Here is a 144179-nt window from a genome sequence, read left to right on the forward strand (position 1 = left end):
TCTTAAAATTCGAATAGAAAAAGAACGACATCGAATTTTCGAAAAATCGCTTCGAGGTGCACACTCCCATGCTACAGACTAACTTTGTGCCAAATTTCAGGAAAATCGGCCGAACGGTCTAGGCGCTATGCGCGTCACAGACATCCAGACATCTAGACATCCAGACAGAGAGACTTTCAGCTTTATTATTAGTAAAGATAAAGATTATTTATTTCATTTTGTTTTCCAGCAATCACAACCGCAATTTATTTTCTTTCTTTTTTTTAATTGCAGTGCAATCGTTATCATAATGGGATTTTTTTCTCGCAACCGTAACAAAAATATCTGCAATCATTTCGATAATTTCTGTAATTCAATGGAAACATACTTAGCTTCTGGTGCTAAAAATAACTCCTTGTAATTAAACGTTTATGCTAAAACAACTTCACCTTTTATTAAATGCATTCTTCTTTTAATAGTAACAATAATCATTTTTCCAATAAATGTAAGTTCATTCATCAGTGGATAACTCTGCATGTAAGATTAATTGCAATCGTCCTTCATTATAGCAATCGTATTAATATTTAGTAAACGTATTTGTCACTCTCTTTCACAATCATTATTAAAATCATTGCAACCATTCCATTGTGAGCAGCACAAAAGAATTATATAATTAGTAGGTACTATAAGCTTTATTAAAACACATATTTGCATGAATATTTTGCAGGAATATGTTTTGGGTGAACTAGGAACCCGTTTTTCACTGCAGGCAAGTTTTGTGTTCTCTAAACCAGGGGTTTTCGAAGTGGGGTCGCAGGTAGAGTCGAGGGGTGCTTCAAAATGTCAATAATGCCGATGCATACAGGGTGTTTCTGAATTCTTGGACAAAACTGCAAGGGGTGATAGAGGGGACGATAAGAAGCAAAAATATGTGAAAACATTGGTCGCAAATGGATATCTGACGCACTACATGCACCCAAAGCCAGAAGTTGATGGATGTAAAACAGGTGAAAAGTTTATTACAAAAAGACGATTTTATACAACATTTTAGTTTTGAGGAATGGTTTAAAGCGGTTGTTTAAATTTGTGGTCTGCAGCTGTAATACATGCGTCGCAAGAAACGATTAATGAAAGATTTTCGAAGTGGCTCGTTATTACAACCGTGAGTTCTTTGTCATTGCGACGCATGTATTACAGCTGCAGGCTGCAAGTTTCAACTATTTTTTGAACCTCCCTTAAAAACTTAAATATTGTGCGAAATCATCTATGTGTAATAATTTTATTACCTGCTTAGCAGCCAACAAATCCTGGCTTTTTGTGGATGCAGCGAGTCAACTATGCAATTGCGACCAATGTTTCAATGTTTCTACGTGATTTTTGTTTCTTATCGTACCCTCTATCAGCCTAAAAGTTTTGCCCAAGAGTTCAGAAACACACTGTCTAATGTAACACAGGTAGACAGTGGTGCCTTAAGAAAGTGCTAAATCTTGATAGGGTGCCGCAAGTGGAAAAAAATTGGGAACCCCTGGTCTAAGCGCTAGGAGACTTCTGAATAAGCAAAATTGTGGCTGCTTCTTATCGTGTTAAAGGTTAAACACTGTTTTCGTTGAAAAATAGATTCTTTATAACCCCAAAACACGGAGTTGATGACATATTTTAGCTGCGTTCATGTCGTCAGTGACATCAAGAAATCTGTAGGGTTTTTACCGAATGCTCTTTCATCCTTAAGTTCTTTTCTTCTGCATTAAGGGGCTTCTTGTTACCCTGAAACACGTGTACAATCATATGTAAGTTTTGCACTTTCGTATAAGGCGTATAAGGTTAGTTCTCAAAATTTTTAAGCATATAGTAGACATATTTAGAGGACTAGAACAAGTATCAAGCACTCATGATAACACCAAAAGAACGAAAAAATGTTGCTATTTTAAAGAGTTGATTGAAACTAAATGAAATATTATTAGTGGGCTTTCAAAAACATTACTTAAAAACGCGTTTTAGTTTATTTATAAAACTTCTATAATTTAAGAAAAGTAAAATCAGTGTACGTTACTTTAAAAAATATGAATTCTTTAAGCCGCTTTCTAATTAAACGTTGCTCCGCAAGCGAGAGTAGATACGATTAGAAATACATTTTCTTGAGTTCTTGGATTTTTATCTAGTAATTACGGAAACAACCTTTAATTAAAGTTAATCAATTTTAATTTTCCCACAGTTTTTTGAAAAATTAATTAGATAACTTAACAGAAGTAAGTGCGCAATTACGTTTCGAATTGAAGATTATTTCTCTTTTACAAGAAAAAGAGACTTTGAAATTCAACTGAGTGAGACATACTTTTTGTGCAAAATTATACAGCTTGCACTAGAGAATCAATGTAGACAAAGTAAACTTGTTGTGTCAAACCGTAAAACCAACTGCTACTAGTTTCATATCTAAAAGTTATTTTTAAGTATTTTTCGCTAGATGAGGAAATAAAGATTTGTCTTTTTATCTTGTTATTCATGCATCAGAAGAAAATTTTAAACCATAGCTAAAAATTTAAGTATTTGTATTGAGGTTATGCATGCCTTGGAGCATGTGTGTGTACTTCCGGATCCTAGTTTTAAAATTATCTTCACATAATGCATATAAATTCACATGAGACTTGCAACTGATATTGGGTGAGTGCAAAAGTTCGTGCGAAGTTTGAAAGAAAGTCATACAGTGATTAGGCAAGCAAAACTCTTTATTCAATCAATGATATATTCTCCATCGTTGTCTATAATCTTCTTCCAACATTCTGGCAGCATACGGATGCCCCGATCATAAAAACTGCGTGGTTTAGATTCGAAGAACGAAGACACGACGTTTTGTAAGGCATTCAAAGAGTCAAGTTTTTTTCCATTTAAATGATTTTGCAATGACCGGAATAAGTGATAATCCGATGGTGCGATATCAGGAGAATATGGTGGATGAGTTAGGACATCCCATTTCAGGCTTTTCAGTTTGCGTAGAGTCTGTCTTGAAACGTGTGGTCTGTGAAAGACTACGCCTTTGCGATTTGACAAACTTGGACGTTTCTGTTTGATTTCTCGGTTCAGATTAGTTAATTGACGACAGTACTTGTTCGAATCAATCGTTTGGTCGGCGGGGAGAAACTCAAAACAAATTATACCCTTGCAATCCCACCAAACACAGAGCATCACCTTCATCGGGTGCAAACTGGCCTTTGCCATTGCGTCACCATGTTCACCTGCCTGTTTCCATGTGCGTTTGCGCTGAACGTTGTTGTACAGGACCCATTTTTCATCGCCCGTCACTATTCGATCCGAAAACGGCCCGTTTTTGAGCCGCTCGAGTAAAGATACGGCAGCAGAAATTCGCTGGATTTTGTTGCTCTCTGTCAACAAATGGGACACCCATATATCGAGCTTTAAATCAAATCCGATTTTTTTTAAACACCGAAAAGCGGTTGATCGGTCAACGTTAAGTGTTGTAGCAACTTCCTCTGTTGAAATTCGCGGAGTATTCTGAACTAAAGAACGCAAAACGTCGTCATCAATGTCGATTGGTCGACCTGAGCGTGGCTCGTCTTTCAGCTTAAAATCTCCGCAACGAAATTTTGCAAACCATTTTTCCACAGTTCGTTTAGCTGGTGCTTGATCTTGATAAACGTCTTGAATGTTTTTTACGGCTGCTGCAACGTTTATTCCCTTCCGAAACTCGTAAAGCATAACATGCCGTAAATGCACTTTATCAACACTCATTTTAAAAGTAATCTTTCTCGAAGCAGTTTGTATCTGCACAAATTATTTTGCTTGGAATGAAAGCTGCACATGTCACCTTTCCAACGATCTGACTTACGTAGATAGTGGTATTAATGACAACACGTTACGCCGTTCTAACGCCATCTATTGTAACTCCGCACAAACTTTTGCACTCACCCAATACTTAAATAAGTCTGTGTCTGTATGTCTGTCAGATTGTGTGTGTGTACCTGACTGATCATCTGTAGGTGTGTAATGTAGGTATGTAGGGGAAGTTAGTACTTATTGGACCACGGAACACGTTGAACCGGTCTCGAAAATTTAAATACCTACTTCCTTTTACAAAAGAGGTAGTATTGTATTCGCGAAAAAATTTTCACTCAAAAATCAGCCTTAATTTAAATTTTGCTCGCCCCCAAATGAATATTGATTTTTTTTTCAACCCGACTACACGTGGATACATGCCTAAGAACGTATTGACACCTGAAGAATTCATTTTGACGATCCCCGAGTTAATTACAACGAGTTTTCTCGTGACGTCCGTATGTACGTATGTATGTGTATGTATCTCGCATAACTCAAGAACGGTATGTCCTAGAAAGTTGAAATTTGGTACATAGACTCCAAGTGGGTCCTAGTGGTGCACCTTCTCTTTTGGTTGCATTCGGATGTTCCAAAGGGGGTCTTTTACACCTTTTTGGGGTAAAATCATTGTTAATTTCAATGTAAACTCAAGCTGTGCTATAATTTGGCAAACACTTGGCAATATATCGCCAAGCTTTTGGTCACCAAGTTTTGTCGCCAACTTGGCGAAGAATTTGGCGTTTTTTTTTTTTACTCTGGTTTCAATTTGGCCATATTTAAAGAGTTAACCATTGAATCACATTAAAACTGCCAATATTGGGAAAATGTATCTGCATTAAACGTTTTCTTTGCTTCGGTTTGCAACAGATTTGGAACGAAAGTATTTAAAGTGTTTTTTTGCTCACTTCGAGACACTGTTATCTTTAAATTGGAGTAAAAGGAAGTCATGTGATGCACACATCAGCTCGTTTTTTTTTTTTTTTTTTTAAATTTTTGACCAAAAAACAGTACTTATGCTGCCGTGCTAAGCACAAAAGTCGTATCTGCACTTTTCATCAAAATTGAGTTACAGTCACCAGGTTGTTCTTTGTCAATTATTTCACCCAAAATACAACGTTTTATGCTCCTTTGCCAATGGTACTTTGCATAGCATCAAATACATGGAGGCGCAAAACTTTAAATAGCAATTTCTCGTTTTGAACTCGCTGTAGTTACGACTTCTGCGCTTATCACGGCAGTATGGTTCTTTAATGAAATCACATGGTACCGTTATATTAAACAAATTTTACTGTCAGAAAGGTTAATTTTTTTACCGTTGAATAATTTTCAGAACCCTGTAGCTTTATTTTTCAGACGGTGTTCATAAAAAGAATGGATTAATAAATTGAATACCTCTTTTAAAGTAAGTTCCTTTAGCTCAAAATTATTTGCATTTTTTTCTTTTTTTCTCTCTTTTTTTGTCATAAATACAACATTAAAATAGTGTTTTTAGACTAAGAGCACAAAGTACGTTGATCCACTTTTAGAAAACCAAAAAAAAAAAAAAAAACCCGAAAACTTTTTAAAGTATTAGAAGAGATTATTAGTGAGAATATATTTTTAGTTACAGATACAGTGAAGTATTAAAGAGCGGAGTTGTACTGATTCTTGGAGAAATGTAGATGGTTCTATCATAGATGGCGTTGGAGTAAAAATTGGTTAGTTTAAGTCATTTGGTTGATTTTAAGTTATATACTTAAGTTAAACTTTGTTTTTTTTTTTTTATTCTAAACACAAAAGAATTTAAGTTAGTTTACAAAATATTGGATAATATTTATCTTAAAAAATTGTTTTTCTTCATATATTAATTAGTTAGGGTACTAAATTATTTGTATGTTTCATTTTCTTTTCATTTATTCATTCAATCTTTTATTTACATGTTCATTTGACCAAAAACATTTTTTATAATCGAATGGAAAATATTTCATTGAGAAAGTATTTTATTTTTCACTTTGTCCGATTAAAAAGAAAGAAAACATTTTCACTTGTTTTGAAAACGAGAATTTACTACCAAAAAAAAAACGTTTCGATGCAAATGTTACTTTTGGATGCAATGTTATTTTTTATGCACTGCAATTTTTAAAACCTATTTCCAATTTATTCAGTTTGAAAAAGCTCAGTCATCTTAACTATTTCACTTTGCCTCACATTCCCCTATATCTGTTAGAACATTTTTAAGTGTCATTAACTACGACACCAAGACATTTAAATGACCATATTAATTTATTCCATTGATGCATAATTTTAAGGTATTTTACATCCCTAAGCTTCTTTAATCTTAGAAAGAAAATTTAACTTTCTTGTCTTGTAAAAAAAACTTTTCTTTTTTGCTATTATGCCCTTCTCTTTACTTAGATTTACATTTTGATTGATTTGAATAATTTCTTGTGGTCTTTGGATCAAACGGAAAATCATCCTCGCATATTTATCAGCACATGAACAAATCCTTCTTATGCTTAAAACTATTGAATTGTTTAAATGAGAATCAAATAAAGGCATTTCTTCTTTGCCATAAAAGAATTCAAACTATTAAATTATATCCCAAATCCCTGAATCCTCTACATTGATATTATTCATGTCTCCCACCATTTCCATTTTATTAGAAGAATTTGCTTAACATAAAATTGATTCCTGGCGCCTGCATGCATAAAATACCTTTAAAATCACATTCTGATCTACAAACATACGAGTTTGTTTCTTTTGTTAAGCAACAATAAGCATTCCATTAATGGTGGAATGCAAAAGTCAGATATTTTTACTTCGAAATTACATCTATTTTTATGACTTGATGCAAATTCCACGAAAGGCGTCGTCTGTTTAAATATAAAATGAGTTTCGAACAGAAATGCCTATCATTTTTTATTCAAAGCTGAATTTTAATAAATTATTTTCCATGATTCCGAACGTTGCATATTCTATCATGGTGTATTGAAATTATATTTTTAAGAATACACCTTGATTTTTCTTTAGAATTTGAATGTAATGTGGAATAATTAGATTAAATGCGGGAATAAAACAGGTGCGAGAGAAAAAAATACATTTTTTAATGGTTCTTTCTTTTCTTTTTTAATTGCCGAGCAATAAAGGACAATATTAGCGCTCGCCACTCACCACGAGGTCATTAAGTAAAAATGTGGCGACTGCAGACATTAGCATCATTCGCCACTCGGCCACCTTCAGGGACGTGCACAGGGGGAGGAGGAGAGGAGACACCTGTTGACCTGAGCTTGAAGGGGCCCAATATTTTTCAAATGAGGGGTGAAAGATAGGGGTAAACAATGTGGAGGGTGGCCCGTAAAAGTACAGATATTTGTGACGTGCTATAAAATTTACGTGCACGCCCCTGGCCACCACTCACCCCAACCTCGCCTGTATTATCATTAGCCCTCGTACAGTTTTAACTAAGTTGAAGGAATCGGAGAAACTATTTCGTTATTGCAAAATTTCGTTATACTGAATTTAATACGAGTCTATGCCGACCGTGTTGTCTAGTGGTCAGAGGAGTCAAACTGCGGACGGGGAGAATCTGGGTTCAAATCTTGGCTCAGGTATGAATATACTTTCTCTCTCCTGTTCTTGTCGTTTCTTTGTGTGAATGTGTTGTTGTTGTGCTGTAAATAGTTGCCTACCCTATAAAAGGACCTTTATGGCATGTGTGTACTGTGGGAGTCGGACTTCACACCAAATTACGGTACAGTTGGAAAGGTGAAGCAGAGCTCCCCCCAAATTGCAAGCCTAGATGTCACAAGACAACAACAAATACAAATATATTTTAATATAAGTTGGAATTTCAGAAGAATTTGTTATAAAGGAATTTTGCAACAACGGATTCGCTATAACGACATTCAACACTATTTAGAGATTTCAACCAAAACAACTAATATTTGCGACAAGTAGTGCAGCATCCAGAGCTGTGTGCAGGTGATGGTCTGACACTGTCCGGACAGATGACCAAATTTGTAATATTTGTAATAAACACTTTTTTTTTAATTTAACTATTTTAAGGGGATTTTCTGTTCTTAGTTACTGTCTGACCACGGATTGTATGGAAAGACAAACATCCGTTTTACAGCCAGAAATGGACAAATCTATTATTTTTTAGCGATGACAGCGTCTGCAGAATCAGAATCTCATTCAAATAAGCGGAATACCGGCATCAAATTTTTACTTTTCCCCTCATTCAGATAGATTCGTCTTATCTGGACGTTTGAAAATTCCATACAATCCGTGGTTGAACAGTAATAAGTTTTTGATGCACATAATTATGAATGAAAGTGAATTACGATTTTAAGACACACCTCTTTAAAATGCAATAACCTGATCTCATAATTGATATTTGATTATACAATTACGTTAATGCCATTAATTAGTTATCGTTCCTTTTAAATGGATAACATTTAGTAATAATTTAGAAACCAATTTGCTGTTTATTAGATAATGTGTATTAGATACTAATTTGCTGTTTATAAAAGATTAAAGGCAAGAAAAACAACCCAAAGTTTGCAAAGAGAAATAAAAATTGCAACTTCTGAATTCGTTTCAACAATCTTGATATTTACTGAGTAATCCACAATATGTTAATAAAGTCTTGTATAGACAAAGAAAATTCTGAAACTACAAAAAACTACATTAGATCTAAACATAACTCTTTCTTTATTTTGATCAATCTTACACAGTATCTAATCTCAAAATACTTTCAGCCAGAATGTTTTCCTGGGGCGCAACAGTCCTTGCATGAATAACAGTCCCAAAATGGATATAAACTGCCATATTAGGATTGATTGCATGTGCTGAATCTAAAGGTCTCCTCCAGGAGTTTTTCTCTTTTACAGAAGCCATTTTCAATTTTCTATGCTAGCGTTACCTTTACGTCTTTATATAGTATTGCACCAGTAGGGAGAGGGAAGGACTTGATGAAGCAAAGATCAAAATTCAAAAAATAGAATTATGTAAAAATCTTTAGAAGTTTTTCTTTTTTTAAATAAATATTCTTTAGCGGTGCAAGACTATAAACACTACGGTGGTTCAAAAAAACTTTTTTTCAGCTAGAGTCCAGGACACCTTCTATTTTTTTTTAGACTTATTAATTGTCTTATGCTGTAAAAGTTTTAGCTTCTTACTCATATTTTAAGAGGATGCTCAAGATCCCTTAATTTAACATTATCCGTAGCATAGAAAATGCCACAAATTTAGAAACATCTAATTTCCGCAGCTGTTTTTATTTTTCGTAAACAATTATTTTATTGCAATGTATATGCATATTACTAGTGTATATAATATTTAGCATTGTTTTTACTGTTCAATGTATTTTTAACCCCCCTCCACATACTTATGAAGTTTGAGGGAGGGGGTTGAGCACCCTCTTTTAGTTGAAATAAGAGGCTAAAATTCCTCCAGTATATTACTATGAACAAGTCTAAAAATATTGAGGGTCGTCCTGTTGTGTAGGTGATTTTTTTTTTTTTACATGTATTTTTGAACCGCCCTAATGAAACACTCTATATATTTTTCATGTGATATTTCGAACAGTATATCAATCGCTGGCACAGAGAAGAAATGAATTTTTTAAGACAGAAAAAAATTATGCTAATACCTCCTGAACGTGTTTTGCTAAATTTTCCGAAATGAAACATAATTACTCAATTATAAATTATTCGTTTGTTACACACAATATCCATTTCATTATTCACATTTTACTCGAAACTACTCATCTTTTCAAATGTTTTACATGCTTCAACTACGGGAGAAAAGCTGATAATTACGCAAGACTAATTATGTCAAACACGGAACAATTATTCTCTGTTTCTGCTTTTCTCTTCCATTTCGGTTGCCTTTTTCGCATTGTATTATTTGTTGAAGATGTACCCAGAGCGAATGTAATAACAATCGTAATCATTCGCCTGAAAAAGCGGAACGAAGTCTTACGCGCGTTTACATTCGAACTCAAGATTTCGAGCCGTGTAGGACAAAGCAACTGCTTTAATTACGCTTCAAAACGAGGGTTGAGTGTATTCTCTTAGATGAAACTAAAGCCCTTCGATCATTCAGTAATTAAAAACTAAATTTTTGTTGTGTAAGCTTAATTGGCGTGAAAGTGCGTGGTATTATTATTTCATTCATTGTTTTTTTCTCTCATTTATAAAATAATTATTATTTCAGTAAAACCAAAAGTATGATGGAATTGCTCTTCAGAGCGCTTAATTATGACTTTGCTAATTAAATTTCCTTCTAGTATAAACTGCTGAAATGTACAAAAGTTTCATGAAAACAGAATGCTTGAATAAGCATGCATGATAAATTGCATTATGGGACCTACTGTCTGACCATCGTTTTCATGGAAAGGCTAATATCCGGTTTATAGGCGGAAATGGACGTATCTATTACTTTATAGGGATGTTAGTTGGTTTGTTTCAGATGTGCAATTTTGCCTCTCTATTCTTTAGCCTTAGTTTTGTAAAAATGAAAATTTGCTCACTGCAACATTTTTTAAATCTAAAGTATATTCGATGTATATTCTCACGGCAAAAATTAATTGATTTATTTATTCACAAGTTTTGAGCTTACCATTTTGCTTTTACGTTCCTGAACGAAATGAAAATATTTTAATTTCTTTTTGTTGTTTCCATGGTAACTATTTTTGTTTCCTCTTATTTTATTTTTGAGGATGAAATAAATGTATAAGGCACATTATAAACGCGTGCATCAAAATCCCATCTTATTTTCCCCTTCTCCCCTGCTAGATTAATTTAGATGGAATCGTCTTTACTTGGAAGATTGCCGAATTACATACAATCCGTAGTCAAACAGTACACACATAAATTACATTATGGGTTTGAGACCACCAAAACACGAGGCGGTAACTTGAATCAAGTTTTTGAAAATTTGACTGTCAACTAATTGATTGGCGCGTTCGGAACTGCTCACACGAGGCAAACAAGTTGAATCTATTTTTCTTCTCGATAGAAAAGGGTTAATTTAAAAAAAAAAGAGAGAATTAATTTGAATTCTAAAATTTTTAAATCAAATTATGTTTTTCGCAATCACGAACTGCGACAGGACCCTACTCGTTGGAGTTATTGTTTCTAGAAACGGCTCCTGTCCCCCCAAGCCTGCCCCTCCTCCAGGGCGGTTACGTGTGCATAGTTGTGTGTGTGTGTGTGTGTGTGTGTAGGCTTGTGTGTGTATGTAGACCTGTGTATATGCACGTAGGCGTGTGTGAGTGTATGAGTGTGTGAGCGTGCGTGTGTGTAGGAAATGGACGCCTCCGACCAGGAGAAGCGGATAACTCAGGACCGGAGGAGCCGCGCCTGCAGAGGACGGTGGGAGGTGGTGCTGCAGAGGCCCCTGGTCCAAGCTGAAAAAGGAACCGGACATCAAAGACGGTCAAGTGAGGACAATAAGCAATTGTGATTGCTCAAAAAAAAAAAAAAATCATGTCTGACACTACTGAACTAAACCGGATTTATTCGAGCAACTGCTCCTCAATGCTGTTAAAACTGAATAGAGTTGATTCAACTAGTTTATTTGTGTAAACAAAGAACGCTTTGGAATGTCTTTTTTGTTGATTCAACTCATCGGGATGAGACTGATAACTGCAAAATGCGAATGGTATGCCGTTAAGTTAACTGTGTTGTGAAGAATGACGAACGATTCCTTCAATTTTCTACCTGGTTGCACTTACGAATAATCGCCCTTTTAAAAGTTGATTCAACTAAGTGGCCCCGTGTTGAAGGAGGCCTTAGTCTCTTGGGAACTATTATTTGGCTCGAATTAATAAACACGTACCCAAGTTGCAAATATATTTTATACATCTTTATTTACCTACCCTCAAGCTATGGGATTTTTACTCAGAGTCTCCTTTCAACCTATTTCCAGCAAAGATGTATAGGGTAGACCGACCAGTGAGTGAACACCACCCAGTGAATGAACAGCGCGTCATTTTTTTTTTTAAAAATAAGCTTCCAAAGTTTTTTTTCTAAACAAATTCACTACAAAAGTGTTCTTTATTGATATTCTAAGTTATCTGACACCTGACTGGTTTCTTTGGATACGTATTTTTTTCCTGAAAAAAATTTGAAAGTTTTACTGGCGTGAATCGTTGTTTTTCTCTTTTAAAATAATAAGGCTGGTTTCGCGCAAGCGATTATTTTGATAAGTATTATTTTTATTGATAAATTTTATTTTTTAACTTTACGAAAGAACAATTAAGTATACATATTTAAGCTATGGATTTAAATTGTTTCAGTCGTTGCAGAATGCGTAGATTTTCAGGTAGAGGGGTGTTCAGTCACTTTGTTCGAAAAATTGCGAAAACCCAGTGAATGAACAATGGCAAAATTTCTTTTGATTTAAAAATAAATTTGAAGTTTCTTTGAGATATTTTAATTTTCTTACTTATTTGTAATGCAGATAGTTTTATATGCTTATTTATTTATGTACGAGTGGTACCCGCACGGCTTTACCCGTAATAGAAAAATTAAAAGGTCTTTTGGTTCGCCTGTATATTTACAAATAATGTTTGGTAAATTTTATCGCCAATTGGCTTGTACTCATGTTACGTTTCCACGTTATGATAATTTCGTATTTCGCCAATTGGCTTGTGCCCATGTTACGGTTCCACGTTATGATAATTTCGTAATTTACTCGTCCATCTTATGATATTTTTGTTCTTAAAATTGGAATAGAAAAAGAACCGCATCGAATTTTCGAAAAATCGCTTCGAGGTGCAAACCTCCATGCTACAAACTAACTTTGTGCCAAATTTCATGAAAATCGGCCTAACGGTCTAGGCGCTATGCGCGTCACTGAGATCCTGACAGAGAGACTTTCAGCTTTATTATTAGTAAAGATTTCATTATATATCTTATAATTTCTTATTTTTGTCTTTGTGAACAATGCACTTTTTACTGAGTTTTATCTTTTGTCTATCTATATCTCTATCTGTATGTTAACCTACCTACCTACCTACATCTATCTTTCTATATCTTTATATCTCTTTATAGATAGACAGATAGATAGAGAGATAGAGAAATAGAAATATATATACAAAGCGAGAGAATAGATAGGTAGATATGTATGTATGTTTGTATATAGATAGATAAATAGATAGAGGAAGATAAAGAGATAGATATATAAAAAATAATAGGTAAATAGATATATAGGTAGAAAAATATAGAGATAGAATAGGTAGGTAGATAGATAGATCGATAGATTTATTGATAGATAAATAGACAGGTAGTGGTTAACAGATAGATAGGTAGATAGAGAGACTAATATAGAGATAGATAGCTAGGTAGAGAGACTGATATAGAGATAGATAGTAGGTAGGCATATAGACAGGTAGATAGACCTTTAGATATAGATTGGTGGATAGATATAGATAGGTAGATATGCTGATAAGATAGATAGATAGATAGATAGATAGACAGGTAAAAAAGCAGGTAGATAGATAGATAAATAGATTGATTAGGAGGAACGGTAATAGATTGGTAGATATTTAGATGCACAGACAGGTAAATAGGTAGATAGTTAAGTAGATAGACAGATAGATAAGTAGATATATGTATAGATAAGTATATAGATAAGTATATAAGTAGATAAGTAGAGAGATAAGTATATAAGTAGATAAGTAGAGAGATAAGTAGATAAATCGATCGATAAGTAGATAGATAAGTATATAAGCATATAGATTAATGGACATATAGATAAATAAGTAGATAAGTGGACAGATAAGTAGATATATAGATAGATATATTAGATAGGTAGATAGATAGATCGATAGATCAGTATATAGATAGATAAGTAGATAAATAGATCGATAGATAAGTTGATAGATCGATAGATAAGTATATAGATAGATAAGTAGATAGATAGATAGATAGATAGATATAGATAAGTAGATAGATAGATAGAAAAATAGATGAGTACATTGATAAATAGGTAAATAGACATAGAGATAGATAGATACAATATATAAATAGATAGATAGATCGATAGATAAGTATATAGATTGATAGATAGACAAGTAGATAAATAAGTAGATAGATGGATCGATAGATAAGTATATAGATAGATAGATAGATAAGTAGATAGATCGATAGATAAGTATATAGATAGATAGAGAGATAAGTATATAGATAGATAAGTTGATAAATAGATCGATAGATAAGTAGATAAGTAGATAGATAGATAGAAAAATAGATAAGTGCATTGATAAATAGGTAAATAGACATAGAGATAGATAGATACGATATATAAATAGATAGATAGATATATAGATAGATAGATGGATAAGTGATAAATAAGTAGATAGATAGATCGATAGATAAGTAGATAGATCGATAGATAAGTATATAGATAGATAGATAAGTAGATAGATAGATATAGGTAGTTATATAAATAGATAGATAGATAAGTAGATAGATCGATAGATAAGTATATAGATAGATAAGTAGATAGATAGATAGAAAAATAGATAAGTACATTGATAAATAGGTAAATAGACATAGAGATAGATAGATACGATATATAAATAGATAGATAAATATATAGATAGATAGATAGATAGATAAGTAGATAAATAAGTAGATAGATAGATCGATAGATAAGTATATAGATAGATAGATCGATAGATAAGTATATAGATAGATAGATAGATAAGTAGATAGATAGATACGATATATAAATAGATATATATATACAGATAGATAGATAAGTAGATAGATAGATAGATATAGATAGTTATCTAAGTAGATAGATAAATAGATATAGTAGTTATATAGATGGATAGGTAGATAGATAGATCTCAAAGAAACTTAGTTTCTTTTTGAATCAAAATTTATCATGTTCATTCACTGGACCAATTTGTGTTCATTTACTGGTTTGAGGTGTTCATTCACTGGGTCTTTGTGCCATTTTTTCTTTAAACACCTAAAAAAGTCGGAAGCGGAACCATTTATGTTCCCGCGCTTTTTTAGAGATATTTACATAGATCAATTAAAATGTTTTAGCTATCACAATCTGTATAGTATAGAATTTAAAATTACTAGGATTTTTAAAAAATGAAATAGTGCTTAATTGTTCATTCACTGGTCGGTCTACCCTAAGTGTTGACATAAAAAGTGAACATTTCATGCATCATTGAGCAGAAATACTGCAAAAAAAAAGTACACAAATTTGTATCAAAATGTGCTTCAATTACTAAGTCAGCTTAAATACAATTTTGAGAACGCTACAACATATTTACACATCTTTTACCGTTTTTATGTTTTTCGACAGATATTTGCAACAATGATTGCCAGAACCACCCTTCTTAAAGTAAGTATATCTTATTTCAATAGTGGCGGATGGGGCTGACTTGCAAACTGACACACAATGCCATAGTTTCAATCTTCAGATTTTTGGGTAAATTATACTTTTGCTTATATTTTACAAAATTTAGCGTACAATTTATTTTTTTTATACGATTCTTCTGTTTAACTGATTTTAGGTTACATTTAAAAGGTTCAGCTGGTCATATGCGATCTCAGTAGACCGCAGATTAAGTATCGCCGATGTAGAACTCTTTAAACCGCTAACTGATTCTGTTTACCTTACTAATTTTCCTAATGTATGCTTACTAATTTTCTTAGAGGAAAGCAAATCACTTTTTCCACTTACACCCTTCTCTAGAAAATAGAAACTTGCTGTGGAAAATAGAAACAGGGCTTCATTCACTAACGGATGGCCATAAAGTAAACTTTTTCACACATAGTTACTCTCAGAGAAGGCTTTGAACACGATGCACGAAATTTTGTCTCTCAATTCGTCGAAAAGAAAGGGAAGAATATTCACTAGAACCTCGTTTAACCGTCCCCCGTTTATTCGGTATCTCCGGTTTATCAAGATCAAATTTGAAAAGTTAGAAAAAAAATTATATTTACTTAGACAATTTTTAATTATGATCGCAAGAATTGAGCTATAAATACTTCAAATATTCGACTTTTGATTAGTTTAAACACACAAACCCTGTGTAGAACGTTCAGTAAAGTATAGTACTAATTTAACAAGCAATCTACCGTACTTGGAGCGTCAGTCCGACACCACTGCAGCTGAGCTGTAAATGATAAAATGCTTGCGAGAAACGAAACTATGTACAGTAAAATTCCTCTAATGCGGACACTAACGGGATACTTTTTTTTTGTCCGCAGTAGAGGGGTGTCCACAGGACAGGGGTTTAATAATGTTATTTGCATTGGAACCGGGGAATTAAAAATTGTCCGCATAAGAGGGGTGTCCGCCTTTGAGGGGTCCGTTATGAGGGGTTTTACTGTATTTTCGTTATACAAAACATTGTTTTTTACTGTAATAAAAGAAAAATCAGTTTAATGAAGAATGTGCTTTGCTTACTACCCGGATTATAAGGATTTTCGTTTATTCGGATTGCTTTTGGTTCCAGTTAGTCCGGATAAACAAGGTTGTACTGTATATTTAAAACATTAAATTTTTGTTTGAATTCACCAAATATGACAGTACTAAGTCTAGAAAAACTTGATCATTAAAGAAAAATTAAAAGAAAAAACTCATTATTCTAATGCAATGATTTTCAACGTTTTAGCTCAATTTTATTCTATTTTCTAATGATGTCTTTTTTTTTCCTGAAAAAGTCTGACGTAAATCCTTAATACGTCATTAAACAAATTAATTATTGATTGAAAAACGTTAAATTAAAAGTTTCAGGCGAATAATTTAAACCGTAACTGCAAAAAAAAATGCATTTGTTAATGAAAAATTTGAATTCACTCCCCATCCTCCCTCTTTCTCGCGTCTGTAAGGAAAAATAAGCCTTTGCTCAGGAAAAAAAACGTCCATTCACATACTCTTTGCAAAAATATTAAAAGATGGTCAGTTAATACTTAAATCATGAGCTTAAAAAAGATTTAAATGACTGAATTTCTTTCATTAGAATTTTACTGACGATTTCTTGCATACGTTATTCAACAAACAAGTTGAAATCATTCAAATACCCTAATCAGCAAATTGAAAACTTATTTAAGATGTTTAGTTTAAGTACTAAATAAATTCAGGTAGTAAATATTACTCAGTAATTACGAAATGGAAATCTATAAAAAGCAAAATTCTGGCCTCGTCCGTTCTAATTGAAATATATCAATTTCCGAGTTTATCAAAATGATTTAATTAACTTCAAATGCTCGTATTTTACGTACTATCGATACTTCTGGTAAAAAAATTTGCTGTCAAAAAATATTTTTCATCTAAATGAAAGGTATTTCAAATTACGAGCTAATAATTTAGAAATGGCTTTATGAATCAACAGAAAAACGTCGTGAGAAATATGTTTCAAATTGCAATCATTTACATTTATTCAAACATAAAATGCTACTTTAACAAGCCAATTAATTTCAAGATGTGATAGAGATATTTCAGAAAACTCGCTCTGAATCTTACATTTTAAGATACAATCACCATTATTAAATAAATTAAACAGCAGCTAAATATTCTTGAAGTACCTATGTATTGCTGCAAATACATATATAATATGTACTCAAAATTCGCTAACTATTAGATTCATCAAGAGCACTAATCTTCAAACTGTGGTTCTGGAGAACAATAGTGTCTGCCCTCTGTCAGAGCTCCACGAGACAGAATGAAAGATTATCTTCAAACTGTGGTCGAGGAATCTCTTAATAACCATACCCCAGTTTACCCGAACCTCTGGAGTTTCCGTTTCCAAGAATCATAGCGAAGAGTTATCTTTAAACTGTAGTTCTAGAAACCTGGGATGTGACATACCTGTGGGAGTTCCATGGGTCAAAATAAAAAATAAACTTTAAACTAAGATCCGGAAGTCCATGAGGTGTATCTATAGGGGGTTACGAAAATCAAAATAAAAAAAAAAGTTACAGTGAAACCTGTGTAAGTTGACCACTTGCACAGGTTTCACACTACTTTAGTGGTCAACTTAAACAGGTGGTCAACTTACAAAGTTTGATTTATATGATAAGGGGTTCCGCGCCTGAAGAAAGCGGTCATCTTACAAAGGTGGTCAACTTCACAGGTTTTACTGAATCTTAAAACTGTGGTCTGGGTCCATTTAGTTGTGGGAGTACCTTGCGTCAAAAAAGGTGTCTTAAAGTGTGATTTGGAAAACCCTGTGTGGAGTAGATGTATGAAGTATGATGTAATTCAGCGAGTCAGCGAAAATTCAAAATCCAAGCTATAAATCACCCATACTGTTTGATTAATGTTTATTGACTTAACAATGACAAGAAGAATGAATATTAAATGAGACTTTAGATAACAATAGAAAATGTCTTTCTCGGTTTGCATAAAAATATTCCATAACAACCCGTTCACATAAAACAAATAAGTTTATGCTGAAAATCTTGAATGCTGTTTTTTATTATTGTTATTACTTCTTCCTTTTTTTTTACTACCAAACGTGGAGGCGTTTGACCTTATTGGTGTGAGTGCTGCTGCATCGAATGTGGTGTGAAAGGGGTAAAGGAGCTGCTCAAAAAAATATTTTTTTACAATATAATTATTAAACTATTGATCATTTTTTCCTGTAATGTCTATCCACGTTGTCCACTAATATAGGCAAAGTGAATATATTTCTGGAGTACTATTGTAATCAAATCTCCCATTCCCAAATTCTATGTTGTAAAATTTGCGTAGCTTTTACGGTTTTAATATTTTTTTCTAAAAAAAAAAGCCTGTTCAAATAATATTTGTGACACATAGATTAAAATAATTTATAAAATTCGTCAAATTTAAAGGTCTCCTTCCCAAGAGGTAGATTAGTTGAATCAACTTTCGAACGGATGGTTCACTTCTATTTGGTAGTAACTATATAGTATTACCAAATAGAAGTGATACTAGTAGTAATTGGTAAAAGTATACCAGTAATATCTTTTTTGAGCCTTCACATTTGTGCCGCTACCATTCTCCATGCCGATGAGTTGAATCAACGAAAAGGACATTGTCTAGCGTTACCTCAACACACGAGTAAGCTAGTTGATTCTACTCGGTTCAAATTTAAAAGAGTTGGTGGGGCAGTTCTTCGCATAAATTCGGCTTAGTCCAGTGTTGTGAAACATGAAATTGTTTTTTTCGTGTACCCTTTTCTTTCGAGAAGAAATGTTGATTCAAGTAATTTGTATCGTGTGAACACTCTAAAAAACGCGAGTCAACTAGTTGATAGGCAAATTTTTAAAGAGTTGGTTCAAATTACCGCCTCGTGTGTAGTAGGTCTATGTGATTCACTTCAAACTTCCTTCCCTTACAAGTGTTCAATTAATTTTAAAGTATCAAGCATAAATTATTTTCAGCAAAATGAAACCATGATTAAATTCAACTAGAAATAAAATCTGTTCTTAAATCTTGGTCCTCTTTAATTTTTCGTTATTATTTTATAAGGAGAAAATGAGGTAATTGCACGAAGCTAATTATACAAAACATGAAACAATTTTTCTTTGTTTCTGGTTTGCAGTTCTATTCGAATGCCATTCTCGTATTGTTTTATTCGTTGAAAATGTTCGTACTAAGTTATTTCAACATTGTAATCACTTGTCCGAAAAAGCGAAACAATCATCTAATGTTCTTTTACTAGCAAATGTAAGAATTCTGAACCGTGTTAAACAAGGAAACGACGTTAATTACGTTCTAAAATGAGCGTTTATTTATTTATTTTACGTCAAATTAAAGAGCTTGGTGATTAAAAAGGACATTTTTCGAATGTAAGTCGTGATTGGTAAAAAAAATTTATTTATTTATTTTTTTATTTATTTTTTTTTTTCTAAAACATGGTCGATGCTAACGCAGACGTGATAAGAGATTAAAAGTATGATTTAATAATGATTATTGAAAAATATTTCAGTAATATATTCGTGTTTTCAGTCATATAAAACAGAAAAAGATTTGCGTTCAGTCGTTTTTGCGTTTTTAACACAAAATTATAAATGTGATAACTTTATCTAATTCCTGTTAAAAGCATGATTCTGCGATGTAGTTTTTGTATTTGAATCGTTTATTTCAGAATTAAGTCAAACGAAATTGTTTTCCAAAATTGAGTTTATGAGCCTAGTAAAGCATCCGGGGTAGCATCTTAACAACCTTTACTTTGCTAAAAGCTATGAAAAAATTTGTTGACTGCTGATTGGCTACCATGCAAATACGTCATCCGTCTCCTTTACAGCTTGTTCTCGCATGATCTAATTATTGTTTCATTTCGAAACAAGTTCTTCGAAGCATTATTCGATTCCAGAAGGGGAAAAGAATTTTAAAAACATCTAAACTTTAGAATTCAGAACTTCTGAGGAGCGAATTTTGTTCACATGCGGTGAATGACGAAAAAAACATGGCAGAAGCATTTTCGTCGACTGGCCAATCAGGAGGCTCAAAAATAGTATAAAGTCCCTAGCATAGTAAAGGTTGTTTTTATTCATCCAGGTAAAGTACCCAATTATCTATGTTTATCATGTTTTATGTGTGCAGAAAAAAGGTCTAGAAAGCTATTCATTTAAAAGGAATTGCTTCTAACGCGCGTACATGAATACACTCTCTCTTTTTTGGGTGAGCTTATTAAAAACACTCGTTATTTATTAGACCTAAAAGGAAGGTGTGTGGTGTCCACGTCAGATTTTTGTTACTCAATTTTAATATTGGTTCTTAACACAAGTTATACTGAAATATCATATTGGATTTTGGCCCAAAGTGCCCTCTTTATTTTGAAAAAAAAAATTCAATTAAAAATGTGTAATATTGCTGCAAACCTTATTATTTCACTTAATGCATTTTGCAGATAGCATCGCTTCTAACTGCCTCCGTAACAACGCATCAAATTCCCGTTCACCTGACAGTACGTTACAACCGATGTCAACTGTATTTACATAGGCGATTTGTATATTACGAACCTTGTTTGCCGAAATCCAGTCGTAGCAAGTTATTCCACGCAGCCGAATATCTATCTAAAATCTATCTCCTTATCTTTCCATTACTTCGAGCTAGAAAGGAAATAGAAGAATAAACGGAACTATAGCGACTCCGAAAATGGCGAAGAAATGAGAGGGGCCTACAGAATAATAGGCTACAGAAAGAGGAAATAATAGTTGTAGTAAAGGACTAAAACCCTGAGTTGCTGTTTCGCTACCAGAATTTTGATGAACCTAGGGCTACTAGGACGATGTTTTAGCTTCCTTTTTACCTATGCCGAAAGTCTTTTTTTGTTTCTTACTCCAGGGACTTGATGAAAGGGAATATATTTACAGTCACGGGTTAAGTTATACTTCAGACTCTGGTAAATAAGGAACATAAATGGAAGTTTTATTGATGGTTAGGTGGTTTTTTGGTTGTGGTTTCGTAGTGAAGTTTTGTGGTTAAATATTCATTTTGGTAAGGCATAGAGTAAGTGCAATTTAATTTTTTGGTGTTTATTAAATGTTACAGAAAATGTAGTAATAGAGCAACACAGGGCTTGGATACAAAATATTATATTTAAGTGGAATGTGAAGCAAAGTATCACAAATACGTCTCATCTTCAGTATTTGTATGACAAACCAACAATCACGAAACACAAGAAATACAAGGATGTTAATGCCAGTTATCACATCCAGAGACTGCAGCTTCGTCCTTGTTATGGACTCATCATTCTGGAACGATGAATAACCGAGCTGGAGACAGATGCCATCTCATTGCAACTGATAGTGTCATCAAACTGCTAGAGCAAAGAAGTAAAGTTATTAAACTCGCACATTATAGAGCTCACATGAAGCAGACCTTTTAGAAGTGACAAAGGAGAACGAAACTAACGAGGAGGCCGACATCGATGACGCACAACCAAAAAGCTTTCACACTGAAAAATTTTGAGCGATTTCTTGACAATAGAAATGATCTTTCTGATTTGTTAGTGAAAGAAGATTCCGTCATGGAACATGACTGATGCGTTAATGCTTTACAAATAACTTAGAGAAAACTGATTAATGACTGCCAAAAGACAGTCAAAACCAGCTTTTTGGTTCATGTAAAGCTAAGTTAGTTCATGTTTTCTTTATGTATCGAAATAAGTGCACATCAAACGCATCATACTACATTTAAATATACCCTGGAATGAAGCATTTCGTTTTAATCTATGAAACCAAACCCCATATTCGCAACTCCAGCTCTCGAATGCGCTACCTTGCGGTCATTTACAAAATTAAAGAAAGGTAAAACATTGCGTTCCACGTGTGTCTGTTGGTAAACATAGGCAATTTGTTTATGAGTATTTATTGACGCATTCGAATTGTCTTAGATTGCTTTCAGCAACAGAAATTGTTTCCTCCCGTAATGCTATTCTCGAGTTTCTGAAAAGAATGCTACTTTTCATTATTTTCCTGTAAAAAGTGAATTGATTGTCGTAAATGGCGAAATCCTAAATACAAGAAAACTCCGGATTAACACGCATTTGCATGAAATTAAAAACAAATATGCTGTTCGAAGCTTTTTTTTTTTTTTTTTTTTGAAAGAGGATAACGTTATACCAGGTAAAATTTTGTTATCGTTTTGTGTGAATTTGAAAGAATATGGTTTTTTTTTCTTCTTAAGCTCGAAAGAAGGATTTAATAACATTAGCGGAAGAATTCGGGCTGTCATCTCTGCCTAGTTTAGAAATAGTTAATTTAACTAACAAATTAATTAACTAACATTTTACTGCAGCATTTGGTTGGAATGAACAGCATGCAAAATATTTTCTTGAATATATTATCGTAGAACGAAATGAAAAATGTTTAAGCGAGAAAGAAATTTGAAGTAAAAACAAAAGCCGAGAATTTTCATCGCCAAAATAGTGTGCCAGCTTTACTTTATAACTTTCATTCTCAGCTAAAGAGTTTCACCAGAAATTTGTCTAGAGTTATAGTTTTAGTGTTGTGCAAGCAAAGAACCTTTGGTGAGATTTCGCATGTCAGTTAAACCATTTTAATTTTTTATCATGAGTGGAATGAAATGGTAGAACGATTACAGAATTCTATAAGTTAAAAGAAATAATGGTAGATCAATTAAAAAGAAAACTACCATATATCCGTGAGAATTTTGTTGATGATTTGTATAGTATGACAGAATTAAATCATAATTCAGAAATTAGAAATATACGAAACAGAAAAATTTTAAATTAACCGATTCCGGAATTTGAGAAAAATAACTCAGCTACAAAAGCAAAACAATTAGCGCTAGCCAAACAAGGCAAAGAAGTATCATCTTCTTTTGATAATAACTCGTGATGTCATATAATTAAAATCTAGAATTAATTGTTATTCTTGTCAGTCTTATGGCCACACGAAAATGTAGTTAAATCAAGAATTGATAAATATCGAATTCAACGCACTGGAAATGGCTGCTTAGAACTACAAACTACGTAATTTGCATTAATTTCTGACGTTCAGCAATGCTTCTTGATTTCTCATATCTTTCTACGCGGGCCAGAATATCCATAAGACTTTAAAAATTAATTTTAAAAGAATAAAGCAAAAAGATCTTATATCAAAACAAATTACTAGGCTTATTAGCATTTTCTACGATACGGCATGCGTTTGTTTTACTTCTTTCATCCGCCATTAGACGTTGGCTGCAGTGCGCAGTATAGTTTGTTGGAGTTGCGAATTTTAGCACAACTATTGAGACACCATTTTATACGCGGTTTTGATTTACGCGGCATTTTCATGGAACGTAACCCCCACTAAAAGCGAGGGTTTACTGTACTAGGAATAATAACAGTAGCCACAGGAATAATAACAACAATATTCCAATCGCAAAGTAATTTCAATGAAATTAACAAAAAAATTCGCATGTATTGCTGAAACAGTAACACAATTGAAAACTGACATCATTTTATCACAACAACTATAATGTTGACAACAATAGTCAGAAGCTGTTATTTTATAGTAGCAACGAAATGTTTTTTTTTCCCCAATTTGTTTTTTTTTTCTCTAAACTCACTTGTAATGGAACTAAAAAACGAGAGAAATATGTTATTTGCTATTTCCATTTTACTCGATAAAAATCATAGTTTTCTCATAAACTATTTTTCTCAGAAAACGAAAATTTGGAATCGATAAACTTTATTAAATGAAGTAAAATGCTCGTCGTTTATTTTACTGCTTATATTTTTAAAAACTGAACGCATTATCATCAACTCTACTATGTACGTTAATTAAATGACAGTTCCAAAGTGGAAATGGGTAACAAATTTATCAAATGCGAGTACTTTAAATCAGAGATATTTCCAGTTAATAAACCAAAACCATGATTTTATGCCGTATCATAACTGTTTAAACTGGAACAATTTTACTATGCGTGGACTTTAATCAGATCATACTTCAAAAATATTTTTAAATTTTTCTATCCTCTTTTCATCACCAGTGTTATTACAGTGAATGTTAAAAGATTTGTTATTGCATACTGAAATTAATTTCTGAATTTGACTTTCGAAATCGGTTTATGACCTTATATGTAAAAGTATGGTTTTCATTTTGTCTGCCTCAAAATGAAATTCATTTTCACTTTTCTTTTTCTTTTTTGACAGTAAATTTGATTTAAAATTACACGTGTGTATGTTTCTTAACGCATATTATTGTTTAATTGTAATAATTTTTATAAAGTGCGCTGTTTTTTTACCGTTCTTATATTTTTATTATGAATCAAAATCTGAAACGACAGTTTGAAATGTGTACAAAACTATAACTTTTAGAAACAAAGAATAATCACACATAGAGCAGAAATATTTGGAACAATTAAAAAAAAAAAAACTAGAAAAAAGTTTTAAATCTTGGCTACCCTTTATAATTACGATTTGTTTTTCTTTTTTCAGAAACAAATTCATTTTTCTTTCTTTCAATTTTTAAGTCGGACACGCAATCGGATTCTCCTGGATTCAATGCCTGCACTGAATGGGCTCACTAGGCCGTGGCCTATGGTCCTCAATTTTTTGAAGTTCCGAAATGACTAAAATCGTTTTAATCAACGGTTATAATTGTAAGGTTCAACATCAAAGTGCCCGTAAAAGTGCTTAGCCTAAGACCTCCGATACCTTAATCGGACCCTGGTCATGAACACCTATTGAGCACATCTTGGGTACGCGCTCCTAAAATATGTGGTCATGAAAGTCCTTTGTGTTTTTTGTTAAACCATTTTACCGCGGGTACAGGAGACTACACATATTTCATTCTCCTTCAGCCTCGTGTCAAAATTGTGAAAGTGGGGATACCTGGTGGTGCCATCTCTCGATTCTCTAATCAATTATCAATGCTTTTCTAAACTTGAAGATCATCACATATTTGGTTGTCAAAATAAAATGCCACCACTTCAGTAGCATTGACAAGGGCGAATACCAGAAAGAAACCATGATAGTAAAAATAAAATAAATTTTTAAAAACAGGATACGAAAAACAAATTGCTGATCATCTAAAATGCTTTATTTAAACTTAAAGCAACGGCTTTTAGGGGATCACTCAAGAATGTAACTAGACCGTTGGATAAATCGTTTATTGCATCAATACTACCAAGTAAAAATCAAAAAGTTACTTTACTCCACCGAAAGTTTAAAACGTTTTATTTCTCATGCAGAAAAATTCCTGAAATGCATCAAGAGTGCAGAAAAAAAAGCGTTGTTTTTTAATGAAAATATTGCTTAGTTTAACATAAATAAGCTCAAAATGTGTTTGTAGAAAAGGACTTTTCTAAGTCTAATCTTTTCCAAGTATCCATCATCCTACCTCAAAGTGAATCTTTCTTCCCATACAGACTAATATTTTAGGTTTTTTTGAGACTAAGCATGATATATCACTAAAACTAGAAAATGCGCATGATAAAAACTTATGAAATTTATTTTTAAGTTTAAATTATTTCAGAAGCATTTTTAGAAAGAATATCATGAAGAAGTAGGTAGCAGAAATCCTGATGAAAATCCTGATAGAATTAAAACAAAGATGAATTCGAATTTTTTACTTTGAAACAGTAGAAATAATGCGTAACATAAGGGAAAAATATAAACATTAAGTTTTTAAAGAAATAATCATGTTGAATTACAGCATGTTGATTTAGCATGTTGAATGAAAACAAAATTGTTATCATTTTTTGTAAGTTTGATAACCAAAAATTTACAACTCATCCTTGCAAAGTTTAGGACACAAACTTTTTGCGTTTGTTTAAAACTAAAGAAAAGTGGAGAAATCTAGAACAAGATATTTTTAAAAAACGGTTTCGTTTCCACGTTTTTTTTTGTTTTTTTTTTTTTTTTGTTTTTTTTTTTTGTTTTTTTTTTTTTCTTCAGGGATTCCTACCAGAGCTTTGTTCTGTTTGTTGCGCCATCTATTGGACTTATAAGAAGTTATTTCGATTTAGTAATTTTCCGTCATTCGAGAAACGGATGGGGACAGGCCAAAAGTAACTTTCTGGTTATCATAGGCGGATTTAGGACGGAGATGCTGAGGGGGGGGGGGGGGCAAGTTTTTTTTTTTTTTCAATTTAACGAATATTCAAGCCGGGTTTTAACTTTTATAGACCCATTTTGTGTGTGGATCTTTAAGAGGGGGTACTTTTATTAGAGTCACACTTTTTTTTTACGTATGCTAATTAAGAACCAATATATTTTACATCAACGAATGGAATTCAGAAAAATAGCATTTTTATGTGGTCCCCTACATTGAAAAGAAAAAGGGTATATGTAACGCCAATAAATTACATGCAATAATTTAACTTTAAAGCTTTATGCAATTTTAATGACAACATTTTACTACAAATTATTATACACACAACTATAAAAAGTACTTATAAAGTTATTACTGTTACGCTTTTAAGTCGCGTTTTGAAACATGATCGGTAGCGACAAAATTATTACTTCAAAATTGATTTCATTTACAACCATGCTGCTTCGTTTCACTTTAATGATAATTAATTGACAGAAACAAAACAGAAATTCAAATAGAAATCTTTATATTGAGCATACCCGGTAAACAGAGGTGGCGACCCGTAGTGGGGATTTTAAGCTGTGACAAATTTTGCAGTCAAAATAGAAACACAAGAAAACAACATTCTGGTTGTCGAGTGTTCACTTATGTATGAAGAACGGCAACACTGCTTTTTCTGTGTGAATAATTTATTTTAATACTTCTTTCAATTGTTATGTAATACTTAAATATAACATGAACTTTTATATGAATCTACACGAGGCCCCATCATTTTTAAATTTTTAGTTCAAACAAAAGAAAAAATTTGCTTTTATCCAATCTTTTGATTACGAATCAGAAACCAAAAATTGGTATAATTGTACACCATGGTTGAAAGTTAAAATAATGTTGTGAATATTGGACACTTTTATGAACATGATGATATTGTAGAAAAAATATACAGAGATTTCAGAGGCAAATGCATTAAATTAGGATAAGTTACGCAAATGAATAAAAAACAATTTTTGATACGACTTTCTGTAGAAATTATGTTACAAATCGAACATCAATTTATCATTAGAAAAACAATCTCTTCGTTGTAAAATGTGAATAAAGTTATTAATGGAAAAAAAATCAATGGTTATTTACAATTATGTTTTATTTTAAAATGAATTTTCTTTGTTTGGTGTTTGAGTACCATTTGTCAGCTAGTAAATCATAGTTTAAGTTTTTAACAATATCTGATTCACAAAATAATACCATCAAATTAGATAATCTTTCTTGACGCATTGAGCATCTCAGCCAATTGTTAATTCGTCGCATTGCTGAAAATGATCTCTCACATGTTGCGCTATTGCAAGGTAAAGTTAAGGATATCTGTAATAGCTTTCTTATGTTAGGATAGAGATGAGTTTCATTGGTCAGCACTTCTTTCTTTAATTCTTCTACTAACTTTTTCAATTCAATGTCTCTTAAACAAATGCCTGAGTTTACAAGAACATTTCTCAAAATTGCCATTTCAGCTTTAAGATGTGTTTTATCCAACCCTAACACTGAATAGGAGTCGATGAATACTTTTGAATTTTCACTATCCAGGCGAAGGAAATCTTCACTGGGAATTGCGATTTCTAAGGCTTGGCCACTAAACCTTGATTTCAGTTCTTCTGTCATAATATCCAAAACTAGATAAAAAAGATTACACCTGAATTTGTTCTTCAACTTTGCTTCAGGATCACCCGTTGTTGCCTCATCACTTGACTCTCTGTGTCCAATAGATGACAGCACGAAGTAGCCCTCCAATTTATTTTAAATTATTCGAGGACGTTTTTTCGGTGACGTTTGACTTTCTTGTTCTGTATTCTCTGTTGAAGGAATTATATCCAAGTGATGACTTATGCAAAACAATTTCACTTCTTTCCATTTATCTTCCCAGGTTTGTTCGTTCCTTTTTAATTCTAGTTCTGTTATTAAACCATTTGCTGCCTTCGTGCAGCGAGCAATGCAAGAATCACTTCTTTGCAACTCTTTACTTAGAACATTCACAACAGTCAAATATTCGGCAAAAATTACCAGTGCTATCATAAAATTTAAAGATTTCATTGCTGACAACAGTCCCTTAGCTTCAGGTGATTTGGGATGCCTTAAGTCGTCAGCTATGGTGTATAAAACACCCAAAATCACTGTGAAATTTCTATGAACGGACAAAACAGCCGTTGCCCTACTTGCCCATCTAGTATCACTTAGGCTATGTATTTCATGCGGTTCAGACGTCTTAATTTGCATTTCATTTTGAAGGTCTCTCATTTTTGAGCAAGTATCAGGATATGAAAAAAAAACATGCACCGATTGCAAAACATTAAAAAAGGAGCAACTTATATCATTGCTTTGACATGCATCAACGAGGACAAGATTTACTTTGTGGGCCAAACAGTGCACATATGTTGCGTAAGGATGTTGTTTTCGAACGATCACTTGCAGTCCAGCTTTTTCTCCTGACATGACGCTTGCTCCATCATATGATTGTCCTACCATGGTGGCGTGTATTCCGATTTCTTTAAGAAATGGCAAGATGACATTGGCAAGCAATGGCGCCGTCCTAGACTGAGACACATCTTTCATTGCTACAAGCCTTTCTTTTATTTCATTTTGATGTAAATACCTAATGCAAATGCACAGCTGCTGAACTTTGTGGGACTTAGCTTCATCCACCATAAGAGCAAAATATTCCGCTTCATTAACTTCAGCTACAACCTTACGTAACACTTCTTCAGCTACAATTGCTAAAATTTCATTTTGTGTCGCATGACCGGTGAGGTTAAAATAACGCTCATATTTCTCATTAAAATTTTCATCATACTTGCTGAAGAGCTCACAAAGTTCCAAATACCTTTATTATTTGAATGTTCATCGTGCCCTCGTAAAGGCATTCCTTGCCTAGCTAAGTAAAGCAAAATATCCAAGTTTTTCTTAAAGTATTCTCTGTTATCAAATACAAGTTTTTTGTGAGATGAAGATACTTGTACTGCTACCGATTCTGTTGGTTTTTTAAAATTTACCAATTTTGCCATTGCCAATGTATGGGCTTGACTCACTGCATATTTTTCCAGTTTGTCCCCAAGTTTCTTCCAGTTGTTAACCCCCTTCGCAGAAAATACATTTTCTCTTGAGTTGGAAGGAAACATTCGACAAGCGAAACAGAACACGCAATCTGTACTGACACTGTATTCAAGTCAATCAAACTTGTCATAATAGCAAGGACTGAATGTGCGCTTTGAACCCGAGAAATCTGTGGAAGGATAAGAGATCAGTTGTGGACGTGCAGGACCTGTTTCTGAATTCCCTAGATCGCTCACAGAAGAACTTTTTCCTGCTTTCAAAGGTGGAGCAGTTTTTGAACTCGTTAGTGTTTCGTCGCTCACTTCATTCACTATACTTTTTGATGAGGAACTTGTAGATGCACCAGAAGAGTTATTTTGATTTTGATCAAAAAAGGATCGAATGTCTCGAGAATGTATCATTTCAGCAGTTAAAGGCTCACAATAGAAAAATCAAATCTGCAGTAAGATCCGACTCACTATAGTAAACGAGACGTAGTACGAGTGTTTCGTCCTGTTTATAGGCTCATAAAAAGCAAACAAGATAAAATTGTTGAGTTAAATAACATTAAGATCTTAGTCTACTCTGTACTTGTAAACTTGCCATCTTACAAGCATTAGCAAAATAGAAGAGTCTGGTTTTGTTTTGTTTTTCTGGTTTTAAAGGAAATCAAGAAAAGAAACTTGCTTTATTCATTACTTTCTTATTTGAAATCTGAAATAATAATAACAAGCAAATATAATTATTTGCGTCTGATAAATTTAATGTTCAAAGCACTAAGTAAGTATAATAAAAATACACCGAGTTCTGAGAAAACTTGACTCGTTTAAAAAAGTGATGCGGGCTACTACGCTATCCATGACCTAATTCTTGGCACATATATAGTGTGTTAATGTAACAAAACTGTAAAAAATTCAAATCGTAAGAAGGTTAAAAGGTTAAAAGACAATGCGCTCTTGTCTTTTCAACAAGCTGAAATAATAAACATTAATTTTATTTGTCGACATTTAGTGTTTGACGTTTAAAATATCAAAACTTTAACACATTGAACAAGGTTTCCTCGTAACCCCAACACTTACTTCTTCAAAATACGATTAATTTAATTTAAAATAAGATTAGGATTAAAGTTATAATAGCATTTCAAGGCCTAAAAAAAACCTTTCAAAATGCTTCTGAAAAAATTCTTGCCGATTTTTATGTGAAATGACTCGCTGAGTATAAATATCGACGCTATTTTCCTCCGTCACTTTTTTTTTTTTTTTGGAAATGGCGGTCCCCCCCCCCCTCCCTCCTCCTGGGGGGCTAAAGAATTTATGATAATCGATTTTTTTTTTAATTTGAAGACATTTTTTGAAGAGTACCATAAAAGTAAAAAAAATAAAAGTTTTTCTCAAAAAATTCCGACAGGACACAAAAAAAAGTTCAATAATGGGGACATTTTTGTTCTGAGAATTTAATAATATTTTTTGTAAAATAAAAGGGAAAAAAAATCACATGTGCACCCTTCCCCGCTACGTTAAATAAGCATTTCAAATTATCACATTCATATATTTTGAAGAATATAAACTAAACTAAAACATGCTTTAAAGAAGCAAGGAAGTTACTTTCTGTCACTAAAAAACCAAAGTAAAAAAACAGTGAAATTGAAACTAAAATAACGTTTGAGTTTAGTTACGAACAACAGAGTTAGTAAACGAATACAAACTAAGAAACTAAAATAGTACATTATCGATTTTAATTTCAATATTTTGTGATGTCTCCGTCACAAAAAAAAAAAAAAAACAGTAATGAAATATTCTAAGTACCTCTGTTTCACCAATATGATTCATTTATACTTTAATGAGTTTGTATAGCTGACACAACGGGAAGGGGGTTATTCGAAACATGATTCTTCCAATTGATCGCAAAGTTGAAAACTTTAAATGGCATGATTTAGTTCTCACATCGAAGATAGCAAAGTGAAAATGAAAAACAGCAATAACGTTATTTAAATTTAATAAAAACTGGAATTTAAGTGACCAAAATTGATGTTCACAAAATGAAACCAAAACTTTATTAGAATGATGCTTTCTGCTTAATTTCCACTCTCAAAAATGCTTTAGTTTGCGTTAAGTTACATTATTAGTTGTCCAATTAGTTATTTCTAAAAACGAAATCCCTCCAATAATGTTAACGTTCCAAAGCCTAGAGCGCAGAAGTCCCATCGACCACGTTTCTCTCCGTCTCACTGATTTTGTTTAACTTTTTCCGAGAAAATTATCCCTAAAAGTGTGCAACAACCTGCCTCTCCCTCTTTTCACTATTTACAGCAACAACAACAAAAACTCATTTTACTAAAAAAAAGGCAAAGAAAAAAATACTACATCGATGCACCAAGTGTGTGTGGGGAATGGTTGGTCACAAATACTTGATTCATTTAAGCGGCGTGGTTGATTCAATTATCTGGCGCTCACTGTAATAACTAAATTTTAATTTATAACCAAATTGAAAAAATTAAAAAAAAAATAAGTAAGTAAAACATAAAACTTACCAATAATCCCATAATGGTAATCCAATAATAATAATCCAACAATTCGTGTGCTGTAACTTAAGAGTATTTTAGTGTCTATCCACATCCAGAGAGAACTTAGGAAGATAAAATGTATGAAAGGAAGGCTATAAAATTAACCAAGTTAAACGTTTAAAAATTTTCTCTTCGTTTTTTTTTCTTTATTTTTTTTCAATTTTTTTTATTATTATTACTTGAACTCCGGCACCCCAGGCAAAACTCGCACAGGCTGAGACAGAGGGCGTGAACCTCAGTAATAACATTTTTTCCCAATTGGTAGAATGCATGTCGCTCAATTATTGCTCAATTCAACTAGAAATTCTATTTGCTAATCACTAGGTTCCAGAGAGTCTATATACAGGCTCAGTTTTGTGGTCTGCCAGTGCCGGCCGGTACAAAATAAAGAGCAAAAATAAACTTGCCATTAAGGCATTCAAAAAAAATTAATACAGAAGTTGAACCTTGCATAATCCAGACGTGGTGTCTCTGTATGTCGGTGTAGACATTGAGAAAACAAAAGCCTACACCGAAAGAAAGAAAAGTAAACTTTTTCTAAACTGAAACTTTTTTTTTTCTTTTTGATGCAGTCGAGTTTAAGTTTCGGTTTTACAATAGTGCATGGTTTCAATACGACACATTATATATATTAAAAATGGGTTCAAAAAACTTTGGTTTGTGATCAAAAGAAAAATCTTATAAAACTGTGGAGCAGAAAACCCCAGAAGTCAGTCAAAAAAACTGGGGGGGGGGGGCATTGCCCCCCTCTGCCCTCCCATAAATCCGCCCATGCTGGTTATTTAGGAATTTTTGTAGAAAAAAATAAACGAGTTATTGTTTGAATAAAAATGAATTAACATCTAAATGTTATTTCTATCTTTAAAAAAAAGAAAAAATATATCTATGTCCAACAATCTTTGTGCTAGGCTCCTACGACATAATTTTGTTAGTATTTTGAAGAATCACCCTCCCTCCGTTAGTTCTTACTCTACTTTGAACGCGCTTTCTCAGTTGTGACCAAATTCTACTTGAAAATTTAAAAAAAAAATGTTTTGTTTTTGATTACATTTTTTCAAACAAGAAATTGACGTTTTGATATTTATTGTATAATGAGTCACAGGAATGAAAATACTCAAGTTTGCTTACCGATGTCATTTCAACTGGTCTTGATTGTAGAGAAATTACTTTTTTGAGCAATCACGACTTTGTTATTATCCTCACTTGACCAAAGTTGATGTTGCTCTGATTTTTCAGATTGCCATGATGACTGCCGTTTTTAATATTTATTTAGCCAGTGAATTTTTCGTTGTCATTGTTACAAATCGTATGCTGTTTGATTTTACCCCCCCCCCCTCCCTTTTTTTTTCGGGGCTTAACTCATGCAGACCTTACATTAAAAAAAAAGGTTTTTTGTGTAAAACTCGGTTTTTCAGGAAAAAAACACCTATATAGGTAAACTGAAATAGCAAAACTTCATCTAAATACAAAATTTTCAGATTACAAATTACCATCAAATAAGATTGATAAGAAATAAAAATATATAACATTATACGCTGTAAATTAATGTTTATGATAAGTGTACTGGTGAATGTTAGAGGTGCGACATCGATAGCAAAACATCGATGTTTCAAAACATCGCTGTTAGAAATTAAAACATCGCTGATATTGATACATCGACCAAAAAACGTCGAGGTTTCCAAACATTGATGTTTCAAAGCATCGATCTTTTTATCAATGTATAACATACATTTTTGAATATACTACACTAATTTAAGCAATACAAAAGAATACGTCCCCGACGAACATATTGAAAATACTGAACCTTAAATCATAAATATAATTTAATAAGAATAATTTCGCAACATCTTGGTGTTATAGTAGGACAAAAATTGATAATATAAGACAAGCACCGATTAATACAAACTACACTGGTATAAGAAATTAAGAGAATTTTCAGATTTGGTCAATTATCTCCAGAACTACTGGACCAATTTTAATGAAATTTGGTACGTGCATACATTGAAACAATACAAAACAAATAACCAACCAAAATTTAAAATACACATGCATGATCATAAATAACACTCGTTAGAGTCGGATGGCATGAAACAGTGGTTGCAAAATTTAACAAACAAAATGGGTTAGTAGGGGGTATGGTCCCCTCTAACAGACATATAGGCCTTGCAGGTGTGACTCCATGCTTGAAATAAAGCAGTTCATGCGATCCTTATGTAGTTATTTCCACTCGTTCAACAACACCGTTCTCAGGCTATAGTTGGTCCCCAGAGGGGTGGTGAGATTTGCTATTGCCCTCCCGGGAGCGTCCCAGACATGTTCTACAGGATTTGAGTCTAGAGATCTGCTTGGCCAATTCATCGAATGAATATCCTCCCCTTCCAGAAATTCGTCGACCAGAAGAGCTGTATGTGGCCTTGTGTTAACATCTTTTAAAAATAACTCAGGGCTAACAGCGCCCTTCAAGAGGTGAGCATAGAGCTCCAAGACCACATCCCTAAACCTCGAAATTGTCACAGAGCCTCTCTCAAAGACATGGAGAGGTGTGCGGCCATCCAACATGATGCCTGCCCATACCGTCAAACCACCACCGCCATAACGGTCGATTTCGCCGATATTGGAGGGTAGGTAGCAGGTTCTTCTTCTATCCATGTAAATGTAGGACAAGAATAGTCGTTTAAGCTGAACTGGGACTTGCTATTTGCCTTCCAATATCAGCGAAATCGACCACTATGGAGGAGGAGGTTTGACGGTCTAGGCAGGCAACATGTTGGATGGCCGCAGACCCCTCCATGTCTTTGAGAGAGGCTCTGTGACAGTTGCCAGATATAGGGATGTGATCTTGGAGCCCTATGATCCCTTCTTGAGGGGCGCTGTTAACCCCGAGTTAGTTTTAATGGATGTTAACACAAGACCACATACAGCTCTTCTGGTAGACGAATTTCTGGAAGGGGAGGATATTCATTCGATGGGTTGGCCAAGCAGATCTCTAGACTCCAATCCTGTAGAACATGTCTGGACCGCTGTCAGGAGGGCAATAGCAACTCGCACACCCCTCCGGGGACCCTTCTTAGCCTGAGAACGGCGTTTTTGAACGAGTGGTAATAATTGCTTAAGGATCCCATAAACTGCTTTATTTCAAGTATGGAGTCACACTACGAGGCCTATATGTCTGTTAGAGGGGACGTACCTCCTACTAATCCCCCTCTTTTTAAAAATTTTGCAATTGCTGTTTCATACCATCCAACTCTAACGAGTATTATTTATGATCATGCTGGTATATTTTAAATTTTAGATAGTTATTTGTTTTGTATTGTTTCAATGTATGTACATACCAAATTTCATTAAAATCGGTCCAGTAGTTCTGAAAATAATTGACCAAATCTGAAAATTCTCTTAATTTCTTACACCAGTGTAGTTATAGTAATAAAGAAATATTTTCAAACTGAATGAAACTAAAAGTAAATTTACATCAAAAAAGAATCTTAAAAAAAATGTATCATAGCACTTACCGTCAGTTAAATGATGAGAAAAAGTTGTGCTAATTATTACAAAATTAATTCTAACAATTATTTTTAAGAGCAAGAAATATGTGTTGTCCTGTTAGTTAATAATTAAACAAAAATTGTAAGTAATAGAGGGACGACTTGTTGGGGGAAATCGATAAGTAACCCCTAATATTGGTGGTGTCAGTTTGGAGAAAAGAGGTTTATTTAGTCCCCCAGAAGCGCATTTCCCTTTTCACAGACTATTCCACCATTCAGAGAAACATCTCCTTCCGGTGGAACAGAAGTTGTCATCACTAACAAATACTTTAAAGCAACTTTTACCAGCACAGAATTTTTAAAGTTATAATTTTCACCGTAGTAACGTATAGGATTTTTCTTAGTTTAAGAACTGGAGCCTTGATATAAACTGCAAGTTCTGGCACCAGACTACCAGTGTCAGGTTCTTCCAATAGCTTTGACCTCTTCCTCACTCTCTAGTTAATCTTTTATTTACTATCTTGTAGTGTTCTTCCCAAAAATCATCCTCTACACAGAAAAATTGATCTTATAAAATAAATACAAAAAATGATTTTTTTTTTTGGCAATATTCCATAAGTAAACTTAATTACCTAGCGAGAAAATTGGAGCAAATTTTATGATAATTTTCAATTAAAATGCAAAAATATCAACATCGAGAAAACATCGATGGTCCAAAAACATCGAAAGTAAAACATTGATGTTTTAACAAAAACATCGATGTTTCCAAAACATCGACATCGATGTCGCATCCCTAGTGGATATCATCCATAAAATCTGTATCTTTGTTACCACATCCTAATCATCATTTCCTTTTTTATTGATATGGCTCGTATTACCTATTCTAGAAAATAACCAGTCATAATATGACGGATGCAAATTTCTTGGCCATTTCATTTGAAGAAACAAGAAATTCAACGAATGGGGTCCTACAGCAATTCGTGATTGCAAAGAACAAAGTCTGACTCAAATCGTCAAAGTTCAAATAATTTTAAACTTTACTTTTATTTCCTTCAAAATTTGAGCAGTTTTTGAAGCTAAGCCATACATGACGCATTTAAGTAGCATAAAAAAAATTCATATTTTTCATTTCGTGAAAGATTACTTACCTCATACAATGTTATCATATGAATTTTATTCTGAAATACTGACTTAATGTTAGTAGCATCGAAAGTGATACAAAAGTTGAACTTTTCCTGACAAAAATGATGATCATTCTTAGCTCGAATGTCCCCCCCCCCCCCCAAGTATTCTTTATTCTATATTTGCCTTCTTTGGAGATGCATGTGCTCCCTGCGGGCTGAAAGGACAAATTGCAGTAGATGACCCGAATTTGGAATCTTGCCCATCAAATCGCAATAAATCACATTTTTAACAGCCTCTTGCGATATTTTTCTTTTCAGAAATAAAATGAGTTATTTTTTACAAAATGTTTCACTGTGTATGTTCTGATGTATTTATTTCCTTGCATTGGAATTTTGTCAGATGAAACACTAGTTTTTAAACCTTTTTTCTACGTAAACTTAATGTTGGTTCGTTCGCGAAAAAAAAATAACTCTAAGCTTAAAATTTTGCCGGTATGACTAGGGAAAGGATGTGATTTCATGAAGCCCCGAAGATGAATTATTTTCTTCATTCTTTCCTTCTTTTTGCGTTAGTGTCGTCCCCCCCCCCCCCAAGCTCCGGGCCCCTAGTTTCCGACTAGGCTGACATGGCCTCTCGTCGGGCCTGAAACTGATTGCCTTTTTGTTCCTTCTCATTTTTTTTTAAAACATTCTAATTTTATTATATCAGTGTTTTATAAACTTTGCAAGCTCTATAGTTTATAAAAAGAAAATTGTGTATGTAAGCACATTTTAAGTTCTGATTTTTCTTCCCTTTAAAGAAGTTTACTTGTCAAAAGATCTGAAAAAAAGAAAGAGAGTAATAGCTAAACAGTGGAGAGATTTTGTTTGAATGTATCATCACCTTACAGAAATCGGTAAAAGTATGTAAATACATACATAACTTGAAATCGAAATAGAAGCAAAAGCTGTTTCCGGTAATGATAGAAAATCGTAAGATTTTTCTTTTTTCCTCACTCTCTTTCTTGAAAATCGTTATCGAACCTACTTTATGCCTCGAATTTATCGGTTTCCGAAACCTTTGCATTACCAACCTACTATTATGCACATGATGCTTTACATGATACGCACCGAAAACTTTCCAAGATCTTTATATTCGTGAAATACGATGATCAGAATGAATCGTCAGAAGGATCTAGTTTAGACAGCAAATATTTTTGACAGTGGAGAAATACGCTGAGTCAAAGCTAAGGAAGTAGTTCTCAGTACGGTGTCAGAATTTCTAGTGACATTTGGCACTTAGCTTTAGAAAAATGATTAGTATATTGAAACTACGCTACATAGCTTTTTTTTTTCTGTCATCATTTGTAAATTTGCAAACATTTTCAACTTTATGAGCTGCCCAGTTCGTAGTAATACATTTTTTTGAATCACGCATCAGCCAATGAGAGCTCACAGACAGTTGGCGGTCACTGGTAATTCGCCTAGTAGGCAACTAGTAAGTGCTTATGAAATTAATTTGCAACTTTTATCCTCAATTAGATGCCTTAGTTCTGGCTGATTTGGTGCTTTTTATTGACCCCGAAGTAATTTCAGAAATTTCTCGTGCCCAAAACCGTAAGTTCATTCGGGGGGGGGGGGGGAGTTCTTCAACATGACCTCCTTGCCCCCCCCCCCCCACACACAGAGTGTTTTTTTTTTTTTTTTGTATCCGCCCCTGAGTATTTGAAACCTTATTTATAGATCTAAACTACTTGCTGCAGATCTCCACTACTTATGCTCGTAAACGAGTGATCAGAGCAGTTTTGTTCGCAAAAAATATCCTTCCCAAATGCGTTTTAGGTTTAACATAGCTTGACCTGTTTTAGTTAATGTGCCTGCATGATTTGCATGCGAATGCGTGTAATCCATCTGCAATAATGAGCGATCTTTTTCTGGCTTTTACAAACACGGTTATTATTTTTAGCTTCAGTTTAAATGTATGCGAGTGTCAGTGATTATTAAATCTATTGAACACACTATAGTATCGTTTTTTACCTATTTTCCGGATTATCAGAGGAATTCGATTTTCCGCGGATAATCGGGAGTTTGTAGTTGGGAGTTAAAACACAGTGTTCACTAGTGATGGGCATAATCGAGTTCTCATAATCGAATCACTCGATTATTCAAGATCATTCGAGAACTCGATTACCACGAGTTCTCGATTACCATATCTCGAGTTCTCGATTACCACTTTTCGAGTTCTCGAGCGATGAACTTCTCGAGTTCTCGATTACCATTTTTCGAGTTCTCGAGCGATGAACTTCTCGAGTTCTCGATTATCACTTTCCGAGTTCTCGAGCGATGGACTGCTCGAGTTCTCGAATATCACTTTCCGAGTAATCGAGCGATCAACTGATCGAGTTCTCGCTTTGAACTTCTCGAGATCTTGAGTTTTCGAGATGTTGAGTTCTCGAGATGTCAGTCACTCGAGCAATGTATTTTTCGACCGATTTGATAATCGAATGAACCTCTCAATATAATTGACTTCTAATAAGGGTGCCCACCTAGAAAGGGAGGGGGGGGAGGTCATGGCGTAGCCTGTGCCATTGACATTTTTAGGGGCGGTGTTTTAAGGGGTATTTTTCATTTTTTGGGGGGCTCTGCGATATTGAGGGGGGTGCGTCTTTGACCTCAGGGGGGTACCCCTGCTTCTGAAGTGTTTCAGTTGCAGGGGCGGATCCGTCATTTAGGGGGTCAGAGGGCTGGCTTTGAAAAGTTAATGATTTTACTTATGAATGGGCATGGTTTTTGTTGTCTTCCGAAAAAATTTGCATTGAACCCTTCCCCCAGAAAAATTTGCAGTGACTGACGGGCTGCGTTGAGGTGCCCACAAGGGAGGTGGTTCATAGCGCAGACTGCGCCACTGAAATTCTTAATGGATGTTAGGCTTTTTTAGGGAATATCCTTCTTGAGGGGAGAGGGTGTTTTGAGGGGTATTTTTCTCTTTTTTTGGGGGGGAGGAGGTCTCTGCGATATTGAGGGGGGTGTCCTTGACCTCAGGGCGGTTGGATACCCCTGCTTCTGAAGTGTTTCAATTGCAGGGGCTTATCCGCCATTTAGGGGGTCAGAGGGCTGGCTTTGAAAAGTTAATGATTTTACTTATGAATGGGCATGGTTTTTGTTGTCTTCCGAAAAAATTTGCATTGAACCCTTCCCCCAGAAAAATTTGCAGTGACTGACGAGCCCACAAGGGAGGTGGTTCATAGCGCAGACTGCGCCACTGAAATTCTTAATGGATGTTAGGCTTTTTTAGGGAATATCCTTCTTAAGGGGAGAGGGTGTTTTGAGGGGTATTTTTCTCTTTTTTGGGGGGGGAGGAGGTCTCTGCGATATTGAGGGGGGTGCCCTTGACCTCAGGGCGGTTGGATACCCCTGCTTCTAAATTTCTACTTTCTAGTAAATATTTAATTACACAAAAAAGTTTAATTTAATAATAGTAAATTTAATTTCGATTCCAGTGATGTTAGACTCGTTATTTTATTATTTTGGAAAACGAAATAGAATCTTACGTAAGAATAGGGGGAGGGGTTTGAAAAATCTTCCGTGCCCTTACATGGGGGGAGGAGGGTCAAAAATTGCCAAAATCATCCTTACGTAACTAATGAACGGCCCCTTACATGCAAAAGCTTACTATTTTGTTGAAAAAAGAGCACCTTAAAACTCAAAAACAATGTTTCTGCAGTACTCTGTATCGGGTTACAAAACGTTTGTTATTTCATGTTACTTCTAGGCACAAAGGTATTTATTTATTTCTTAATAAAACAAGTTTTACTTCTGTAATTTCTAACTTTAATTCCTTCCTATGGGTGCAAATAAGTTTTGACACAAAACTGTGGAATTGTAATTTTTAGGAGATTTTGTCTCTTTTGGGGGTATTGCTCTTGGGAAGAGCTTCATAGGTGTTGCGCCTTCGCTCTTGGGATGAATAGATTTGGAATGATTAAAATCGAATGATTGCTTTTCGCTTGCTTTATTCGAATGGGGTTATAGTTGAATGTTTTGCGTTGAATTTTCGATAATTGAGAGATTTCATACTAATCGAACGATATTTTTCGAACGAAAATTGTTAATTATCAAATGAGCGGATTTTTGGAGGGGCATGCGTTGTGTGACTGGCGTATACAACGGGAGGGTCATGGGGGTCATGACCCCCCTCCGTCCCACCCTAAACCTACAGTATCCGTACACATAGTGTTCAAACACTTCATGCATAAAATGTAAACGATGACAGTATCTTTTCATTTCATGAATAATTTTTCAAAGTAAATATTTGAACTACTACTTCGTTTCATTGCTCATGAAATTAATTTGCAAAGTTTATCTCCAATTAGGTGCCTTATTCCTGATCGATTTGATGCTTTTTATTGACTCCCAAACACGTTCAGACATTTTTCGTATCAAAAACGGGAATTTCGTTCATGGGGTGGGGGGGTGGCACTTTCTTCAACACGACCCCTCCCCCCATAACGGTTTTCTGTATCTGCCCCTGGTGTGATTCGGCGGTGAAATCTTGAAACAAAGGGTGGAGAAACGCTTTCCATACTGTTTTGAACTTGACAGTTATTAAGATTAAATATGTACAATTTTTATTAAAAAGTGAGTGATGATGAAAATATGGGCGGGTCTTTGGGCGACACTAGCAGGTTTAAACTTGAGAGTTGTTAAACTTAAAAATATATTGAACTAGTATTGCACAAACTGTGTAATTGAGAATTTAAGGTGGTCTTAGCTCTTTTTCGGATCATTGTTTCTTAGGTGGGGGGGGGGGGAGGTGGAATTGTCATAAGAGGAGCGCCATTGCTCACAGGAACAGACGAACACCTCTGTCATTCTATAAAGTTTCAGAATCAAATAATTGCTTCTAAAGCGCTTTTATTTTTTTCGGATGGGGTTACCCAGAGAGCACACTTCGTCGAGATAAAGGTTTTAAAACGATTGTTAACGCTGTGTGTTGTTAACGCTGTGACAACCATGTCAAAACGTTTGGGAAACGTTTTAACGCAATGTGTTTATAATGCAGTGGTGCCCATCCCCCCCCCCCCCCGGCGATGACAATCAACCCTCAAATGCGACGAAGAACCCCCAGAGCTAGAGCACCCTAAAATAAGACGAAAAGCCCTCTTATAAGTTACCCTCTCCTCTTCAATATTCAATGGCGCGGTCTACGCCATGGATCCTCCCAGCCCCCCCCCCCCCGCCCTCTTTCTCGTGGGAACCCTTGTATAATATATTGCTTGTTGTCGAATGTTCGGTTATCGAGCGTCTCGGATAATTTGAAAATCCAATACGTAATCTGCTTTTCAGAGAAACTTGGTAATCAATTTGTCCTTTTTGAGGACCAGCGCATGGAAAATGAAGCGCAGCTACGAAACCTTAAATTCCGAAATGGATTGTCGCGAGCCAAAGCATTTTCAGTAGTTTTGCCTCAACACACTTCACAAGAAAAAAAAAAACTCATAAAATCAGCACATCAATTGACTCCAAATTTTTAAGTTGAATAAATAATATACTAATCAACATTTGTGAAAATATGAGGAATATGACATTAAAAATATAAGGAATATGACATAAACAGAAGCGAGTAAAACAAGAAAAACATTTAAATTCAACTACACACGCAAAAATAAATGCTACGCACACAAGAAGTCACAAATATCTTGCGTGTGGAATTAAAAAAAAAAAACAATAATCTGTATAAAATATAATTTTTATTAAAAAAATGGGTCAAAGAGTGGAGGCTAAAACTAATCCCACACGACAATCTTAAATATTTCTTTTTAATGCATTCAGAAACATTTCAACTTCACTCCCTGCACTTTCAATTACATATTTAAGTCAGCGAATGAAAAATAAAAAAGAGCGAATCAAGAAAGAAAAAAAAAATCATGAACTTCAATGCACTTCAAGCCACACTTGTAACTTTCAATGCGCCGGGAATCCCAATCTTCTGGAAAACGCAGCCAGAAATATTTTACCCTCCCACCTCATGTATCATTCAGATTAATATAATTCTACTAACAAGAACACACACACACAAAAAAAAGCAAAAGCAATAAACAAGAATAAATGAGTCCTTTTGCGCAGAGCAACGATTCCCCTACTTGTTTACATTATTAACTTCATGTTTGAGAGATCGAAACCGTTCGAAATAATCACGTGATATCTGAGAATCATTACTTTAAATGCATAGCCGTTCGAATAAATCACTCAAAATGAATGTAAAAAAATTAAAAATCGAGAAATCAACCCGTTACACAAATTGAGATGGAAGGGAGAGGAGGTGATAGCGTATCATTTCAATCACTCCGGGGAATCCCCTGTAAGCCACCAAGAGTCAAGGGCCCGTTGCCAGTTTTTTAGCCGCCACCCATAAACTTATAAAAGTTTATACTACTCCAAGCCGGGTCGTCCAAATGCCGAGCTCCTAGTTTCTGATAAGCTGTAAGTAGTGTTGACAAGCAATGAATACAATAACTTCTAAAAGCCAGGAGGGTTCGCCCCTTATTATACCCCTAAATGATAGACTTAATGGCACATTCCTATTTCGAGCGTAACCCTGCCAAAACAACTCGGGAATTCAACTGTTCCAAAAGTTAAGGGTATCCCCCCACCCCCTTTCGCTGGGCGATATGGCGCACCCTATCAAATGTTACGGGGCATCCGTCTAGAAAGAGCTCCCCCCAACTCCCGAAATGAGATTTAAAAATCTCTCAAAAATTCACTTCTAAAAATTTCAGTTTCGCAGGCTGCGCTATGGACCCCCCCCCCCCTCCCGAAAATGAGATTTAAAGAACCCTCTCAAAAAACTAGACCTCAAAATTTTAGTGGCACTGATTGCGCCATGCCCCCACCCCTTCCGAAAATGAAATAAAAAACACTCTGAAAAAACGGCCAATGGCGCAAGCTGCACCATGCCCCCTCCCCCCTTTTAGTAAGCACCCCTGTAGCAGTAAACTGAATTCTGGAAAAGCTCAGAAAATGAACTACTTGAGTACTCGATTCAAACGTCTCGAGATCTCGATTTGAAACATCTCGACATCTCGATTCAAAAGATCTCGAGAAGTCAATCGCTCGAGTATTCGATTATAAAGATCTCGAGAAGTCAATCGCTCGAGTACTCGATTATAAAGATCTCGAGAAGTCAATCGCTCGAGTACTCGATTATAAAGATCTCGAGAAGTCAATCGCTCGAGTACTCGATTATAAAGATCTCGAGAAGTCAATCGCTCGAGTACTCGATTCCAAAGATCTCGAGAAGTCAATCGCTCGAGTACTCGATTCGGAAGATCTGGATTATCAATCGCTCGAGTTCTCGATTTCAAAAGATCTCGATTATCAATCACTCGAGTGATCGACTTGAAAAGTTCTCGATTATCAATCACTCGATTATCAGAAGTACTCGATTCCCGAGATCTCGATTATCAAAAGATCTCGATTATGCCCATCACTAGTGTTCACCCACTTTTAAGGGGCTCCCCATTCTGAAGAACTAATCCATTTGTAACCGTGTAAAACTATGTTCTAATAACTAATTAATCGGGAACTCACTAGAACGCAAACTGACCAATTGAATAAACTGGTGGTAAAATGCCTTACAAAACGGAATTTTGCGCTCAAAAGTGTGAGCTCTGATTTTTTGAAACTAATTTGGTATTAATTTAGGGAGGGAAGGAGGGAATACTTGGTAAATAAATGCTGGTAATTGATAGCATAACAACTTGAAATTTCTAAAAAAGTCTTCAAATAAAATCCAATCCGGTGGCATTTAAGGATACATCGTTGACTTGCTTTTGTACAATAACTTGATAATGCCATACAATTTTTTGAAATTAGTATCGGTTTGTGTCGGTCGTTAAAAACAGAAGAAAAAAAATATACCTTTTATTAATCAGACATTTTCAAAAAATTAAATGATGTAACTTCAAGGAATTAATAAAACTGTTTTGAATTTCCGAGTATTGCCATTAATAATAGGCAAACTTGAACTACTTAGTAGAATTTCCTCTCTCTAATAGAAGAGGAGTTATACAGTAGCCCCTCGTTATATCGCTCATTCGGATATATCGCTCTTTTCTTCTGTCTCCCGAAACATTAAAGCATTAAGAAATATCAAGAAAGGTAGAACGATCTAGACGGGCAAAAGAGTGGTTACTTTTACTTTTCACATCCTTTCTACAGCAAGTCAAACGGATTAGAAAGTCTATTGGGAATAAGAGGGTATTAGAATGCTCATTCTTGTCTCGCGGCAGCTCAGAAAGATCGTCTTTATTCGCCATTTGATGTTTTCAACTTTCTGACGGTGAAAATTTACTTAAATTTCAATCTTGTTTAAATTTTAATAGGTATGATAGTAGATTCAAGAACTGCATCGAAACCATTAGAAAATCATGTCAAAAAGAACGAATGCTAATTTACTTGTGTATTGGACTTATAACTATTTTTAATGGCCTCCGTTACATCGCGCTTTCGGATATATCACTCTTTTTCGTTGTCCTCCGAAAAGAGCGATACAACGAGAGGTTACTGTATTCCCTTAACTGCATTCGCCCATATGAATGCCATAACAGTGATGCTGCACCTAAAAGAGAAACTAATTTGATTTAACCATCATTACCCAAACACAAAACAATCATAACTTATCTTAACCATAACCATACTTTTTATCAAGAAGCCTTACCAGGAAACCATACGATAGTGTAATTGTTATAATGTCAAAAATCTAACCAAATATCCATGAAACATGTTTTTTAACTCATAAATTATTTGCCCTCGTCTTCCCGTTACCGAAATGGGAAGTCTTAAAAATAAGGAAATAGAAGACAAATGGCGGACAAAAAAACTAAAAGTTGTAAAAATTCTCATATTTACGAATTTTTCGAGAATTTGATATGTACTAAGTTTGAATTTACTTTTGCATAGTAAAGACGAAAAAGGAATGTTAGTAAACTGTGCAAATATTTTGTATTTTAAACGCATACACCAGTTTTGGAGCTCCAAGAAAAGCCCTCATCAATGCATAAGATGTGAGGTTAATTAGTAGTTTCATACAACACATTTGCAATGCTACAATTTGACCCCCCTCCCCTAAAAACTATGCAGTTACCTCCCTCTAAAATTACCCTCCTGCAAATTACAAAGACAGAATGGGCACTATGAGCACCCCCTCGGTGGCACCCCTAAGATGCCTAGTTATCTGAAAACAAAACGTAAGTGCTTCATAGCATGGCTCTGATAAAAATATTGTATCCTGAAGAGAGCTCACTTCTGTATAGAAAGAAGGACAAATGGTTTCGACGGGGGTTTCTGGCGCAGACTGCGCCTAAAGTATTTTAGGGTGTAATTTAAGAAGGTTTTTAATCTCATTTTGTGTGAGTCTGATCCTTTGATGGGGGTGTTGCAGAGTCTATCCACCCAATACGATGGCACAGAACTGTCAATTGCTATCCACTCAGCATGCTGTCGTCGCCCACGCGTCACTTGGACGTCATCTGCTGACGATATATGCGTCCCGGCAACGTAAATCCCTGACGTCCAAAGTCTGCCCCCCATGTCCGGGTTCAGTGTCGCCCTGCAGACGTTCCCAGAAGGGCACGTCTGCATCCGGGAGACGGACTGCGAGTATTAAGGGACGACGACGCAGAGACGTCGCAGGATCGCCTTGGCGGACTAACCGACATTAAAGCGACGGTCTCACGGCGGCCTAGGGTCGTCCTCAGACGGACCCCTCCAACATCAGGGTTGCTTTATATTTTGTGCAGATTGAGCTTTGTTTGACCAGTTTTTTAATTTTTTTTTAAATTCAGTTTACTTCATTTTGTAGCTTACGAACATTTTTATCATTACTATTATGATAGTTTTCTTCACTAAAAATTTGTCAGGTTTACAGCTCCAATGTTATTTGACAAAATGAAGCAAACTATTTTAAAAAATATATAAATTAAATTAAAAAATAAAATAACCAATTAAAGTAATTTTAGTTCAGAAAATTTATCATCGCTATAAAATACTTATATTCAAAATCTCTGTTTTTTCAGGTTAATTTTACTTTCAGAGAATTAAAAAAGTTTAGTCATTTATTGCTTTGGTACATTGTATTCTGTTCATTGTATTTTTTCCAAGCTTGAAAAATACAGTTTGGTATATTGCAGTCCTCGAATTAATCATTTTATGTACCTTCTCACTTAAGTGTCTGTATTAATGTTTATGACTTTTCCAATTTTATTTAAAAAAATTATAAGAATTTATTATAAGAATTTAAAATGCAAAATTTTAGTTCGGTGTGATAAAGCTTTAAAAAGGTATCCTTATTTTAAACATATAATTGGATAGCTGTCGAAAATCTGAATATATATATATAGTACTACTTATATAGCTCAGTACATAATATTTAGATTGCAATCCAAAGAACAAGGCTCCAAAGATTCAAAAAGCGAGGGGATCCCTAGCATTGACTGCCCAATGATTTTTTTCTTTTGGATTGAAGAGAGGGGCGTAATTTTAGAAGGTTTTTGATGATTCAATCTCGGTGATGAATTCCTTTCCCCAGTGGGCACCCCGACATATCCCATACTATCTATAAAAGCATAACCGAGTGTTTGAAGAACACGGCTCTGATATAAATATGTATGACCTTGAGAGAGTTCGTTTCTGGGAGGAAAGAAAAGTTCGAGGGGGTAAAGCGATTACTGCGCCTCGAGGGGGCCCAGTAAGCACAAAATGCTGCCTCATTATAATTGCGTTGCACCCTTTACGCTGTCAGTAAACTGCCACAATGTTGATTGTTGAGGTGTATGCATGAAAATATCCAGGAAAGTTGTGTTTTCAATGCATACATATTGTCATGACGGCGGAAATATTCAAGATGAGCTTGCTTTCGTAATCACAGTATGAAATCAGTACGTAGGCAAGATGTTTTATTTATTTTTATTTATTGAGAAATCACGATTTCTTATTAATTTTACTTGACAGTAGTTGATGTCCTCTGATGCTTATGTTACAAACTTCTCTGTTGCGCGGGCCTCTACGCGCATGTCCCTCCTCCTCGGTGGTGGTATCCATGTCCTCTGGTTCACGGGCATCCGGGAGCATGTTCCTCCTCCTTTGTGGTAGCGTCCATGTTCTCTGGTACACGGGGATCCCTTGCCCTGGACGGTGGCTTCTATGTGCATCGAAATCGAATAATTTATGAATTAATCGTTTCGATCTTACGCAATCTTTTTTACGCGAGAACAAATATCCAGCACACAACATAGCGCATACAGCACATAACAACCAGCATTCAGCCACCTAGCATTCATTTGAATATTGATGCCTTGAATTCAAATTATGCTTTGCGATAAAGTCAAGCAGGAGCAAGAAACCCAACTAGCAGGGTCCAATCGCAATTCGTGATTACGAAAAACATAATTTGAGTTCAAGATCTCAAAATTCATTTTTTGAGCAATCACGATTGCTTATTGTTCTCACTTGACTGTTTTGATGTCCTATCATTTTATTTTTCCCACCGCCACTCTCCGCACCATCACCGTCGACCGGCTAATCACGATGCTGCTCCTATAGCGAAAGCCGTCTCCAGAGGTTGCTTCCATGTCCTACACACAAGCGCATACACACACAACTACACACACACACACACAAACACATACACACAACTACCCACACATTCATACCTGCACACAGACACAAACACATACACACAACTACCCACACATTCATGCCTGCACACATAACACAAACACATACACACAACTACCCACACATTCATGCCTGCACACAGACACAAACACATACACACAACTACCCACACATTCATGCCAGCCCACAGACACAAACACATATGCCTACACACACATACACATACCCCCCACACACACACCCTCATACACACAAAGGGACTCTACACACAACTACCCACACATTTATGCCAGCACACAAACACACATGCCTACACGCACATACACATACCCCTACACACAAACACACATGCCTACACACACAAATTTTTTTTTGCATTATTTTCACTTTAAACTAAAAAATTAAATTCATTCTTAAAATATTTCTATCATTCTTCAAGACTGATAAATTTTCTAACTCAAGAATATTCTTATACATGATCGAAAATTGATATAAAGATATTTTATTATATTTTGTTATTATTTTATTAGTAGAATTTGCAATTTCACTGTCTATAATGAGAATTTCGGATCTACTAAATTTTCTAGTCACTATAATACTGGATCAAAACAAAATAACCTGCAGACAAAAAGTTAAAGGGACCGTTACCGTTGTCAAACTATAAACAGGGTACGTAGGGACTCTAAAAGAGAAAATAAACGGGCTCCTTGAGCAACAACAGATCCTCGTTCATAGGCTACGTTAAAACCACAGATCTGATCTAACTGTAGTTGTAACTCAAAGTGTGCAATGGCGTTCGTTGTTGATGTTTACTGTTGAAAATCTCAATTATTTCTTATAAACTTAAGTCTATTATTTGTATCATTATTTTTGAAAATTTGTCAGTACGTATGAAAATTTGTTCTTTAGATTCAATTGTGTGAGATTTTTTTTGATTTTGTTGCATATTAGTTGTTTTTGACCTATCGTTTCGATCATATACTGCGATCAAAATATTAGACGATCATTATTATAAAAATAAGTTTTGAGGCAAATTTTATTTTGTGTAAAATTCACAAGAAGCTAAGATAAATAGTTTTAAAAATTAATACTTGGTCGAAATTTATTTTCATAGTTTAACTTACGTAAATATGAAAAACATTTTGAATTGTGACAAGCAAATAAATGTTTACACTGTGTTATACAATCTTAACTTAAACAGGCAAAGCGACATAGATCCCTTCTGTGTGTGTAACAGATTTTCACTCTTGAAATATTGCTCTTACTCCAAAATGACTGTTCAGAACAAAATAAAAATTTTCAGTTTTTCTTTTTCACCATGACTAATATAGTTAAAAGTAATTTTTCAATGTATTATTTTACTATTTTGCACTGAAAACGCACATGATGATGGAAACCTTATCTTTAAGCAAAGCATAAAACAAAATCACTTCTTATCTATGTAATATAATGTACAGTGAAGCACTGTTTATACGTTTTTGAAGGGACTGTATGAAAAAAGCGTAGAAGTGAAAAAATGTATAATTGGTATAGGTTAATGTATATTAGACTCCCCAGGGACCAATTAAGAAAAACATATAATTGATAAAAACGTATAAACGGTGCTTCACTGTATTTATAAAAAATCTTTAAAATTTACTGATTAGTTAGAGAACTTATCCTGATTTTAATAGTAAGCTGAATGAATTCCTTTATTGTATGAAATATTTTATGTTTATAAATGTATAGTAATAAATATAAGTTTGTTAAGATTTAAAAAATAAAATAAAAATCTGATTTAAATTTTTAAAAAATGATTTAAATAAAAAACATCAAGAATCCTGATGTCTAGTAAAGGAAGTCATGTTGCTTTATGGTACTCATGATAAGTGATACTTGATGTCATAGACTTTTTAAAAGCATTAATTATATTTTTTCAGTAAACAAAGAAGTCATGTCTAGTGCAGCAGCAAACTTAGCTCTACTTCAGAGCCAAATCCAGTCTACAGCTGGTGCCATACCTGTAGTCAATGAAAAAGGTAAAGAAATTTAGTATTTATGTCATTTTTTTGTGCATGTTGTGTGTTAGTGCTTTAGTAGGTAGTAATTTGATACATTTGGCGAATAATGGATTTATTTGAGCTGCCTTTTGACAAGTTTTAAACTTTTTTTTTCCTACTATACAGAGTAAATTCTAGATGTTTTAATTTGCAACAAAATTGTTTTTTGCTGAGTCTGGATTTTTTTTTTTGCTTACTTTTAGTATTAAATTTTGAACACTATGTTGTAATAATTTTAAAACCATTGTAAATAATTATATATACAATAGCTTCATTGTGTGAAAAATGAATATTCACCCAAAATAACTTTTGTTGATAACTTTGAAGTATTGATCCATTTGTGAAAATAAAAAAAGGTGTCTTTAATTTAGATAGTTTTAGAAATTTAAGAAAGCAATTTTCAGAAAGTTCACAATCACTACATATAAAACAAAAAAATCACAAATAGTTTTTAATATTGAAGCTAGTTGTTGGCTATACCGTTGCCTCAGAACAACAGTAAGATATCTTAGTGTTATTTCTGGGATTAGATATCTTACTGTTGCTCTGAGGTGATGATATAATGTTCTAACAGTTTTCAAATACCTTAAATAATAGCTTTGTATTTGACTTACGTTACATTCTCATAGTAATACATCCAAGTTTTAAAAGAAGAACTTCATTATTTATTTAGTCATTAAGTGTATTACAGGGGTAATGCTAAGTGAATAGTATATTGATTGCCATTGCTCTGCATGTTTTGATTATTTGTTATAAAACTACATTTGTATTTTAGGTGAAATATCTATGCAAAAGGTGAAGGTCTTCAGATATGTATCTGGTAGAAGGTTTGTGTTATTTCATTTTCTCTAAAAAAAACGTTTTTAATCGTTTCTGAAGTTCATATCAATTTTTTGAAGAAAATTGTTAATGTTAGGCCTAATTGAGATACCTAAATATTTTGTAATTTGAATAATTGTTTTTGTAGTATATTTAAGGCTATTAAAGCAACACGTTATCAATATGAAATATCAAGTTTCTAAGAAACGTTTTTGATTCAGCCTAGTACACAAATGTTGGTTCACAGGTTCACAGTTTCAGAAGCAAGTTAGCACAGGTTGTCATTATTCAAATGATTTGAAACTTTTTTTGCAAATTGTTTTGATGTAAAAGAAAAAATATAAGAGGTCTGCAACTTGACAAATCAATTTTCATTTTTTTGAGGAGACACCCTATTGTGTATGTAGGCGTGTGTGTAGGCATGGGTTTGGGTGCTTGATTGCAAGCGTTTGTATAGGAGTGTATGTGTGTAGGCATAAGTGTGTGATTGCAAGCGAATCTGTTTGTAGACGTGTGTGTGTGCTCTGGCATTTGTTTGCAGGGGTTTGTGTGTGTTTGTCATTTGTATGCTAAGTGTGTATCCATATGAACAGATGTTTGTTTCTAAGCAAATGAATCTGTACTGTGTATGTGTGTGTAGTTGTGATTGTGCAGGTATGTCTTTGTAAGCATCTATATGTAGATGTTATTGTGCATGCACTTGTTTGTAAGCATATGTGTGTGTTTGCAAGCATTTGTGTGTCTTTGAAGGCGTATTTGTGTGTGTGCAGGCCTTTGTATGTCTTTGAAGGCATGTGTGTGTGTGTTTGTGCAGGCATTTCAGGGCTGCCACTGAAGACTAAAAAAGCGACTATTGCGACTATTTTGAAGTGTTGCAGACTACGACAACTATTTCAGCCTAAATTAAGCCAAAAACGACTTATTTTGTAAAAAACTGCTACTAAAGGGTTGCCACTGGCAACTAAAAAAGGGACTTTTGCCACTATTTTTGACCGTAGGCGACTATGGCGACTTTTTTGATCAAAAACGGCCTAAAAATGACAATTTTTCAAAAATTGGCGACTTTTTACAATTTTAGGCGACTTTTTTCATGTTTTGTGATATTTATTGAAAAAAAGAAAAAAAGAGCGATGGGTACTGTGTGCTCAACACGTGTGTAAGAAAAATGCTTCCTCTGTTTTAGATTTCAATCCTTTTGCATCTTGTAAACGTTTTAATGTTTTTGACAATCGGAAATTATTTTGGTATACGCTATCTTTTATAAACTTATTTTATGTTTTATTTTGATAAATAATAAATAAATAAATCTTTGGAAGCATGCCAACATTTAACTTACATGTCACAGATTATTTTTTCCGTATTTGAGATTTCAATCCTTTTGCATCTTGTAAATATTTTTATATTTTTGACAATCAGGCGTAAGTTATATTGTATGTTACCTTAGACTAACTTAATTTTGGCTTTTTTTTAATAACTAATAAATTTTGTACAATTTTGATGACGAATAGATGCTTCTTTTGTTTAAAGAGCCAATTAAAATCTAAACTCATTACTGTTAAAACAAAAATTAAACAATACAAAACCTTTACTAGACCAATCATTTTATATGGTAGTGAAACATGGGCAATTAAAACAGAAGAAAATTGGCTACTCGTTTTTAGTCCAAAATGTCTGAGCAGATGCTATATGAAGACTAATTATAGGACACTCTTTGGCAAAATACCAACGTGTAAAAATAACAAAGGAACTATAAAAAAAATGGCATATAGGCACACAAATCAATATAAAAATTATCTGGAGGAACTGAGAAAGTTGATAGACTTTGAAAAACAAAAAATTAAAAAGATGATTAAAAAAAACAACAGAGAGAAGAATAAATCAAATGTAAAACAATATCAACTGAACAACTGGAAAGACAAGGCAGAGGTGATGGCACAGGTAAGAAACTCAATCGAGTCTCCAGATTCCCTATTAGAATTAGCTGACCAATGACTGAAATCATCTATTGAGAAAAGCTATTTATCCGAAATTAGCATAGCAAAAGGAATAGAAGGTGCAGAAAAGTTACAAGAAGGGAGAAGAACAAAAAGAAACAAAAATTAAAACTTTTTAACAACAGAAAAACAAAGTTTTATTGATTGTGTAACTAAAACCTTAAGAAAAGTTTTCCATTTTGTCATCAAAGTTTAAATGTTCAAAATTTTTAACTATGCAGTAATTATATGTCTGTTTCAATCACACACAAAACTCAATTTATAACTCTTTTATGTTTTTAAAACCAGACTAAGTATGTTTAAGTTGCCTTAAAATAAAAATAAAAGTATCTGAAGGGTTTTTTTTTTCACTTTGTGACACTTCAAACGTGCCGTTACACGTAACATCTTCGTAACATTATGTGAAAAGAAACTTACATTTTTAATACCGTAATTCCATCAAAATGCTAAAAATGTACTAAGTAAATGTTGAAACAAAGTTAAATCTAAGAAGTTAAGTTTTGGTTTTCTTGTATGTACTAGATGTAGTGATGTTTTAAGTTGTTGTTTTGTGTCTTTGTGTCATGCGATGTCGTTTTTGAGTTAGCAAATTAAAAAAAAAAGATTATTGGTAAAAGCAACTTCACAGATTCAAAATGCAACTTAACTGTTCCTCTGGGTAGACTATTTAGGTGACTATTTTTTAAGTTTCATGCTACTAAAGCAAGTATTTTCAAGTAAAATTTTTATGGAAACCCTATACTATTTTGGCCTAAAAGCGACTTAAAATGGAAAAAATGCGAGGGATGTAAAAAAAAAAGCTTCAGCTTCAAATATCATTGGCCAGACTTTTCTAATTTTGAACTCGCTCTGTCTGCTAGACTACGCAAAAACCCGCCAAATGTCTAGCTTGGCCTTATTTACCAAGAATAAGTAAAACAGACCTTTTTTTATTTTTTCTCTTGGTGCCATCAGGTACTGCATTTCTTGCCAATAAGAAGAACAATAATATCCTCAGAATAACAATAAAAACATTATGAAGGGGAATATAAGTTTCAGTTTTTGCATATGCAAAATTGTAAGGGAGCTCAGATATTTTCTTCATAGGTTTATCCATGATTTACCAGGATATTTTCCCCAAGGAAACCGATCCCAGGACAGATTAGGGTCAGTAAAATTTGACATTTTTAATAACTTATTCATTAATGGCTGGAGAAGAAACGGTTTTTACATTTATGCAAAGAAAAAAGTACAAAAAGCAAGGAAGTTCTAATTTCCTGGGGGGGGGGGGGTTCAGCCCCCACTTGCCACCCTATATGGGTGCCTATGGTTTTGGGGATTGGCAAGTACAACCTTTTACCGTGTACTTCCTGATTGGGAAGGAAATATGTAGTAGTTTAACTGATTCAATGGTAAAGCAAAGTTTGAAGGAGCAAAGTTTTTTTAAAGATATTTTAGGTTACTCTGGATCATTATTTTCTGGCAACCCTGCCATTTTTCTCTGCTTGATGTTCTCTGCAGCTACAGTATTCCCAGGATGTCATTTAACAAACATTGAGTATTCAGCTTTATCATTATTATTATTTTCCTACTTCTGTAAGTGTAAATAAAACTAAGTGTAAATATAAATAAAAGCTAACGATTGTTTTATCAGCAAATGTGATAGTAAAATTAATAGAGTTATGCATTTTTTTTTTTTTTTTTTTTTGTGATTTAAAAACCTTTATGTACCATATAAAATACCACAGATCTAAGATTATATGGGGACTAATCTTAGCCTTGTATTATTAATTGAACAAACACTGTTGAGTCTTTTTTTTTTAATTATTTTCATTTTGCTGTAAACATAAATAAACTTTAATTTGTAAATGTAAATAAGAACTTTTGAGTATTTTATATGCATAAGTGATTGTGAATTTATAACAGTGTTTAGATTTTTTTTTTTTAAATTTGAAAGTCTGTTGCACCTTATAAAATAAAAATAACTAGGATGTGTTAGCAATTAGGATGAATTAGAAAAGTATTTAACTGCAGTTGACACATCGCACCCTGGCAAGGAAAGTGACATAACTCAAAATTTGCTAAATCTGTAATAGCTATTGACTTAAAATCTAAATTGAATGTTCTTTCTTGTCACAAAACTCGCTCAAAGTTAGCTTACGTAACTGGTGCATGATGGAGCATGAACAATATAATCAATAGGGATACATCTTTTAAATTTTCATAAATTAGAACAAATACTTTAGATTTCTAAGTATGCATTTCTAATTTGAACAACAAAGACTAACCAGTAAACATCAAATTATAATTCTTTTGCGTGTATTGTAACATTGGAGACTCTATCACTTGCAAAAACCTTGATTTTCTCCAATGCAATTTTTTTGAGCTGTACATTTCACTTTCCATAGTGATAGACTGCAGATGGTTTCTTAACGGACTATTGGGTTATCCATCTTATCATATAGTGAAAATTGGCAAACATTTTGCTTTGTTTTATGGGTATACAAAATAGTTGAAATGAAAAGTTACTTCATTTAAGACGGAAAAGTGTCTGATTAGTACTTGAAAGAACAAAAATGTGTCTTTTTTTTTCAAACGATTATGTTTTGAGGCATTTCAAAAAAGTTATCTCCAGCTGTAATGTTTTCATTATTTTATAACTCTCTCTAATATATGCCTAACTTTCATTCTTGTTATTAATAAGATTGGTATGAAACCATGTCGGGAACATCATTGGTGTGTAACTGGAGAGAGCTCCACTTGTCCAGCAGATCCCGCTCATATATCATGCAGCTGAGATATGTATATACAGTATACTCCAGATTATCCGTGTGCAGATTATCCGGTTTGCGGATTATCTGTGCATCATTTCAGAATCACTTTTTTAAAGCTTCATTTAGGAGCTAAAATCAAGGTAATACGAAGTGTACCCTACTATCCGTGCACAGAAGTCAAATCAAACACTTGTCCTACCCAACCCATATATTGGATGCAGTGCATGGTATAGCAGCTGCATGGTCAAAAGTAAAATCAGTTACGCTTGTACGATCTTGGAGAAAAATCTTGCCACAAGAGTCATTGGATGAAGAATCATCTTCGATTGCCGAAGATAATATCGATAACATCATTGAGGAAGTTAAAGAAATCGAAGGTTTCAAATCAGTTGACACTGAAAATGTCGAAGAGTGGTTTAAAAACGACGAATGTGAATCAGGATTTCAATGTCTAACTGATGAAAATATCGTTGAACTTGTTACTGAATCAAACACGAGTGATGATACCGAAAACGAAGATGAAGAACATGAAGAAAATATAATTTCACATACTACTGCTCTACAATCTGTGGAACATTTATTGGATTAAATGAGTGAAAGAGGTTAGGATTATGGAGAAATAATTGCAGTAAGAAAAATTCGTACGGACATACACAACAATTTAAACAAACAAAGAAAACAAAAATGTATCACCAATTTTTTTTTTAAGCAATAAATTTCGAAGAAAAGTTCCTGGTCTGTGTTAGTATATATATATATATATATATATATTATTTAGTTTTCTCTCATTTCCCTTTAAACAGTTAACCTGCATATTCCATAAATGATTTTTCGGATTATCCGTGTTTTTCGATTATCCGTGCTACGCCGCCCGGTGATTAGCACGGATAATCGGGAGTATACTGTATGTCTAATCGTCAAAGTATATGTGGCATAATTTAATATTAATACTATTTAAAAAACAATAGGAGACTATGTTAGATATTATTTTCCATGATTGACAACTATTTTGCAGACTATTTTTCATTTAAGAAGCTACAAAAATGACTATTTTTAGGACCATAATTTAGTGGCAGCCCTGACATTTGTATGTCTTTGATGGTTATGTATGTGAGTGCAGGCATGTATGTGTGTAGACCTGAGTGTGTGATTGCAAACATGTCTGTGTGTAGACATATGAGTGTGCAGGCATTTGTGTGTGTTTGTAGGCTAAAAAGTATATGCCTGTGTCTGTGTGAGTGTGTGTGCAGGAATTTGTGTGTTTATAGGCAAATGCTTGTGTATATTATGTATGTGTGTAGTTTGTAGACATGTGTGAGTATGTATGTAGAGGTGTTTGTTTGTATACATGTGTGAATATGTATGTAGGCATGTCTGTATAAAGTGTGGGTGTGCAGGCATTTCTTTGTACACATTTGTGTGTATAGGAGTGTTTGTAGACGTGTGTATATGAATGTATTAGAGGTGCGACATCGATGGCAAAACATCGAGAGACTTCGTTAGAAATTAAAACATCGATGGTATTGATACATCGGCTAAAAAACATCGATGTTTCCAAACATCAATGTTTTAAAACATCGATCTTTTTATCAATGTATAACATACTTTTTTGGATATACTACATTAATTTAAGCACTACAAAAGAATAGGTACCCGACAAATATATTGAAAATACTGAACCTCAAATCATGAGTATAATTTAATAAGAATAATTTTGCAACATCTTGGTATTATAGTAGGACAAAAATTTAGAGTGGAACAAGCACTGGTTAATACAAACTAGTTATAGTAATAAGGAAATATTTTCAAACTGAATGAAACTAAAAGTAAATTTACATCAAAAAAGAATCCAAAACAAAGTATCATAGCACTTACCGTCAGTTGAATGATGAGAAAAAGCTGTGCTTTTTATCTTAGAAATACAAAATTAACTCTAACAATTATTTTTAAGAGTAAGAAATATGTGTTTTACTGTTAGTTAATAATTAAACACAAATTGCAAGTAATAGAAGGACAACTTGTTGGGGGAAATTGATAAGTAATCCCGAATATTGGTGTTGACAGTTTGAAGAAAAAGAAGTTTCTTTACTTTGTCCCCCAGAACGGCATTTCTCATTTCGCAGACTATCCCAGCAGTCAGAGAAACATCTCTTTCCCATGGAACAAAAGTTGCCATCACTATCAAATACATATAGGATTTTCCTTTAGTTTAAGAACTAGAGTCTTGAAATAGACTGCAAGTTCTGGCACCAGACTACCAGTATAAGGTTCTTCCAATAGCTTTGATCTCTTCTTCACTCTCTAGTTAATCTTCTACTATCTTGTAGTGATCTTCCCAAAAATCATCCTTTACTCAGAAAAATTGTGCTTATAAAATGGGTGCAAAAAAAAAAAGATTTTTTTTTTTGGCAACTCCATAAGTAAACTTAATTACCTAGAGAGAAAATTGGAGCAAATTTTGTGATAATTTTCAATTAAAATGCAAAAACATCAGCATTGAAAAAACATTGAAACCAAAACATCGATGGTCCAAAAACATCGAAAGTAAAACATCAATTTTAAAAAGATCGATGTTTCCAAAACATCGACATCAATGTCGCACCCCTAGAATGTATGTATCTTTGCATTCTTGTATAGGCATGGGCGTGAAATTGAAGGTGTGTGTGTTGTAAGCATGTGTGTGTGTCCAGGCCACCACCCTGGAGTAGTCCTCTCATGGAGGCCAGTAAGCAGCCGAGTTCACAGAAGCTGAGGTTCAAGAATCACTGTAAGAAGGTTATACTTTGTTTTTATGAAATTTTTTACGAAAAATTGTCTGTCTTCGGCTCTTTCCCCGTATAACACTAACTTTCAACTTTTAAATATGTACTTTATTTTTCTCATCAGTGTTCTAAAAGCAAAAAGATGAATATTATTTTGTTTCAAATGCATTTTAAGTAAATAACATTAGGATCAAACATAGGCTAAATTTGACAAACAATAAATAAAAAATGTAGACAAAACAAAATATGAAATAAAATAAATAGAATAATGCTATTTATTTTATTATTTTGTTTTGTTGTTGTTGCTTCGATGAACTTTATTGCTATAGTAAAGCTCGGATTCTTTTTCTTATAGAATGCGTTTGTTGTTAGTAAAGAGTTAAAGTTTTTTCTTGTTGTGCATAACAGTTTTAATTTGAGGTATGTAAAATAATTAAGTTTTATTGTTCATAAAAACTCATATTTTTAAATCAGTAGGTCTTGGTATGTTCTGGTAGCCGGTTTTTGTTTATTCTATTGAGCCAAAATTTCACCAATTATAAAATTTGCATCATATGTCTTGGTTTCGATATAACACGGTACACATTCTTTGATTTACATTATTTGAAGGTCTCGTATAACATGGTTTCGATATAACACGGAACATGGTTTTGATACAACACGGTACACATTGACATGATTTATGATATGTACATGATTAATTAGGTTTGAAAAATAAGTAAGAAAAGTATTTATAAAAAAAGTCTCGTATAACACGGTTTCGATATTACACGGAACAAGTTATCCGTGTTATATGAGGGATTCACCCCACCCCCGTACTTTACAGTTTTTAAATAAATATTTTTTTGTTTTTCATTATAAATTCTTCACTGCAATGATATTCTTGACATTGATTTTTGCTTTAATTTTTTTTTCAGACCTAAATATGCTCCTGAAGAGAGCAGTGAAGAAGAAAGTGATGATGAGTTTCCGTTTGAAAAGAAACCAATAACAACAGCTCCAGAGCCAGTGCTTGTAGATGATGAAGAAGCATTAAAATCAGATCCAAGGCTTCGTAGGCTGTTGAAAAAAGATGAAGAGGAAGAAGAAGAGGAGGAGGATAGGTATGAAAAATTTTAATGAATTTCATTCAACAGGGTTGCCACGCCACAGGGAAACCTGAAGAAACAGGGAAAACACAGGGAATTCAAAAATCAACAAAAAAAACAGGGAAAATCCAGGGAATTTCGAAAATTTCCTCAAAAACCTGGAAAATACAGGGAATTTTTTTTCCTTCTTAAATTAAAGTTACAAAAATCAATTCCCAAATATATAAACTACCAAAAATTAAATAAATAGTAATAATTATAATGAGAATATTTATAAAGTTCAGAAATAAAGTAAAATAAAAAATGGTAATTTTGCTTGAAAGTTTTTTTTAAAGTAAATATTAAAATATTTATCATATAATAAGAATCTTGAATTTCATGATAATTTAGAGTGTAAGAAATTAGTCGTCAATAATCATTGTTCTGGGTCACTTATACACTTTTAAGTCCATGGCTAAGAGAAGTTTTTTTTTTTTTTTTGAATAAAAAGTTGAATATATTCAACCACCATGCTATTATTTCAGTTATTATGAATTCTTATTTATTTTCCCTTATTTATTTAGAAATTTGTGTTTTGTTTTTTTACCCTGTGGTGAAATTATCAAGATATTAATGTTCTTTTCCAAATAATCAGTGCTCGCTCATTTGTAATGTTTTATTTTCATATAGGGAAAATACAGGAATTTTTTTTTCCAAAATTGAGTGGCAACCCTGTTTAATATGAGCAAAGTTCGTAGAATGTTCAGCAGTGCATTATTGCATGAACACATAATGTAATTTTCGGCTGTTGAGAAAAGAGGAAGAAGAGGGGGAGGATAAGTGTGAAAAATTTTAATGAATTTCATTCAACATGAGCAAAGTTCATAGAATGTTCAACAGTGCATTATTGCATGAACACTTAATGTAATTTTCTTGAAGACTTATTTGCGCAGGTTATCTCACCTTCTCTCTCAAATATTTTCAAAACACTTGTTGAGTAACGTATAGAGCAGAGGTGTAAAAGTTTTTTTTACGGGAGATAACACATACTTTTTTAGAGTAGTTTGGAGTTCCTGTCAGAGCAAAAAAAAAATTGCTATTTTGGAACAGATCAAAAATTTTAGGACAATGTGAAAACAATCAAGTAGTAAATAATACCCAATCAATAAAAATCAATAACTAGATAAAATTTGATAATATGTATCAAATCTTATGTATAAAGAGATTCATTAGAAATGTAAAAACAATTTGTTTTCACATGCTTTTATTAGCTTCACCTGTATGTATGTATCTTGTAACAGAATCTTTCAACTCAAATTTTGCCCACTTCCTGCGATCGAAGTCTTTTAAAGTTTGCCCTGCAAACTCAGAACAGATCACAATGCAATATTCTATGATCAAATTATTTAACTGTTAATTATTAATTTATTCCAATTTTAATCAATTTTTGCATAAATTCACTAATTTAAGATCAAAAAAGGCTCTCAAAAATTAGAATTAAGTATCGATAGAAGCCCCTAATTTTTGTGCATCAGAGAAAATTTGTTCGAATGTTCCAAGTTAATTAGAAAGTGAATTTTAATTGTTGTAAACTAATTTCTTGCCAAAATGTAGGTAAGCCTTCAAATGAAAATTCTTTGTTGATCATAGTCATTCTTGGACGATTTTTTAAAAATGTATCTGAAGCTTTTAAAGTAATATAAATTTACATTTCCACACACATACATTATTGAATGGTATGGATTTGCTGGATTAGACAGGCAATTTATCAGAGCAGTTGAATGTTTTTAGAGTTCAACTATTACAGCTTAAGGAGTATTATCATTATTCTTTTTGGAGTTCAAGGGATCCCGTTTTCAATGTTGTCCAAGCCCTTTAGTCTTTTTTCTTCTTTTTTTGGGATGAAGGGGGGAGGGGGGGTCAGGATTTCATGAATACAGAAAATCTCAAATTATGGTAAAATAAATATGTTTTTGTAAAACAAGTAAACCTAAAATAATTAGAAAATAAAAAAATAGTTTAAAAAATTTAAAAAAACACGCTTTTGTAGCAATATGAACTAAAAGGTAAAAATAATCTTAGGATGTTAAGTATGATAAAATAGTTGACCAAGCAATTAACTTTAATGTAAAGAAAAGGTGTGTGGGATTCATATCAGTTGTTTTAAATTTCTTCCATTTGTTGTCCTTGCAAAAATGTAGATAAGCAGCGCCCCATAGATTTTTTACATTAAAAGTCAATTGTTTGGTCAATTATTTTATCATACTTCGCATCCAAAGATTATTTTTTACTTTTTAGTTCATTTTGCTAAAGTTCAATTTGCTAGAAAAACATGTTTTTTTAGTTTTTTAGACTATTAATTTTATTTTCTAACTATATGGACTAAAAACCATAGAAAAAAAACATTGATGAATAGTCAGCATCCACACATTGACATTTTCTTCAAAAATTAAACTAAGATAATAGACTCTTTCAAAATGTGATTTTTTTTCACCACATTATTTTGAAAATCAGACATAAAATAAAAATTTTAGCAGTGACTTCATTTGATTTTCCTGATTTTTTTTAATGTCAGGGTTTGTACAGGTCATGGAAATCCTGGAAAGTCATGGAAAAAAAATAACAGAATTTCAGACCTGAAAAAGTCATGGAAAATTGAAATTTTCATTGAAAGTCATGGAAATTTATTTCAAGTCATGGAAAAAGTTCCTGGACAAAGAGAAAGGAAGAGTAGCTAAAGGAGCATTTGAAATCTTGAGTGATTTAACAGTATAGCACATAAAAGCTATTAAAAGTTTAAAATTGAACGATCCAAAAGGCAAATCTGAATTTTGAAATCTCATTACATCCACTTCTGTCGCAGCCACTTGCCATTTTTTGCGATGTGATTTTACTGCCTGGACATCACTTATTTTGAATTTTATGTTATTCTCAAAACTTCTTATGTTTCATATCCTGTACTAGCAAAATCTCACGATCTTAGTTTTGTCACGCCCACTCAAAAAAAAAAAAAAAAAAAACAATTCAATTGCGTGCGAGTTCGATTCCATCACTCTTAAGGACTTTATTATTAAATTTATCAGAGTTTATCTTAATTTGTTGAATGTTTTAGAAAATAAAGATCTTCAGTCAGGCGATAATATACAGAAAAAGAGGAATTCTAATACTCTAAAACAGTAATGCCCAACATACGGCACGCAAAACTAATCCATGCGACCCACTGCTATGATCAATGTCGGGAATTAAACATGTTCTGGAATTTCTGAACCTATTACTTTCTATGCATTTGAAAATATGCAAATTTTAAACAAAACAAATATACTTTTGAATCAGAAGATTGATTCATTACATGGAATCGTTTTTTTTTCAAAAAAGATCTGGTTTGGAAACATAAAGAACTAAACTATGTGGCTTTACTTCAAAGAACCAAAATACTGTCAAGTTACGTGGATGATTAAAGACACTGTTGACACTAAAAGGTAACTTTTGAAGCAAATTTATTGAAACTTAGTGATGACTCATTCAACCTTTGTCCCATTCAATATCATTCTGCCTGTTTTTAAAAAAATATATCAGACATTTAAGCATCACCATATTCGTTTCACTGCATTTTTACTTCACTTAAATTTATATAATGAACACAAATAAGAATAGTTTAGTTTTTTAAGTGTGCACTTATATTTTTTCCATTACAAGTAAGTGCTTCAATGAGGCTGTGGCATTCATGTAGACGTTTTGCTAATGCTCATTTCCAAATATTACCAAGTTTGAGATGAAATAGTGCTATTCTCTTCGTGTAACGAGGTCATGGAAATTTTCATTGAAGTCCTGAAAAAGTCTTGGAAAAGTCATGGAATTTTTTCATCCAAATAGAGTATGAACCCTGTAATGTGTAGAAGTAGGTCATGAGAAGTGAACATTCTGACAGTTTCAACCTTCTTAAAAAGTTTGTTCCTATGGTATAAATTTCAAAAGTTTCAGGTTGCTCTTTACTGGTAAAACAACTGCAAATGACGTTTTAGTGCGCTTTAGTTCTTTACTGCAACACTACCTTGCGGTTATGTATATCATTGATTGTGCTGTTTTTGTTGATGATAACTCCATAATTATGCTTTATTTAGTTATGCAGCACCATAGTATGGTTTTCAATCAGTTTTCACACAATTTTAACCTACTTTATTTCTGCCAAAAAGCAACACCCCGAAATAAATTTGACATAAAATTCAAAATTAATACTATGAGTATGATGAGAATATGTAGCATAGACAATTTTTTAGGTTTTCATTTTTTTAAGAGGAAAATTTTTAAAAAAGTTCATCAAATTGAAATGCTTCACCCAAGTCTTCATACTTGCTGAAATCGCCAAACTAGAATTTCACAAATACTGAAAATACTGCCTAAAGTGCAAATGTTTTTTGTTACATTTGAATTTAAATTTCATGAAGTATCTTTATAATGCATTTACTGATTAAAACCATTTCAATTGCTGTTGTGGGTAACTTTGAAATACAAATGAAAAGTCATTGCTATAGTCATGTTAGTATTAAATGATATGGTAAGTGTTCTTGTAAATTTTGAATTCCTCTTTAAAATTCAGTTTATACTTATAGTTACATTCAAATTCAAGTGTCCCCCCCCCACTTAAAATGAATGAAATGTTTACTGCTGTAGGCAGGTAAATGGCAGTATCTGCAGAAATGAGTTTTTGATATATTTGCATAAATGTGTTTCCAATTCAACTCTAACAACATTGAATTTGACGTTTTTTTCTTTCTTTATTTTTAGTGAATACCAAATAAGCTAGCTTGTACAATAATGCTAACCATCAATAGACGACGGAAAAAAAAAAGGAAAAATATCAGTTACTGCCTTTTGCCTGTCCATGACAGTATATTTGTATGTATTTAAATATTTATTCTTAAGGCAAATCTTCCTGACTTTCTTTTTGTCCTGTGACAAACCGTGAGGAAGTACTGATTTCCCTGATTATGTGATTATGCAAGATAATTGATTTTGTATGCTTTTAGTAATTGTTCTTAATGTGTTTCTGTTTTCTGTTATTCAATTTAGGATTGAACGCCATCGTCATATTCATGAGCCGGTGGTTGTTGAAGAGATGAGTGAAGAAGAAGAGGAGCGAGACAGACCTACTCGATGGAAAGATGAAGAAGAGAGTAGTGATGAAGAAGAATTAGATGATGCGGTTTGTGACTTTTCTATTATTTTTTAATTAAGTTTTTGTGTTTAGATATTTTTATATGTAGCCGACTGATGGCGTGATGGTTAGGCGCTGGCCTTCTATGCTTGGACCCAGGTTAGAACCTGAGTGGCCAGTCGGTGGATTTTCGAGATGCAGAAAATCTTCAGCGCCCATTGCATATGATTATGCGGCATATAAAAGATCCCTTAGGTATTCATTTGGCTTAGAATATCCCTCAGCTAAATTAAATTCCTAGTATAATTTTGCATCTAATGAGAGCCCAGGTGCCTCCATCTGGTGGAAACTGGGCTTCAAAAACACTACAGTGTCATGCATCAGCACGTTCATGGTGACACATGAAAGACTGGTGCATTGTTGGGGAGCGCACTAGGTCTGGTTATGGCCCAGACGCCTCTTGAGGTGGGTCTCTTATGCAGCCCCATTGGAAAGAAAAAAAAATATTTTTATATGTATTGCATTTTGGTCAGTAATATATGATGAATGCAAGCATTAGATATAGATAGATTGATAAATAAACTTGGTTATTAAGAAAATAAATCCTTAAATAAAGCGTAAACAGTAAGTTTGATTCTGTACTATATATTACTGGGATTTCTTATTAAAAAAACTGTTTGTAGTAGAAATTGAAATGGTTGATAAATAGTGCTTTAAATTATATTAATAATGCTACAAGTCACCATCTTAATCTGCTATAAGGGAAAAAAGCCTGTAATTCTGTAAGTAAAAGAAAAAAAACATATAAATAAAATAAGTATATATAATGGATAAAAATAATTGTGCTTTACTTACCCATGGCAGTTGCAGGCTTTTTAAATTACCTGCATATGTGTGGAATGATGTTGATGCATACACAATGAGATATTAAAACAAACTGACTTATATAAAAAAATAAAACTTGAGCATATGAAATATTATAAGTTGGGGCAAAGTAAAATTGTTAAAAAAGTACTTAACATTTTCAAAACAAACAAATGGAAAATTTATTTTTAAAATTACACTGCATAAAGGAAGAAATATATATTTTATGGTGAAGCTTGCATTGAAACAATATATTTTACTTTTGGTAGTAAATTTGAACCTTTTTAAAAAAAAAAAAAAAAAAAAATCACTTTTTTTTTTTATTGGGCAAAGTGAAAAATAAAATTATTTTCTAATGAAGTATTTTCTATTTGATTATTTAAAATATTCTTGATCAAGTGAATGAGTAAATAAAAGAAAATGAATAAATGAATACAAAATGAAACAATAATCAAATTTAAAAAAAATAAGTAAATGAATGAATGAATCTAAGAGTTATTAAAAGAAAGATTATAAATGGATAAAAATTTAATGAATATGAAAGTGATTTGATAAAGGATTAAATAAGTGAACAAAATGAATTATTTCATTTTGCCCCAACCATTTTGTCCCACATGCAGCATGCACTTGACTAATTGTGCAGAGCATTTAAAATACAAATAATCGTAACTGAATAAATACTGCACTAAATATTAGTAGGTCTAATTTAATATTTAAAATGTTAATAAACAAGAACCTCATTATTTGAATAAGGAAAATAATTTTTGATTTACAATAATGTATTACAATATCAATATCAATTTTTGAAAATTGCTTGTATAACCGCATGTTTTGAGTTTCAGAGGTAACTTTTTCTTGACTGGAATAAATTAGTACATGTATTACTACATTGTTAAAATATTTCACCATGTTACTTTGCCCCACCTTCACCCACTAGGCATCTGAGGAAACTATATTAACCCCTTTCTAGTTTGTCTTGATTGATATTAACGCTACTGCAATACCCGTTTATGTTTTTCTTATTGAAATTTGGATTTTCTTTGGTCATTTTGCTTCTGTATGTTTTTTTTTTTTTGGCACATGATGCATGTTCATCTTGCATTGAAGCTACTTGTAGTTGAATTCTGTAAATCTTTTGACAAGCAAGTGATTTCATGCCATTAAAATGTTTGAAAATCCATAATTTGATTCCTTTTTGTGATGTACTCAAATGATTTTCTCTTTTTCCCCTTCAATCTTACTGTTGAGAAGTGTATTCAAAGATCACTTCACAGTAATGTGGTTAATATTAATTCTGTACTCCATATTTTATTAATCTAATTATTCCAGCTATATGTAGAATTTAAAATGCTAAATTATGCTTCTTTTTATCTATGTTATTTACATTTGAAATTTTTGTGCAGGAAATTGAAAGCAGAAGAATGATGCTGAGGATGAAAGCTCAAGTAAAAGCACCGGAAGAAGTAATTGCATTATTTTCATTATTCTTAATGATTCTCAGACATGTAATTTTTCAGTATTTTTCCTAATTCAGTAATTTTGGAGCGAGTGAAATACTGTATGCAGAAAAGAAAAAAGGGCATTGCAGGTTAATTTCAATATCTATCAGTTAATTTCATGCATAGAATTAAATTTGTGGGCTGTATAGAGACAAAAACATGTGGATAAGCTGTCAGATGTTGTACAATATACTAACAGTGCTGTATTTGTTCACATAGCCGTGCAATTTCAGTATTTTTCATCATGTTTATGTCACATGTCTGGATTCTATTTGGCAGCAGTGTCAAAGACATTACTGCAAGACAAGTGTATCAATTAGAACTCATTACTATTTCCGGGAAAATGAAAGCAAAACCCCCTATTTAACGAATAATAAATCCCGAATTAACGAATTTTTAAACAGCCAAAAAAAAAATTTATTTTTGTCAATTGGAGTTAGGAAATATTGGATTGTTTTCCAAATGACATATCCATGTTGTCCGAAGCAGAAAAGCACTTTTATTGGAATCTTCAATTTTTGACAGGCGAGAGAACAACCAATAAATAGCGATTCTGATGCAAAAAGAGATAATGAAACTCCCGAATGGGTTTTATTTACACCAGTAAAACCCGTGTTTTACTTTTTCAAATGCCTTACATGGCCTGTAAACTGAAAACGTATCCCATGCTTCATGTAGCAGGTTGTAAATTGTATTTTCTTCTCTCCATAAATTGGAAAGAACTATTTTGAGTCCAGTATCAAGGAAATTGTCAAACATCTATGACTCAGTACTTTAAATTTTCGAATTGACTGTGTGTAATAATTCTTGGAATGCTGAACAAAAAGTGCACACTTTCTTCTTTTGGATATTTATTCTCAATTGCTTATAGGGGCTTAAAGATAAAGTAAGTGCAATTCTTTTTACACTCTGATATAAGGAATAACCCCAATTTAACGTACAGTTTAACCTCATTATCATGACACCTTTGGGACTGTAAACCAAGTGTCATCATAGCCGGAGCGACGTCATAACCGGAATAGTTAAAAAATTCATTATTAAACATTAGTTAACAATACAATAAGATTTAATGCATGAATTAAAGTGTATATCTTTTAAATAGATTCAACTAATGTAAATTTGAGTATTCTAAAATACTTTCCAATAAGTGCTCGCTAAACTTTCGAATAACATTTTTACGACTCCTCCTTTACACGAAATTATCAGCAAGAAAGAAACCAATTCTAAATTCTTCACTTTTTGTTTGCAATTTGATTAGGTTTTCACTGCCTAGCCCCACCTTTCAAAGGTGAAAAAACCTTTTCTAATTCTTTTATCCACTTTGGAGTTGTGTGTCCCTTTTCAATATAGTGAGCTCTTATCTCTTTTTCTCTCATGGCAGAAGCTTGTGGTGACCACCTACAGCTTAAGATAGCTATGGTCTTTCTCTTCTCCTGCTGTTTCCTTGTCTAGTACAGTAAAACCTGTAAAGTTGACCACCTTTGTAAGTTGACCACCTGTCTATGTTGACCGCTTTTGTCAGGAACGGAATTAGTCCTATCTTATATAATGAAGGAAAACCTCTGTAACTTGACCACCTCTCTATCTTGACCACCTGCCTATCTTGACCACTAATGAACACCAAGTTTGGATTGGAGTATTGTAAAAAACCCTTTGTAAGTTGACCACTTGGTTTATTTTTTAAAATTTTATTTAGCAAATTATTTCATTATTATTTTTTTTTTTTTTTTAAGCTTTCCAAGAATATCTCTGATGCCAGACCAGCATTTTACCAACTAAGTGAAACAGCAGCATAACTAAACCTCCTTTTGAGTTTAATCACATGGGAAAACTACTAAGAACCCTTTTATTCCCCAAACTTGTTTTTCTTCTGTTGTTAAGCGAAAAATTTTTAATTTTTGATTAGCTATAAATTTTTAGGAACTATTAATATAAAATGAGTAACTTTTCATAAACAATAAGGCTTTCTTTTTTGATCAATTTACTGAAATTTTAAATTTGCATGACAAATTACATGTCATTCTGGGAAAATAATCTCTAAAAATATTTGAATAACATCTTAAATTATTGTTTCAAAGTAATGCTAAACAATGAAAGTGAATTGAACAGAAAGAGTAGGTGTCAATTGCAAGATTTACAAAAGGTGTCATGGTGCAAGAATTCCAAAAAAAAAAAAAATCTTTACCCCCTTTATAAGTTGACCACCTGTCTAAGTTGACCACCAAAGTACTGCACCGCAAGTGGTCAACTTACACAGGTTTCACTGTATTACAATCGACCCGCTTTGAATTTCTTTCTATTGTCCCTCTTGTCAAAGTCTGAAACCTGTGCCTTTCAGAACTTATCTACTCGTCCCCTGCCTTTTTTGAGCTGTCATGCCTGATCAAATCTCTTGTCTGAGTCCAAAATTCCTGTATCAAACATTTTCAAAATTATTCTACGGAAATTTTTTCAACTGCAAAGAAATAATTGATCCAATCTGCGCAGCTCAAAGTGTCCTCGTAACCGGAGTTGCCCCAAAAAAACTGTTTTAAAATCCGGAGCTACTTAACATTAAAAATGTATGGCATAAGTTCAGGACTTTGAAGAAGTGACATGACATCCGGAGTGTCGTGAAATCCGAAAGTCGTGACAAAGAGGTTTGACTGTATAAAAGTTTCGGTCCCAATGAATTCGTTAAATCAGGGTCCGACTGTATTAACGTACATAATAATTACTTATATTCAAGTATATAAAACACCAAAGTTTGAAATTGCTGACTTAAAGTGCAAATGTATGTGTAAAAATGTCACACTCACAACAAAATAAATATTAAAAAAAACAATTTCTTTAACACTAATGAAATTTTCTATTGGAGTAGGAGTTACTGGACTTAGAAGACGATGAGCATAAGTCAGAACAAGAACAGACTGAAGAATCTGATTATGAGGAGTATTCTGATTCAGAAGAGGAAGTAGAACAGCGTTTAAAACCAGTTTTTGTTAGAAAGTGAGTTTACATTCAGTCAAAAAATATTTTTTAAGACAATATTCTCAAACTGGAATGTGGTATGAAAACTATGTACTTATTTTGACATTTTAACAATTGTAATCATTGAAAAAAAAAGTTTCAATTTTATACCTTTCAATTATTTTGTATTATTTCATTTTTGTAATTTATTTATTCTTTTCACTTGATTTTAGTACTATTGGATTGTTGGTGGTAATTATTGTTAGAAATATAAAACATAAAACAAAATAGCTAAAAATTGTTTAGTTTTTCATTTGCTTTCAAATTAATAATATACAGTCAAACCTTGATTTCTCTCGAACCATCTTATCTCGAAATCCTTCATACAGGACCGGATTTGGAAGTGTGGAGGCCCCGGGGCAACGAAGGAGTGGAGGCCCTTAATCAGGATTCGAAAAGATCATATTTTCAAAAATATCCGATACTTTGATATATATCCGAATATTTTGATATGTATGTATATATCCGATATTTTCAACCCTTGAAAGTTACAGTACATTGTAAAAATTTTATTGTGGGGCCCCCTTGTGTGCAGGGTAGTAGCCCCGCCTGCCCTCCCCTAAATCCGGCCCTGCCTTCATATCTCGAAAGAAAATATTTCCCCTGCATTTTGCATGAAACTCATATGTATTTTCCATAGTTATCTCAAAATTTATTTTTCAAAACCCTTAGTATGTCGGAAATTTTTGCACTGATGCAATTTTTAATTGCTGTTTTCCCTTGGCAATTTTTGTAGTGGAACTAGTTTCAGACATCTGCTGTGGTTTTTCTTCCATTTTGCTGGAATGTATAATTAAGAATAGGGGATTGGGGTAAGACAATAGATGATTGTGGGTATGTGTGTGGGGGGGGGGAAGGGGTGATATAGTCCCTTTTATCTCCGTGTTTCTCTCAAAGATTAGATTCTTAATTCTTTACTCTTCTTGAACACCTGCCCTTGTTGAAGATAGGGTGTGAATTTTTCCTAGCTCAAGTATAAGCAGGAAAACAAGTTCCTAATTACTCCGTGTTTTTAACTCCACAAAGTGGCTCGAGAAAAGCTTAAATTGAATGTGCTTGAAAATAAGATAGAATTAGATCTTTAAAGTCTGTAAATGGAAGAGTAAAGTTGAAATTGCTACTAATTTCAAAACAACTTGTTAATTATTATGCAAAGTGGTTTCGTGGTACATATATAAATATATATATGTGCATGCAACTGTGAGAGTTCCTACTGTAATTTTTTCAAAACTTAATAACAAGAAAACTTGATATCTTGAAATTTTTTCTCTTTCCAAGAGATTCCAGACATCAATGTTGTTCTGTATTAGAGTAGTTTAATGCTGGTATTAAAGTCTTGTAAAATTAAAAACAAAGTCATGTTAATGTTTATGAGTTACTCAAAAGCCAATGCCGTTAAATATAAGAAACAACTGGAAAATTATTATTTTTCATTCATTGGCTTTTAAAATTTAAAGTATTTTATATGTTTTTGATCAATCATAGCAGTGTGTAATGATCATATTAAAGTAACTGCCATTTATAAATCACTAGATTATAAAATCACCCACTGTTTAGAATCAAATCTAGAACACCTGAATCATGACAATAACAAAATACCATAAAACCATCTTTTAATGAAGTCACTATCGCCATTTTATAAAATCAAGCTTTTGGAGAGCATACGTTAAAAACTCCTACAGGCAGAACAAATTTCCAAGTTATGTCGCATTAAAAAAGTGGAGGAATTGGTCTTGGAAAAGGGAAAATCGCAGTTCAAAATTTGCTCTCTGCAGTTGATGGCAGACAAGTGCTTGATATCACACATACAATGGCACTTTACAAGAAAGTGGGAATTAATCTCGAAAGTTAAAAAAAACTTTTAAAAAATACAAACTATGTTGAATATTTATTTTCAAATTTTAAATTTATATTTAAACTAGTTGCATTGCAAGGTCTACCTCAAAAATAAATGGTGTCAAGTTCAAAATCAGGTCCATCATTTGTGCTAACCCGGTATGAAAAGCTCCATTAAAATGTGAAATTTACCATTAGCGAAAAAGGAAATTAAAATGTAAAATAATTTGCCAAGTAAAACTGTACGATTAACATCACATGAAAAGTTCTATCGGAATGTAAAATAATCTACCAACAAAATAAAGCAGCATTACAAGAATCAAAAAAAGTTGTAGAAGGTCGGAACTTTAAAACTGTTAGTTTGAAATGTCAAAATATCCATTACTAGTGCTGAGATTAAATGTGTCAAAGATTCGACCTACTTTAGTAGTACTAATAAGCATTCTCTTAACTTCATTTTTAGATTTGAAATTTCATTGTTGCTTATCGTTTCCATGAAATGGATCAAAGATATCCATAGTTACTTTAAAACTTACTTTATTTATTTTTTATACTAGTGATTTTTCATTTCTCCGTATTTTCCTATTGTTTTATACTTTGTCTTGTTTTAATTATTCAAACTGCAAGTTGCACACATATTTGTATCTTTATAAAAAATAAATCTAATTTTTTCTGTAGTTAAAGATTCCTTTAAAGTTAAGTTTAGTCATGGAGTGGGAAGTGAATGGCATTAAAATAATGCATGTATGAATTTCTCTAAAATTGCAAATTTATTAAAATTTTTGTTTTAGCTACAAAATGTTTAATTCATACATGCATTAAAATAATGCATGTATGAATTTTTCTAAAATTGCAAATTTATTAAAATTTTTGTTTTAGCTACAAAATGTTTAATTTTAACTAATGTATACATTGTTATCTTCACTGAGTGTAGGAGAGACCGTGTTACAGTTCAAGATAAGGAGCAACAAGCTCAAAAGGAAAAAGAACAAGAAATATTGGCAAAGAAATTAGCAGAAGAACGGCGGCGTCAGACCTTAAAGGTGGACAATTTTCTTATATTTCATGCTTCTTATGCATATTTACTATGCTTTTTGCAAAGGAATTTTTAGAAATCGTAATTATTGCATTAAAATAATTCCTTTAATCTTAATTTTTCTAACATGTAAGTACAGATATTTACCTCATAATTTTATTACTTCTCACATTTAGATGGTTGAAGAAGAGGCTAAGAAAGAGTTGATGGAACAGCAGGAAGTTCAATGTGCTTCTGACTTAGTTATCACTGATGATGAAAATGATGAAGCTGCATATGAAACCTGGAAACTTCGGGAATTGAAGCGAATCAAACGTGATAAGGATATCAGAGAAAAGTAATTATTATTTTAAAGTAGTTGATTGCATTAGTTTTTACCAGCCTCATTTTTCTTAATTTGTGGTTTTTATACTTCAGTACTTTTGTTGAAGTGATGTTTCTTACATTCTTATGGTTCACGTTTAGTACAGTTTGTAGAAAGTCCTTACTTTTCATTTCTATTTTTAAGGCCTTAGAAAGCCTTTTTTTTAGGTGCTTCTTTTTCCCTGTTATGTCTTTACAGGTCTCAGTATTTATTTTTATATTTTCTGGTAGGAGCAGCACTATTGTAAGCACTGAAGTACAAAGACCATCATTATAACCATAGGCAGCTGGTGCACCAAAAAAGGGAGGAGTCGAAAGAAATGTGTGAGGTTAGGGAAGTGGCCTCAAAAAGCTACGTCTTTTTTTTTTTTTTTTTGAAATATTGGGCTACATTAAATGCTTTTAACATTAATTATTCTATGGCCTCCAACAAATGTGGAATATGGTCTAGAAAATCGGAACAGATGGCCAGAGTAGATTTTCTGCTTCCCTTTCAAAGTTCCATTTTTGTGAGAAGATGAGAAAAGTCCATTTATATAGAGTTTTAAGTTTTTACTTTCATGAAATAAACCAATCCGTCCTATAAAAAATCATTTTTTAATTGATAAAATATTTTTAACTCTGAAAAGTGAGGGGGCAAGGCCCCTTTACTTTGGAAAGGGAGGGAGCAATTGCCTTCCTTTACGAGCTGTCTATGACTAGCTCACATTGTGAGCCGTTTTAACCCCAAGCATTGTTCGCTTTTGCTTATATCTTTCAAGGGGGGGTTTTAGGAAAATATCTTAGTTGGTGTTTTTCACTATGAACAGAATGCTATGTGAAACTTATGTAGAAAAACCCTACAAATGGATTTGTATTAAGTAGAATTTTGGAAAAAAAATGCAGTAGTTCCATAACTCTGCCTCCTTAGTGTGCACCTTGTTTTTCATCAAAGTTGCCAGCCCTACCTATTTTGGACAGAGACTCTCACTTTTCAGCATGATTTTCTGCTTTAGGGTTAATTTATTTCGCCATATTATTTACTAATCTTAATAAATTTTGCAATTTAAAAAAAAAGGCAAAATGTTTTGATATTTGTGCATAATTTTTAATGAGCAATCTTATTGCTTTTTCATATCAGTGGAAAACGTTTAACACGAAGCTTAAGGGACCGAAATGATTTTTCATGTTAAAAGAATTTTGTGTTAAAAGATATTAAATTGCGCAGTATACTGTCGAGACCGCTATATCACTTCGGGTTAGCTAGTGTTTTTGCATTAAATGTGTTACATTGTATTTCTTATGTGGTATTTTACTACATGAATTGTTGAAATTTAAGTCCCCCCTCCCCCTTCTCTGACTCATTACTATATTAATAAAAATTCATACGTCATGCCATTTTCCCTTCACTTTCTCACCATGAAAACAGCAGCAAGTTCAGGTCTTCTGAAGAAATCAACAATTTCTAGACCCCTTTTCCTTTTTTTCATTTTTATCCTCCATTGTAATTTCTACTACTGGAAAGCCAAAGAAGAATTTCCAGTTGTATAATAAATATGGAAATGAGGCAAGTGCTTTTGAAAGCCTTTAGTTAGAATGAAAAATATGTTTGAATTAGAGGTGAATTTATAATTTTTTCAGTATTGGAATGCCAATTGAATCCTGAATAATGATCAATTTAAGAAGGAGGGGGGAGTGAAAAGAGATTTGTTTTCCCAGAAAAGCTGTACAAGAATGGCATTCCGGTGCATTTTAGCACCAAATCACACATGGTTTGAATGTAAAATTGTTAGATTAGTTTGGTAGGCAGTTCATTAATTTGAATTTGATTAAATAACTAATTTGTTGTTGCTTATTGCTCTTTTTTCTCTCTGTCTGTCTGTCTTTTTTTTTTTTTTTTTTTTTTTTTTGCCACTGTGTGTTGTTAAGCTATAAAAGAAATGTTGAAGATTTTTAAATATTTCTGAAACCGTAATGTGTTTAAAACATAAATTAGGCAACCGGTTCATGTTAATAATTTCATAAAAAGAAATTCTGTATTAAATCTCTAACTATTATTTGTTCAAAATATGTTGTCATGCTGGTTGGATATTTCATGTTTTTCACATGCTGAACCATCATTAGTTTTTGAATACTGTTTATTACATAGAATTACATGGTATTGAAACATGTTTAGGTTGTTTCAGTTTTTAATTCTCATTTGCCTCTTTTCTGTATGACTTTTTTCCTCCTTTCTTTATGTTGAAAAAAAAAAAAAAAATTGAGGCCGTGAGAAGCAAAGGAATGAAAGTGAACTATTTCAAGCTTTAAGCAAAATGTGTTTAAAGATAAGCTCCTAGGTAGGTTTTTATTGAAAAGTTTTTCTGAATCATGCTACATAGCAACACCTACCAGGGCTACTAGTGCTATCTTTTCCCCCAAGACAGAGGAGAGGTTCACCTACCATTTGTACTGGTTATCTCCAAATTTTTAATTTTGCCACTTACATCCCTTTGCTTCTCACTGCCTCAATTATAAAAGTATATTTAAAGTAGAAAAAAATCTAGTCCAGTTCATTTTAATTCAATGTAGTACAGTACATATTAATTTTTTTGCATGCTGCTCAGTTAATGATCCAGGTGCTGAATAAGTATACAGGGTGAATCTGATCCAACCTGCCAAATGAAAAAGGACAATAGCAGAGCCCAAGTGGAGCATAAAGCCACCAATTATTTTGTCCAATCCCTAACTGTTACTGAGTCATGGTACATAGAAGGAAAATTAGTCGAAAAACATTTCTGAAAAAATGACAGACTTAAATAAAATTTTTTCGTAAACCTGCACATAAAATAAGTACATGTTTCAAAAGAGCAGATAAAATCCTATTACGTGAGACTTTTTTCCGCAAGGTAGTCAAATTTTTCAGCGAGGTACAAACTTTGAAACACTAGAAGTGCTCCAAATTGATTTGGCACCAAAATCTGCTATTATTATTTTCAAGAACATTTCTTTGAGCTATAATCGGTCAAATCTACCAAAAACTAGTTCACTCCACTAGCATTGAAACGGCACCACAGCAAATCATATTGGGATTCAAGTTCAGCAGAAGTTAAGCCTTTTGTTTGAAACATTAAAATTAGCATTTGTCATAAAAAAGGGAGGGGGGGCGGGAGACCAGTAAAGTTGTCGCAGTCCCTTAAGCACAAGATTGCTCTGACAATTTCTGCTTCCATCTGTTTTTTAAACCAAACACACTTTTCATGCTGAATTAGGATTAGATAATTATGTTTTTGCCAAGTTGTCTATCAAAATTTGGCCTCACGTAGAAGGAACTTGCGCCACCATCTTGGATTCTAGGTGCATTTATTCAGTTTTCTTTTCACCTTTAAAAACAATTGCAAAACCATTCAATTGTGAGTAAAATTATCCATTGGAAAATTAAGGGCATAAAATTACCTTTGAAAAGTTGTTTTATTTATGTTGTACCTGTAAGAGTTGCAAATATATTTAATTTTCATGGTTCTTGAATTTTTCGAAAAGTGACTATCTTCCCTACTGTTTTTTTTTTTTTTTTGGGGGGGGGGGAGGATTTTGTAAAAGCCTAAACCTCACTTTTTGTTCTAGCTTGGACTGCATCAGCATTCAAACTTTGGAAGGAATTAAATATTTCTGCATCTATAACAGCTACAGCAAAAATAAAACTCATTTTTAAATATAATTTTATTCTCTTTAGTTTATTAATGTATGATTAGTGATTGCAATACTGGTATGCCAAATACCGGTATTTCGAACAATTTTGAAATTTCCAAATGCCGGAATTTGCTGAGGTAAAATACCGGTATTTCTGGTATTATATGAAAATAATAACCAGTCTTAAATAAAAGAATTTTCAATTTAACTTATTAAATATCTACTTATATTTAAAATGTACATTTCTTTTTTATGATACAAAACCAAAAGAAATCTATTGATTGATGAAAAAAATTTGGCCTTAAAATCACGAACTAATAGAATATTATGAAGCAAAAGTAGCGGAAAGATTGCAAAATTATATTTTCATTATTAGATGGTGAGATGAATCGCATTTGTGTGCATTTTTGTGTGCATTTTTGTGTGCTATGTTTTTATTTTTTCTATTTCCCTTTTGTGAAAGTTAATTTCGAGTGTAATTTCAAATGTATTTGTTCTAGGAATAATTTATTTCAACCGTCAATTGCAGTATGTATGTTATGATATTTTCTTTAAATATTTGTATCAATTGTACTGAATTTTGACAAAAAACTTTTTTTGTTAGTAAAAAAAAGGTAATTTATTTTAACCAGTACTGGTTTGTTGCCATGTCTTGCTTTATGCTTGGCAAGATAATATTTAGTGCTTGAAAATTTGCATAGAGGTTAAGCATAATCATTTGAAACATATTTTCAGATATTTACATAATTATAATTGTAAAGAATTTTGAAAAGAATGCGAAAACGAATAAGATAAACTAACAAGATTAAATTTAGTCAAAATTATCGTAAATTTCAAACCAAAGGGCTAATAATGAAACTACCCTGCTCAAGAGAAAATGATGTTAATATTGGAAAAGTATAGTCTCTCGGAAAGAAATTACATCTAACTATTAATTAAGAAATAATAATAATATGCACAATACAAAAAAAAAAAAAAACACCCACACACACAAAAACATTTATCCCAAAATAACATGCAAAAAACAGAATAATTTCAAGATGAAAGACTTATAGAAAATTAGAGGAGGTGAATCGTGCATTGTTGACAGTATCACCAACCTGTGTCCCTGCGTGAATTCACAAAGAGTATTTTCAAGTGTAGAAAAGTCAAGCACTAAAATAAGTTCCTGGCTTAGAGACAATTCAACAGATGCATTATGTTTTTTACTATTATTGTTTTTTTGTTATGACATTTGTTCCTCCATTTTAAATTTATTCACAATACCTTTTCCTAAATGATACAACTTTTGTAGAAAATAATGAAATGTGGCAAAGAAACAATATGTTTTCAAGTATTTTTTGCGAAATTTCAAATACCGGTATTCCGGTATTACGTTTTAAAAATACTGAATACCGGTATTGAATTTTTTGTCCGGTATTGCAATCCCTATGTATGATATTACTAAAGTAAATGATTTTTGAGATATAAAATGAAAGCTGAAAATATACACCTAAAATTCAAGATGGCAGTGCAAGTTCCATTTACTTCCGGCCATATTTTTTAGGTAATCTGGCAAAAACATATTTCTCTAATCTAAGCTACGTACAAAAACTGTGCTTTGATTAAAAAACAGATGGGGTCAAAAATTTGCTGTAGGATCTTGTACTAAAAGGACTGTTGACAGCTTTACTGGTCTCCTTTTTGGACAAACACCGATTTTATTGTTTCTAAGAAGCTGTTTCTACAGAATTTGAACCCCAATAGGATTTGCTGTGGTATCATTGGAAAACTGTTGGAATAGACTAGTTTTGGGTTGATTTGATCGCTTGTAGCTCATAAGTGTTCTTTTTGAAAATGCCAATGAAGCATTTGGCAGCAGTGCAACTTTGAGTATTTCCAATATTTCAAAATTTGTAGCTCACTGAAAAATGTGACTATCTAAAGAGTAAAAAGTCTCATTTTGTAGGTCTTTGTCTACTCTTTCCAAATATGTAGTTATTTTGTATTGATTTTCCTGGAGTTTCAGAAATCGGTCTTTTTCTCATAAATTTGTTTTTTGACTCATTTTCCGTCTATCCATCTTAACTCATCTTAACATTATCGGTTAGAGATTGAACAAGATAATGGGTGATTCTATGTTTCACTTGGGCTCTTCTATCATCCCCTTTTGTTTCACTGTGTCAAATTCACCCTGTATTCATCAGCAAGATGAATGAAAGTATAAAAAGTGGTCTGTACGCAAACAGACCCTTCACTAAACTATGTTATTAGGATAATCACTCTCCTATTTTTATGATTTGTAATTGACTCAATACTGAGTTAATATTTTTGTTACTGTTTTGATCTTATATTTATTCATGTATATTTTTTTCTCGAAGATGAAAAGAATTTAAAAAAAAAAAAAATTTGATTTCGCATTCAGAAAAATGGTTAAAAGTTTCCCAAAAGGTAAATAAACTTCTGCATATGTCTCTGATGGGGGAAAAAGGTGTTTTGAACCAGAACAAATTGGAATAATCATTTATTGTAACATCAAAAACACACATGTGCTTTTTGAACATAACAAACTGTTAGTATAATATTGTTTTATTGGCAACAATAATTTCATCTTTGATTGAAATTTCTACTTTCACTGTATATTATCGATGACAATATCTTTGGTTAAAATTTCATTTTTATTACAGTTATGAGAAAGACAAGATGGAGATTGAGAGAATACATAGTATGACTGAGGAAGAAAGACGTGCAGAGCAAAGGGCTAATCCTCGCCTGGTTACGAATAAAGCTGCAAAAGGAAAATACAAGTTTCTACAGAAATACTACCATCGTGGTGCCTTCTTCTTGGTATACATTTTAAGAAGTTCTTAAGCCTTTGTGAGCTTATGCGTTATGTCTCTTGTTTTATTAATGTCACATAATGCATAAGCTCACATTATTAATGTGAACCTATGCGTTAGGCATTAATGTTAATTTCTGCATAATGATATTTTCCTAATTTTTTTTTGTTGGTCTTGTTTTGTACCTTCCATTTTACTCTTTTAATGCATTTGTTTTACAAAGCTCTTTTCTTTTTTCTTATGAGTTACAGCCAGGGCCCGATTTAGAAACTTTAGAACTGTAAGCACAACAAATCTGTGGGGCCCCGTTGACTTGCAGAACCAAAGAAAGTGCTCAATTGCAGATCTTTTTGTCATTGTAGAGGTTCCCATTTCCCCAATAAAATAGCGTACCATCTAAAGAACAAATACCCCCAACAAAATAAGCCTCTTAAGCAGTAATATTAAGCTCCATACCAAACATGGAGTGACATCTGAGTGGTCTCATTCTACGCTTGATCTCACTCCAGATAGTTTTCTCACTCCATGGGAGAGGGTTAGTTATCCTCTAAAATCATAAGCCTCGTCGAAACAAAGCCAACATTAACAATTTAATTTTCAAACTTACACTGGAATAAAAAATATTTGGATTTTTTTTATAGTGAAAAACAAATGAAAACATTCATTGTGATTTTTTTTTTTTTGTAATTTTTGGGTGCCCCTACTAGCTAACCCCGTGCTTCTCGGGCTTACATGTAAATCAGGCCCTGTTTACAGCATATGCTGCATTGAGATAATTTTGAGAAACACATATATAGTAACTTTTAAAAACCCAAGAAAAAAAATCGGTTTTCGTAATGAAAGCAACCTAAATAATGTGTACCAAGCATAGTCTTCTTGAATGGTTTTATTTCATACTTTTCTGATAAGTTCTGATTCAGGTTTTCATTTTTTGAAATTTTGTTTGGATGTGTTTATCACTTGTGCTCTGTGTATGGTATACAAGTTGGTAGATTTGTTTTGATATGACAAAGGTTACATTGGTTTTTTCTGTGAAAGGTTATAAATTAGCTGAAGAGTGCTGCAAAATAGTTTATCTGCTTATGAAGTTTTATAAAATCTAGAACTTGGATTGTTTTGAATTCAATTTTTACTTACATTTAAACCCAAAATAATATTTAGCTGAAGAGAAAACAGATGTAAATATATTTTTTCAGAAATAGAGATTCAAAATTATTTTTACTATTATCTTGTAACTGTGCTAAGTGAGAATTGTATTTTCCATATTTAACTTTCTTATTGCTGCATAACTACTGTGAGTCGTATACTTTTACCTTCTGAACTAAAAATGGGGGTGCTTGGGAAAGCCATGGAAATTTTGTTTTCCCCCTGAACGCGGTTTTTTCTTCTGAGAAAAACTGAAAGTTTGAAATTTCCTAGTGTAAAATAATGCATTCATGAATAATAGACAGTAATACAATGTTTGCATTCCAGAATATTTTGTTTCTTTATTTTATTATTATTTTTTAATGCTTAGTGTCTCACATGAAAACACAAATTTTGATAATATGAGCTGTATGCTAATTTGTTTTCTCTGTACATCAAAATATTAGTTGCTCCTTTTCTCATTAAAAATAAAAAAGCATACAGATTTGTATCAGTTAGTTGAAATTTTAACATATGAGGCAGTGAGAAGCAAAGTGATGCAAATGGACATTTTCAAGTTTTGAATAAAATGCGTTTAAAGATAACAGCCTAGGTAGGCTTTCATTGATTTTTTTTTCTAAATCATGCTGTATATTAGCAACTACCAGGGCTACTACTACCATCTCTTGCCCCAAGACAGAGGAGAGGTTCACCTACCATGTGTACTGGTTATCTCCAAATTTTAAATTTTGCCATTGATATCCCTTTGCTTCTCACTGCCGCATATGATCATTTAATTTGAGTATTTGAGTATTATTATTATGTATATACATTTGTAAAAATGCATGTAGCTGTGTGTATGTCATTGGCGCATCAAAGAACTTTTCTAATGAAACACTAATAATAGTTAAAAATAAAAAAACATAAATAATATCTTTAAAAAAGTAATAAAAAAAAAGGAGAGGGTGAGAAATTTTTTTTTTTTTGGACGGGGGGGGGGGGGGATTTCGCAATTGAACTTAGGGGGAATGGGCACCCCTGTCGAGAAGCAGAAGGGCTTTAACACAGTTTGGCTATCTGAGATGATTCACAAACCTAACTGGTTATGCCTTGCTTCAGACAGTTACTTACACATGCCAGAATGGCTTAAGTTTCTGCCTGGTAGACAGTAGCCAGCTTCCTATGCAAAAAGTGCAGCTTTGTGTTGCTGCTGCTGCAGTAAGCACCAGAACCAGTTGATCCATCCCTGTCAGGTTGGCCAGGGGGGGGGGGGGGCGTTGTGATTGGTGTGAGGAGGCAATTGAGCAGAGTTCGCTAAGCATAGCTTTATTTACACAATTCTATGTACAAGATGATGATACAATATGAAATGATGGGTAGTAACCTGACCGACAAGGCCAGCTAAGCTCTTCTCGCAAATCGCGAGAAGAAAATCACAATCTCCCGTGTCTACGGGACCGAGAGATGCAGCCTCTCTCTTGAGCTTCCAGGGGTCAACTGCCCCCTTCTTCGCGAGGCCCCTTCTTTCTCCCCTCACCCCTTCCCCAATTTTGGAGGAGCGCGATGTTGATCATGACAATACCTAAACCAAATTTCATATTCTTTCCCGATAACTTTATGGGCATCCCACCATTGTTCTCTGAAAAGAAACACAATGTTGCCCTTGGTATTAGAACTGAATTGTTTTAACATCCAGTCTCAAAAAGTAAGGACTGACATAATATAACAAATGTTAATCATTATTGTGTGATTATTAATGCAGTTAACTTTAGTTTAGGTATAAGTGAAAAGCTGAAAGAAGAATTCTTCATAGAATATTACTTTATTTTCAGATTCAAGTGATTTCAAATTTAGTAGCATTTGCAAACCAGAATTATTTAGTGTTCCAGAAAATTTTTGGCGTGTTTGAAAAAAAAAAAAAAAAGAAAGAGTAGCGGTGATAAAATGGATTTTAAATTGAGTACATCCAGTAGGAATGACTGCCTGTTAGTTAAATTATTTAAAAAATAAAATTCAGGAAAATTGATGTTGCTTAAACAAAGTTTCAGGAAATGTTGCAGGTAATTGTGATTCTACTATATATCTTTTCTCCTATACATTTTGAATTGTTAGTGGATAGCTGTGATCAATGATGATACTCATACTGTTAAATAAACCAAGTCTCATGACTGTGTTCTAATTATTGTCTTTAAATTTTTCATAGGATAATGAAGATGATGTATACCGTAGGGATTTCTCTGCACCAACACTTGAAGATCACTTCGACAAAACTATCCTTCCAAAAGTTATGCAAGTGAGTACTATTCTTTGTTATTTATTAGGGAGGAAACTTTTTGGCATCTTCGCCACAATTCTGAGTTTTTTTTTTATTGACAAAGTGTTGATTCCAGTAAGAAGAACTTTGAATAGTTTACCATAACTATAAAATGGCATTTTAAAAAATTTTAAATGTGAATTGAATATAATTTAGATTCAATCATCATTTGAATTAAGAATTAAATGTAATTTAAAATCTATTCTAAAGCCAAGGAACATAAAACAATTTAAAAAATATATACAAAAGGAAAGTGCAATAAAGGGAACAACAGCAATAAGAAAGTAAATTTAAAAGGTTAAACAAAATAAAAATTATTTAGCCTCCCAATTACAGGAGTTGATAGATTTCTCCACAGAGGTTGCTCTGAGAAAAAGGCAGTATGAAATCATAAGGGCATCACTGCCATAGCAGGGACAAGCAGGGCTGTTGACAATTGGAAAATGAAAATATGGCAAATATCAAATTATATTGGTATTATGTAAAATAATTTATTATATTAAAGTTACGTAATATAAATATACATAGACAATAAATGGCAAATGTTGAAAATACAATTTAATAATCTAAATCGGTTGTTTTCCAACTTTTCTGGCCATGGCCCATTTTTAAAATTCAGATACTACGTATGGTAACACAATTGCACTTATTTGTAGCAAAGCCATTTATAGTGATTTTATTGCTGTAATGTTGTAGCTTTAATTTCTCTTCACAATTTACCGTGTAACTTTTAATTACAAACTTACTGTTGTAACAAAATTTTTATTTGGTCCCTTGATGCCCTTATATAGGGGTGCAACTGTTTATGTTTCATAATATTCATATGCCTAAAATTTTGAAATTTGGACGATTTAAAATACTGTCAAACAACATACAAACATAACTAGAGAGAAAAGAAATGTGAAAGAAATTTACTGGAAGTTGAAACAATGTATGCATGCTGATCAATCAAGAATGATCAAAAATTATTAAAAACTAATTATGCATACTAAATTACCAAATTTTCATGGTTTCTTTCAAAATAGTCCCCATAATATGCTTTGCACTTGTCGATTTTTCTTGTCTTTAAAGACATGTTGGAACCTTTTTTTGACACATCCTTCAGCAGATCTTCCAAAGCTTCCACCACTGCCTTTATACTGCTGTGCTAAGCAGTTACGGTCACCTGGTGGTTCTTGTCAATGGTGGTTCAAGTGCAATGTTTTAAGATCATTTGTCAATGGGAAATATTCAAAAAAATATTTTGAAAAAGTTGCATCTGAATCAAATACATGGAGGCCCAAATCTTTAAATGGCAATTTATAACTTTAAACTCGTCTGCAGATACAGGGCTCATAGTCCTCCTATATTTCCTTTATTTTCACAATTTGTCAGATATTCTCCTATATTTCCTATATTTTCTCACTAACTCCTATATTGCTTTTGTCGGAAGTTAAATATGTTACCCAAAAATGTAAAAACCTTTGATCCATATTTTTCTTCTTTCTCCCCTGCACTGTGCACTCTTACATCTTAATTGTTGGCATATCTACTAAACTTCTATTTGATTATTTTTATGTAACTTACAAAATATAGATGGATTTACTTGCAACTTTTAACTTCTTTTCAATTAATTCTTTATCTTTTGAAGTTTACTTTGTAATTTTAATAGTATCACACATTAACTTTAAGTGTACTGCTGTAAAGATTTTGGAAGCTTTTAATTTTGTCACATATAATCTTACATGTACAGTAGACCCTCTTTTTACGAGGGGGTTATATTCCACGCAAACGCCGTGTAAATTGAGACCTAATAATAGTGTTAAAATAGGGGTTTGGTTCCGTAGATAACAAAATATTTCCTTCTAGTAATGACTAATTGTATAATAAGTTTAATGTGATCGACTTTTATGCACAACATGCATAAAGAAAACATAAATTAATTTCATTTTCTGTTTATAAAGGGCTATGATAGTCTTTTTGCAGCCATTAAGAATTTTTCTCTGTAATTCTTTGCAGAGCATTAACACATCCATTATCACTTTTGTCATTCCGGGAGGTTTTATTCGTTTAAGTGGAGTATTCGTTTATCCGTTACCTGATTAAGCAGGGCTGACAGTATATACATACATTAACTGTAAGTTATGAATAATGCCATCAAAGTGGGCGACTGGTAATTGAATCAGCCACTTTAATGAACCAATTTCTCAAAAACGAAGGAAAATCCAGTTTTAACATTAAAAAATTGCAGAATATTTGAATCAAACATGCCGCTTAAATGAATCAAGCCTGTAAGACGGACCATTTCCCACTTTTTTCTTTGCCTTCGATTAGGAAAATAAGTTTTTTTTTCTGTAAAGAGTAAAACAAAGGGGAGGCAGAGTGTTGCACACTTTTTGTAACCATTGTCTCATGATGTGTCCAACACGATGAGACTTTTCCTCGTTAGTGTTCGCATTGAAACAATGAGGTACCAATACCGAGGGCTATAGGTAGATTTATGACATTGAAGAAAGAATATGAAAATTAATTATTACCTAGTTTCAGCAATCTATAAGAGATGCATTTTTGAAGCACGCAACTTAAAATCTGGATTTTGTAATTGCTTTTTCATACTGTTTTGTGATTAAATTCTTTAAATAATCGGAAATGGATATTTTGAGTTCTCGATGTACTTCTAATAGTATCTCGTTCAACCAAAAATTTAATAAAGTTCTCTTAAATTGTATGTAGATTTTTCCACGTTAAATAAAATAATAGTTTAAAAAACTAAAACGACACGCTTTCGTAGCAAAATGAACTAAAAAGTGAAAATTAATCTTTGGATGATAATAGTTGACCAATCACTTAATTTTAATGTAATACAAAAAAGTGTGGGGGGCTTCTTATCAGTTGTCTTGAATTTCTTTCATTTGCTGTTCGAGCAAAAATGTAAATAGACAGCACCACTTTTTAGTTCATTTTGCTACAAAAGCATGTCTTTTTAGTTTTTTAAACTTTTTTTTTCTGTTTTTTAGTCTTATGTTAGAGAATTATCAGGCAAAGTTTTTTTTTTTTTTTTTTTTTGTGCGGTATATGAAAATTTGAATCAGATTGGGACTTAATTGACGAAATTATTTATAAAACGAGTGCGAGGTAATATCTTAAAGTTAAGACAGGGGCACCCCAATGGGAAGCTACTGTGAGTCATCGATGTATGTATGTTTGCGGAAATCATATTAATATTACTTGGGATGCATTATTGATTAAATTTGATATGCATTTGAATAAAAGTTTTGTTCAACAATGGTCTGATCAGCAATGAATTTCCAATTGAAGGCTCACCTAAATTTTGGCATGAAATTAGTTAAAAACAATTATATTTCATGTTCTAATTACCTCGGAACATTGGAACAATTTTTTTCTGATGCAGAAAAATTAATGGTTTTTGTAGATATTTTTAAATAATTTTTGGGAGCATTTTTTAATGTATTTTTAAAAAATTTTCCTTTTTCACATTGTTGGATTTATGCCAAAATATTGATTAAAATTGGAGTAAACTAACAATTAAAAGAGTTAATTAATTTGATTATAGAATATTGCATTGTCATCAGGTCTGAGGTCGCATGCCAAATTTCAAAAGCCGATCGCAGGAAGTGGGCGAAATTTGAGCTGCAAGATTCCGTTACAAGATACATACATACATACATACATACAGGTGAAGCTAATAAAAGCGTGTTAAAAAAAAGGAAAAACACACACAATTTTGCTTAGTTGAATCAAAATTGTCACAAACAACCATGATTCATATTAGCGACTGTGGGTACAAAAATTCATTTGCTCTCACATCTGTGACTCTTCACATTGCTACCGCTTCATGCAAAATAGAATTGTATTGATACTGGCGTTCTGTTTTTTATTTATTTATTATTTATATAAATATATAGTGCTCCAAACATACTAGATGCTATACTTTTTCAAAATTCCTATATATTTTTCTACCGAACTATATATTTTTCCTTTTAAACTCCTATATATTTTGCTATCAAACTCCTATATTTTTCCTCTTAAACTCCTATAGCTTTTTTTTTTTCCACTTGCTATGAGCCCTGCAAATACAAACGTTTGCTCTTAGCACACATTATAGCTGAGAATCGCTATTCTTACTGGGGTTTCTTTAAATTTGGAAACAAAAAGAAATAATAAGAAGCAAAATTAGTTCTATGTGAGATGCAGTGAATAAACCTGTATATACACATCCCTTTTGTAATGAATTGATTGGAATCCTTTTCATACAAGCTTGTGTCACACGTAATTTTTCTTAGAACAAAGTTTGAGCGGAACCAAGCACTCAATCTTTGCAAAACAGTAAACTCCCAGTTATATGCAGAATAGAATGGCTCCGTAACCACGGATAAGTGAATTTGTGTTTAATCTGCAACTTAGGTAAAAACTATGCTAGTGTATGCAATAGCTTAAAAAAATCAGTAACACTTGCATACATTTAAACTAGCTAAAAACAGTGTATATAAAAAAAGTCTGTAAAAGCTCGCTCATCATTTCAAATGGATTACACACATACAAGAGCAAATAGTGCAAACGGATTAAGTAACAGATTAAGCTTGAATACAAGAAAGAAAAAAAAAGATGGTATCAGGAAAGAAAGAGGACTTTTTTCAAGACTGGTTTGGCCACTCGTTTATGCACGTAAGTAGTTTATATCTAAAAATCTGTAAGAAGTGCAGATCTAAAGCAGTAAGTAGTGTAGATCTAAAAATCGGGTTTCAACTGTCCAATTTCAGTGGCCATGAAAGATTCAATGTCATTGGAGGGGGGGGGGGGAGAAGAAAATAGGAATATCTAAAAATAAAGATTTTGCATTTGTTAAATTAAAATGAGTGCATTTATCTACATTCAGTTAATCATTGCCGAATTTTATTTTTTTGAAAGTTAAAGGCCGTGGATTGATCAGGAGTTTACTGTAGTTCTCTTAAATTAATTTGGCCGTCTTCCCTTGCTATCATAGCAATGGTGTGGATGTTTTCTTCTGTTAAGAGAAGTTACTTAAGGGGGTATTCTAGTCTAGTAATTCAAAAAAATCTATTTTTTTCCCTTCATATTCTCAAAGTTTTGACCTTTAAGAATAAGTTCCTAAGAGGATTTATGGAAATTAAAATTATTTTTAGAGTTACAGTTAATTTTGTTAAAATAAACTCTTTCACTGAAATGAGACTGCGACCTTTAAAACAGGTTTTTCTCGAAACTAGTTGTTTCAATACGGTTGGCAAGATATCTCAAGTTCTAATGCACCGATTTTCTTTAAATTTGGTACAGACATTCTTAGTACTATCAAAATTGTCTCCACGTATGGTTTTTTGTGATTTTTGAGTTTTATTATTTAAAAAAAAACAAAAAACAAAAATTCAGAAAAGGAGCCAAAAAATGAACTTTTTTATTTAAAAAGACGGCATTTTGTGAAAAAAAAGTATTTTCAAATTGGCTGCGTCCAGACAATTCTACATCATTGTTTAATAAGAATTAACCTTAACTTTATGTTTCTGATGACCTGAAGGATTGGAATCACATCAACCAGAACACCCCCCCTTTTTTTAGAGTCCCCACTTTGCCAGCCTACACCAACTACAATTTTGATTTTTTTTTCAACTATTATACATTTTTATACTTTTAAAGTATTAATAAAATAACTTATAAAAATTAATAGGGAAAATAGCTACTGTTTTTTTTTCTGATACTCCCGTAAAATCACCTTAAAATCAAGCCCCTAGAAGAGAGAAGCCACTAGACTAGAATACCCCCTTAAGTGATTTGTGCACCTTCCTTTGAAATTTATTCTTTGTCCTCTTTAAAGAGTTTAAACTCCCACCCCTTCCATGGTGTGTTAGCGGCAATGAATAGGTATGTCGTGTTTACACGAACACACCAGAGTTATTATCAGTCCCAGCAAAGCAGCAGTGAAGTGGCATGGCGCAAACAGGCTTAAAAAAATATATAAAAGATACATTTTTTTGAAAAAATGAAGTGTTGTAACTTGTGATTTGTCGAAGACCAGCTTATTTTTTCATTGTCAATAATATTAACTTATTCTGACGCTATCCACCTGTAAACTACGATGGTCATTCCATTTTTTTTTAAATTATTAATTTAAGGTTATAATTATTCAAATAAAAATCATGCTATTGGGCAAAGCGGGTCAAGCAAAGCGGGTAGAGGATTTAATCATATATTTGTTTAAAATTCCTTGACTTGTGTGCTGACTTAGATTTTCTCTTTCAATAGGAGAAGTATAACTTTAAAAACTTATTTTTAGGATGGCAATAAATTAGTCTATTAATTAACTCGGTTATTTCTTTATGTTTTATAAACAAATGTACTGACTTTAAATTGGATAAGTACAACTGTTTTATTATTTTTATATAATGGAAAGGTAGTATTTTAATCATTTATAACTTTATATTTGATTGGAAAATGTACCAAACCACAATTATTTAAGCTCTCCCATTTTGGGCTCAATGGAAGGGCAAAGCAGGTTTTTCACATGTTTGTTAAGTTTGATAATAAATAAATATTGGGTTTTAAATAATACAAAAATCACTTTTTATTTTGAAGTTCAAGAACCCTGCTAGGAAATGAAACCGAAATTGTTGCGATTAAAATCGAAAAACTACAATTTTCGAGCGTTCCTCAAAAACCTACATGTTTTGGGCACCCTCTTCTACTTATATCGATTTTTATGCCTAACATGCATAAAGAAAACATAAACTAATTTCGTGATCTGTTTATAAAGAAGAGCTGGCTACGACAATCTTTTGGCAGTCATTAAGAATTTTTCTCTGTAATTCTTTGCAGAGCATTAATGCATCCATGATCACTTGTGTCATTTCCATGATAGAATCTTCCTCCACTAACAAATCAGAAAGATCATTTCTTTTGTCTAGAAATGGCTCAAAATTTTCAATGTGAACGTTTTTGGTTCTGCGTCATTGACGTCGGTATCCTTGTTGGTTTTGGCCTCCTTTGTCACTCCTAAAAGCTCTTCTTCCAGTGAGTTCTAAACTGTGTGAGTTTAATAACTTTACTTCGGGAAAGAGCTCTGGAACCAATCGCATAAAATGTCTCCAGGGGCCCCGAGTTTGGTTTTTAGCACGAAAATGCAGTTTATTATGTGCAATCTGCAATCTTTAGGAGGCTGGATTTTGAAAGAGAGGAAAATGTTATCTGTTTGCATTGCCACACCAGCGTATAATCGAAACAGCGTAAGATAAACCCGCATAAAACGAGAGTTTACTGTAAATCTCTTGTCATCTTAAAAAACCTAACAAAGCAGATTTTGGGGCAAATAAAATTCTAATTTCCATTTGTCTGATCTGCATAAGAAATGTATAGTTCCCTTTGAAGATACAGAAGTTTATTGTCAATGCCTTTGAACAGGGCTGACTCGTAGTGTTTTAAAGATATTTTATCTCTGAAAGTTCTTTGGCAGGTCATGCACTCTTTTGTAAATATTGAGAACACATGTTTAGATCCAGAAAGAATTCGGTTAAACTTCCAAGGAATGGAACTTTGAGCAATACTTTGAACTTTGTACCCTGCTCTGTACCTATTGATACATTAAGTTAATTGATAGTTTTTATTGTTGCATAAAACAAATTAAAAAAAATAATTGCAATTATTTTAATTGTGAGAAGCAATTAACGTACATTAATCCAATTAAATTAATAGCAGAATACAATTCATAGTTTACAACATAGTTTTTTTAATCAATTAACCAGACAATTGAAAAATAATTGATTAATGCCCAACATTGGATACTAGGTATTTCTTGATTCTCTTTCCTGCACACACCTTTCTTAATGTGCTTGCTTGTTGAAAATTTCTTATAACATTTTTAATAAAAAATAGGTACATGTTTTTTACACTAGTCATTTTTCAATTACCTGCCTGGGTAATATAAATTAGAGTAGTAGTAACAAAAGTATAGTGTTAAACCAATCAAATTAGGTGCAAAACCGTCAAATAAAATCATGTTTCCCTTCTCATAAATGCTCCCCTCCCCCTCTTACAAATATACAAAGGGGGAATGGAAAATATTTCACTTCTGAAGGGGGTGGCAGCTGTAAAAAGGTGGAAAATCACTGATTTGAAAGAAAGGACTTGTTCTTTGTTGACTTGTTGACATTTCAGCGATCAAACTATAATTTTATTGTCATATGGTTTTCCTTGCACTTTTTAAACCATAAGATCCCTTGTCTTATTCTCTAAAGATGTTTCTGGTAATCAATTCAAAAAATTTATTTCATTTCAGGTCAAAAATTTTGGTCGTTCTGGAAGAACGAAATATACCCACTTGGTTGATCAAGATACAACAGTATTTGATTCACCTTGGATGGCTGAAACCGCACAAAATATTAAATTCCATCACAATCAAGCTGGTGGAATGAAGCAGAATTTCGAAAGACCATCTGCTAAGAAGAGGAAGAAGTAAACTGTGTTTATGGATTATTTAACTGTATTGAAACTTCAGAAGTGGTGACTGGGTTTGCTTCATTTTTTTTGTAAATAGTCGATGTTATGTAAATAAAAAATTGGAACCATTTTGCCTCTTCCTTTGTTTCTCATACATTCTATTATAGAGCATCTTCCAAATGAAAACCAACTTTGTAATAGTTAAGTAGAATTTTGGGTAAAAAAAAAGTCAAGGTGCTCAGTCACTAACCAGCATGGTTTATACCCGTGACTAATTAGTGAAGCTGGATAGATGGATCACTATAAAATTATCCAGATATATCAAGCTAGATGTATCAATTTATATTTATATTGATGGATGTACACTCAGTGACCTCCACTTATACGCGACCAAAGAGGCAAAGAAATTTTCGCACACAAGAAAGATACGGGCATTGGCAAAATACCCAAAAATAAGCTTAAATGCCATAAATTAACATCAGTTATAGAAATTAATAGTAAACTACTAATACTAATGCAAAAGATCCTCCATAGGTTATGTCAGTGTTTAGTGCTTACTGCTTGACCACGACTTTTAGTGCTACTAAAATTCCACCCCATGTTTTATAAGTGAAAGGTGTATTTTAGGTTTCATGTTTAAATGAACAATTGTTAACATTGTTTTCTCATATCGCTGGCTGGGCCCGTGAAAAAAACAAGCATAAGTGAAAAACGTTTAACAGAGGTCCCAAGAGATCACTGTACCTGCAGGATCCTAATGACACAATTGAATCCGGGATCCAAAATTATTATCCATGCTTTCATTTTTTTGTTAAAATATTTTTTTTTTTTTTGCTTATTCATAAAACATTCCTTTACTGAATAGCATCTGAAAACGAAGGCTCAGTAGAGAGAAAGTCCCGTTAGTATCAGAATCGTAACTTTTTTTCTGCTTTACATTGTTTTATGACTTCCATAACACTTTAATATTAGAATCGGTCGGATAGAGCATCTCAATGGCGACAAGAAGGTCCCGGGTTCGAAACTAAACCGCAACCAGGGAATTGATTTTTTATTTTAACTTTTTAAATATTAAAATCATAAATTTAATCTTTTTGCTTTGCTTTACATTGTTTTATGAATTCCATAACACTTTGCTATCATCCTAAAAAGATAAAAAATATTTTTTCCCAGCTTTTTCATTAATCCATTGAGTTAAAATTATTCATTAGTCTCATTGAATAGCGGGCGGATTGCGCATCCCAACGGCAGCGACAAGGTCCCGCATTCAAAACTGGACTGCAACCAGGGAATTAATTTTTTATTTTAACTTTTTAAATATTATAATCGTAATTTAATTGAATTAAATATCATTCATTAGTCCATTAAATAGCGCCTGAAAACGAAGACATGGTTGCGCTGTTGGATAGCTCGTCCCAATGGTAACAAAACGTTCTCAGGTTCAAATCTGTACCACAACCAGGAATTAATTCTTTTTTTTAAATACTAGAGGACCCGACAGGCGTTTTTCCGTTCAAACCTTGTAAATTAAAAAGTTAAAAAATTTTGATAAACTATCAAGTGTTTGAACCATTTTGTTAAAAAAAATAAGTAAAAAAAATGTTTTAAGCTGCTTGGTGTCAGAATGCGTATATTTATTACAACTTGATTTATCTTATGCCCACTGAGCAATTGTTTTATCAACTATTTTTTCTCCTGTACTTGATGATTTGCTCCTTCAGCCATACTCAAAGGATAAAAAGTGTCGTCAGTTATTAAGTGTAAAAAAAATGACTAAACATCTAGAACAAACGGAAAATCCCGCTGCAACATCCCCCATATGAAAAAAAAATCGAAAGTATACCGTTTAAAAAAATGGTATAGGTAAAAACAGTTCTCTGATTAAGCGAAAATCACCAATCCCTCCCCTCTCCCGATGTAAAATAAACGTTTTTCAACTAAAATGACTAAAAACGAAACGAAAAATAATTTGTTGCAATTTGAAATATTTCGCCCAATAAACAAAAGGTACAATAAATTAAATGAAACTAACTTTAAAATGTAAACAAATGATAACGCAACTCTATTGTTTATACCCAAAGTCGCCAAGCCATCACTTTGCTCTAAACCAGCCGATCAGGGAGCGAAGCCAGCTCCGACCGATGAGCGGTTCGATCGTTTGAACGAAAACTTTTAAAACTTCATATATTGCCTAATATGTTCTTTCCACGTAAGACAAAGATCTTCCACTGCACTGATCTTTTGTGTACAGAACTACCCTGTTGTAATTTATCCGGATGAAAATAAAATCTGTTTCGTCTTTAAATTCCATCATCTTTTCCTTTGATAATGTACTGATTAGTTTGATAATCCTTAAAGTATTCTTGACATTGGTGCCAAAACTAAGATATATTTGAACAGAGAAACAAATGTTGCTAGGTTCGGTACTTTCTTTTCATTTAGTTAAGAAAACCTAAAGCACCGATCCGGTCACATGCTTCAACTACGAAGGCAGAACACAAGTTTTGCGTGAACCTTCCAGTACTTTACATTAAAATATATGGTGCGCCCTTCCTACTTTTTAAGATGAAATGCAATACAAACGCCTTCGATGAAAAAAAAAAAAAAAATTGTCTTGCAAATTCAAAACGAAGTTTTCTAATTGATTCAAAAGCTCCCATACCTTCCCCTCATTTTGAAGTTTCGAAAATTTTCCTCCGAGCCCGGTTTCCCTAATGTTATCGTCTAAAATTTTCCGTCTTTTGAGTTTCAATTTCGAAAAATTGCCGGGAAAAGTTCCTTCTATCCCATCTTTCCTCCCTTTCCGTAATTTTTCCAAAGATGACCAACAAGAGTGTTTTTAAGACTCTTATTTCAAAAAAAAAAAAGGGGGGGGGGAGAGACCTTCGAATCTTCAATCAAAAAGACTGCCTATTCTGGAACTTCGATTTCGAAAACGTTCTGGAAGAAAGTTTCGAATCGCATAATTTTTCCCTAACGTCATTAAAGATGGACGGCAATAGCGTTTTAAGATTGAAATTAAAAACAATTTCTGGAGATAACGCCACTAGACCTTCTCTCTTCATCTTCTAACATCATCGAAGTTAGTCTAAAACTGCATTTTTTAATTACATGAAGAAGTTTATTATTGTTGGTAGAGTCGGTAGGGGTTGCCGTTTGAATGCAGTTGTCTAGGCGTTTGTCAGCGAGTTTTTCTACATTTAGTTTTATGAATTTCATAGTGGAAAAGTTGAATTTCGTATAGATATGTAGCAGTGCATTTTATAACATAATGACCACTTGACATCAATGTCGCCTAGTGAAAAAAAATCTCTCTCAGAAGATGCAAAATCAAACCACTGGGCGACTTCAGAAATTCGGAATGTACTTATTCATTATTTTTTTCTAAATTGCCGTTTTTGGCACTTGATTGAAAAAACTAGTGAAACGTGCTTTCCCCTAAAAGTTTACAAAGATGGCCTACAGTCAAGATTTTACAACTTCAATGGGAAGTCCCCAAAATCTCTCCTCTCCCAAATAAACAAAAATCGTCTAAAATTCTGTTAAAAAAAATTCCGGGAAAAGGTGACCAAACTCTCTCTCTCTCTCCACCCCCCCCCCCAACACATCACAAAAAATCGTCTACAACTGTATTTTTATGACTTTAATTCCGAAAATTTTGCAGGGGAAAGTTCCTCAACCCCCTCTCTCCAATGCCATCGAAGATTGTCAAAACTTTTGAATTTTTGGAGCTTCAATTTCGAAAAAATCGCCGAAATCGAAAACTTTTTCGAAAATGTCGTTAATGAGGGTTTTCAATTACGTTTTTAGAAATTCAGTTCCGAAAACATTACGGGGGAGAGCCCTCAATCTCGAGTCCTTCTCCTAACGTCAATGAAAACCCACTAACTTATGTTTTTGAAGTTTCAATATTGAAAATTTGAGGGTCTACTCCGGACTCAATCCCTTCCCTTTACGCTACCAAAGATGGCTAGCCATCGTATTTCAAAGCTCCAATTTCCAACAATTTCCGATGGAAAGTTTCAAACCCCGTTCCTTCCCCCTACGTCATAAAAATTGGCTTACAACTGCGTTTTTGAGACTTCAATTTCAAAAAATTTTCGGAGAGGAGCCCCCATGTCTTTCTTTCCGTCTTTCTTTCCTCATCTTTCAACATCATTCAAAAATTGTCTAAAACAGCGTTTTTGGAACTCCTAACATCGAAAAGTTTCTGTTGAAAAGTTCTGAACCCCATGTCTTCTGCTACGTCATCAAAGGTGGTCTACAATTGCGTTTTTAGGAGTTCAATTACAATAAAATTTTCCGGGGGTAAGCCCCCGAACCCCCTGGTTTTTAGCAACACTAAAATTGCGTTTTGAAGCTATCATAAAACAACTGGGGAGAATTCGTCTCTCATCTTTTCCTTCAAGAACACAAAGATAGCAAATAATTGTGTTTTCGAAAATATACCCTTAAATTTAAAAAAAAATTCCGGAACGAGACCCCCCAAACCTCCGTTTTACTTGTTAACCTCCAAATAGTCTAAAAATGCGTTCCGAACAAAAATTTTCGGGAGAAAGCCTGCAAACACTCCTTCCTTTGCGCGAATATTAAACAAAACTCAATCAACAAACAAATCCAAAACTATCTTCAAATTTTATTTACAAATGCAATTTTAGTATTTCATTATGTTCGGTACGTAAACTGGTAAAAAGAGATGCCATTTTATTGCTGCAACCTTTCTTTTATAAGGAAAAAAAAAAAAAACAATTGAGGACCTGAATAACAACTGAAAAAACTTCACGAGTTTCCAAACGAATCAAAAGTTAAAAGGTTTAATTTAGATAATTAGAAACTCTTTTTTCAGTTTTTTTATTCTTGTGTGTGTGATACTCGAAACACTTATAACTTTCATTCAAACTCTTTGAGCGAAGCACATTACACATTATTCGGGGGGGGGGGGAATTATTACAAATTTTTAACTTTTTAAAAAATTTTATTTTCATTAGTCCACCCTCCCCTTCCTTGATGAATTAAGCAATCGCCCCTCTCAACAGGATCGTCTGGATCCGCCACTGATCGCTCCTCTAAAATGATCGTCTTATATCCTTTCCACGATCCCCCCCCCCCCCATTGGCATGCGCCTTCAGAAAAATTGGGGTATGCGCCTTTTTGAAGACCCAGTCCGACTCTGTATAAAATGAAGTCTCCAAAAAGCGTCTGTTTGTTTGAACTCGCAAAACTCGAGAACTACCCGGCCGATTGCGCTGAAATTTTCAGTTTGTTCCTTTAAGTCCTGAGAAGGTTTGCAGACCAGTTCGAAAACAATGGGATACTTTCACGTGACGTCACAGCAGCTTTGTTGTCCATAAGACACGTGACTTTAGCATAGGACACGTGATCTATGCAGATTTTGCTGCTTTGTTTTGGAAGCCATTGCTGACCACCCAGCTTCAGCTACTTGTCATCACCAGTGAAAAATTGGGTAAAACTAGCATTTTATTAGTCTCGCCGTAATATTTGAAAGATTTTAGATCAATAGAAATACATGATCATTCTAAAAACTTCAGCAAAATTTTTTCGATGCATACGAAATGAATATGATTTGCAAAACTAATGAAAGGCTTGGAAGTTTGTAAAGAAAAGTTTGTTTTGAACCAGCATGTAAGTGAACAACGAACGGAAATAATGAAAAGTTATTCTTCCTGAGATTTTGCACCGTATTTTTTTTTTTTAAATACATTACAGAAGAATCATGAGAGGATATTAAGTGTTTAATTAAGCAAACATCCTTATAAAATAAAAAAGAATGCCATGTGATCACAAATAAATAGTTGATTTTTTGTTCCTAACCAATATAATGTTTTTTTAGAGTTCTAAATCGATATACAAAAGTAAATAGTGCATGAGGTTTCTTATTTACTCTACAGTGGCTCCCAAAAGTGTTCGTACACCTTGAAATTTTGTAGTAAAACCAAAATAACGCAAAACTGAATTCCAATATTAAGTCCAATTTTTTTTCACACCATTCTTATACCATTGTGAATAAAACCCAGTAGTTTTTTTTCAAAACATTGCCACATTTTATTTTTGAAATTTGTCAAAAAGCGAAGAGACAGAGAAAAGATACGCCACAAAAGTCATCGTACACTGAAATATTTTCGAATAAGATCATAATTAACATTATCATATGTGGTTTTTTTATTATTTTTGCATTGTAATGATACTATAAAGTCATTTGCCTTTAATTTTTTGTGTATTTATTCCCTAATATTCTGCTTATTATTTTAAAATGGCAGGTATGCGTAGAAAACAACAAACACGATTCGAAATTTGATTTTTTTCCCTCACAGTAGCCGTAAATTGGTTTGAAATGTCTCTAAATTGGTTAGTTCATACCATTCTATAGTGAAGTGCTTGATAAAATGCTTTAAAGACAAGAATCGGATCGAAAATAAGGTAAGAAAAGGTCAACTGGCGAAGTTAACAAAGCGTGATTGGAGGTTTACAGTTAAAAAAAACATGAAAAATACACGTTTCAGGTCTGAAAAAGTTTCTGCTAAATTGAATGAAACATTTTACGTTTAATTTTTACGTAAAATTGTTCGCCAAGGTTTCTGATTAGCTGGATTAAATAGGACCTCTTCCCGCAGAAATTTTCTTGTTCGTGCGAAAAACAGTAAGCTTACGCTTTCCGTCGTAAAATCAACGATAAATAAGCTCAAAACGTTTTGGAACAACGTCTTACTTATTGATGAAAATAAATTCAACATTTTGGGTTAAATTGTTGTATAATTGTAAATGAAAGAAAAAAGTGAGGAATTTAATCTTAAGAACTAAGTTGGATCAGTTAATCAGGACTGTGAAGGTGTTCTTGTGTGAGGGTGCATCTCAGCATCAGGACTTGGAAATTTGAAATTTTTTGGTGAAATAATGAATTATGCTGTTCATTTAAATATTTTAAAAAACAATTTTAAACTATTAGCCTAAAATTTGGTAATCGGAAACAACTCTGTTTTTTATCAAGATAACGTTAAGAAGCACACGTTTGCGTTTGGTGCCTCAAAATGTGCCCTTAAGGTTAGAAATATCTCCTCAATCGCTAGATTTAAACTTTATGGAACATATTTGGAGATATCTGGTGGCTAGATTACGAAAATACACCATCGAAACGAAAAGCGAACTAGAAACAGTAAGACTCGTAGTGCGGATGAACACTTACTCAGAAATTGCACAAAAAAAGAAAGAAAAAATAATGAAATCTGTTCCCAGACGTTTAAAAGCTGTTGTTGTTACTGCATGATATTCTATTAAATAATAACTTAGTAAAAAGTTAAATTATTTACTAATTTTTTGACATTTTTTCAAAGTGTACGAAGACTTTTGTGAGATAAAATTTCCAGCACTTTTTGGTTTTTGATTTTTAAAAAAATAAGTTTTAATGTTTTATTAAAATTTTCTTGTAGTTTTGTTGAAAATAGATCATAAATCTTATAATAAAATACCTATTCCGAAATATTAATTCTAACCAATGGATAAGGGCCTATTTCATTGAAAGTCGTAGGTGTACGAACACTTTTGGGAGCCACTGTATGTACAGTGTCTTTTTTATTGACGATATTCTAAGCATTAAAGAGTAAGAATTTTGATTTTATGATGAAATGGATAACTAATAAACAAGCTGCCTATTTTTCTCTGCTGGTTTTGTTTTTCAAAGTCAACCACTTTTTCTGTTCTGTAACTAGTTTGTAATGGATGACGTTAGGCAGTCACGTTACAGTGACATTTAGTGATTATCCATCCCTCGGAAAAGCAGAAATGTTTCTTTTATGACCATACAAAACAACTGAAACAAACTTCACCCCTCCCCCACTGAAATGCAGCGACATCCCTTCCAATTTTTTTTCTGGCTACGCCAATGTTACAAGGACTTTATTTCTTGATAGCTGAAAAATTCAAACTGCAGTGAATGATGCTAGCAGATCATTATCATTATTCGGCAAACTGTTTTTTGCTAAGCAATTTTCAATCTGTTGCGGCTTTTGAATTTAATGTGGCTTATGTTTAGGCGAGCCAGATTTTTGTACTGTTTAACCAAAACATCGAAAAACTCCCCCCCCCCCCCCCCCCCCCGTCTTCAGCATAGCAAGTATTCAAAAGGGTAGGGATTTGTTCATGAACAAACGAGTCAAAAAGAATGAATTCTTAAAATGAACAGATCCGTTCGTTCACTAAAAAGTGAACAACCATTCCTTTGAACGGTGAGCATTTGAAAAATTTTACTGATGCATTTGTGATAAAATCGCATTTTAATCGCGAAAATACATTCATCTTTAATTTTTTAACGGGTAATCAATTTCAAATTTCCTTTTTCTCAATGCAGTACAATATCTTCTTTTCTAACCTTTTTACTTTCTGCGTTATTCATCATTTTTCTTTAACCATTGCAGTTAATTTGCTATTTTCCAATGTAGTATTCATTAGTAATATTTTGTGTAACTGGTTTGGGCTACTAACAAAATGTTTGGACATTCTACTTCTTGTCCCACGCACTTGCTAAAATCCTTCTCACGCTTTCTGTCACCAAAGTTATTTCTAAAAATACTTTTTATCACTTTTCTGGTGATCATTTTATCTTCTGTAACATTCGTATCAACTACATTCTATATTGATTTTACTTTATTTTTAACTTGCTTAGGCGATTTTCAAGTCGCTTATTTTACATTCAATATCCAGGGATTTTTAATAAAGATTGTATAATTAGTTCCCCATTTAAAAAAGTGTTGCCTTTTTTTCTTCTGTTCCCATCAGTACTGTGGAATAATTTTGAAGTTCTCTAATATTTAGGTGAGTACCTTTTTTTAAATTTAAGTTCTTCGGTACTGCGGCTGAGCTACCGATGCATTTCTTGTTACTTTTTTCGTTTCAGGAACTGAGAAATGACTTACAAAAAAAATAGAGACGTACCGAGTGGCACTTTGACCGAGTAGCCAAGTACCGAGTACACGACTTAGTACCGAGTTACCGAGTAACTCGGCCTTTCACTACTCGGCCGAGTTACCAAGTACCAATAATGTTTTAAGAAGAACCAGCGACACACATGTGATGAATTTCGAAATTATTGGAATAGTAGTATAGACCTTCTTGTCCATATAATAGTTTTTAAAACTAAATTCCTGCTGAAATTTAATTACGCATTATATACACAATTTTGTTTGTGTCAAAAATTTTGCAAAATATTATTTTTAAAATTAAAAATAAATAAATAAAAGGTATGATTAATCAAGTTGGAATTAAAACAAATTACAGTAAAATCCATCTAATGCGGACATTAACAGGACAATTTTTTTTCACCGCAATAGAGAGGTGTCCGCAGGACAGGGGTTTAATAATGTTATTTGCATTGGAACTGGGAAATTAAAAATTGTCTGCATAAGAGGGGGTGTCCGTTAGGAGGGGCTTCACTGTAAACCAATCAATTATAGTTTTAGTCCGCCAAACATAAATAAATTTTAAAAGCAGATAAAACAAATGTGCAGGAACACTACAGACACGTGTTTCTACCCCTCTCCCCCCATTGCAAGGAACGTCTTTTTCAGTCATAACATGTGAGCTAAAGAATAAAGACATTTGACAAAAAAATCCGACTTTTGTCGGATGCTTTTAATTTCACGAGCTCCCATTTAGTGCATTGAAAAAGGAATTCCTTGTAACGCCAAAACACGTCTCTGCAGTGTTTCTGCACTGTGCTTTTAACGTTTTTATTTCCTTTTATTTTTTAAGCAAAGGTATTTTTATATCTTTTATAACTATTTTTTGTTTGTAGCAAAAATCCATTTTTAATATAAAAATTCCGTATTTTCTATACTTACCTTTTTTGCATAATTTTTAATAAATAAGTTTTATTAACTTTGGGGACATTAAAATAAAGATTTATTCCATTAAAGCATTACAAACTTCATTATTCTCAAAATTTAAATTTGACTTATAAATTTTAATTGTAAATGATTGCAGAATATAGTGCTTGCTCTTTTTTTTTTTTATAAATTTTAGTATCTGTCTTGGACAATATTCAATTTTTTGCAACTACTCGGTATTGGCCGAGTACCAAGTACTCGGCAAGTCTCTAAAAAAATTTCTAATTGCTTATACAATATACATCTAAACCTGAATGAAAATTTTTGATCAATTTTTCATAGGCATTTTTTATTACTTTAAAATAATTTTAGTTATTTTCTCTTCAAAGAATATTACTGATCTAATGAAACATTTCGAGTCTAAGTGAATATGTTGTGCTGAGAAATCATCTGCAACTTTTTCAAATGTACAAAGTAGTTCAAATGAACGAGTTGAATGAACGATCCTCTGATGTGTGTGTGAACAGATCATTAAAAAGAATGACATTGCCCACCCCTGGTTGATTTTTAGAGTTTTAGAGGGTGGTTCATTCTCAATGCTATGAATAAATGGTTACTAATTCTAAGGATAAATCAGGGATAATAAATAATACATGACACAATCAGATACATTTAAATATTTTAGTTCCTACACGTTAATATTTTTAAGTTACTTTAGTAGGAAGGAAAACTTTGATTGAGGAATAAAAATTTGAACAGTATTTACGCATTCTTTGCATTGACCAGGACTGTTTTAGAAAGTCTTTTTTGTTTGAAATCTCGCTGTGAAAATTCCTCACAAGCTAATCCAATATTAATTTTACAAGTCAACTTTACCTCAGAGCAAGACTAACTTAAGTCCACAATCGCTACTTTATAGGAAAAAGAAGGAACATTTGTCTCTGGATCATGCAAAGGATAAGGGGTACGCTCTTTTAACACTGATAAATAATTAGTGGATTTTTTTTTTTTTTTTTTAGAATTACATTTGCATGACTCGATATGGACTAGGATTATACATACAATGCAGAAAATCGCAATTTACAAACTCGTGTCAGTCTGGCTCTGAGGTACAGAAATGAGTTTTTGGACTTTTTCGGTCATCTGTAATCAAATTTATCTTTTTCTGCGACGTGAAGCCAGCCAGGACGCGAATTTAGAAACACGACCGCGTACGCAGGTCGTACAGATGGCGCTACGATCGCATCTCATTTGGCGCGGTTCGACTCCTCGCGTAAATGCGCCAAGGAAGCAATATCGCTTTTGAAGTACTTGTGCGTGCGCAATGATGTGATGTCTGTTTATTTACCTTTGTTGCTGGTATTTTGTTGATTATGTTGATTATGTGATATGAATGGGGTGTGTGGTCAAAATCGGTTGCTTTGCTACAAACTTTGATGTTTTTTAACCTACGAACAAAACTTTATTGACATCGTATTTCTGAAATATTCTTTTGTGAATATATTCTTTGCATCTGAAAAATCTGTGTTGGACTGTCGTTGAGATGAAAATTAAGAATGTTTCAATTTCTTCAACTGAAAATTGCAAAACATTAAAAATTAATTCTTTAAAACCACGTTTGAATGGATGTGGTGTCAAAATGAGTTATTTTGCAACAAACATTTGCTTTTTTTTTAACCTGCGGACATATTTTTATTGACACTGTAACATTGTTTCGGGAATTTCTTCTTGACATCTGAAAGTTCTGGGTTGGATTGTCGTTGCGATGAAAATCAAGAATGTTTCAGTTTTTAAACTGGAAATTGCTTAACATTAGAAATTAATTCTTCAAAGCCACGTTTTAAACTGCATCTATGCAATAAATAATTATTTGCAGATATTTCATTAATTTAATTACTGATTCTTGCTTGGTTTATCAAAAGTAGTGATTTTATTCGTTTAGAATGTCAACTAAAAGTAGAATTTTCAGCAATTAAAGTATAATTGAGGTGTCAACAAAAAAGAAAAGAAAATCTTGATCTAGTTTGTAGACATACTTCATTAGTATTTGAAGGTACTCAACTGGTTATGTATATCGTATACATTTCAGCAACAGCCTCAAATGAAATGAATTAAAACCTTTAGTTGTATTTTTAACTGCTTACTGTTTTTACTATTTTTGTGTGTGTGTGTGCGTGTGTGTGTGCATGCTGGGACAGGCTGAAAGTTGTAGAGCGTAGTCGAAGAAATATACTGAGAAGCTGTCTGCATCGAGATTTTACAAAGCGCCTAGTGCTGTAATACTGCTAAAGAAATGCAGAACATGTTGTTTATGCTGATGCAGATTGCACTCCATTGAACAGTAATAAGATGTTTATACTATAGTACAGCATGCTCTATGAATCCACAGCAACAAAAAGCCTTCGTGTTTTAACTGTCCTACACAATGTCACCCGCTACCTCTTTCATATGGCATATCTGGACTGTGATGCTGTTATATATGCCCTTCTGACCCTTTTCAAAACTTTTCCATATTCTTTGATCACCTTGTATGTCGTATATCTTGTATGGTAACTTTACACCTCAGAGCCAGACTAACGTGAGTCCAAAAATTTGCAATCTTCACTTTATTACTGCATTGAATGTAGAATATCATTCCGTGTCGACATATGAGATTCTTATTCTATGAAAGATATTTCTTCACATATATTTAGCTGCATTAAAAGAGCGCGAGTCCCATTCTTTCCATGCCTCAGACAAACGTTTTTGCTCTCTCTTGAAAAGTAACGAAAATGGACTAACGCTAGTCTGGCTCAGAGGTACAGGTGCTATAACCCTAAATTTGATTTGGTTGCATCAATACATAAATATCAAAACATTTTATTATTTAGCATAAGCAGAATAGGTCACCAAATTAATTTTGTGTTCATTGTCTTTGGAAATCATAGTCGAGGGTGTACGCACATAAATATCATTAGCAGTTAACCTTGAACAAAATTAGCAAGTTGTTTCTTGCATCCTATGATATTAATATTCCATTCTTTCCTTCTGTGCATCTGAGATGAAATAGTTCTTTTTTTAATTTATCTACTCTCAAATAATAGATATCAATTAGAAACCTGCTGCAAGTAGAATTTACACTTAAAGCAATATTCCTTTTATCTCATACAAAATAGTTCTAAAAGAGGAAGAAAAAATAACTGTCTTAAAATGTATTAAAAATGAAGTGATTATTTAATAGAGGGAGAAATGTGTTGTTTAATTTATATGCTAATTTTATAATTGCATTGAATTTTTCATTGAAATCCGGGTAATAATTGCACATAAAAGATTTAAATGCTGCATATATCTTGCATGATTATTAAAAAGTAGTTTTAGTCAATGTTAATTATGATTTAGAAAGTTCTTCTTACCTTACTTGCCTTTTGTACCTAATATATTTGTTTACGTTTTAAGTCATAACACATGCTTATTTTTGTTTTTATTATGATCAGTAGTTCTAAAAGGGAAAAAATGTTTGAAAATTGTTCTTTTCGGTGCACAAGCTAGTGTTTTTCAAAATTACTAAAAAGGAGAAACAAATAATTGTATTACCACATGCTTTTATTTAAAAATAATAATAATAATACAAAATGCTATGACTTTTTGCATTAACTCTATTAAAATTTATTTTTTGAGTTAGATTACGATTTCTTTTATCTTTATATTGTGCTTTTCACTTAAAGGGTTTCTCTGCAGGGATGCTGTTTGACCCTTTGGGAATTCCACTTCTTGAAATAGATGTGGGTTGAAGTTTTATTTTTCTACCCTCTGAGTGGAAAAGTTTTAGTTATAAAATTAAATTTTTGATTCAATTATGTGCCCGTTTTGATATTTTTTAAATAGTCAACTTTGTTAATTTTGTTTTGTCAATATTTTCATTTGACACTAGTCTTTTTAATTCGTCTACAAATAACTGCTTATCTTCAGCTGAGGCATTAATAATTTGAAAACTAGTAGAGGGACCCTGTATTTCGTTTTTGATTTCTTGATGGTCAAGAGTGTCACTGATATCATTGACTTCATTGTGTAATATGACATTTTCAAGTTCCATCTCAGAGATGATGTTTCAGTTATGCCAAGAAAAAAATTAGGGGGTTTACATTTGGGACCTAAAGAAATTTTAGCTTATTCATGCCTATCTGTATAATTAAGTTTGGTACTATTAGGCAATATAAGTCCATTTTTATCCAGCAGCAAACATTCGTAAATTAAGTCATTAGTAAAACAGAAAGAATTAGTAAAAAAGTTAGAAATTTAAGCGGCAATCGCGACCTTCGCTTATGGGTCGAAGGTTGGCGATGAATCCCTTCCCGAACGTTTCTCCTCGCCAATCGATCGTAGTGCCATCTGTGCGACCTGCGTACGCGGTTGTGTTTCTAAATTCGCAGCCAGGACACCGAGATTTTGTTTGAAAACTGGGACTGTCATGGTCAAACCAGGACGTCTGGCAAGCCTACTTATATTCTACAATTTCACCATCCAATAATGACTTAACCTTCCAAAATGTCTACGGCATAATAGATTTTTCTGTATGATGCAGTGTTACATTTTGTTGCTTTTATATTTTTCTTAAATCTTACGATAATACCATCAAACTTAATTTTAAAACTCATATATTATTGCTTATTACAAGAAAAATAAAGGATGTTTTTCTCATAGCATGAGTATTGGAAAATAAATATTCATTGAAATCTGTTTATTGAAAACTAGTATTACATTAGTTTTTATGAATCATAAGGCAATCAAATGTAAAAATAGTACATGTCTGTATCATTATATTGTTTAATAAAAATATTTGTTTGTATTTAATGAATTTATTTTTTCCATTTAAATCCATATTCACTTTAAAACAGCCTAGGCTGATACCACAAGAAGTTATGATTCATTAAGTTTGCTTCAGATATTGAACCAAAAGTGAAAACATATAAAATGCATTAAATTTGAACCGGAACAAAAGAGCTTAACTTTAAATTTACATTAATGTCATACTAAGTACTGGTTTCATTTCAATGTATATTGTGACTCTGATAAGTTTAAGCTTGACCTTGATAATGTTTATATTCTTTTGGGATATCAAGGAAGGGTAATTGGCACCAAATTGAGTTGGGTTGCTTTTGTAGAAGTTTCTCAAAAGTATTCCAACCCAAATCCGTGCAGCAATTACGCGTCCCTTTTTCATTGAAGTTCCCAAAAAGAAGTAGTCAAGGTCAAGCTTGCATTTATCAGAGCCACGCTATAATATTTTCTTTCTCAACACCAACTTTTTAATTCATTTTATAACTTTTGATACTGGACCCAAAATTTATGATTTTTTGTATCATGATTTAATTTTTAATTGCCAATTTAACTGCTACATTACAGATTCATCATTTACACAGATTACATTTATTTATTATTATTAAGCTCAGCGTTTTAGATTTGAAAATTTTAATGTACTGAAAAAAGGTGGATAGGGCGGTTTTTCCCAGGGTGGACAAAATCTGACAACCTTGCCTTTCGGTGGTATTCCGCATAGCTTTGAACCCGACATTTCTTTGAAAAAACTTCTCAAGATACCATTTAAGGACTTGATTCATAGCATATTATAGGATTCTAATAGAGAATTTTATCAGTTTATATTGATTGTTTTCAGTTGTAAGATGTGAATTTTTTGATAAGTTGACCAAAAGTTTAAAAAGATGTGATATATGGAAATTCACTGTATAATATTGTTTACATTTTGTTTCACTAGCTGTGAAACTAGCTAGCAGACGAGTGACCGAAGCGATGGTTCGGTCACTCGTCTGGTCAGTGCTAATTCTACATTAGCTACCAGTTTGTTTGGCACTCTAGGCTTCCTTAAGAGGTTTTCCACCTCCAGCTCACTCTCTTCCTATGCCAGGCTGATGAGTGCTAATAAGCACGAAACTGCAGTCCTCGGCTAGAATTGACTGAGCTGGCGGTGTATTTCACGTATTTCCGCCTAAACCCTGGCTATAGGTCGGTAAGTTACTGAAAAGTATATATGGACTTTCAATATTTTACCCCGCCATGGAGAACAACATAGTGGCATGTTCTAAGTATGAAATCTCTCACTACAGCAAATCATGGATTATACAAAGTATAGTTTTACCATATGGACACATCAAGCCATTGTTGAGTATATATAGATTATTGTGTGTGTGTTGTAATTTTTTATTTTACTTTATCCTGGTAAACTTTGCTTCTTTACTAATAAATTGATAAAAATTACCCTCTTATCCATACTATTCACTACTTACTAGTAATCAGACTGCCTATTGTTTGGGAGGAAAACTTTTTGATGCTTAAAATACATATTACTCATTAGTCTTAAAAACAATTTTGAATGTTCAACAGTTTGCATAAAAAATAACTGACACATTCAAATAAAATGTAATTTTATTTTCAAAAAAAAAAAAAAAATCCATTGCTTTTATGAAAATCAGCTTTCTTGTGTGCAAAATTTTTCGCTATGCCAATGAATCTGATGGGATGTTAGCCACTTCAACTGTGATAACCTAGAAATATATGTTGCATGCAAATCCTTCTCGTTTGAGTATGAAAGGTTTTTTAAAAAAGATAAAGTTTTGCATCAATTTCCACACTACCTTAAAGTGGCATCTGGACTGGAGCATCATAAAACAGCTTCTGAACATGACCTAAGATCAAAAGCACTCTAGTGGGGATGCCACTTTGGAGGTATGATGCAATAGCGCATTACCCCTTTTTGCAGAAGCAAGGCGGGTTCCCCAGGAGGTATATTTCCATCACAGAAAAGAAAAGCTATTTGCTACTATTTTTAAAATGTCATTAAGAATTGATCGTGTAATAATCATTTACAAAAGTTGTTAGATAGTTCTAACTAATGGGAAAATTTTATACCAGGTATGTATCCAATAAAGGTGTAAGAATTGGAACATTTCTCCATTTATAAATGTTCATCCATCTGAAAATGCAGCAGGAAACTAAAAAATACAAAATTGTGTTTGGAAAATCAATAATTTTATGTAAGGACATTACACAAATATTTTATTTACTTTGAAAAATAAAAAATCATTTGTAAACAGAAAAGATATTAAAAGTAATACCTCTAGTGTGACACTTTAATGTCCAAAAAAAAAAAAAATTACTTGAAATGACTGGTTCTCAAAAATATTCATGGATGCAAGCCTTCATTGAGTTAGCACATTTTGTCCTTTGCCTAATATTTTAAATAAAAGAAATGAATAAAATTGTAGAAAAGTTATCAAAATTCAACATTTAACAAAAAAAAAAAAAAAAAAAAAAACACACAAATAAGCAATTGTTGAAAATGCAAGAATATTAATGAACTACAAATGAGCGATTTTCGGAAAAAATGTCCTGTTCGTAACGCAGAAGAATCAAAAATCAGGATACTACGGATAAAAAGCAAAAGAGATCCTTAAAGAGGCATAACAATTTTGTATCGGGATGAAAACTATGTTTTGTTGCAAAAATTAGAATTATTTACAAGACATTTAAAAACATATGAATAATTTTCCACATTACAGTCAAATCTCAATAACTCGAATATTCCTTTATCTCGAAGTTTTCATCAGATGCCAAACTTTTGAGACTGTTGTGAAAATTCCCCATAACTCGAAGTACCAACAACTCGAACATTTTAGCCCATGGGACTTCGAGTCATCGAGAGTTGACTGTATTTCCTAACAAAGAATTAGTCTACTTATCTTCTGTTTCAAACACAAGTGACATTTCAATGAAGCACGATCATGAAAATGCTTCATTAATAGATCAAAATATAAATGGAATCTTTCTTGCACTCAGAGTTATATTTTTACTTTCATAACTTAAAATTATATCTATGAAAAAACAGGATTTTAAAAGAAAATTTTAAATTTGATTAATGAGACTACTGTACTGTATATTGGTTTGAAATGCACTTCTTAATTTCACTTCAACAGCTTTGTCAAAAATGTTTGTATTCTCCGTGGGCCTCACACCGAACATAGCCTAACAGTAAAGCAGACCTGTAGATACTCAGAAAAGTAATTTTGCATTGAAGGTGCACTGCTTGGCATTCAATTTATGGTACGAGATTTGGCGAATCACAAAATATGTATACAGTATAGAAAATATGTTTAACCATCCAATGATAAATATAGAATGAGAAGTGTTCCTCATCTCTTCAGCAGGAAATTACTAAGATTTAAAAGATATAAATATGGCACAGCTCCAAAGACTAGTTTTAATCATTAAAATTTTGTACAGTATTTATATTACTTGACAAATATCACATGAATTTACAATTAATATACCTGAATCAATGGAATGCATGAGCTGTATATGAATGTTGAAAATTGATTTAACCTGAGAACTAATGTTCGGGGATGAAGGAAATAAGAATGAATTCAGGTAATTGCAGGACTAGTAGAATAAACCTTTGTATTCAACAAGAGAAAATAATTCATAGTTTTTTTTGCACTTGGTGGTATAGTTTTTTTTTTTTTTTTTTTTTGTAGTAATAGTGAGACAAGTTTATAACATTATTTTTTAATACTCAAAGCTAAAAAAAAAAAAAAAAAAAACTGAAAAAAAAAGAATGGTTTGTTTATAAAAATTCCATTATTTGATTTTTTTAACGGGAATCTATATATATAATTCTCTTACGTGCCGGCAAATGAAGGGGTGAATTTCTAAACCTCTGTTGGCAACACTTCGCCGATAAATCATGTAAACAAACTTCTACGTTGTTTTGAAATCTTGAATCACAGAATACTCAACGAACTTTTTTTTTTTTTGAGATGAGTTTGAGTCGGGCTGTGGCCCATTTCAACCTTAATCAGCAAAGAAAAGCTCAAAGAAGGCAGGAAACCGTTCTTGAATCCAATTTAAGACGAGCCATTTCCAGAGTTGTATTCTCTGATTCGTTGCCGATAATTTTTAGCGGCTGGGGAATTTTCAGTCAGCAGTTCCTTCAACAGATCAGGTGCGTCACACAATGCCGGTAACCGCACCTTTCCGTCATGGCAACATTTAGTATATTTATTTGCAGTATTACGCTCTTTCTGCCAATAAAGAGCACCACAAAATTCGCATTCTTCACACATTGCTCCACAATCATGTTCATCGGCAATGTTGTTTTGAACGCGTAGGCGCTTTGAGCGTCGTCTATTCTCTGCTTCAGTACGACAGTTCAGTTCAAAATGAATAACCGAGAAAGAATTTACTTTATTCCTTTTATTCTCAGCTGAAAGGTTTCGCCAAATTTGTTTAGGGTTATAGTAGTTTTAGTATTGTGCAAGCAAAGTAGCCTTGGCGAGTTTTCGCGTTTTTAGTTAAACCATTTTTTGTTCGTGACGTGGCAAGGATTCAGAATAACAACAAGAAGGACAAACGTTTGAGAAAATATGTTTGGTGCTCTCTGAGCCTGTTTTTAGTCATGGCCAGCTCTATGTGGCATTATCAAGAACAAGATCTTTTGAAGCAGTGTCAGTTGTGGCTCCCAAACGGGACATTTTTAATTGTGTATATGAGGAAGTTTTCTCAGATTAGAATATATAAGAGTGTAAATATGTAAATATATAAGAGTGTAAATAATGTAAATGGCGGATAGGGGAATGCCTTCATTGGTTTTCCAATGGGTGGTAGAAGGGAAATAAAATACCTTCCGCGGACCAACAGGTAGAAGTGCAATCTCTCCAAAGCAATGACAGACACTTTTGTATCTATAATGGTAAAGTTGTGCACATTGCCAAGGCAGTCATCTTACATACAGCAAAGTTAAACTGTCGAAAATCTGGCTAAAGCAGACAAATTAACATTATGAACGTAATTTTCATATTGGTTAAATGGATGGTGACCTAAATGCAATTACCAACTTTAATTTTTACGGAAAATTTTAGCTAGGCTAATGTATTGGCATACAGCGAGCGAGCGAAGCGAGCATGGATCGCGAAGCGATCCACAGGGAACTGCGTAAGCAGTTCCGGGGGTTGGCGAGCGATAGCGAGCAGGGGGCGATAGCCCCGTAGTAAATGAAAATTCAAGAAGTATTATACATATCATTCAACTTTACATGGGCAAAACTGATGTAAACATAACGACTATAAAGTGTAGATTAATGACGAAATAACTTACTATGCTTCAGCAGCTCGAGGCATAAAATTTGTATTCCTCCTTTTTACAAGATGGCTTGCACAAAAAGAAAGAAAAAGTTGACACAGCATCAGTTTTCAGAACTCTTTTTTAGTCCGATAAAATCCTTGTGGTCATACATGGCCGTCGTGACAACCTTGAATGTCGTGATTTGACATTGACAACCGATTTATTTTTTTAGCTCTGTAGTTGAATGTGGAAGGATTTTGAGGGATATTTCCTGTTCCTTGCATTCTTCTTTATCATCATTATTCGTTCATCTACACGCACAACAGCTTGTTGGCATTTTTCTTTACGAAAAAACCTAATTTCGACAGCTAACGCCACGCTCCCAATACCATTAACATTACCATGTGTAACGAATAAATACCTTTGTGCTGAAAATTCAAAAAGTCAGTAATCCAACGTCAGAAAGCACAAATATGTGCTTTCTGACGTTGGATTACTGACTTTTTGAATTACCATGTGTGTTTGTTTTGCATAAGGAGCCGTATCCGCGGTGTTCTTCTTCTCGGCGTGAAAGTATCCCATTCGATGAATAGTTCTTTTTTTGTTCCAATTTAGGCCCAATTTTCACATAAATTCCCGAATATAAGGGTGAAAAATTACTCGCAAATAGTAATATTATATATCGTTGGAAAGAATAAAATTTTCTTCGTTCTACGTAATTTGTTTCAACGCTCTAACTTAATTACGGCGGGAGTTATTTGCGTTTTTAGCTCGAATTTTTTTAGGCTTAGTTGAAATTTAGGCACTACTTTCTTTATTAAATCTGTCAATGAAAAGTGAAGGAATTGTCCCACAGTTTTCGTTTTGACTCCATTGGATAGAGCTGCTTTTTTTACTCCAGATCTAACTCGACCTAAGGTCGAAAGTTTAACCCTCTATCTCCATTAGAAAAAAAGTTACAAGCGAAGTAAATGAAGTTCAAAGATCTCTTCTCTAATTCAAGTTTTTAGCCATTTTATTTTGCGTTTCCACGGTAACGCTTTTTGAATCCATTGTTTAAGAATTGAAAATGAGAAAGATGGAAATAAACTTATTTTATTTTGTGTTTCCATGGTTACGCCTTTTAAATACATCTTTCACATTTTATTTTAATTTCTTAAAAGTATTTTAGTATCTGTCGTCATTGTTTGGCGGGGAAATTTTGCATGATGGTTTTTTTTTTTCTTTCATTTAATCCTGGTTATTGAATATACTTCACTTGACACAATGGTTGTTTTCAAAGTAGACCGGGCAAAGCCGGGCAACGCAGCTAGTCTTCTATATAGTATATTGAAAAATTATTGATGGGGCTTAAATTAGATCGATCGAAATCGATGTCTGTCAGATATTGCTGCGCGATATTTTTTTACATTACAATATTAATTAAAATGAAAATTTTCAGACTCATAAAAAGCATAGCTACTTTTCAAAAAAAAAAAAAAAAAAATTAATTTTAATTTTGACATCTTGAATTCAAATTATGTTTTTCGCAATCACAAGTGTGTGTATGTAGGCGTGTGTGTTTGTGTGTGGGGGGTATGTGTGTTTGCGTGTAGGGGTATGTGTATGTGTGTGTAGGCATGTGTGTTTGTCTGTGTGCTGGCATAAGTGTGTGGGTAGTTGTGTATATGAATGTGTGTATGTGTGTGGGGGTATGTGTATGTGTGTGTAGGCATATGTGTTTCTTTCAGTGTGCAGGCATGAATGTGTGGGTAGTTGTGTGTATGTGTGTGTGCGTGCGTGCGTGTGTGTGTGTAGCTGCGTATGTATGCGCGTGTGTGTAGGACATGGATGCAACCTGGAGACGGCTTTCGCTATAGGAGCAGCATCGTGAGGAGCCGGTCGACGGTGACAGGGTGCGGAGGGTGGCGGTGGGAAAATAAAAAGATAGGACATCAAAACAGTCAAATGAGAACAATAAGCAATCGTGATTGCTCAAAAAAAACCTTATAACTAGGTGGCATTAAAGGTCATCCATCTTCTAGAACTCTTGGTTTTTAGTTATATTATTATTCCCAACATGGACTTTTATACACATAAAAGGACTATTATGACCGCCCTTCCTTTAGAAGATCATTCCTGGCTAGTGATCATAATGTTCATTCATTTTAGTTCCTCTTTTGAATTTAATCTCATGTAGACAGCAAAAAGATTGAAGAATTGTGCACAAATATTTTTATATCATGCAATGTATATCAGGTTTTATATTATGAAGAAATGCTTAATTAACTATTGAAGGTGCAACTTATAATACTAAACACACAATTACTTTGTATATTCATAGCAGCAATATTCTTCATTTTAATAATTCATTCCCCAATGGTAAGACAATAATGAATAATGTGTTTTTAGTTAAATTTGACTAAACATTCAACTCAAGGCCTAACATCAGTACTGTGTTGTTTTATCACACAACATTAATTTACAGGTGATGAAAATTAAGTATCATTATACCATGATTAAGTTATAAGGCAAGTTCAAAATATATTCTTCAATCCTTGGGGTATAACAAGTTTCTACCACATTTAATTAGATTTAAATGGAAGTGTTGCTCTTAGCTAAAATAAAAGAAATGTTTTTAAGTCACGATTAACTAAATCTTACTAAATACAATATGAATTAAAAAAGTTCTCAACAATCTCTGCTCCTGTTCATGAATTATTTAAATAAACCTGAACTAAAATTTACTTTTCCAAATTAACTAAATTTTAATTTAATATTAATCATCATGTTGAATTATTCATTCAATTAAGTCAACTTAGCGTAAAATTTTAATTGCATGGATTAAGACACACACATAGATAGATAGATATTTATATTATGTATACATAATTGAACAAATAAAGTCTGTGTTATACATCAAGTTCAAACTTGACAAATCGAGTTTCATTCACTTTATTTTTGGTGCAAAATTGATTCCATATTTTCAAATGTTTGGTATTACGTACTTTATTACAGCATTGAATACACGAAAAACATGTTACAATCATAGAAGAGCTCAGTTATTTATACATGTGATTTATTGATAGCAAATGATAAGCATTTTTAAGGATTTAATGCGGGTTCAAAGCTGCTTCTGCAAAATTCATCCACTTCTCCCTGAAGAAACATTGAAGAGATTATGCCAACCAAAAAGAATAAACAGAAAGGTTGGCATTAATTAAAACCAAATCTTCCTGCTGTATGCTATTCAGTTCAACATTTACTTGAAAAGGGAACGAGGTTGTGAGATTGCACCAATCCTTGTATAGACACTACTGGTTCCAGTCTCGAATCTTATGGCTTATGAAATACAAATACAAATACAAAAGTGACGACCAGCATGAGGCTCTGGGCCAGGCTAGACTGGTCCTAGTCAATTTACAATCCCCAGTGAAGATCAATGGCCCTCTTAAAACTATCTACTTCCTTGCTCATTACCACCTCTTCCGGTAAACTGTTCCAAGGTTCCACTACCCTGCTAAAATAATAATTTTTCCTAACATCCATGATAGCCTGAGGTTTAAATAGCTTAAAACAATGACCCCTTGTACTGTTTTCAGTGCTAAACTTCAGCCCCGTAACATCTTTCATTTTAATAAATTTAAACAACTGAATCATGTCCCCTCTGTCTCTTCTTTGCTCAAGACTGCATTTTTAGCCTTCTAAGCCTGGAATCATAGTCTAAGTGAGAAAGTCCATTTATAAGCCTTGTAGCTCGCCTTTGAACCCTTTCCAATACATTAATGTCTTTCTTAAGATAAGGAGACCAAAACTGAACAGCATACTCCAAATAAGGTCTTATCAAACTTCTATATAAGGGCAGAAGAACTTCTTTAGATTTGTTTGAAATAGATCGATTGATAAACCCAAGCATCTTATTGGCCTTGTTACTAGCAGTGCTGCACTGTTGGCTAAACTTTAAATCCTGACTTATTAAGACCCCCAGATCAGTAACTTTGTCTGCCGGACTAATGACTGAACCTTGCAAATAATAACTTGTACACTTATTTCCATGCCCTAAATGTAGTACTTGACATTTCCCAACATTAACAGCCATACCCCATTTATCAGCCCACTCCGCAATATGATCTAGATCCTCTTGCAGCTAGCTGTTTCGCTTGTTCTTCATTTTCTACAGTCCCCATAACTTTGACATCATCAGCAAAACAATTCATGTTCCCAGAAATATTTTTGTGAATATCGTTCATAAAAACAACGAACAAAACAGGCCCTAATACTGATCCTTGAGGAACCCCGCTTAAAACCTCACTCCAATTAGAATAATTTCCCCTTACAACTACCCTTTGTTTCCTTCCGGTCAGCCAGTTTTTTACCCAAATGAAAGTTTTCCCTCCTATTCCTATATCAGCTAATTTGCTAAGTAGAGCAGTATGCGGTACCTTATCGAAAGCTTTTTGAAAATCAGTGTAAACAACATCTACAGGCTTCTTATTGTTTTAATTTATTGTATTTATGCGAAGAGTCATATAATAACTGTAAAAGCAAGAAATGATTTAATATTATACAGGACAGTTTGGAGATTAAATTTTAGGATTTCTTCAAATTTCATTGTAATACACAATAGCAAACTAAACTACTCATGTACTACACAGCTATTTTCTTGAAATTCATCCATTTCTTTCAGATATGCAAACTGAAAAGCATAAACAGAAAGGTTGGCATTAAATAAAACCAAACCTTCCTGCTATTATATACTATTCAGTACTAGACAAAAATGTTGCACAATTTTCCTTCACACTTTATCCAGGCTTAGGACTGGCAGCCATAAACGCTGGCGTGTTTAAAAATTGTTTAAAAAACATACACATCTGATTTTTTAAACTGTGGAACGAAATGCATAAGCGTACACTAGGATTCCCACTCCATTCAAACTTAGTATTGATCAGTGGCTTAGAATGAAGTCTTATTGCATAACTGTAAAATAAAGAATTAACATTAAACAATTTCGGGAGGTAAACATGCAGAGAAAGAGAGAACAGCAACTAGAAAAATAGAAAAATTATCGGTAAATTCCCAACAGACTAAAAAAAAAATTAATTTTTTTTTGGTAACAATTTTTTTTATTGGGTTTTTTAATTTTGTCATCTTTTTTTTAAAAAACCAAGCTCTTAATCTGCTAGCTGCAATTTCTCTAATACCAATGCACAGTAAATAGTTTTACTTTTAGATCATTAGTTTATCAACTTAGCATAATAAACAGTAGCAGACAAATAGCAATGTTTAATAATGAATTAATCCCTTATTTCCCATACTTTTTTAAAATCAAGTTTCACGTGTAATTATTTAATTGTAACCCCAGTGCTATAAATTTGCTTTCTAGAGTGCTATAAATTTGCTTTCTAGAAGTCAGTATATCAAATGAAGGCGTTGATACTAATCAGAATTTGTTTTGCAAAATAACAAACATACACTCCACAATTCATGTTATGAATTTGAGTGGTATGAGAAGGATAACTTATATTAATATTACAGTAAAACTGGTCTACAACGATACTGTTGGGACAGAAGGAAATATTGTTGTAGACAGGTTATCGTTAGAGACAGTTTGATTTTTTATGCTGACATTTTGCCGGGACCAAGGAAATTATTGTTATAGACAGGTTTATTGTAATAGACAATATTGTTATAGACAGGTTTCACTGTACTAAGATTTAAAAGTTTACAAAAGGAGTTTCTGCATAACATTACAAAACCAGAATAAACATTGAAATTTTGTAAACCTCTAGGATCATAAAATTCGATCTTGTACTTTCAATAAGCCAAATGACATTTGATATTTGCTGGAATAAAAACATAATCTGCACAAGAAGTTGTAGAAATGACACAACACACGCTCTTGTAGAAATGACACAACATACTCTTCATTTGTAGGAGCTGACTATGATATGATTTCGAAGCAAGTGAATTATTACTAGCTGAACTTCTTGTTATAAATTAAGCTATCTACTATGCTGTCAAATAACCAACCATTTCAAAAGATTTTGTTTTTTGAATTTAAAATACTCATTTCATGAACATATATTGAGATCTAAGGATTTTAATTCTAAAAATGTTAAGGGTGCATCTCCTATTCTAAGAATTGTTTGATCTAAGTTGAGAACATGTGCAACACTCGGATGTGCGTATGTATGTCACATAACTCAAGAACGGTATGTCCTTTAAAGTTGAAATTTGGTACGTAGACTCCTAGTGGAGTCTAGTTGTGCACCTCTCCTTTTGGTTGCACTCGGGTGTTTCTAAAGGGGTCTTTTGCTCCTTTTTGGGGGGAAATCATTGTTAATTTCGATGTAAACTCAAGTGGTGTTACAATTTGACGGACACTTGGCGATTATCGCCAGTCTTTTGGTCGCCAAGTTTTGTCGCCAACTTGGCGACAAATGTGGCATTTTTTTAAAAAATTTGGTTTTAATTTGGCCACTGTTGGGGATATTTAGAGAGTAAACTATTGAATCACATTAAAATTGCCAATAATGGGAAAATGACATTAAATTGGAGTAAAAGGAAGTCATGTGATGCACACATCAGCTCGTTTTTCCTTGTCTCATTCCGTTTATATTTACTGCCGAATCTCACAGTTTTATGTATTGACAAAGAGTTGTTCAATTGTAAGTCAGAACATGTACAGGGTCATGTTATGCACTTCTGCGCTTAGCTACAATACGCAGGTTTGTTCATTATTTCTGCAGAGTGTTTAGTGTTTTATTTCATTGATCCAGTTCATTAATTTGTGAGAGTTTTAAATTTAAAGTTGAAGAACAGAACACTTTTAGCAATCGTGACACAAAATACAGAAATTGAGACAAAACTCAAAACTAAAAAGATTTACGTTGTAAACGAAGACATTAATGTCTAAACTAACTTCTTCCGGTAGACAACAACTGAGAATGAAATTGCGACCAAAGCAAATCGATAACCTAATTACGTGTGCAGCGATAAAAGATAAGTCAGTTGAGAATTAAATAAATCAGAAACGAGATTAACTCAAATGAATCAGATTAATTCTCTTAATGTTGCTTGGGTACAAAGGCAAGCACGTTTCAGCCAATAATTAATTGCAATTACAAACGGAATAGAAATAAATGTGATTTCTTCGGAGGCAAACGATAGTCGAATAAGAAGGAAAAGATAATGAATTAAGCCTTCTTCTAGTCAAATGAGCTAGATTTTCCTCATTATTTCGATTGACTGAATCCCAGCTGGAATTTAAAAAGATGTGTAGTAAGTTTGTGTAACCGAATGGCCCTCGAATTTATTATTTTTTTTCTACTGATGCTAAGAAAGCTTTGTGGGCGAGAGTTTGATTTTTTTTTTTTTTTTTGGTAATTTAAATGGATAAACATGTTTTTCAGGAATTTACGTTTCCGAAATGAGCGGGTTTGACGGTCGAAATACCTTATTCTTTGACTTTTGTCACGAAGCCTAGGAAAACCACACGGATCCCATGCTAATGGTAAAGTTAATAAATTGTTCTGGTTAAAATCGAACCCGAATTGCCGGATGTAGGAAGTCAAGCCTACTCTACAAGGGTCTTAACTTGCTGCTTTGAACAGAGAGTGATTTATTTTATAATTGTTATGTATGAAGAACATCTATTTCTTGTTTGCTTAGAAATAATTTTCGATTAATTTTTATAAATAGTGGAGGCGAGGGCAAAGCGAATGGGACAAAGTGAAATAGGTCATGTCATTTACTTATCCATCCTTCATTAAATTACTTACGTATTCATTTATTAACTATTTCATCTAAATCCATTCATTTAATAATTCTCTTATTTTTTTTCAATCATTTATTTTTTTTAATTATACACTATTTTATTCATTCATTTTGATTTTTTCACACATTAACTTATCTATTTATTCGTTTATTTCTTCATTTCTTTCTTATTTATGCATTCATTTTTTTATTTACTCATTTATTTGATTAGAAATATCTTTAACAGTCGAACTGAAAATATTTCATTAGAAAAAAATTCCATTTTTCACTTTGCCCCATGACAAAAAGAAGTGAAAAATTTCCACTTTTTTTGGAGGCACAAATTAACTTCCAAAAAATTAAAAAAAAAAATGTTTCAATGCAAGTTTTATTATAAAATATATTGCTCTTTCTTTATGTACCGTAATCTTCAGAAAGAATTTCCAATTTTGTTTTCAAAAAAAGTAAATTATCTTAACTATTTCACTTTGCCCCACATTCCCCTACTATAGTTCCTGCCACACTTATGGTAGAGTATGCGTTGTTCATGATTCGTGTTCTTTGGTTTTCCTCTGCAACAAGGCGTTGCCTCCATTTCCCCAGGTATCTCAGGAGAAAGTCTTTCCAACAGAAATGGAGGCAAAAACACTTTGTCTCGAACATGGTTCTTTAAGGTACAAAATCAAAAAGTGTTAGATCTTTAGATCTAACACAGCAATGTCATGTTGCTTGATCCAGCGCACAGTGGCCGATTTGCCCGATTTAGGTGGACAAAATTGAAGTTCTAATTTCAGTTTTTTTGTGTTGGATCTTGTTCTGACATGTCTGGAAGAAACGAAAATGACAATAAAAAGTTTCGGAGTTCGTTCGTTACTCGTGGAGGAACGCGTGAATGAGAGTTTTCGACGATTTTAAAGGCGATTTTGACAAAAATTTTATGCTCATAAAAGCTCATCTCCAGGCAGACCATGGTTTAATGTACGTTTGTGGTGAATTTTCTTGGGTTAAGTAGACTCTGAAGAAGCTATTCCAATTTTTTATTAATTTTTTTAACCATCTACTTGAAATCGGCGCATTTTTTCAGTCAAGTTTTTAGCGAAAAATTTTCACATCTGCGACTTCAATTGCTTCGAATCGACGAAAACCAGAAAAAACCAGAATGATTTTGCCACCAAAATTACCACTGAAACCTCCTCTTTCCAGCCATACTAAACTTTTTTTGCGCACTTTTGCGCTAGGTATTTTATTTCTGAAATTAAGTGTCTATTGTTTTACGAAATTGTGTTTAATTGTATTCAAGAAATTATGTTTTTATTTATACAAAACAACTAAGGTATACCTTAGTTATTCTGGAAAGAGAGAGAGAGAGACAATCCATATTATGTTTTGAAATTTGTGAACAGTTACCATTCCATATTCTTCCTACTTGTTATTAAAAGAAATTTCTTCATCTAAATTTTTAATTCTTTATTCAATTTTCCTCATTTTAAATAGATTTGTGAGAACTGTTTATTTTTACTACATCAAATAAATCAGAGAAAATGTTGCAAAAAAAAAAAAAAAAAAAAAAAACTGTCAGTCACGCAGCATAACTAAATATGCGAATTTTCACCTTTTTCCTTGTCTATCAAGTAAGTCGTTTCTGGGTGAATGTAGGGACTAATTTCTTTATCATGTGGGGTATCACGTTACATGTATTTTTCTACGCTGAATCGATTGAGACTATCTCCGTCTTCGTAGTTTGCTTCTGGACCGAGATAGAGCCAAAAACGTACGAAAATCAAAGTTTTTCGACCTGTAGCGTGCTCTAGCTCCACCGCTATTGGACCTAGAGGCCCATCTTCGAACTTAGCCTGTTCAATTACCTAAATAATACGTGTAATTTTTTCAGATTTTTAAATGCAAAATTGCGACCTGTAGAGCGCAAAGCTGTGCATACACACATACATACATATATACATATATACATATATAGAGGTTTTGACAGAGAAAATTGACAAAATGGATCGACTTACAAAAATTGGATATTTCGGTTTCAACCGTGCGTCTTCAGCAAAGTGACGTCATACATATATACATATATATATCATCAAAGTGACGTCATACATATATACATATATATACGTGTATACATATATATACATACGACAAAATCGTCAAAATTCACCATTCGATTCTTTGAGGTCTGAAACACATTTTGAGTAGGTCCGCTGACCAGGTGCACCCCTTTTTGCAAACTCGATCAAACGCAATAAGTGAATTTCCTGTGAAAATTCGCTAAAAAAAACACTAGTTTTAGTGATTTTGGAGGGGGGAAACAAGATTTTTAGTGTTTTTTTTTGGCGAAAAACAAGGGAAGGAAGCATTTTAAACCTATGAACTAGGGTGTATTCGTGATCAGCGTAAAATTTCCTGTAAGGCAGGCTCATTAAATAATTTTGTCCACCTAAATCGGGCAAATCGGCCACTGTGCATCGCTACTAATATAGCTTCGGGGTGGATTATGGACCAGAAATTGTGCCACATACCGTTTATTGCTATGTATATGAAGAGGATATCTACCAAAAAATGTCTTTAAACGACAATAATGTTTTGGAACATCTCAAAACATATATATAGTGCGCTTTTTCTCCCATCTTCTACGTGGAAGGTGCATCTTGATTAACAGTGCCACTGCTCTGTTAAAACTACAGGCTGTATTTGGCACCTTTCAGGGGAGAAACGCTTGTAGCACCAGCGGCACCCAATAAGGGGCCGAAATTTCACCCTTAGCTAAGGTGAAAAACCGACACCCTTAACCCAACGAGCACTCGGGGTTAAAGATGGAACCCTAGGGAAGAAAAAAGGTACATTTATCCTCCCCTCTCCCGCTGGGTGTATTTTCCTCGAAAATAGAAAAAACATCATCAAAACTGCTCATTTGTTTTCTAATGGTTTAATTTAAACTTATTTTTCGGCGAAAAATAAGAGTATCGAACTCCTATATGCTCCACCTCCGAAAAAAATATCACGTTGTTAAAAAAAAAAAAAAAAAAAAAAAAAAAAAAAAAAAAAAAAAGAAAAATATTCACAGATCTTCAGTGAAGAATATCCCCGCGTTATTCATATCTATTTAAGTTACATTCACAGATATAATTAAGATTAAAAATGAACTTGTATGCTTGTAATGTAGCATTTATAAATATACATGTATACTTCTGCGAATGCACCTCATCCATTGTGTTAATCACCTCTTTATGTAATGCAAAGCAATGAGGCAATGCATCCTCAAAGTTATAAATCTATATTAATATAACATTATAAACATACTTAAGTTCATTTTCAATTTTCATTTTATGCGTGAATGTAGTTGAATAACGTGGGAGATTCTTTACCGAATATTTGCGACGCGACTTCGCAATATGCTATGGTTCCAATATTTTTAAAGCCTTTTTACTACGTGAAAAATTTTTTTGGGTATGGGACTCATAGAAGTGAGTCCTATACTTCGGCTTTATGCAGAAAAATAAGACAAACAATTGTAAAAAAAAAAAAAAAAAACCTAAAAAGAAGGAAAAAAAACCCGACCTGATGTGTGCATCACATAACTTCCATTTACGACAATTTAATGATAATAGGGCTCTTTGGAGTAAGCAAGGAAAAACTTTAAATATTTTGACCCCTAGTTTGTTGCGAACCGAAGCAAAAAAAAAAAAAACGCTTTACACTGGTTAATTTTCCCAATATTGGCAATTTTAATGTGATTAAATGGTTAAATCTCAAAATATCGCCAAAAAGCGCCAAATTAAAACTAAGTAAGAAAAAAAAACACTCACCAAATTTGTCGCCAAGTTGAAGACAGAAATTGGCGACCAAAAGCCTGGCGATACATTGCCCAGTGTTTGCTAATTTGTAACACCACTTGAGTTTGCATTGAAATAAACAATCATTTACTCCCAAAAAGGTGTAAAAGTCCCCTTTTAGAACATCCGAATGAAACCAAGAGAGGAGGTGCAGTTAGACCCCACTAGGAGTCTTCTTGCCAAATTTCAACTTTCTACGACACACCGTTTTTGAGTAACGTTGATATATACGCACATATGCACATTCGGACGTCACAAGAAAACTCGTAGTAATTAATCGGGGAACTTCAAAATGGATATTTCGGGTGTCCATACCTTCTTAGGTATACGGTATATGCACGTATAGTCGGGTAGGAAAAATACTGAACATTCATTCGGGGGTGAGCAAAATGGAAACTAAGACCGATTTTTATATAAATATTTTTCGCGGATACAATACTTCCTTTGCTTTGTAAACGGAAGTAAAATGATCGGTTTGGATTATTCAAAAATATTTTAGGAGGGATTACCCCCATGAGCTCTCAACTTGCTCCAATTTTTCATGCTTTTGAATCTCTCTAGCGGATAGTGTTAACGGATAATGTAACGCTCTGTTCCCGTCTAAATAAAATGAACTTTGAAACTGTCCAAACCTGAGGGAGGGCGGTATGTGGGGAAGGAGGGAGGGGCGCCATTCCCCAAAAGAATAAAATAGATCTACTGTGTTTGAAAACAAAATCTGCAGGAGATAGATTGACCAATGTTTATTGCTACTTAAATAATTTTACATTTATTTTTATTATTAAAGTATCAAAAATGAACATGCTTATTATATCGTTATTATTATAATGTAAAATCATTTCATTTCATAAGGGAAGAAAAAATCTGGAATACCTTTTTGTGCCTCTTCCAGAACTTTTTTCTGAATTTTACTTACCGCCTTTAAACTGCTTTATAAACGAGCTGATGTGTGCATCACATGACTTCCTTTTACGCCAATTTAATGATAATAGTTCCTCGAAGTAAGCAAAGAAACACTAAGTGTTTTCACCCGAAGTTTGTTGCGGATCGAAGCAAAGAAAACGTTTTATACAGATAAATTTTCCCAATGTTGGCAGTTTTAATGTGATTCAATGATTAAGAGCCATTATTTTGAAATTCAGACAAAAAACGGAAATTTTGGCAGTGACCATTTTTGATTTTCCTAATTTTTTTATATGTCAAAGTAGGCCATATGAAGTAAACATTCTGAAATTTTTAGCTTTCCAAAAATTTTTTTTCGCTCGTTAAAAATTCCCAAAGTTTGACGTTTTGCAGCGCTTTTTTAGAAAAATTCTAAAAGTCGGATTTCAGTGCGCTATAGCTCTTGACAGAAACATCACCTCACGGTTATGTTTATATTTATTGGTTGTACTGTATCTAGTGATGATGACTTCATAGTTATTTTGGTTGGGAATGTTGCTTTCTTCAGATAAGGGGTCGCAAAGTATGGATTTTATCCGCGCAAGTTTAACCTGCGTTATTTTCCCCAAAAAGCCACTCCCCGAAAAAAAATTTAACATATACTGAAAGTTTATACTACGAAGAGAGTAAATGGCTCAAAATTTGTTTGAGGTTGAATTTTTTTTAAAGAGAAAAATGCCCTGATATTTTTCAAATTTTCGAAAATTGTGCTTTTTTGATCGCAATTAATTCAAAACAGCATCACTAGGAAAAAAACCGTTTATATATTATGATAGCTGGCTATGTGTAAAACATCATGAAAAAGAAAGCAGCATGGGATCTCTTCTTGTTTTCCAGAAAATAATTTTTTTTGTAGCTCATTTTATGCGTTTTCTCGTACGTAAAACGTGATTTCAGTATGCAGATTAGATCTGCTAAAACTTAAAGGATGTAGTAAGAATGTATATATGTGTGTATAGAGAGAGAGAAAAAGATAGCAATACTTTATTTTTCTGATTTTTACAAATTTATATATATATATATATATATATATATATATATATATATATATATATATATATATATATATATATATATATATATATATATATATATATATATATATAGATAGATAGATAGATAGATAGATTTATCCTATCAATCCCATAATAATTCTTTCTTATTTATGTCTATAGCAATGAAAGACATTTCATGAACAATATCTGCTTCACTTTCCTATAAATGTCTATTTTCTATGTCATCTTCAAATACCTCTAAAAGGCTGTCGGTTCTTGATAAATCAGTATTATTCGCTTTTTCTTGCTTGGGATATCAGCTAAAAACAGCTTGAATTTGACTTTTTGTCAGATATTCGGGCGGTTGGGATATTTTTATGTCTTCAATCATCTCTGTTCTCATTGCATGTTCTACTTGGTAGGTTTTTTTACCACAAAGGAACTTTTCATAAAGAAATTCTATTTGTTTCAATGAAAATCGTGTACTTTTACGAGTTGGTAAAGCACACCCCTCACATGAGATTTCCAAAATGTTTTCTTCTTTGTCTTCTCCTTAGTTGCAGAACATGCAATAACAGAGATGATAGAAGACATAAAAATATTCCAACCGAACGAATATCTGACAAAAAGTCAAATTCAAGCTGCTTTTAGCCGATATACAAAGGAGAAAAAAAAAGCGGATACTGATTTATCAAGAACCGACAGCCTTTTAGAGGTATTTGAAGATGACATAGAAAATAGACATTTAGAGGAAAGTAAAGCAGATATTGATCATGATATTTCTTCCATTGCTACGGATAAGAAAGAATTATTTTGGGATTGATACGATAAATCAATATAAATACAGGGCTCCCAACACATTTTAGCTTCAGAAAAGGGTAAAAGAGGACCATTTTCAATCAAAACGGGGACTAAAGAGGACCAGTTAGGATCAAAATGAGGACCTTGGGAGGACCACTCAGAGTTAAATCCATGGAAGCACCAAAAGGCAAATTAGTTGCCAGCTGCTAAATTCGTGAAGATAATTCGTTAATTAACTATAATAATGAGAGATACAATTCTTTTATCAACTGTGAAACTGATCTTTTTATCCATTGATAGAGTGCATAACATTGGGGGAGGAGGGGGCACTTAGTTCAGCACTTAAGGCAGCCTCTTTAGAACTAAATAGGCATAATGATACATTTTGACTTGAACCAGGGATGCTGGTAGTTTCACTGAAGGATAGGTGATGCTGCACATCATCTTTAATTAGTTTAAAATTATTTTTATGGTTTTCTGTCTTTTAATGCTTTTTAATATAGCGTTATCACACACCAAACAAAAAACTCCATTCTCTTGTTTTCCCCACTCTCTAATTTTGTTCCCATTGTCATCAGTTTCATCTAACTATTTGTTGAGAAAATTGCACTTCCTCATGACTTACACTGAAATCTAAAAAATATTGCTTTGATTTTCAACAAAGTTACAACTGAGTTTATAGCAAAATTATTTTATATTTTAATTTTAAATTTAATCTCTTATCAGAGGGTTCATACCCTTTAGGGAGAAAAAAATTTAAGCACTTTTCAAGAGTAAAAATATATTTTTCAAGGTACTACCCTAAATTCGCACTATATACATGCAGATTTCATTTAATGCTAACATATAAATAAAAGAAAGTAATATAAAAAGTATAGGAAAACAAACTGCTTTTTCTACAAGAGACACTTTGATAAAAGATTTACTGTATTGAAAGTTTTCCTAAAAATGTCTGAAATGCTTAATCACAAAAAGAAGCAGATCACATGAGGCTTAGTTTTGCAATTTTCATATGCAAAGTATATTTTCAAGAATCATAAAACTTAGATTAAAAAAAAAAAAAAAAAAAACTCCATGATTGCAAGACCATCAGTGCTTTGAACTTTTATGGGGGGGGGGACTAATTCCCCTCTTTAGCAGGCATCATGACAATGAAAAAAATGTGCAAACATTCACCTTTATAAAATTTTATAATTCAACTTTGTTTTAAATACAAACGCTAAGTTAAAATGTTATGCACTCAATTGTTTGCATTTAATATACCCACCCTATAAAAACAGTAATTACCGAAAATAAGCTAATAATAATTAAAATTAAATTTGCAAGTTAAGGTTGAAAAACTAAAAATTTGAATTAAAAAAAAAATATATTAATTTTTTTAGTTATTTAAATAAATATTAAAACGAGTTAATCTAATGCAGCATGTCAAAACAACTTCAAATTGCCAAATATATAAAAATATTTACTAGATGCAAAACGATTGAAAGCTCAGATAAGCAAATTTTCACTAACCAAGTTCAATTTTGGCATATTTCCCATAAAATTAATTAATTTATTTTCTACTAAATTAAACATAAGACATGCTAATCTCAGATAGCATTTGGGAAAATAACATTTGATTGGGCAAAATATTTTAATATTTTCATGATGCAAAAAGATTGAAATTTCAAACACTAAAACTCACTTTTCGCGAAGTCCGAGTAAGTTCAATGATTTCAAAAATAATTACTTTGTTAATTATTGAAATTAAACGAAAAATAAGTTAATCTAAAGTAGTATACGTCAAAATAACTTCCTATTGTCATAAACATCAAAATATTTACAAGATGCAAAAGGATTGAAGTTTCAAACGCGAGAAGCAGTTTTCGCGAAGTTCGATTAAGTTTAATGTTGTCATGGTTTCCAAACTAATTCCTTCGTTAAATATCGAAATTAAACGAAAAATAAGCTAATCTAAATTAGTATATGTCAAAATAACTTCCTACTGTTAAAAAAATAAAAATATTTACAAGATGCAAAAGGATTGAAATTTCCAACGCGCGAAGCAGTTTTCCGCGAAGTTCGAGTAAGTTCAATGTTGTCATGGTTTCCAAACTAATTCCTTCGTTAATTATTGAAATTAAACGAGAAATAAGCTAATGTAAAGTAGCACATGTCAAAATAACTTCCAATTGTAAAAAAACATCAAAATATTTACAAGATGCAAAAGGATTGAAACCTCAAACACGAAAGCAATTTTTCGCGATAGTGCATATCGAACCTACGTTGAGAAAATTGCACTGATGAAATATTTTCAAAAGAATTACAAGCAATCTAAAGTATGCTTTAGATTGCTTGTAATGATTTTTAAAATAATTCAAGCAATAAAGAAACTTTTTATACTTTTTCAAGGCTTTCAAGCACTTGGAAAATAAACTTTTTTTTAGGAACTTTTCAAGGTGTAAAATTTACAAACATATGCGCCTGTAAAAAAAAAAAAAAAAAAAAAAAAAGGCGCATGCGCCACGAGATTACTTCCGAATTTATTTGCAAAGGGGGTGGTTCATAGCAGCGTTACTATTACAGTCAATGCGTGACATAAGTCCCAAGGGACCAGCTAAAACGTTCCGAGTTATGGGAAGTTTCCACAACAGTCTCAAGAGCTTGGGATCCAATGAAAACTTTGAGATAAAGGAACATTCGAGTTTCGAGATCGGAAAGTTCGTTCGTTATTGCAAACGTGAGGCTGAAATTCCGAGAAATATCGGTAGCACCATGCTTCGCGATTCGACGTCATAACTCCTACCCAAACCTCTTTTTTATGAATTTCCATGCTGCAGCAGTTGAAGGCAGCAGTTGAAGGAGAAGTAATAACGTCAGTCTAAAGCGAAATAATACGGGAAAGTCAGGTTAAGTCGCCGCGGCCGCGTGTTTGGGTGTACAGTATCTTTTAACACAATGGAAAACTTTTAAAATCTGATATTGAAGTAAAAACAATATAAAAGCGGACTAATCGAACCAAAATGTTAAAAAGCGGTCTAAAACGGACTTAAACCTAAAAAGCGGACCATTTGGGAGCCCTGTAGATATATATGTATGTATATATATATTTATATATATATATATATATATATATATATATATATATATATATATATATATATATATATATATATATATATATATATATATATATATATATATATGATATCGATTTATCGTTTTCTGAATTACCTGCGATCAAAATACCATCAATTTGTAAAAATCAGAAAAATAAAGTATTACTAGTCTTTTTCTTTCTCTATACACACATATATACATTCTTACTACATTCCTTTAAGTTTTAAAAGATCTAATCTGCATACTGGACACACGTTTTACGTACGAGAAAATGCATAAAATGAGCTACAAAAAAAATTATTTTCTGGAAAACAAGAAGAGATCCCATGCTGCTTTCTTTTTCATGATGTTTTACACATAGCCAGGTACCATAATATATAAAAGGTTTTTTCTCCTAGTGATGCTGTTCTGAGTTAATTGCGATTAAAAAAGCAAAAATTTTGATAATTTGAAAAATATCAGGGTATTTTTCTCCTAAAAAAAATTAAACCTCAAACAAATTTTGTGCAATTTACTCTCTTCATAGTATAAACTTTCAGTACATGTTACATTTTTTTCGGCGGGTGGCTTTTTGGGGGAAATAACGCAGGTTAAACTTGCGCAAAAACGGATAAAATCCATACTTTGCGACTCCTTATATGAAGAAAGCAACATTCCCAACCAAAATAACTATGAAGTCATCATCACTAGATACAGTACAACCAATAAATATAAACATAACCGTTGGGTGGTGTTTCTGTAAAGAGCTAAAGTGCATTGAAATGCGACTTTTAGAATGTTTCTAAAAAAGCGCTGCAAAACGTCAAACTTTGGGAATTTTTAACGAGTGAAAAAAAATTTTTGGAAGGCTAAAAATTTCAGAATGTTCACTTCTTATGACATTACTTTGACATATAAAAAAATTATAAAAATCAGAAATAGTCACTGCCACACCTTGAACTTCAAAATAATGGCTTTTAACTCTCGAAATATGGCAAAATTGAAACCAGGTTTAAAAAGAAAAAAAAAAAAACCCGCCAAGTTTGTCGCCTGGTTGGCGACAAAACTGGGCGACCAATTGCTGGGCGATATATTGCCAAGTGTTTGCAAATTATATCAGCACTAGAGTTTGCATTGAAATTAGCAATTATTTTACCCCAAAAAGGAATAAAAGACCCCCTTTGGAACATTTGAATGCAACCAAAATGTAAGGTGTACAACAAGATCTCATTAGGAGTCTACGTAGAAAATTTGAACTTTCAAGGACATACCGTTTTTGAGTTATGCGACATACATACGCACATACGTACATACACATATACTCACATACATACGTACATACGGACGTCACGAGAAAACTCGTTGTAATTAACTCGGGGATCGTCAAAATGGATACTTCGGGTGTCTGTACGTTCTTACGCATATCTTGACGTGTGCTCGGGTTGAGAAAGAAACCTCAATATTCATTCGGGGGCGATCAAAATTGAAATTAAGGCCGATTTTTGAGTGAAATTTTTTTCGCGAGTACAATACTTTCTTTTTTGTAAAAGGAAGTAAAAAGAGGTAACTTATTGCATTCCCTTTAATTTCATTCATAAGTGTTGACTATTTTAAAGAAATATTAGGGGACAAATGTTGGGTGAATTTTACATGAAAGTTACAATTGGGCTCCGTAGGAGTGAGAAGGAACGAAAACGCCCATCTTGACTCCTCAAGAAAAATACGAATTCTGTAAAAGGTGTTTCAGTGCCAGATAAGTGGTAATGTAAGGAAAACAAAATGACAAACAATGCTTCCACTTTTAATAAATAATAATAAAAAAAATAAAAAATAAATAAATAAATAAATAAAAATAAATAAATAAAAAAAAGCGAGGCATTGGAATATAGTTTTACCGGATATCAGTTATCCAGTGTGTTATCTGCCGGGTACAGTCTGACAGATATATATCTGGTTCTTTACTTGCTTTTAGTTAGATGTTTATTTTTTTTAAACATAATTTCAGCGTGAAACGGTTACAAAACTTTCTACTAGTTCTCAATAAAAATACAATTTCTGTAAAACGTATTTCTGTGCCAGAGTAGTATCTATGCAAAGACAGTATGTCAAACAGTGCTTCAACTTTTCAGTCTAAAAAAAATAATAAAATAAAAAATTGATGCGTCAGACAGTGGTTTGACCGGATATCAGATATCCAGTGTCCGCAATCTGCTGGATACGATCTGGTAGATATATATCCGGCTCTTTATTTGCTTTTAGTTAGATACTTATTTATTTATTTTTTTACCAATAAAAGTGCGAAAAAGTTAGAAAACGTTCAACTAGTTCTTAATAAAAATATAAATAAATTCTGTAAACGGGGGTGGGGGGGGGGGGGGTTCTGTGCCAGAATAGTGTCAATGCAAAGAAAACAACATGTCTAGTCTACACGAGGTTAAACATGCAAAATAATAATATAGCATTAGGGATGCACTAGGGAGTGATTTACCGGATATCTATCTTTACATTTCTTTTAGCTACATTGTATGTTTATTTATTGTTTACACAATGTACTACTCAAACAATAAACCACTTGTTTCAAGCGTCTTATTGTTTAGAAATACATTGAAAATTAAATACATTTAGAGATAAACTGTGCGGAAAAAAAAAAAAAAAACTTTAAAATGGTTTTGACTTCATTCTTGCTATTTCTCATGTAAAATGATTCGGAACCATGATTTTAGATTTGATTTTCCCTGCATCGCAAATGTATACGTTTATCATGTTTATCTTTATATATAAGTACACAAATGTAAAAAATGAAGAAAAATGTTTTAGTTCATTGGAATGCATCAAGTAGAGCTTTACAATGATGAAGATAGTTTAAAAAACAACACCATTAACACTAAATGTTTCTATTAATTTAAAAATTATGGTTCACTACTTTCTTTTTAAAATATATTTCGAGGTCAGTAACATAAAACTATCCTTAATTATAATATTCATTAACTGTACCAATTATAACGAAATTAATTACACCTACATTTAATCGCAAATGCAAATCTAATTCAAGCTATATGATATGTCTATCTTTTTGATGGAAAACTAAAGTTTAATTGAATTTTTTTCATTTTAATTACTTCATGTTAAAAAATAATTGCACGAGTTGATTTATATTTCAAAATATCAATTTAGCGGAACTTTCAACTGTAACAAGAACATAATATTCTTCAATGGTTTTGCTATTCATACAACAGATAAACAAGATGAAATATTTTTAGAAAAATGTATTTAATTCATTAACGGTTGCAAATAATAATATTAATAAAAAATGCGACATACGATTACCCTTGTTCAAGATTTTGTTTGCACTTGTTGAAAGAGAAAATCCTACAGCTGAAACCAGCAAGTTTTGCAAGGCACTTGTAAACAATAGTTAATTATCCGTTGCAGTTACGGATACAATCTATTGTGCGTTCATGAGGAGAAGAGACTTCGGAACGCCTTCCCGAAAGCAAAGCTAAGTTTAGCGCGGGGGTGATCGCTACAGCTTTCAATTGAGACAACCCTAAATTTGGCGGGCATTTAAATTTGCAAAAATATCTTTGTGTTCTTTCCTTTCGTTTCTAGCTTCGCGTAATTGTCGTCTACGGGGAATCTATACTTTTTAAACTGAAAATTTCAGAACAAAAATATTGTATTTACAAAAAAAAGTAAGGTATTTTGTTTTCCGAATGAAACATTTCTATTAAGGATAGGCTTTCTGAATTTTGAACGATATCCTTTTAAACACTAACGTCCTATATTCGAAATTGCAAGTGCGCTGATGAAAAAAAAGGGGGGGGGGGACAGGAAAACTTCATTGCCACACAGACTGTGGCATTGAAATGCTTAAGGGTTGCGTTCGTTTTAAAGACTTAATATCTCTCTCCGTCTCCCTCTCCCTTTTCTTGAGGGGGGGGGGGTGACTCAGTAGCTCTTACGGGTTGGGTCTTTTTGATGCATCTGTATGGATTGTACAAAATTTCAGATCATATAGAGCGGATATACAGTCAGTAGATCTACAGTAGCAGTTATTTTTGAAAAATGATGAAAACATTATTCGAACAAAAGTTGCCCCCCCTCTCCCCCACCCGAAAAAAAAACTTGGTTGAACTAAAGGCGGGGACTGGGCAATTGTTCCAGAAAGGATTTACATGTGAGAAATAAAAGTAAATGAGAAAACAATAAAAAATCAATCTGAAATATTTAAAGCAATTGACTATTAAAATCAAGGCTATTTCTCTAAGTACTGCATGAATATTAATGTTTAGAAATATGTAATAATTTGCGATGCGTTATAAAAAGTGTCTTTGGTTTGAATACTGTTTTAAAATTATAGGTTCATCGGTTGGGTCCGGCTTAAGAGATGACGACTACCCCCAGGGCGAGTATTTTCAAGGCGTGGGGGGGGGGAGGTAACCAACTTCGTTTCTGGGGGGGGGCAGAAACGAAGTTAGTTATAACACTTCAGTACACAGTAGCCTAACGTAAACACGGATTGTCCATAAAGGACGTTACACTTCACCTTAGCTTATCCCCTCGTCATATCTCACGCAATGTTCGATGAACATATTGCTATAACGAACGCTTTTATTTGGACCAAAATATGTGAAGTCATATTTCTTATAATCCCCTCCTTCCCCCTTGAGACTAACTGTCCGAAGTTCATGAACCCCGAACCCTCTCTCCCTACCCCTTTCAAGCGTGACATCATTTGTGAACGACTCCTTAGGTTTGCTCTAAGTCACCAAAATCGCAGTAACAATTGTTTTAAGGGAAAAGACCGCCCCCCCCCCTCCGGCAAGGAAAGTGACACAATTCAAAATCTGAGAAAACCGTACCGGCTATTGATTTAAAATCTAAATTTAGTGCTTTTTCTCGACACAAAAACCGCAAAGTTAGCTCACCTAAATGGTGCGGGGGGGGGGGGGGCGTAGAAACGATTTCATCAATGACACATCATTAAAATTTCATAATTTGGAAGAATATTTTTCGAGCTTAAAGTATGCATTATGTATCTATACTTCAAAAACTAATTAATAAACATCACATAATAAGTTGACTGCGTATATTGTAATGTTTGAGACTAAATCACTTAAAATTACTATTGCGTCAAACCTTGATTTTCTTCATGGCTGTTTTTTCTTCTTGTGGTTGAGTCAGTTTCCTTGCCAGTGTGGGATATGTTGAACAACTGAATAGGTAGACTATAGCAACGTTTCTTGATAAAAATAACGCATTTTACATTCAGAGCCAAGGACGGATCCAGAAACTATTCAAGGAGGGGGCGATTGATTTCACACCCTTACTCTTTTATAAATTCGCAAACCTCCGCCCCCCCTTTCCAAACACCACGAAAGATCGTCTCATTTCAGTTATTTTGGGAAGGGGAGGGACTTCCTTTTTCTACAAAATTGCGGAGGAGTGTACCAAACCCCATCCCTTACCTTAACGCCATCAAAGGTGTCCCATTAAATTTCCTCTTTTTTTGGGGGGGGGGGGGAGACTTCAATTTTCCAAACTTTCCTGAGAAGAGCCCTTGAACCCTATAACCCTATTTAATGTCATCTAATATCTTCTAAAATTGAGTTTTTGGAACTTTGAAATACTTCCTATACAAAGTTCTGATCTCTGTAATGTGTTAAGAATAAGATATGTGCTACACTTTCATTTTCCAGACAGCAAGAGCTTCGTCAAACTATTGAAGATAGGCTAAAACAATTTTCAACTTCAGTATCAAAGACATGCCGTGGAAGAGTTCTGCATCTCGACTGGAGGAAGGGGCGGTCGCCCCATCGCCCCTCCCTTGTGTCCGTCCTTGTTCGGATCTGTATTAGAATACGGGCAACAAACTTTTGCATATTTTATGATCCCCACACGTAAAGCTGTTCCGTAAAATTACTGGAAGAACTGAATTACTTTTAGAGTAATCGAAAAGCTTGAATAAAAATGCATGTATATTTTTTCGTATTTACAAAAATAAATAGGTTAAAACAGTAACATAAAACGTTGTTTCAGGCACTTATTCAATTATTCTGTAGATAACCATATTGACATGTGAAAAGCTTTAATTTTTGTTTTGTTCCTTTTTTCATTTCTGAAGAATAAAAGCCATATTGGAAAAAAAAAATAGTACTAAAGTATTGAAATGTGTCACACAGAGTGCAACTTACCTACTAAGGCTTCCAAAATTGCTCGTAGGCTTTAAATGTGTATGGTTAAAAATGAAGTGCCTAGGAATCGAAATAGTATTTCAATACTTTTTCATACTGTCTCTACATGATTACATCAATTCAACATTTTTTTAAACAAAATATTGACTAAGATAAATAAATACCTTTGTGCTGAATAGTAAAGTCAGACCAAACAACGTAAGTAGAAGCACAAATTTATAAATTACAGCAGACACGTGTTTCGGCGTTACAGGGAACGCCTTTTTCAATGCAAAAATAATGAGCTTATGGATGAAAAGACATCCGAAAAAAGCTTTTTTCGGATGTCTTTTCATCCATAAGCTCATTATTTTTGCATTGAAAAAGGCGTTCCCTGTAACGCCGAAACACGTGTCTGCTGTAATTTATAAATTTGTGCTTCTACTTACGTTGTTTGGTCTGACTTTAAAATATTGACTGTTTGAAATGGGCCAAAAATGAGGTGACAGAGAAATATTTTCAGAAAAATTCGAAATTAAAGTTATCGTCTGTCGTTTTCTTTCTTTCTTTTTTTGTTATTTTTTCAATGCGGTGATAGTTAAAAAATCTTTTGGCGTTAATTTTTGCTTGTTCACTTTACAAATCTACGTATTATTTTAAAAATGACTCGTATTCGCAAAGTAACAACAAACACAGTTCGTAAACGCATTAATTCTTCATTATATTCGAAGTAAAACAGTTCGAAATATTGCAAAAGTAGTTCATTTATCCCTAAGCACTGTGTAATATTTAATAAACGCTTTAAAGAAGAAAATCGGATCGAAAATAAGGTGAGAAATGGTTGACCAGCAAAGTTAACAATATGCGATTAGAGATTTATAATTAGAATACCTAAGAAAACCCACGTTCGAGAGCTGTGAAAGTTTCAGCAGAATAGAAGGAAAAATTTTCCTTCCAATTTCACCTGCAACTGTTCACCGTGTTTTCAGAAAATGTTTACTTAGCGTGAAAGACAGAAAGTTTAGGATTTCCTTCGCAAAATCAATGATAAATTAACCCAAAACGTATAGAAATACACAGCAAATCTTAAAATACTTTTAAGTCGAACAATTGTCTTAGTAGCACACCTTTTTTTCGGGAAAGAAGGTGGGAGGTAATTTCTTAGAAAATTATAGAACACTCGTCTTCTTACAGCGCGATAACGATGGCCAATTGCAACCTTTCTCAGTGTTGGTCTGAAGCCTCATCCCCAAAAGACGCATATAGAATCTTCCGATACCACGTGTTGGGGGCGTGGCCAAGTCTCAACTAGTGAAAAACGGACAATACAATCACTTTCGTTTTCCTATACTTCAATTTCCCGAATCAGCGAGGCAAAACGGGAAGAAAAGAAGCGTAAACATGGAGGTAGGGAAGCACATAAAAGGCTTTAAAGCAATTAAAACATTTCGTTAATTACACTGAATTTCATCCTATATCTATTTCTTCTTTTCCCTCAATCTTCATTCTGCATCAGCAAAAACTTAAAAGCTGATTAATGCAACCTTTTTTTTATTAATGCAACTGATTAACACATTCCGTTTACCTTTTGTGTGAGTGTGTGTGGGGGGGGGGGGCGGATGAAGAGACTTATTTGATCGAAAAACTTAGTAAATTGAAGATTATTTATTCTTGAATTAAAAAAGCTTTCAAATGAAAACTTTTAAAATAGAATTTTTAATAAAAAGAAACTAGAACGTTATACGGCACTAAAGAGCCCAGTTTTTTTAAATATTTTGAACGGAATTGACTGCAAAATGGAGTCTAACAGAGTTAGAGCTTCGTTGGAAATGTTTTCTTTCAGGTGGGCCAAGATAGCGTAGTGGCAAGGCGTACGCCTGACACTCCCAAGTTCGCGGTTTCAAACCTGGTCGCAGTCAGTGGATTTTTCAAGAGGCAGAAATTTGGGCAGATATCATGTCACATAATTATGGGGCATGTTTGTGTATCAGTTTTGCATGTATTCTCTCGGCTTAATTAAATTCCAGGGCACTTTCGCATCGTAAGAGTGAACTTCACCGTGCACTGAAATTCGCAACTGGTATCGGCTACTCGTCGACAACGTGGTCAAATCATAGTGATCTAAGAAATATTTTACTCTTCAATAAATACAAATTTGCAAAACATTAACACTGGTTTCGGGTTCACGAGTTAATCCATTTTCAAATCAAAAAGATATGAGCTTATAAATGTAAAAAAAAAGTGAGAGAGTGAGAGAGAAAGTGAGAGAGACTATTACAAGGCTTTTGTAATTCCTTGTAAGCACGAAACATGCTTATGTAGTTTTTTCAAATTTGTACCTTTTTAACTCTCTAATTTAAGCATTTTATTTTCAGAAAAAAATTGTGCGCTTATATTTTAATCATGAACTTCTCTAAAACTAAAAGTTGAATTCCTCTCCGTGATGAACAAGTTTTGCAATAACGGAAAGTTTACACTATTAACGACTGTATATGTAGATTCTTGGCTGCAACGAAAACTTACTTCTGATTTTGATGTATTGAACCTTTGTCCACGTAAAAATTACTCTGCATTGTTATCAATTTTATAGAAAGGCAACACTATTTTACTATATACTGCATGTGTTTCCTGAATATTAGAAGTTGAAAACAACTCACTTTGTTGATTTCCATTCGTTTGTCACATTCGAAGGCAATTATTATTTTCTTTAGTTATCTTCATGGCTTAGATGATTGACAAGGCGTTTGCTTACAGAAAAATGTAAAAGAAACCGAAACATGTAAAATTCTAAATGTAATAAGTCCGAACGTCAAAAATCTGAAACGTAAAAAATCCGGAAGTCAAGAATCCAAAACGTTATCAGTCCGAGCGTCAAAAATCAGAAACGTTAAAAATCCAAAACGTCGAAATCCGAAACGTCGAAATTCTGAAAACAGATTTCAAAGCTCTCTCAGCAGAAATGTGGTAATTTGTTTTAATTTAGTGTAAGTAAGCTATTCTGCACAGAAATCAATTCAACTTTCTTTGTGTGAATAAGGTGTATTTTCTAGAAGTTCATTCAATTTTCTATTTTACATTTTCAATTCAATTTTCTCTTTAACAATTATATTTACTGTACAATAGTTCTTCGCAAAGCAAATACAGTGCTTATATGTTAGTTTTTACTTTATATTCAGTAAACATTGAGAGTTATATTTAGTAAACAATGAGAGTTTACATTTTTGTAAAAAAATGTAACTACATATTCTAGCGTTATGTACTCTATTGTATGCTATGTTCATGCATATCGTAGAAACACTTTATTTGATCAAGTGACAAACTATTTATGAACGGCATTTTCATTGTTGTTTTCAAAATACGATTGATTTGAAAATCCAAACAACCTATGGTATCAATCAATTTGGGTTTTTGTCGTTGCACTGTATCTAAAAATTTAGAAATAGCTTTAAGGCTGGAATAGCGTTGATTGAATGCACTTGGGTTGTCATGGTTGGTTCCATGTGTTGTTAGCTATCCTCCTGGTGCAGGAAAGTCTACACCAGGTTCAAAAAGTCCCGACGCTCTAGATCCTCGTAAATGAGATCCAGCTCATCGCGCAGCTGCCTCCATGAGCATGCCAAGCAAGAAGATGAGCAGGACTTGCAGAAAGGGAACAGGAACAAGGAGAGAAAATCTTTTCCTCGTTTAAAAACTTTGAATGTCCACTGCGAAATCGAACCATGACCGATTGAAGAGGACGCGGACCACTGCAAGAAATCGATAAACCAGGACTCTTGGTTGCGTACCAGTGGTAGTCCGGCGGAGAATATTATGGTTCCATGTTATGGCAATGGTCTTGTAAAACTGGCGGGAAGAATCTGCAACTTGTAATTAGATTTCATAATGTAGGTTGAGTGGGTTGAAGAAATTAATTCGCGATGCTCTGTGATGCCAGAAGTTTTCAAGCAAGCAAATGAAAAAAAAAGGGAACTGCCTTTCCGATATTTTATTAAAAATTTAAATAACTGTTTTATAGAAAATACGCAAACAAGTTGCTTTATTACTCCATTAAATTAGAGTAATGTACCTTTTTTGTGAGAGGTTTTAATCGATTTTCTTCTGCCGTCTTCTTTTATTTAAACTTTGGATAGTATATAAAAGAAAAGGTTTCACCAAATGAAACTTTTCAAAGCATCTGGACCGTTAAGTATAATATTGACGAGGCTTAAAAAATATTCCTCAGAATGTGTCTCATAATAATTTCAAGAATATCTGATTCAACAGATTCACTGTCCAATATAATTTGTCGCATAGTATTACAATTATCCCATCACACAAAATTCCTTCTGTCACAACTCAACCGCATAATATAATATTCATCAGATTTGAAATCTGAATACTTATGAAATTCATTTCCCAAATAATGACAGAAATTCCCAAATAAGATAACATTCTTATCGCTGCGCAACGATAAGCACTCTTAAAAGCTCCCCGAAAAAAAAAGGGAGCTCCGATTTTTCACTTTCTCGTTTCATCTCACCAGCGAATGAACTTCTTTTTCACTAATCGGGATCTTGGAAAAGAAGGTGGGGAAAAAAAAAAAAGATCAGAAATTGGAGCTTTGTTAAATGCTCCCGAGAAAGTTTTTGTAAATAGTTTGAATCGTCGAAAGTGTTCCTTCATTTTCAGATAAGAACTATAATCCCGCTTTTCAAGGAAGCACAACTGAATGAAAGTGCAGTTATGAGTAAAATGCTACTATATTTCAGGTTATATTTTATTTCTTGAAGACTCATTTTTATTTAGGAGTCTGTAGTTTCTTTTTTGGAAAGTAATATGAAATTCTTCTGTTGAATCTCAAGAGGTGAAGGAATTTTAGTCAGATGTACGAAAAATCAGTTTTTAATGAAATAAAATTATATTAACGGAGTTTAATATGATATAAGTACTCGTACGTTTTGAAGCACAAATAAGTGCACCTAAAACGGTTTTTTAAAATGGGATTTTAATCTTTTTTTTAGTGAAATATTTACCGCAGTTCAGAATCAAGCTTTATGTTTCCGTTCTTGCCCAGATGAAAAGTTAAAGCGTGATCCATTCCACGCAGTTACGGATTCAAACACAAACGAATCGAAGTACTTTGAATTACAATATAAGTTTGATTAATCAATGTAGTTTTAGTTTTATTATTTAGGCACTTCTACACAGAATCTAGTATAATACAGAAGCTGGATGAAATGACTAGAAAGAGCATTATCAATTGGAGGTATTGAATCTCAAGCTAGATGGTTTTCAAAATCGGCTAGCATTAGATAACATATCACTGCTTTTATCGGTTTAGTGCAGTAACCGAACTTATAACAATATAACTTTAAAAATCATTATTTGTATAAAACAGACTGTCATTGTAACCAAATATTTGCTTTTCTATACTTAAAAATCCTATTTAAATACATGATGATTCAAAATAAATAAATAAATAAATAAATAAAAATGGTGGGGTTTTCTAAGGCTACTATATTTGGAATATTGGACATACAGTTCCGTGGTGGAGCTTGAAAGAAAGAGTGAGCTGTAAAGATATAATTAGCTACCGCTAGATGTCTCTGAAAATTACTGTATTTATCTAATTATTTTTCATTCAGTTAGTCAAAATGGCGGTCAAGGAACAAGTGATTAAGTAGTTTATGATTTCCTCCCCCTCCAAATCATCAGACCTATCTCCATGTGATTTTTTCTTGTATATGCAAAGTATTGTAAAGGATATTGCATTCATACACCCCTTACCTGCTAGTCTTGATGAACTGGGAAACTAGTGTGTGTGGCAAGAGTTTGAGTATCCTCACATATATAATAGCGAATTCACTGATCGAATAACGCTCTGACGTAATCAACTATGATACGCGTGCCATAGCATGATAATTTGATAATATTTTTTGGTAATCATTGACATGCAGGAAAATACTTTATTTTGACATGGCTCAGCTGGATCCGGTAACTTAATTGTTTTACTGTTAAAACTGTAATTTTAGGAGAATGAAAAAATATTTTAGTGGTCAACAATGAAAGCTATCTACAAGAGTTGAGGGTTAATCCACTGGAGTTAGGGGTTAAAATTTTTACTATCAAAACATCACCAAACAGGCTGTTGCTTCGTTCAAATTTAAAAGCAATTTTCCCCCATCGAATCTTGGCGGGCGATTCTTTAGTAGATGTAATGTCGTTAAGGCTTCAAGAGGAATGTAGCTACATAGAATATTCTGAGAATGAAGTATCTAAGAAAATATCGTTTTTGTACCCTTTTTTCTATTACAAATAAACACGTTTGAAATCATACCATTATTTTTTAATCACCCTGTATAGTAAGCTCATTTTCTTATTAAACTCGGCTCTTGAAAGCCTATCATTAAACTTTACGAACTGAGCACGCCACTCAGCGAGAAAGCAGCTAGGAATTTCAGAATAGTCACTTGAACAACACCTGGCCATTATTTACCCCTTTTTCCAAGTTTCTTTAAGTGACGTACTTGTGTTTAAAGTCGAAAGTTGTCTTTTGATTATTTTTCATGTAAACCATATGGGGATGTTCCAAGTGTATGCAAAAAGCATTTAAAAAAAAGAAAAAATAAAAAATAAAAATACATAAAAATACAATTGTGAGAGCTGCAACAATTGTTCAACAAATGCCAAAGAGTTGTCTCAATGACTAGAATATCATTTATATGTATACATTTATTTTTTTTATATTATGTATTCGTGAAATTCGCAAATTAAACGTTATCAGCTTTTTTTTACTATATTGTGATCGCATTCGTTTTAATTGTGTTCGTCTGTTCGTTCAATTACATCATTGCTAGACATTTGACTAAATAGGAAAATCTTTAAAAATTGAAAGTTAAGCTTTAAAAATGCTGGCGTACGAAGTACGCCACCCGTGTTTTTATCTTACTTCAAACCGTCCGTGTTCTTAAAGGTTAAGTGCGTAAATGATCCATTAACACCCTCCACCCACTTATTTCTATTAATTTTAAAACTTATTTATTATACAGCTTATTTGCATTCTCTATGTCTTTAATTTATCTGAAGATGACTTTATCTCGTTCGATAACGGCGTAAATTCTGAAGCATATAAGTGTGTGTTTACGGAAGTGAAATAACTGAATACATACCACTATAATGAACGATGAAACTTAATAGAGACATGGTAAACTTTTAGATCATATCCAAAAAGTTTATCTGAATCCGATTACAGATGTAAAAAATACTGTGAGAACCAAATATTTTAACAAACTTCCCACGAGGTGCATTCACTGCTTGGAAATTCGGTTCACTTTTTGGCAAACTATTCGTTTATCGTTTTTTTTTCCTTCTGAGTTCGATCCCGATAACGAAAATGTTTCATCTTCTTCGCTAATAATAAAGCTGAAAGTCTGTGTCTCTACACTGTTAAAAATAATCTGCTTAGAAATGAAAATATCTAACTGCTCATTTTTTCTAAGCAGAATTCTTTAGTAAATGACGAACTGTTCTGTTCAGATTCAAGTACGAAGCCACATTTGAGAGTGGTATTGCTTTTACGCAGGCGTGGTTAGGTATCTAACGAGGGAAAAATTAACACATCACCCGTGAAAGTGTTTCAATCCATGAAAGATTTTCAATCAGCAAGTGTATCAATCTATGAGAGTTTTTCAATCAGCAAGTGTATCAATCTATGAAAGTTTTTCAATCAGCAAGTGTATCAATCTATGAAAATTTATCAACCAGCAAGTGTATCAATCTATGAAAGTTTATCAATCAGCAAGTGTATCAATCTAGGAAAGTTTTTCAATCTGCAAGTGTATCAGTCTATGATAGTTTTTCAATCAGCAAGAGTATCAATCTATGGAAGTTTTTCAATCAGCAAGTGTATCAATCTTCCTCTCTTTGAAATTTTTTAAAAATGTTTCTAGAAGAAAGTACGAAGAATGTTTGCACAGTTTATTTGTTTCAGTAATGAGTAGAATTGCCATCTTCGATTTATACTAGTGTAAATATGAACTAAAAATTTCCGCTTAACATTTTATACTCCGTGTGGTGATGTTGTGATGTTTGTAACGAGGTTACTCTGGATCGCCAATAACTTAATGCGAAACATAGTTTAGGGCAATTCCACGGTGTCGGACGTAGAATTAGCACGAAATTTACCAATAAAGGTTCATATTTTTCAGAGTTAAAATGGATGAACTAAGCCAATTTTTTTTCTCAATACTTATATATGTAAGAACAATATAAAAACTTATAGAATTTCTGAAAAAAATTCAAACTACAAATATTAAAAATAAAAAATCTTATGGTGTCGGACGTAGATGAAAGGGGAACTGAAAATTGACTTACGTTGAAAAAACCCAAGTTTCAGCTCAATGAACTGTTTTCAGATTTTTTGACTACTTGAATGTTTAAAAGCAAAGCTGAAATATGAATAATTTTTCCTTTTTCACCAAATTATTTTACGGATAAATAGCAGAATTTTTTTTTCCCTTGGTGTCGGACGTAGAATGTGCAAAGCAGATAACGTCCGACATGAAATAAACATCTTAAAAAGCTGTTTAACTCTTAATTTGTTTATAGAATTATATATTATGGTATTTTAAAGCATAAAAAAAAAGGAAAAATATGCATAACAGGGGTCTGTGCAGAATTTTTCCCAGGGCTCCATTTTTGTGTGAAAAATCAAATAATTTTGTTAAAATTGAAATAATTTGAAACTCCAAATTTTAGCAAAAAGAATGTTGGGAGGGGGGGGGGGGGGTTCATGGCGCAAGTTATGTCATAGAACTTGTTTACAGGGAATGTTTTTTAAGACATTTCTTTGTTTTTCTGACAAAATATTATTTTTCTGGGTTTTCTCGAGGAATTTGGGGGGGGGGGGCAAGGGGGATCCCATTGATTTTGGGGAGATGAACACCCCTAATGTATCAATAT

General features: G+C 33.1%; 1 protein-coding gene across 1 annotated transcript; it reads left to right on the forward strand.

Annotated features, from left to right (window-relative positions):
• Positions 1–48963: 48963 nt before the first annotated feature.
• LOC129217655 (microfibrillar-associated protein 1-like) lies at positions 48964–91856 on the forward strand. Its single transcript, XM_054851982.1, has 12 exons — positions 48964–49068; positions 50104–50202; positions 50999–51050; positions 59469–59654; positions 64689–64821; positions 67041–67100; positions 69997–70124; positions 72916–73024; positions 73194–73354; positions 79695–79854; positions 83176–83265; positions 91568–91856. Exons 2-12 carry the CDS (start codon positions 50118–50120, stop codon positions 91745–91747), a joined length of 1344 nt encoding a protein of 447 aa, XP_054707957.1. The 5' UTR covers positions 48964–49068; positions 50104–50117; the 3' UTR covers positions 91748–91856.
• Positions 91857–144179: the final 52323 nt, after the last annotated feature.

Source organism: Uloborus diversus, chromosome 2, assembly GCF_026930045.1.
Source record: "Uloborus diversus isolate 005 chromosome 2, Udiv.v.3.1, whole genome shotgun sequence".
Lineage (NCBI taxonomy): Eukaryota > Metazoa > Arthropoda > Arachnida > Araneae > Uloboridae > Uloborus > Uloborus diversus.

What these genes read in the sequence shown, in the direction of transcription:
- LOC129217655 (XM_054851982.1), top strand. Translation starts at nt 50,118, where the DNA reads ATGTCTAGTGCAGCAGCAAACTTAGCTCTACTTCAGAGCCAAATCCAG. An exon ending in GAAGAAGAGGAGGAGGATAG is followed by an intron (nt 59,655 to 64,688) that starts GTATGAAAAATT and finishes TATTCAATTTAG; the next exon opens with GATTGAACGCCATCGTCATA. An exon ending in AAACCAGTTTTTGTTAGAAA is followed by an intron (nt 70,125 to 72,915) that starts GTGAGTTTACAT and finishes CACTGAGTGTAG; the next exon opens with GAGAGACCGTGTTACAGTTC.